At 43.2% G+C, this 129,516-nt stretch overlaps 2 protein-coding genes across 2 annotated transcripts; both read left to right on the plus strand.

Moving 5' to 3' along the window:
- Window positions 1-401: 401 nt before the first annotated feature.
- On the plus strand, window positions 402-84,683 carry LOC111141698 (chromosome unknown C20orf196 homolog). Its single transcript, XM_022494465.1, has 3 exons — window positions 402-450; window positions 10,359-10,540; window positions 83,772-84,683. The coding sequence occupies exons 2-3, from the start codon at window positions 10,363-10,365 to the stop codon at window positions 84,212-84,214; spliced, it is 621 nt and encodes a 206-aa protein (XP_022350173.1). The 5' UTR covers window positions 402-450; window positions 10,359-10,362; the 3' UTR covers window positions 84,215-84,683.
- Window positions 84,684-113,540: 28,857 nt separating this feature from the next.
- LOC111141677 (chromogranin B) lies at window positions 113,541-125,518 on the plus strand. The gene is made up of 5 exons (XM_022494424.1): window positions 113,541-113,622; window positions 117,363-117,409; window positions 117,924-118,017; window positions 122,515-124,265; window positions 125,121-125,518. Exons 1-5 carry the CDS (start codon window positions 113,574-113,576, stop codon window positions 125,202-125,204), a joined length of 2,025 nt encoding a protein of 674 aa, XP_022350132.1. The 5' UTR covers window positions 113,541-113,573; the 3' UTR covers window positions 125,205-125,518.
- Window positions 125,519-129,516: the final 3,998 nt, after the last annotated feature.

The raw sequence follows: 129,516 nt of genomic DNA on the forward strand, positions 1-129,516 counted from the left end.
GCAGAGAGGCAGGCAGAGAGAGGGGGAAGCAGGCTCCCCGCCAAGCAGAGAGCCCAATGCGGGGCTCCATTCCAGGACTCTGAGATCATGACGTGAGCTGAAGGCAAAGGCTTAACCCACTGAGCCACCCAGGCGACCCGACACTTTCTGTTTTTTTAAAACGTAAACATTTAAATTTTTTTAAATTTAAATTTAAATGTTTTTTTCCTATTCCCTTTCGTGTCCACCAAAGCATTTATCTGTAAGCTTTTAGAAATTGCCCAGACTGTCAAACGCGCAAAACTTCCCTGGCTGGGCGAGTGCCCTCAATCAAGATGGCTGCGGTACGTTACATTGCCCTTGCTTGCCCTCAGCAAACGTGGCTACAGTGACTTCCTTTCAAACCAGCTTTTCCCACAACAAATATGGCGCCTCCGCTTCCGGATTTCGGTGTGCTACTCTGGCGGGTTGGTGAGTGTAATGGAGACTTTGCAATTTTTCTCAATCAGTTGTCTCTGTGGACTGTGGCGTGACCTGGAATTGGGAGTAGGCAGGGGGTCTGGGCAACGCATCAGATCGTTCTCTCATAATTGGGAAGTTACGGAGGCTTCTCCTGGCACGTTTCCAATTTCCCTCCCCCCCCCCACCCGCTTCTCCCCAACAACACATGGCCTCCGTAGCCACATCTTTGGGGAAATCCCCCAAATTTTGCAGGCAGTGTGACCGGATGCCCTTCCGTTCCTCTTCTTCTTTTTTAAAAACCAGCTTTTTATTTTTATATAATTATTTATTTAGGAAAACATCTTTTTAAAGATATAATTCACATTCCATAAAATTCACCTATTTAAAATGTCAAATTCCGTGGCTTTTCATATATTCCAGGATTGTACAACCATCGCCACAATCTAATTCTAGAACATTTTTATCACCCTAAAAGAAATACCCCTACCCATTAGCGGTCTCCATTCACCATGACCTTTCAGTCTTAGTACTAGTCTACTGTCTGTAGATTTGTCAGTTTGGAATTTGATATAAATAGAATCATTCAACATGTGGTTAAAAGATAAATTGAGGCATGTTTAAAATTCTAAGTTAATTTGTGCAAGAAGCGATTGGAATTGGGCAGTATCCAATCCAGCATGTAGAAAGGAGTTCTGACGAGCTGAACAAAATGAAAGACTTAGAGTCAGAAGCGAGCAAGAAGAAGGAAGTAATACTAGGCCAAAAAAGCAGGTTGTTGCAAGGTTACATCTCTGTAGGGAATGGCAAGGACCTTTCTGGCAGATTACCTAACTAGGCGGCTCCTGATTGGTTGTGGAGTTTAGCACAAGTGACACCATTTTGGATCTGTTGTCTTGTTTTTTAACACTAGCTTCTCATCACTAAGTATAGTATTGTCAAAGTGTGTCCTTGAGGCATGTATTAGAACTTAGTTTTTTTTTTTTATAAAGCTGAAAAATACTCCATGTGTGCCTAGAACACATTTTATTCATTCATTCATCAGCTGATGGACATTTGGATTGTTTCCACTTATGGTTTATTATGGATAAAGCTGCTGTGAACATCGGTGTAAAGTTTATGTGAACATGTATTTTTATTTCTCTTGAGCATATGCCTAGGAGTGGAAATGTCAGGTTAGAGTGTAACTCTGTTTATTCTTTTGAAGCACTACTGAACTGTTTTCCAAAGAGCCAGTGACTTTGTATGTGGATATCCAGTTGTCTCAGTGTTGAAAAGACTGTCCTTTCCTTTTCCTGTGAAATTGTTTTGGCACCCTGTGGAAAATCAATGGACCATAACTGTAAGGTTTTACTTCTGGACTCAGAGTTCGATTTCATTGATCTATATGTCCATTCTTATGCCAGTACTACACAGTCTTGATTATTGTGGGTCTTTAGTAAGTTTTGAAATAAAAAAGTATGAATCCAACAACTTTGTTCTTTTTCAAGATTGTTTTAGCTATTCTGGGTCCCTTGCATTTCTGCATGAATTTTTAAATACTTTTGTCAGTGTCTGCAAAAAAAAAAAGAAAAAAAAAAAAAAAAGTCAACTGAGATGCAGCTAAGAAGAATTACATTGATCTGCAGATCGATTTGAACCATATTGCTATCTTAAAAGATTCTCTTCTAATCCATGGAAAGACATCCATTTGTTTAGATTTTTAGTTTCTTTCAACTTTTTAAAAAAGGTGGGACTTGAATTTATAACCCCCAGATCAAGTATCATATGCTCCACTAGCTGAACCAGGCAGGCATCCCTCTTTCAACATTTTTTTGTTTTGTTTTGTTTTCATTGTACATGCCTTGCACATTTTTATTAATTATATTCCCAAGTATTTTATTCTTGTTGATGCTATTATAAATGGAATTATGTTCTTAATTTTAGGATTGTTTATTGCTAGTCTATGTAAATATTTACACAATATTTTGACACATTTTTATTCCTAGTGTAAAATCATTTGCATATACTTTTACTATTTTGATCTTGTATCCAGCCATCTTGTTTAACTCATTTAATGGTTCTACTAGTTTTTAAAGAGGATTCCTTGGGATTTTCTGTCCGCAAGATCACATCTTCCGCTAATAGAAGTAATTTTACTTCTCTATTTTATGAACATCTTTATTTCCTTCTCTCGCCTCATTGTGCTAGCAATAACCTCCAATGTAATGTTGAATAGAAGTGATCAGGCAGGCATAATTACCTTGTTCCTATATCAGTTCCCTAGGGTGAAAACATTTAGTCTTTTACCACGAAGTTTGATGTTAGCTATGCATTGTTTGAAAAACATTTATCAGATTGAAGAAGTTCCTTACTATTTCTAGTTTTTTTGAGTATTTTGATCATGAAAGAGTATTTGACTTTATTAAATGCTCTCTGTGTCTGTGTGTGTTGTGGTTTTTGTCCTTTATTCTAACTAGTATATTACATTGATTTTCAGGTGTTAAAACAACTTTGAATTCCTAGAATAAGTTCCATTTGTCATGGAGTATAATCCTTTTTATATTTTGCTGGGTTTGATTTGCTTCTTTTCTGCCAAGGATTTTTGTGTCTCTATTCATAATATTGGTCTGTAGTTTTTGGTGATATCTTTGTCTTGTTTTGGTGTCAGGCTAATACTGGACTTAGAGTAAATTGGAATGTGTTTTCTCCTCTTCCATTTTTTAGAAGAGTTATCTAGGTGAGAGAAGTGTTAAGTGTAGTGGGGGGAAGTGGGGCCTATTGGAGAACCTGAAGGAAAGCCATTATGCTTGAAGCCTGGAAAGCAGTGGAGGTTAGAGGATTTGGCTAGATAGAAATTTTTAGGTGGTGATTAAGGTCTCAAAGGAGGAAAGAAGAGAGAGCCTTGGGCTAAACACGGAGGAAGTCCAGTTGGGGATGGAAGATGAGCCACAGAGCAGGTAGGAAGGAACAAAGGCAAAGAGATGGGAGGGCAGTCAGGAGAATGGCTCCCTGAAAAGTGAACAAAGTACAGCAGAGTTTCTAGAAGTCATATGCTGGAGGGGAGGGCAGGTGTAAAAGATTTCCTTTTCACTTTTTTTTCTTTCTTGACAACTTTTAATGTTGATATGATTTTTTAAAAAATAGTGTGTATATTTATTTTATTTAAATTCAGTTAATTAATATATAGTATATTATTAGTTTCAGAGGTAGAGTTCAGTGATTCATCAATCTTATATAATATCCAGTGTTTATTACATCACATGCCCTCCTTAATGTTCATCACCCAGTTACCCTATTCCCTACTCCCTTCCCCTCTAGCAACCCTCAGTTTGTTTCCTATGATTAAGAGTCCTGTGATTAATATTATGGTTTGTCTCCCTCACTGATTTCTTCTTGTTTTATTTTTCCTTCCCCTCCCCTATGATCCTGTTCATTTCTTAAGTTCCACATTTGAGTGAGATCATATGATAATTATCTCTCTCTGATTGACTTATTTCACAAAGCATCCTACCCTCTAGTTCCATCGTGTCATTGCAAATGGTTAAGATTTCATTCCTTTTGATGGCTTAGTAGTATTCCAGTGTGTGTGTGTATGTGTGTGTGTATTATGCACACACACACACACACACACACACACACCACATTTTCTTTGTCCATTTATCTGTCGATGGACATCTGGGCTCTTCCCATTGTTTGGCTATTGTGGACATTGCTTCTATGAACATTGGGGTACAGGTGTCCCTTTGGATCACTACACTTGTATCTTTGGGGTAAATACCCAGTAGTGCAATTGCTAGGTTGTATGGTAGCTCTATTTTCAACCTTTTGAGGAACTTCCATACTGTTTTCCAGAGTGGCTGTACCAGCTTGCATTCCCATCATAATGTTGATATGATTTTATACCTTCAAAAAATTGCAAGACTAGTACAAAGAACTCCCAAATAACATTTTCCTGATTCACCTATTGTCAACACTTGCCCCATCCATTTACTTTATCATTCTCTATCATACACACACACACACACACACACACACACACACACACACACACACAACTATTTGAGAGTATTTTGCTCACATTAGGTCCCCCTACCAATGAATATTTGGGTGGCATTTCCAAAGAACAAGGACATTGTCTTACATACTGGGTTTTGTTGAAAACGGGAGTGATTTGGGCATGTTGAAATTTCCAAGGGAGGGTCCAGTGGAAGAGAAGTGAGAGAAGGGGTTGTGATCACTGAAGGTTTGTTGAAGGGTCCAGAGAGTGGGATTGAAGGTACAGGTGGAGGTGTCGGACTGCCGCGGGAGGGACGGCTCTCTGTTGTGAAGAGAGGTGAAGCAGTAGGCAGATGTGGGATCTTTGTTCTGTTTGATAGGGGAGTGGAAGAAGTTACTCTCTGCTGGATTCTGTTTCCTTTGTCAATGAGGAAGTGAGCAGATCTACTGAAAAGAGCAGGGAGGTGTGTGAGAGATGGGAAAGGTCTGAGTTGAAGAAGGTTGGAGAAAACAGGAGACTCAAGGAGAGTGGAAGAGGGAGTTATGGGATGAGGATCTCAAGATTCATGTGGCCAGACAGCCCATTTCAGGCTGCTGCTCATTCATTTTGGGTGAGCCAGCTTGTCCTAGCACTGGAGAGTGGGTAGATAAGTTGAGGGGGTAGACAGGCTGGAGTTTTGCCAAAGGAATGTGATAAAAGGACAGAATGGTTAGGGGAAGGGAAGTTTAGGATACTAAGAAGATAATGAACCATAGAAGATACTGGACAAGGATGAAAGAAACAAGATGGTTACTGAATGGGAAATAGAAGGGTAAATGGATGGGAAGTAGGCTGGGAAGATAGGAGCCTGTAAATTGTTTTTTAATTTTTACAGTTTCATTTATTGGAGCTGGACATTACTGAACATGCATTCTTTATGAGGTATTTTATGTGCATCCATTTCATGTAACTATGACAACCACATGAGGTAATGAGCTTAGTCATCAAATCATTTAATTTTTTTACAGATTTTATTCATTTATTTGACAGAAAGAGACACAGAGAGAGAGGAAACACAAGCAGAGGGAGTGGGAGAGGGAGAAGCAGGCTTTCTGTCAAGCAGGGAGCCTGATGTGGGGCTCAGTCCCAGGACCCCGGGATCATGACCTGAGCCGAAGGCGGAGGCTTAACAAATGAGCCACCCAGGCACCCCCAAGTAATTTTTTTAAAAATATTTTTTCTTTCTTTTGAGAGAGAGTGCACATGGGTATGTGTGAGTGAAGGGAACAGAGGAGAAAGAGAGAGAGAATCTTAAGCAGGCTCCACAGCCAGCACAGAGCCCCACACAGAGCTTGATCTCACGACCCTGAGATCATCACCTGAGCTGAAGTCAAGAGTCAGACATTTAACCGAATGAGCCACTCAGGCACCCCAGGCCATTGTTAGAGATGAAGGTGAGATGACCTGCTCAAGGTGATACAGCTAAAAAGTGACAGCGGGGGTTCAAACGCGCGTCTGTCACTCCAGACACCTTGCGCATTTCTGCACCTTTCTGCAGAGCTTCCCGGCTGTGTTCCCTGCTTCACTTTGACCCTCCTCCGACTCATGCTTCACTTCGCTAACAGCGTGAGCATGTGGAAATGCAAATTGATCGTATCATACCCTAACTCAGAAGCTTTCATTACATTTAAATGGAAATATTTATACAAAGATGAACCAACGGATGAGTAGAGAGTTGGGTAGATGGACAGTTCTGTGATAAGGAAAATCACAGCACAATGTTGACTGTGAACTCTAGACAGCTTTAGGGATATTCGTTGGATAATTCCACTTCACGTTTGAAAATTATCATGTAAAATGTTGGGAGGGAAGAGCCCTGATTGAAAAAAGAAATGAGGGGCATCTGGGTGGCTTAGTGGGTTAAGCCTCTGCCTTCGGCTCAGGTCATGATCCCAGGGTCCTGGGATCGAGCCCGGTGTCGGGCTCTCTGCTCAGCAGAGAGCCTGCTTCTTCCTCTCTCTCTCTCTGCCCGCTTCTCTGCCTACTTGTGATTTCTGTCTGTCAGAAAAAAAAAAAAAAAAAAGTCTTAAAAAGAAAAAAGAAATGAAATTAAACAGCTTTTTATATGGGAACCCTGGCTGACTTGGATTCGTAGGTCTGAAGAATCCGTAGTCATGGAAGATGGCTGTCTTTGCTCAGCAAGCCGGTTTTGATGTACAGAGACTTCTTTTGTCTGTGCCTCTCCGGTATTGGGAAAGAATGCTCACATTGTGTAACTAAAGTGCTTTTAAGAGAGGAAAATAACCTCTTCTGGAGAAGAAGGGGAGCCGCCTATTAAAATTTTAGGGCAAAGATAATCATTGTGGGGCGCCTGGGTGGCTCAGTTGGTTGAGTGTCTGCCTTCCTCTCAGGTCATGATCCCAGGGTCCTGGGATCAAGCCCTGCATTGGGTTCCCTGCTCAGTGGGGAGAGTGCTTCTCCCTCTGCCCCTCCCTTTGCTTGTGCTTTCTTTCTCTCAAATAGATAAATAAGATATTTTAAAAAAAGATAATCATTGCATTCTACTTGTGGTTGCAGCCAACCGAGAGGGTCTCATCTGTCCCTCATACTTGCTTCATTCTGTGCAAACTCAGAGTTCCAGATGTTTCACAGTCACAAGTTCTGACTTTGTAAGAAACAGGATTCTGTCTTTCAGTAGGCTTGCTTTTTTCTTTTTTCTCTTTACATTCCAATGCCCAGTTTGGAACGTATTTGACATTTAATACAGGTGATTCTAAAAGAAAAGATAGGTGTCCCATCAATGTGCTGTTTGTTTTCAGGAAGGATTCCTTTTGTTTGTATCCGTAATGGCACTCTTGCTTGCTGGGCAATTGCAAGGCTCCTCTTCAGGCAGGCAGGTTATACTGCTCTCCTTCACTGACCTGTTTTTTTCCCTTCCAGGAGCTTCCAGAACAGTGTTTGGTAACATGAGGGGCGAAGGAGGAGACACAGATGCCTGTGGCAGAGGTGTTTGCTGAAACTTCAGGCGTGGTTGACTAATATAATGTGTGAAAAGACACAATGTTCTTGCTTCTTTGGGAACCTTGATCCCTCTGCTTCTCTCAGAAGGAGTCAGCTGCCATCTTGGCTCACTCTCTGCCTGAGCGAATGTCCACAACAACATGTGACCGGGTGTCCTCAAACAAGAAGAATCTTGCCAGGCCTCTCTGCTGCTTTGTTTTTACACATCTCTGTCTTTGCCTGATCAGGTGGTACTTTGGGCTGTGCAGAGACGCAGGAGGCTGGGGAGGTCTTGGAGCTGGGTTCATCCTGGCTTGATATTTTCTAGATGAATTTCTTTGGGCAAGTTACTCTACTTCTCTCTGTGTCTGACTCTAACTCTAAATAAGGGTAGTACGGAATTACCTGCTTCATAGGGCTGTTCTAGATAAAGCTCTTAGCACAAGACTGGGTATCCAATACACACTGGATAAATGTTACCTACTCTTACTAGTGTACTTATTCTGAAATTGCTTGTTTCATTCAAACATATGTCTTTGAGACATTTCCTTTTTTTTTTTTTTTTTAAGATTATTTATTTATTTATTTGTCAGAGAGAGAAGCAGGGAGAATGGGAAAGGGAGAAGCAGGCTTTCTGCTGAGCAAGGAGCCCGACACAGGGCTTGATCCCAGACCCCTGGGACCATGACCTGAGCTGAGGGCAGACGCTTAACCGACTGAGCCACCCAGGCACCCCCTCTTTCCAGTCCCAACTGTCATTTTAAGAGCTGCACCATATTCCATAATTTGGAATACTGTCTCCTCCCGAAGCCATTCCTCCTGTAGTCTTCTCAACTCCGTCCATATAATCACCCTGTCGTTGAAACTGCCACTCCTTGTTGGCTCTCAGTTTCACTTTACCTTGTTATCCATTCAGTTATTACGTTCTGCTCTCATTTTAGCTCCTAAATATGTTATTTACTTTGTTCCCTGCTCCTGATTGCTCTGCCCTGGGTCACATGTTCCTCCTTGTTCACTGGGACCACGGCAGATGAAGGAATTCCTCTTGCTTCTGAGATGGCCAGCCACTGGGCTGAAACCTTGCAAATGCATCTCCTGTTCAGCTGCCAGATCTGCACATCTGACCGTGCAGGCCCTCTGCATGGTGCATGGCTGCCCATGGCAGTCATGATGTGTGGTGTTGGCTATAATATGATTTATCGATGATGACAATTTATGAGGCAGAGACTGGCAGAGGAGGACCCCTTATTTTATTTTATTTTATTTTTTAAGGTTTTTGTTTGTTTGTTTTTTAGAGATTTTGTGTGTATTTGCAAGAGAGAGAGCGAGCGAATGCACGAGCTTTAGGGGAGGGGCAAAGGGCAGGGAGTCTGATGCAGGACTTGATCCCAGGACCCTGGGATCATGACCCAAGCTGAAGGCAGACACTTAACCAACTGAGCCACCCAGATGCCCTTATTTTTTTTTTTTTTTTTTAAACAAGGAATGTCCAAATGATGAGCCCAATAAGCCACCTTTGTGGTCTCTAGAGCATTGCTGGAGAGTTTGTGTTTCCATGTTGCTGTCCTTCCCAGAGCTGGCATAGGAACAGGAGAGGGCCCCACAGTTATCCAGCTGAAACCACAGGGCTTGTCCCTCCCCAGTTACCCATGCACAACTCTTCTTTGACTCTGACTTTAAAGTCCCAATACCCCATGCCACTGTGGTTGCCCAAGCTGGTTCCACTGGTGTTTATGCTGTCTGCCGCCATGGTAGGCCTACTCCTTGCTTGGGGATAACCTTGTCCAGAAAGCTTAATGTCCTCTTCTGGGTTCTTCTCTGTCTTGTCCTTGTGTTGACCTGGTAGGTCTCTGTATTTGGATCATCCCAAGCTGTGGGCAACTTGAAGGAAGGGTCTATTACAGTCACCTTTGTATACCCAGGGCCTGGCATGTGAAATTAGTGACCGAATGTGTGTTTGAGTAGGCCACAGATAAAAATACAAATTATCTGTAATCTTATTGTTCAGAAATTAAACTACTGAATTAATTACCATTAAAGTTAATTTGGAATATACCCTTCCAGATGCTTTTGTTAGCTATGGATCTATAAATTTCTCGCTCATACACACACACGCACACAGGCCAACACCCCACACATGATACTGTATTTTATAAAATCTGGATTGAATCCTACCTATTGTTTAGAAATCTTTTTTTCAAAGTAATATATCATGAACAGTTTCTTCCTTTTTTTTTTTCCAGAGTTTATTTATTTGAGAGAGAGAATGAGAGATAGAGAGAGAGAGAGCATGAAGGGGGAGGGTCAGAGGGAGAAGCAGACTCCGCACTCAGTAGGGAACCTGATGCGGGAGTCGATCCTAGAACTTCAGGATCATGACCTGAGCTGAAGACAGTCGCTTAAGCAACTGAGCCACCCAGTCGCCCTCATGAACAGTTTTTTGTCTCAGTGAATATTCTTGTAGTCCTTGGATTATATTGCTACATGGTGTTTCATCCATGTCAGACATGCAGCTTATTCTCCAGCTCAAATTATTATTATTTTTTTAAAGATGTACTTATTTATTTTAGAGAGAGAGCATGAGCGAGAGGGGCAGGTGGTGAAGGAGAAAGAGTCTCCAGCAGGCTCCACACTGAACACAGAGCCTGATGTGGGGCTTGACCTCATGACCCTGAATCACCCCCTGAGCTGAAACCCTGAGAGTTGAGCACTTACCTGACTGAGCCACCCGGGTGCCCCTCCAGCTGGAGTTATTAATGGGCGCTTTCTGGGCTGAGAGTATCTGTTTCTCCTGAGGAAGAAACATGGTCAACAAATAGTGAGTCTAAAGTAGGGACAAGGAAAAAGATCGTTACTAACGGGAACATAAGGTATTCTGGGACTTTCGCCTTTCGAGCTGTGGCCGAAATGGAGGCTCCTCTTTCACAGTGCCTTTTGTATTGAGTTGTTTTTTCCATGGCAGGACTATGGCGACCCAGGAAGCCGCTCCAGGAAGCCAGTCAGAGGAGAGCAACGCTTTGGACTTGGCGTCCGTCAACGACATAAAAGATTATGCTCTGCAGAGAGCCCACCAGGAGGCAGACAGCGAGGCACTGAGCTCTGTGGAAACCCTTTCTCTTCCTTGCTCTTCTGATGTGGATTCAGGTAAGACGCAGAGCTTAAAACAGCTCACACTGACACACACACACACACACACACACACACACACACAAACACAATACATATGGGCTTGTGTTCGTTTGTTTCTCTCCCTTCCAGTAGCACCTCTGTGAGGAATGGTCCATTGTCTGGGGTAGAAAACATCTTATCTAAGCAGGACTGTGGGGAGAAACTTCAAAAGACAAAGCTCCCTGGTGTAACCAGGACACGGAGCTATTTCCTGGAGGCCTTTTTTGTCTGAGTCCCTTTCTAATCTCCGTCCAGCTGCATTCTGAGGCTCAACAAGGAGAGGGGTGGAATTGCTTTTTGTTTTGTTCTTTTAAAACTTCAGAACGTGGTAATATGGGCCTGTTATAGGTGAGCCTGTGAGAGTAACAGGGGCTTTCGTATTCCTTGTATGAACTATACTCCGCATTTGGGGAACAACTTTTCTATGAGTTTCCCTGGCCAAATTGCCAAAAAGTCTATTATTTGAGCTTAATGATGATTCCTTGACATCGTTAGTGACCATCTCTGGTTGCAGAGCCCTTGTCTTCCCCATTCATTGCCTGGACCTGACCTGGAGGTCCATGGACCTGGACTCAAAGCTCTGTCACTTACTGACCATGGGACTTGTCTGTGTACTTGACATCATCATTTAGACTCCTGTTAGACTTCTTAAATTCGCTGCATCCTAAACCAGATTGCTGATTCCTCTCGCCCTCCCCTGTTCCTTCCTCCTAATATACACACACCTGTTCTCTGAGGCTTTCTCATCTTGGAAAAGCACTTTTATCTTTCTGTTCACTTAGGCCCAAACCTAGGAATCCTTCTCAACCTCTCTCACATCTGTTCCCTCACTGTTGGCTCCACCAAATGAATCTGGAATCTAAAGTTTTGCCATCTCCACGGCCACCACCCTGGTCTGAGCACTCTCGTCTGTCTTCTGGTTTATTGTTACATCTCCTAACCACCTCTTTCCATACCCACCCTTGTCCTCCTACAGTTTCTTCTCAACACAGCCACCAGAAGATCCTTTTCAAACACAAATCAGATCGTGTTAGTCCTTGGTGCAAAGCTCCCATGGCTTCTCATCTGTCTCAGAGCAAAAGCCCAAGTCCTTAGCTGGTGCCCATGCCCTCTGGGTCCTGGGCCTGCCGCCTCTTTAACCTCACCTCCTACCTATCTCCTTGTCCTCCCCGGGTAGGGCCTCCACCACACTAAGGGTACGCTCACCCTTCTTGGAGGCCCTTACCTCCTGCATCTAAGAGCCAGCCCCCCCTCCATTCTGATGAGGTTCCTCTGTCCTCCCCTTCCCTGGCTTTATTCTTCTCCACAGCACAAGGGCCACTGGGCACCCCAGGGAGGACCGTTAATTTCCTTGTCTCCCCACACTGGGATATAAACTCCAGGATAGCACGTACTCGGTAAATGCTTGTACGAGGAAGGAATGAGTAAGTGTAAGAGATATACCTGTATGGATTCAGGGCTGAACTTGATTCTAACCTAAAACTCTGTTCCCCTCTCTGCTCCCCACATGTGTAGCTTAAAGTGGGTTATGAGTGACTTTGGAACATTCCATGGATCAGGAGTGGGAGTCATAGGCGGCACTGAATTAGGTGAAGCCTGTCTTTAGCCCCCTAGCACAATCAGTGTTGGAGGAGATTATGAGATTGCCTCTGGCTCCCAGAAGAAAAGTCAGATTGTGTTACTGATGGAGACATAGCCAAACTGTCAGCCATCAGCGTATGCAGAGTAAGTTATCAACTCTGGTGCAGTGGCGTAAATCCTGGGACACTTCTGTCAAGATAGAACCCAAGAGGCTTATAATGTGCACCTTGCACCCAGGTGAGTCACTGTGGGCCTGACCCCTTCGGGGTCCCAGCTCTCATTTCTTTCCTCCCTGCTTTGACTTCTGCCCCATCCCTGGGTGCCTGGGGCCTTCACGTCACCTGTCAAAACCACCCAAAAAACAATCTGAAACTTAGACTAAAAGACAAATGACTAGCTGTAGCTTCAAGTGTTAGTTTTTTCAGGAAGGTCTTTGTTGAAGAAGACCTAGCCCAAAAGGAATGGTTTAATTTCAGGAATCAGGGACAGGTAGAAGAGAGATCTGGAGGCTCTGTCTTTCTGATGTTTCTAAAATGCAGTCCTGAACTCTGGGGGAAGTTGCTGTCCTCACTGTTTGCTCTGCACTCACCATCTTCTGCCTCCAGTTTCTCAAAACCGTCCAGGGTCTTGGGTTTTGATTTTCTATTTTTTTTTAAAGATTTTTATTTTATTTATTTGACACAGAGAGAGATCACAAGTAGGCAGAGAGGCAAGCAGAGAGAGGGCAGACTCCCTGCTGAGCAGAGAGTCCTATGTGGGACTCGATCCCAGGACCCTGAGATCATGACCTGAGCTGAAGGCAGAGGCTTAACCCACTGAGCCACCCAGGTGCCCCGAGTTTTGATTTTCTATCTGTAAGTAGGATCCACTTCCCTTCCCTTCACTGGTAGGATCTACTTCCCTTTCCTTCACTGTGTTCATGGGTAGTTGTAATTACAGGTTTCCTCCCCCATAGCCCTCCAGAAGATTTTGCCCACCTTTTCATCTAGTTCTGACAACTCTGGGTTTGTCGTTTGCTCAGAGACACAGCCCACCTTGACATCGGTCTCTATTGGTACTCTGATGGCTACTTTCCTATTTCAGACTCTTAACATACCTCACTCCCAAGCCAACTTACATTCCTGGTTTTCTTGTTTGCTGTTGTGTGTTGTAAGGAAATTGATCTTCCAGAGATTGGAGAATACAGTCAAAGGTTTCCGGCTGACAGTCACCACTGGGCTGTACCCACCTAGGACTCGCTTACTGTTGGCTACCCTCATGTGGCTTGTGTTTGGCTTACCGTATGGTTGACCATCTCCAGAACTGGTAGAGGATGGTAGGTTGCTTACAGCGGAACGGGGGTCTGAGGGTGACGCCAGGACCTGGCTTCCCTGGCTGCCGGGTGAGATAGGAGCCAGGAGCTGACCATTAAGATTCAGTCAAAGTAGCTCAGTTGTTAAAACCTACAGTCCAAATTCAGACACACAGTTGGCAAGGGGGCTGGGGTCCATAATGGTGGCATCGAATAGTCCACTGGTGGCCGAGCACAGCCCTGCACAGGGTAATACAGAGAGTCCCCACAACTCCTGGCAGGCGGCAGGCAGTGTAAGTACCCACTCATGGGGAAGATGGCCTACCCATGAGTGGCAAAGTCCCTGCTTCAAGGTTGGAGTCAGCATCACAGTTGTAACCCCTGGAAGAAGAGCAGGCAAGGGACGAGTGGCCTCAGTTTAAAGAGATGGCAGGGGCAACTGGAAAAGCCAGCTTGTAAGGATATGGACCCAGGCTGAAGCCTCACTTTTGTCAAGGGTCCCCCATTTCACCACACAGCCACCTCTGCCTTCGGCCCGTCACTCGCCTGCTCTTCCCAGCAAAGCTTTCTGAACAAGTTGTCTGTATGCCACTCTGCTTCCTCTTACAATCATTCCTCATTCCTGGGCGCATGTCCTCTATCCCCACCACTCACTAGACAAGGCCTGCCCTGGCTCGGATGCCAATGATCTTCCCCAGGAGCTAAATCTTATGGATAAACGTTTTTAAAGACTTATTTATTTGAGAGAGAGAGAGCACGTGTGCGCGCATATATGTAAGTGGGCACATGTGAGTGGGGGCAGGGGCAGAGAGAGAGAATCTTAAGCGGACTCCCCGCTGAGCATGGAGCCCAACACAGGGCTCAATCCTGCGACCCTGAGATCATGACCTGAGCCAAAATCAAGAGTCGGATGCTCATCCTAGCGAGCCACCCAGGCGCCCCCCTAATGGATCCTTCTCTGCCCTTATCTTGTGTGCCCAACTGCCATATCACCATTCATGCCCTGGGGGAGGATATGAGTAGCGAGGGACAGGAGACTTAAGAGCACTTTCTAGGAAACTAATGGGTTGATAAGCATCTGAGAGTATTAGTCAGAAAAACCTGAAAGCCTTGGTCATTTCATTCTGGGTACCCACATGCCGGTGAGGCCGGGCTGTGTCTGTCTACATAAACACAGCTCATTTGTCTTGAACTGGTGTCTTAAGCAAGGGTTGTCTGGCCACTCCTTATAAAGTGATTGTAGAACAAACAACTTGTCACCTAAGCCAGGCGCAGCAGTAGGAAACTCCCTCCCTCTGCCCTTCTGGTGAGATCCGGCGGAAGGCCCCACTTGCCAAATAGATCTCCCTGAAACTGCCTTTCTGTCACATTCCTCTGTTTAAGTCCCTTGGGGATGTCATTGTACACCTCCACTTTCCTTCCCATGCCAGTCAAAGCTCCCGTGTCTCATCCTCACAGCTCTGTGTGATCTCATGTCTGGGGCGTTTGTTCACAATATCCACGACCAATTCAGCAGGGTTGCAATATTTTAAAAACTGGCAGGGCATCAGGCAACATACAGGTGCATATGCCAGCTGAATAATACAGGCCCCTGCCGGTGGGTGTCTAACTACTCATTAACATGGACCTGCCGCTCCTGTCAGGCTTGTTTTTATGCAGAGTCAGGCCCTAATGCCTCTGCTACGTTGTTCTGGTCCTTGACATGCGCTCCTTCCAACCCGGTCAACTCCAGGCCACTCCAGAGACTGCTGAACGGAGCCCATCAGTTATCCGCAGTACACACTTACTGATGTGCTTAGATGCCCTCTTAGATGCTTGTTCCCTTTCCCTTTTGTTACTGGGCTTAAGTAGAGCCTAGAGTAGGAGAATGGAAGTGCCAAGGGAGGTCGTCAGTGGTCTTGGATAAACCCCTCAAAAGCAAAGTCACCAAGGTTTCCTGGAGTCCGTGAAGGCCTGTGTGTACTACTCTGTCATTTGAGAAAGTCTGCGGAGTTCGTGTTGCTGATCTCATCAGGGCCCTCTGCGACCTTTGTCCCCCAGAGCACCCCAGATGCGTTCTCATCAGGACAAAGGGCTCCTCTGAAGGTTTTGCTTCCACATTGCAGTGTGGAAGTCGGAAATCTTTCTTTTTGAGCCATTTCCTCAAACTTTAACTTCTGAGAGCGTCTGTTGAGAAATTGGCTGAATGTATACAGCAAATTGAACGTTAAACACAATAAGTCTTTGATGATTAAAAGCCCTAGCTGACAGCCCTAGCTCAATGTCTAAAGTTAAATAGCGGTTTACCGTCCCTTTGTTGTTCTTTTGGAATCTGTCAACATCACAGTCTTCAAAGGCCATTTTGTAACCTGTATATTTAGGCATTTCGTCCAAGGAATTTGCTATTTAGGAGTAGATAAATATAAGGGACGCCTTGGTGGCTCAGTCAGTTAAGCCTCTGCCTTTGGCTCAGGTCGTGATCCCAGGGTCCTGGGATCAAGCCCCACATGGGGCCTCTTGTTCAGCAGGGAGCCTGTCTCTCCCTCTGTCTGCTGCTCCCCCTGCTTGTGCTCTCCGCTCCTTCTCTCTGACAAATAAATAAATAAAATCTTTAAAAAAAAAAAAAAAAAGAGTAGATAACTATATCTTTTTTCCTTTCTATGAGTCATATGATACCTATTTGTAATTCTGGAAAATTTTGTTTCCGTAAGAAATTTTAAGCTCTTAAGTCTAAAATCTCAAAATAGAATTTATATAATCATTATAGAATTCTGAATGCAGTGTCATCATTTTATATAGGAGTCAGGATGTATTTTAGACCCGTAAGTAACGTTCAAGACATTTTCCTCATAGTGCTTTCAGTGATACCCAACCTAGCGGTTAATGACCCAGTGCCCTCTATGCTGGACCCAAGATATGGGGAGGAAGGGAAAGAAGGAGACTGACGAACTAATTCTCTGAGAAATCATAGAACAAAATCTGGTGCTCAGTATCCCCTGCCCAGCTGATGAATTTTACCTGGAAAGTTTGAGTGTCTAGCACAGCAGAATTCCCTAGGTTGAGGTCTATAGGTTCAGCCACTCAGACTTCATTTTCAGATCCAGAACAGGGTTTTGGACTCTTTGCTTGCTGCTGTTGGAAGGCAGCAGTTTTCCTGACTGTGTGGCCCAAGTGGCGAAGGATAAACCATAAGTGCAGATGACGAAGGTCCACAAAGTCTGAGAATGTTCTTACAGCTTCTGCACCAGCGTTTTCAGCCTGTGCTCCCGGCAGCCCGTCAGGAACTGTCAGGTCAGGATTGAACTTGTGGGGGCCCTGGCTTCTCCAGTCTTGCTCCCCATGTCAACTTACATGCGTTATTGACTTCCGGATGAGCAGTTGTTGGAAGAAAGGATGTCAGGGCCAAAAAGGGTTTGAAAAGCCCCCAGCTCACCTGGCTGTGTCATTTTCTGCAAGAGGCAGTTGAGCCCCAGGATCATGGGGCAGATCACCCGAGGTCACAGAGCAACCTGGTAGCTCCTGTATTTCCTCGGTGACCCTCTGTACAGACCATGTCTGACTATGACTTTTCCATCCCTTTTCTAAAGTAGAAGAATAGAGTTCTCTATCTTAGACTGCTAAATTGTAGATAACCTTAAATAGTCATTAGAAGTACTGGTTGAAGAGGAGATTCATTTTCAAAGGCTCAAGAATGCTGTTTGCCAACTATGACATCTCTCATTGCTCCTCTCTTGAGTTTCAAAGACACCTGCTGTGGGAGAAGAGACTTGTTTACTTCTGTGTACTTTGCCTGCACTTAGAGTTTTAAAAAGAAATCCCAACTGATTTGAAAGACGGGCTGTGTTCTGGTTGAGAGTCACACCCACAGGCATTTATCTGTGAAGTTCAGGCGCAAAGGGTCTGACCAGATAGCTCTCTCTCCTCAAGGCTTCTGCAAGCAAGCATTCACTCATGACTTATCACTCAGCTTTGTCTTCTTATTTTTTTTTTTTTAAGGATTTTACTTTTTTATTTGAGAGAGAGAAAGAGCAAGAGAGCATGAGCAGGGGGATGGGGCAGAGGGAGAGGGAGAGGGAGAAGCAAACTCCCTGACGAGCAGGGAGCCTGATTCGGGACTCGATCCCAGGACTCTGGGATCCTGACCTGAGTCGAAGGCAGACACTTAACAGCTGAGCTACCCAGGTGCCCTGTGTCTTCTTAAAAGATGAGAAAATGACTTGATTGAAATAATCAAATGTGTACACCTTCATAAGTACCACTTGCTCGTATATATTTGTAGGACAGAGGAGACTATATGCAGCTGAGAAGAGATTAATAGTTTATCACTTATTGTACACTTACATTCCAGGTGCCGTGCTATTCATGTTCCCTGTACCGTTTCTTCTGATTCTTATACCCACCCCCGAGACACAAGTATTATCGTGATCTCCATGTTACCCAGGAGGAAATAGGCTTATAGAGGTTACATATTGATATGTTACCCAAAGAATAGTGGAAAGCTGAGACTCAAACCTGGGTCAGGCTGACTTCAAAGGCAGAACTTTAAGGAAATGCAAACATTCAGGTATGAGTAATGCTAACTAGCAAGTCTGAAATATTTCTCCTCTTAAGTGTTTCTCCTTCAGTCTCTGCTAGCATTTTCCTGCTAACCCTGCTAACCCTGAATATATCTTTAGTATCAACCCCGTCCCAGGGGTGACCAAGACTCTAGCTCATTTTGACCAGCGTCCTGTCCACTGCTCCCCGAGCTCGCCTTTCAACCTCTCCTCTTCCCATTGTCGAAGAAGCTCTAACCACCCGCAGACTAATTGGAGAGAAGGCGTTGCCTTTTCAGTTAAATTTCTCAACACCAGGTAGGATCCAGCTTCTCATGTTAAAACCAAGGGAAGAGGGGTGCCTGGGTGGCTCAGTGGGTTAAGTGTCTGCCTTCAGCTCAGGTCATGATCCCACGGTCCTGGGATGGAGCCCCACATTGGGCTCCCTGCTCAGCGGGGAGCCTGCTTCTCCCTCTCCTTCTGCTGCTCCACTTGCTCAAGTTCACACACACTCCCTTCTCTCTCTCTCAAATAAATAAGTAAAATCTTTACAAACCATGGGAAGAAACTGAGTCTTCTCACTCCATTTGCTGGAATGAATACAACCCTTGATAACTCTTCTGTCTGGAAGAAATCTTCTCATCTGGCCTGGAACTATTCTTAAACTTGGCTCTCTGCCCTTTGAAGTTATAAATCATGCTGTTTGCTGAGTGGCTGCCCTTTATTTACCTCCAGGCTCCCTGGAGGTTTTCGTAGAGCTGGGTTTTGCTAACGTGCTTGAAGTGACAAAAACCCAGCTTATTGGAACATACTTTTTCGGGGTAAATGCTTTATCCAGTCCTGGGTCACCCCTGCTTGCCTTTCGGGAGTCACGTTTTGTTCTCTGCCTGTCTCATCACACAGTGCCTGCAGTTGTTGCCTTTTAAACCTAGACCCTGACGTGTGAGCAGAGAATAAGTGTATATAGTGCCTGGCACATAGCAGGTGCTCCGTAAAGGCTGGTTGAATGAGTCAATGGAAAGCATATATAGGTGGAATTTGATAAGGTATGAAAATAAATATAAAGTATTACAGTCCCTTGATCACCAGATTAGAGCCTTGTCATCAAACTTAAGTTGTGAGTAATCTCATGTATACTCTAGGATGAGAAAGCTTCTAAGTTAAATAGTACATACTCTTAATCTAATCCCTGCAGGTTTGCTTAACTCTAATTTGGAAAGTCTTCAGACTAACCCATCTTGACCCCTCAAAAGCCCTCAACTTTTTCTCTTGATGAGAATACCGCAGAGAAATGAGCATCTGTGAGGAGGTGGACAGCTCCTGAGAGCAGAAAATTATCACTCCATTTCTCTACGGCGAAGAAAGTATGTTCCAAGCAGAATTGTTTCCTTAATTTATTTTTCCAGCAAATATTTCTCTAATTATAGTGCATGAGACTATGGCTTTAAGGATATCCCTAACAACTGTTTTTTATTTATTTTATTTTAATTTTTTGAAGGTTTTACATGTACTTTATTTCTTCAGTCGTGCCATATTTTAATGGGTATACAGTGCTTTTACTTGGCCTCAATTATGAGTTGGTTTTGAAACAGTTCAGTATTACACCAGCTGGGATAATTACCAATCTCACCCTTCCTTTGGGTGCCTCTGCCTACAGGGGACAGGTTCCATTCTGTTCCATTCTATTCCAGTTTATGTTGCTTTGTATGTCCACCCAGCAACACACAAAGCGGCTCCCCGGGCTGATACAGCATTACCATATTTGTCATGGAAATCAGGCGTCTGTTTCTGGTGGCTCTGCTTTGCCATTGTTTGCTGAATCCTTTGAACTTGGAGATGACTTAGAGCTGGGGTTTTTGTTTTTGTTTTTTGGCCATGGGAACACCAGGAAGCTGCAGGCAGAACAGTGGCAACTCCAGCATGCCAAGGTCCCTTGCAAGGCACCCTCTAAAGACTGCTTTTTAAAACTTTTTTTTTTTTAAGTTTATTTAAGTAATCTCAACACCCAACATGGGACTTGAACTCATGACCCCAAGACCAAGATCCGCATGCTCTTCCAGGCACCCCAAGAAAACGGTCATCACATTTTATAGAATTGTGAATTTTCTCCTGCTCACAAAATAAGGTAGTTGAGGGGGAAATTTAAGTAAATTCTAAAAGCAAACAAACAAGCCAAGAGATTTAGCCCCATTTCTTCACAACATACTCAGTCAATAATGCGGGGATTTTCTTCTTTAAAGAACTCCTAGAAAATATTAGGGCATGTTGGGCACAGTATAATTAAAAAGATGGGACAGTTACCCATGGGCCAATGCCATTTTAGAAGTCAAGTTTGAGGGAGAATGGGTTAAAATACTATTCCATGTTTTTAGCCAATAAAACCTAAGCAGCGGCTCAGGTTCTGGAACCTGGTGATGGTGTCTGGCAATAGAGTGCTATGGGGCAGTGTTTGAGTCTGCTGCCCTCTAGTGACTACTTTTTGCATATTCCTGAGCCTTACCAAGAACAAGAATTTAAAGGTACCCGATGTGTTGTTAGGCCTTTATAATTCATTCTTTACGGAGTTTTTGTGCCTACTAGAAATAAAACCTCCAAGTTATTAGAGAGTATTTTACTCAGTTGAAATATGAGAAGCTGACTTGTCTGCAGGCTACCAAAGTTAAGTCTAGTTACTGTACATGCGTTATGCGATTTGAGGACCCCTTTTCATTTATCTTCCTTCATTGACAGCAGGCTAGAATACAAACATAAAAAATGATATCTGATTTTTCTCTGTGCCTTTGCCAAGGAAAAGTTGTGCTTTTCTACAAAGATAAGACTGAAAGGTTTAAGTTTGCCTTATTTGATGAAATTACAGTAGCATTAAAGGGTAATGAGATTTTTTTTTTAAAGGTTAATGAGATTTTAAAAATCTTTTGGGATTTCTAATCTCACAAGATAGCATACTCATTACTTCCTGCTAAACACAACTATAAACCACAGGAGAGTGGGTGGCAGCTGAAGAATACTGAGCAATGCTAAGAAGATGAATTGGTTCTGGGCCCCAGACTGAAAGGACAACACAGAAGTAGGGTGTCTTCTGTCCTCCCCTGCCCAACAGAAGGTGACCAGAACTTGTTGCCTTTCAGCCTGCCACCTAGCAAAAAGAAGGGGCCCAGGCAGGCTCATTTTTCCCCAGGACTGACCAGTTGATCGTCCTACATCACCAGGAGAGCCCAACACCCACTGAGAAGGAATCTATAGAAAACCCATAAAAACCAGTGGCCAGAGAAAGCGCTCTCCTCCACTGGGCCAGAAACTCCACTCCTCTGCTAAGCCAGACCCAGGTGGCCAGGGGGCACAGGCAAGGGGATTCTGCTAACACAATCATTGACCTGACCCAAGAAACCCCTTTGTTTCCCTGGGCTTGAGACTCCCCCTTGCCCCCTACCCTGTTACATTCACTGGGGCAGCTGGGGGCACTGGAAAAGGGAAATTCCACTACAACAAAAAGCCCACCCAGAAAGCCTGCTTTTAGAGGGGTCTGAGATCCAACCCCCACCGAGAGACTGACTAGCCCACCAAGTCTGGGCTAGTCCCTCAGGCAGTACTGGCAGGGGCCTGTGGGAGCCTCAGCCATACCCAATAAACTAAGGAGACCAAGATAAACAGCAGAGGCTCTGAAAATTAAACTGTCATTAGAACCACAGCCCATAAAAGGAGGTCATGAGCTGTGTGCTAAACCTGAGCAGGATGGCTGTATGCTAAGTTAAAGGATTTAAATAGGACCAAGATCAGTTGTCCTACCAAGAAACAAAAGTCACAACTTGAGTGAGTCAAGTCACAGACACCAACACCGAGACGAAGCAGACATTGGAATAAAGTGCTAAGGCTTTTAAAGCAATCACCGTAAAAGCACTTCCACAGTCAGCTACAAATTCTGTTGAAACAGATGAAAGAATAGAAAAGCTCAACAAAGAAATCTAAGTTCTAAAAAAAAAAAAAAAAACAAGTGGTAATGACTGCAGTGGAATGTACGATAACCAAAAAATTGATAAATTGGACCTCATCCAAATTAAAAACTTTTGCTCTCTGAAAGCCCACATAAGGTGGATGAAAAAACAAGGTACGTACCAGGAGAAAATATTTGCTGATCTGTTATCTGACAAAGGACTAGTGCCTCCAGTATGTAAGGAACTATCAAAACTCAACTGTAGAAAAGTAAACCATTCAGATAGAAAATGGTCGCAAAAGACACAGGGAGACAGGTCTCCGAAGAGGATATCCAGATAAGCATGTGAAAACATGTTCCACATCATTAGCCATCAGGTAAATACAAATTAATAATGATACCTATCGAAATGGCGAGGATAAAAATCAACACCACCAAATGCTGGCAAAGGGCAGGGACGCTGGACCACTCTCACGTTCTGGTGGGAACGTAAAACAGCACAGCTGCTCTGGGAAAGAGTTTGTCAGTTTCTTATACAACTAAACCGGCATTTACCATATGACCCAGCAGTTGCACTCTGGGACATTTATCAGAGAGAAATGAAAACTTACATTTGAGCAAAAACCTGTACGGGAATGTTTGTAGCAGGTTTATTTATAACAGCAAAGAACTTGGACAGCTCAGATATTCGTTATCGGGAGACGGTTAAGCAAACTGTGGTGTGTCCGTACCAGGCAGTACTGCTCAGCCGTTAAGGGTAGTGAACTATCCAGACACAGGACAGCATTGGTGAACTCCCAAGGAATTCAGCTGCACGCGGGCTGGGGGGAGCGAATTTCAAGTTTACATACTGTGTTTCATTTACGTAATGTTTTTGAAGGGACAAAATTTGTAGAAATTGGGAGAACAGACTAGTGGATGTCAGGGTTTGGGGTTGGGGTGGGAAGAAGGTCAGCATGTGGGATCCTTATGATGGAAACAGTCTGTATGTTGACTGTGGTTGTGGATGGGTGAACCCACACATGTGATAAGGTTGTAGAGACACACATAAATGAGTACAAGGAAGACTGGAGAAATCCGGATTTATCCTTGCCCGTATTTGAAGTTTGAAGTACACTTGGGGAAAGTGGGTAAAAGTTCACAGGATTTGTCTGCTTTGGTCCTTAGCACTGCGTGTGAGTCTTAATGAACTCAGTTAAACTTACAATGAAAAAATCTGCTGGTCATCAAAAAGATCCTGGCCCTTTTTCTTTTCTTTATTTATTTTTCTTAAGTTCATTTATTTTTTTAGTAATCTCTACACCCAGCATGGAGCTCAATCTCATGACCCTGAGATCAAGAGTCACATGCTCCTCCCACTGAACCAGCCAGGCGTCCCAGGCCTTTTTTCTTTAAAGTACTTGTGAGATCACCTTTTCCTTGTTTTCCTTTCCTTGCTGTGTTTCTCTGAAATAATTTTATTTTTTTTCTCTGAAACAACTTTAAAAATCATTATACAAATAAATAGTTCCCTATCTTTGACTATTTTCATTGTTTCTAAGGTTTTGCTTTTATAAAAGGGTGTGTGCTCAGCATCCTTCTGATTAAGCCATTGTATTTATCTAAATTATTTTTCAAGCTAAATTTCTATAAGAAAAATTGCTCTATCACATTTTTGACACATATTACTAGTTTGTCCTCCAGAAAAGGGATGAAAATCACTTCTCGACACTATTAGTATAATTTCTTGAAACTCTGATAATTATAGGGAAAAAAGATTTCTTTTTTTTTTAATATTTTATTTATTTGACAGAGAGAAATCACAACTAGGCAGAGAGGCAGAGAGATAGGAGGAAGCAGGCTCCCTGCTGAGCAGAGATCCCGATGCAGGGCTCGATCCCAGGACCCTGGGATCTTGACCTGAGCTGAAGGCAGAGGCTTTAACCCACTGAGCCACGCAGGCGCCCCCAAAGATTTCTGGTTTTAAGTTGCATTTTTCTGATTACAATGTAAAGAAATACTGTGTTTTCTTGGACATTTTCTTTTCTGTGGATTGCTTTTTTTCTATTGGAATTGTAATCTTATCAATTCATATGAGTACTTAATACATCAAGAATACTAAATCTTTAGTGTTTTTTGCAATAATTTTCCCCAATTTTCCCTTTTAATTTTTATACACTCTGATTGAAATTTATTTTCTCTAAAATGACCAAAGTAGGGCACCTGGGTGGCTCAGTTGGTTAAGCAACGGCTTTCGGCTCAGGCTATGATCCCAGAGTCCAGGGATGGAGTCCTGCCTCAGGCTCCCTGCTTAGCAGGGAGTCTGCTTCTCCCTCTGACCCTCTCCCCTCTCATGCTCTCTCTCTAAAATAAATAAATAAAATAGAAAAATAAATACAGTGACCAAAGTAATGTGTACTTTTAAAAAAAAGTAAAATATATAGATCAAAAGGAAGCAAAAAGAGAACATTCTCTATTCTCACCCTCCCTTTCTCCTTCCTAATGTTAACCAATAGCATTGTGTGTTATTTTTAGGGGTAGTGTACTATAAATATCTCTATGTCCGTGGTGGTAACCTGTGTATGTAAATGTATGTATTTTAGTACATTTGATTACACGTAACTTTGAACCTGTCAGAAGTTCAGGGAAAAAAAAAATGGAAATAAAACCAATGAATCCCTGAAGTAGTAATTAGTAAAAGTTCATTGTGCACACACTAAAAAGCCAGTTTGCAAGCTGGGAGTGCTCAAACCAAAACATGGAAGGAGGCTCAAAGGTATATTGTTACAAAGCAGCTGATGTAGTGGGGGACTAGTTGTTGCAGTAATTGGTTACAATGTTAGAATTTTCTTAAAAGTAAAGGAATTGGTGAGTGGTTACAGCCTATCAATTTGGAGGAACAATGTAAGTTTTGCTTAGGATTTTCAGAGGCAAGAAGTGACCCAGGTCAAGTTAACCTCTCCTATCTCGCAAGATAAATTCAATTAAGCTTTGCTTGTATGATTAACTGGTTGTGTTTGCTAAGGAAATTTTCAAGTCTGGTCTCTGTGTTTCATTTTAGCAAGCCAGAAATCTCTAGCAAAAACATATTGTTTTGCAACTCACTTTTTAAAAATTCCCCATTCTATCACAACTGTCCTTTAGATGTTAATATCTCAGCCAGTTTGAGGGATTCTGGAGTACAAATACACTATCTTCTTTTTAACTTTTCCCCTATTAGTGATCACTAGTTTATCATAAGTAAATGTTTTTTTGTTGTACAGAGGTTTTAGATTCTTATATAGTTAATGTTATCAATCAGTGCTTCTGTCTTGGTGGAATATTAAGCAATTCATTCTAACTCCCAAGATTATATGAATAGGTATGTCCTGGCAATTTTACAGTTTAATTTTTTTTTCTTTTTTTTACTTTGAAATGTGTATCTTGGTGTAAGGTATGAGGCAGGGTGATAGCTTTATAATTTTCTCAGTGGGAGCCAGCTGCCTTAATGCTATTTATGTATTTATTTGTTTATTTATTTTAATAAAGATTTTATTTATTTAACAGAGAGCAAATGCAGGAGCACAATCTGGGGCAGAGGGAGAAGCTCCCCATTTAGCAGGGAGCCAGATACGGGGCTCGATCCCAGGACCCTGGGATCATGACCTGAGCCACAGGCAGACGCTTAACCAGCTAAGTTACCAGGTGCTCCTATTTATTTATTTATTTTAAAGATTTATTTATTTGAGAAAGAGTTGGGGTGGGGGGCAGAGGGAGAGACTCTCAAACTGCCCACCAAGCAGGGAAGCCTGTGCTTCCAATCAAGCCCAGTCAAGCCCAGGCTTGATTCCAGGACCTATGAGATTGGGACCTGAGCCAAAACCAAGGCTCAACTGACTGAGCCATCCAGGTGCCCTTTAATGCTCTTAATTTAATTGTATCATTTCCCTCTGGTTTTAAGTGTCACCCTCACTTAAAAAAAAAAAGTCACATCTATATTCTTATTTTTGACTTTAGAGCCAGACTAGTTTGGGTTTGACCTTGATTCTGACCTTGGGCAAGTTGCTACACTTTGCCTTGTTCAATTTCCTCATCTGTAGAATGAAAATGATGACATTGCCTGCTTTCTGGGTTGTCAGGATGATCGAGTGAGGCATCAGAGCTTAGAACACTTAGTAAAAGCCAGCAGTCATTACCACGGCTGCTGTTACAGCTAATAGTGCCCCTGCAGGAGTTTCTAGACTTCTAGTTGTCTGTTGAACTCCTTTCAGGAAGAGACTAAAACTTCTCATCCTTTATGTTGCTCAGTACTGGGCAAAATTGATTTGTACTGGCGCAGAGCCTTTACAGGGAGGGTACTCTGATAAATACTGATCCAAAGTGGGGACGCGTGGGTGGCTCAGTCATTAAGCATCTGCCTTCAGCTCAGATCATGATCCCAGGGTCCCAGATCGAGCCCCACATCGGGCTCCCTGCCAAGTGGGAAGCCTGCTTCTCCCTCTCACACTTCCCCTGCTTGTGTTCCCTCTCTCACTGTGTCTCTCTCTGTCAAATAAATAAAATCTTAAAAAAAAAAATACTGACCCTAACTGTCCATAGAATTACCTTCTAGCATTTGCTATTAATATTTATGTTTTCTCCTAACTTTGGGTATAATTTTAGGCAAATAATCTAATCCTATTCTCATATAATCTCTTCACTGCAAATGTATATGTCAACACGTCTTCTCGTTTGCAAAGTGCTCTGATTCATATTTGAAGATGCTTCCATGCAGTCCCCACAAATCAGCTTATGGTGAAGGGTCCCAGTGAACTTGAGGTGGCTTTAAGTAAAGCCACATTTGTAAGAATGTATTCTATGGCATGTTTTTGTTTTGTTTTTTAGGATGTTTTTAAAAGATTTTATTTATTTATTTGACAGGAGTGGGTAGCGGAGAGCATAAGCAGGAGGAGCAGCAGGCAGAGAGAGAGGGAGAAGCAGGCTCCCTGCCGAGCTGAGAGCCTGATGTGGGGCTCGATCCCAGGACCCTGGGATCATGACCTGAGCTGAAGGCAGACTATTAACCAACTGAGCCACCCAGGCACTCCTAAGATTTTATTTTTACGTGATCTCTGCACCTAATGTGGGGCTCGAACTCATGACCCCAAGATCAAGAGTTGCATATTCCCTTGACTGAGCCAGCCAGGCCCCCCTGCATGGCATGTTTCTTAGCAGTCCACCTAACCAGTCAAATAAAACATTTTTTTTTTATTGTCCTCTTTGCATCCAGCACCATGTTCTAGGTTGAGGGTGACATCAGACCGTGGGAACACGTGGTTTCTGTTTGTAAGGAGTTGGAGGTCTAGTTGGGAAAATAAGATGCGTAAATTTAAAGTAAGAGGAACAAAGGCAGGCAGTGTAGGTGTCAGAGCTGCACAAAACAAATAAAAGTGAACAAACTCATTTAAGGAAAAAACCGTCTATTCAGAAAGAGCAGATATCCGATTTTCCCACGTCAGAATCTTCTATCAAAAGACTAGCTGTGAAAGCTGTTATGTTCTGAGTAATGCTAGAAAAATATTGCTTACAGAATAGAAATTAGCACATTATTTTATACTTACTAATTCCCTAGAGAAGAGCAATAGTATAAGATTTAATCAGATCTTGGAGGAAACATTTTATCATCATTTATTACTAGACCTCAAGAATTTCCTTATTGTGAGTACTTTCAGAATTACCTGTAGAGTTTTATTTTTTTAACTGCCCTGTTGGCCGTAGTTACTATGAATGCTATTAACATATCATGAATGAAGTATAGAGAAATAGTCATAATAAGAAACAGGCAATTGCTCAATTATGGTTTAAGGTGGTGCCAGTGGAATTCTTCCTTTTATGGTACATCTGAGAAGTGCCCTACAGTTTCCCACTGCTTTGTCTCTGCCTATAAATTCTCAGCTAATTCCCTAAATTTGAATTTGAGTTACTTTGTGAAGATGAGAAGATCATTAGTCTTTGTGGCCAAGTCCATGGCTAATTGTACCTTCTTCCTTCAGAAAATAAGTTGATTGGGGGTTCCTCGGTGGCTCAGTGGGTTAAAGCCTCTGCCTTCAGCTCAGGTCACGTTCCCAGGGTCCTGGGATCAAGCCCCGCATCAGGCTCTCTGCTCAGCGGGGAGCCTGCTTCCTCCTCTCTCTCTCTCTCTCTCTCTGCCTGCCTCTCTGCCTACTTGTGATCTCTATCTGTCAAATAAATAAATAAAATCTTTAAAAAAAAAAAGAAAAAGAAAATAAGTTGATTGAAATATGTTGTCTCTCAAATCTGGACCTTGTGAATATGGATTATGTGGTAACTTCCTACAGCCCTAAGACAATAGCAGCCTGATCAAAAAGAGGAATTAGCAAGATTCAGAAATTGGGGAAAAACAAATTTGGAATTATCTACATAATGCTGTTAAGGAGAATTTTTTTTTTAAGGATTTTATTTATTTATTTATTTATTTAAGGAAATGGCGGGGAGAGGAGCACAGGGAGAGAGACAAGCAGACTGTGCTGAGCACGGAGCCCGACTCAGCTCAATCCCACCACCCTGAGAGCATGACCTGAGCTGAAATCAAGAGTTGGGCTCTTAACCACCTGAGCCACCCAGGTGTCCCATAAATGAGATTTTTTTTTAGGCATTCAGGTGAATTTTATGGGGTCAGTATGAACCAGTAATATCAGATAATCCTATTTTACTTATTTTATACAGTGAACACAGTTGTCTAACATTATTTCCACATTCATATTGCTGTCTATTTAATGCTTTTTATTTATCCAGTAAGTACTAAATAAGTGCATGCTCTATATGTAATGCTGTGTGTGGTGTTCGCTATCCAGGTACCTTACAGAATGGTTGAAAGGAAATGCCTTTCTTGCTGCTGGAGTGTTGCCACAACCCTTTCCACTACCTGCAGCCTTTATGTCCCTCTAGATAGAATCTTCCTACTTGTGATCTGTTTCCTCTCATCTACTGAGGAGGTGCCATGGCCTTCACCCATGTGGCTAACACTCTGTAAACACATGCAGGGTGTCAGGACACGGGAGGTGAGCTGAAGGATACTCGGTCCCGGCCATTAGCGGGCTGTAAACCCACATATCACTTTTCAAATATTAACTCAACCTTCAACAGGCATGAGAAGTTGAAGTTGTTCACAACTAGCCAGGAAACTGAGAAGGATATTGAATGTCTTTCAGGATACTATGAATGGAATATTAAGAAACAGACATAAAAAAGAACAAAATCCTGCCATTTGCAATGACAGGGGATGGAGCTAGAGAAAATTCTAAGCAAAATAGTCGGTTAGAGAAAGACAAATCCCACATGATTTCACTCGTGTGTGGAATTTAAGAAACAAAATAAATGAACAAAGAAAAGAGAAATGAACAGAATCTTAATTATAGAGAACAAACTGATAGTTACCAGAAGGGAAGCGACTGGAGCGGAGGGTGAAATAGGTGAAGGGGATTAAGAGTACAGGTATCACGATGAGCACTGAACAACGGATAGAATTGCTGAACGGTATATCGTACACCTGATACTAATACAATGCTGTACATTAACGATGCTTGAATTTTATAAAGAACTGGAAAGGAGAAAACAGCTCTGGATTCTGTTTTTTGGCTCAAAGTAATAACAGGAAGCTTTCCTGCATCGAACAAAGAGTGATGTGATTTACAAAAATTTTAAACTACCTTTTCTGATGCAAGTAAGCAGTAGGAAAGGAGAGAGGGAAGGAGAAAGGGTAGCAGGAAAGAGGGAAGTGTGTGCTTATTTTTCAAGGCCTTTCGAGGACTAGGGACAATGTGTGTAAAGTACCCAGCACCATGTTCACACACACTAGGTGTGCTAGTAATAGGACCACGATGGTGGTCATGTAAAATTGTATATTCCAGGAAATAGTATTTGATGGAAGACACAACTACACTTATTTAAGAAGTCAGATCATAATGGCTTTGCTACTCATGAACATATAATGACTTGATTTCCCTGACCTTTCTGGAATTATACCCTCTGGGCCATGCAATCCTAGACTTGGCCATGGTTCCAGACCTCTCTGCTCACTCTCTCCTGCCCTACCTCTTGAACTCAATGCATGTCCCGTATGTACATTTGACCCTTCTGGTCCTTGTCCCCAACAGTGGTTCTATCTGAGGTTGTGTTTGGGTTATCTTCTGCAGCCTAACTCCTCCAGAACATAATGGTTTGAAACACCAATCATTTTGTTATCTCTCACAGTTTTGTGGGTTCACTTGATTCAGCTGGGTGGTGCTTATGCTCCACGTGACATTGGCTGGGCTGCAGTCCCCGGGAGCTTGAATTGTCCGACATGAAGTTCAAGATCTTATTCACATTCCTGACAGTTGATGCTAGACATCAGCTGGGAAGCTCAGCGAGGCGGTCCGCTGGAACACCTACGTGGGCCTGTTTGTGCCCACGTGACTTGGGCTTCTAACAACATGGCAGCTGAGTTCTAGAGGGAGAGTTCCAAGAGTGAGCCTTCCAAGAGAAGAAAAGCAGAAACTGTTAGTCTTCTTAAAGGCTTGCCTCACTTCTGTTGTGTTCTGTAGGTCAGAATAGTCACAGACCAGCTCAGATTCAAGGGAGCGAAGGAATCGGCTCCACTCTTTTTCTTAAGATTTTTTTTTTTTTTTTAAGATTTTATTTTTGACTCCACTCTTGATGCAGGAATGGCACATACATACCGGGAGAGAAGTGAATGAGTGGCCATCTTACTATAGGATAAATCCTACATTCCTTTAAATTTGTGTTAACTGAGTCTAAGTGTTTTAAAAGGACACTCACAGGCTCAAGTTTAATGCACTGGAAATAATTCCGGAAAAGGTGGTGAGATATCATGGGCCTAACCACCATTGGAACCCAGTCTTGGATCCATTTGTGTGGTACTGGCACAACACTTGTGTCAGTTTATAAACATGACATTAACTAATTTTCTGTGAAAGAACATTGAATCCAGTTCTGTGGGAGAGGGTTTAGGTCTGTCTGTGGTTATAGCTAGTGCAGTGATTCTCAGCTGAAAGCGATTTGTTCCCCAGAGGCATCTTTGGTCGTCACAACGGGGGTGGGGACCGGTGCTACTGGCATCTGGTGACTAGAAGCCAGATGACAGCAGACATCCTACATAGGGCAGCCATCTCTCACAAAAAAGAATTTCCTGGCCCCAAATGTCAAGAGTCCTGAGCCTGAGAAACCCTGAATTGGATCAAAGAGGCTTCCTGGACTGCCTTGTGCGTTCATACAGAGTGCGGTGCTTTTTATACTCTTAAGCCATCATTTGTACCTTTCATGTTACAAAGAAAATTTTTATCTGTGCATCTCCAGATTCAAATTGTGAGATTTCTCTAACGGTTCTCAAAGGCTACAGCTTTTTTTTTTTCCCTTAGTTTATTTATTTATTTTTTTAATAATCTCTATACTCAACGTAGGCCTTGAACTCATGATCCCAAGGACAGAAGTCCTGTGCTTCTCCGACCAAGCTAGCCAGGTGCCCCACAGCAACTTCCGTTGACTTTTTGTTTAAATAAGTTATAAACAGAGACTGGATCAAGGTAGCTGGTAATCCATACATCTCACCTTCTTTCTTTCATCTTAGACTTTAAGAAACGACAAGAAAAAACTGTGTCTGTATCTGTCAGTGTCTGTATCTCTGTCTCTCTTTCCATCTTCATCACCGTCTCTACTTCTTTGTCTCTGTCTTCTGGAAAAGAAGGGGTGATTACTATGGACCAGAAATATTGAGCCTGTTAAAAGGCTGAATCAGTCAGAAGAGGCGAGGTTATGCTGTGGTAACAGACAGCCCCCAGATCTAAGTGACTGGAAACTATACAGTTTGTTTCTCATTCATGCTGCACGTTCATCTGGGCGGTCGGAGTGACCAGTCACCCAGAGACCTGGCAGCCTTTCTCTCAAATGTTGCCATCATCAGCATGGAGGGAGAAAGAGAACTCTGGAGGACCTTGCAGGGCAGTTAAAGTGATGAGCCCCCAGAACCCCGTCTACTCACAGCTCATTGCCAGAACTATTGACATGGCCCCTTCCACAAAGGAACCAGGAAGAGCATTCCCATCAGTGTCTAGAGGAAAATTAGAAATATTTGGCATATAGTTTTACTGACCCCCCCTCAAAGCCCATCGTGGTGGGGTGGGATCTGATGGAGGGAGGAGCCTTAACTCAAAGTGAGTACAAAGGAAGACTGAAGGAAGTAGTTGCTCCTGAAGATATAGGAAGGAGGAGAGGACCCAGCACAACCAACAGAGTAATTTATTAGAGCTATAATAGGAATAGCCTGGGGGTTGGAGCCCATTCATATCCCAGAGACAGGAGACTCAGGAGTGCTCTATTTTAAAATTTAGAAAAATTTTAAAAAGATTTATTTAATTGAGAGAGAGAGAAAGCAGGGTGGGGAGGGGCAGAGGGTAACAGACAGCCCTCAGATCTAAGTGATCTTAGACTTAGAAACAGACTCCCTGCTGAGTGTGGAACCCGACACAGGGCTTAATCCTATGACCCTGAGATCAGGACCTGAGCTGAAAGCAAGAGTCGGACATTCAACTGACTGAGCCACCCAGGCACCCCTAAAATTTAGAAATATTTTAATGTTTAAAAAATATCTAATGTGGGGGCACCTGGGTGGCTCAGTGGGTTAAATCCTCTGCCTTCGGTTCAGGTCATGATCCCAGGGTCCTGGGATCGAGCCCCGCATCGGGCTCTCTGCTCAGCGGAGAGCCTGCTTCCCCCTCTCTCTCTCTGCCTGCCTCTCTGCCTACTTGTGCTCTCTGCCTGTCAAATAAATAAATAAAATCTTTAAAAAAAAATCTAACGTGCTATGGAAATTATATAAAGTCTGTAAAGTCCTGTGTTCAAAATCGTTATGTGTAGCGCAGTGCTTGGTACATAGTATAAGCTCAGCAAATCACTAATTGAATTGAATGGCAGCACTGATCTTACCATAGGAAAGAAGCAAACACTGTTGTTGTTGTTGATAATGATAGTGATGATAATAATCCTAAATAATCCTAAATCATTATCAGCACCCACATCAACAACACCCTGATGTCCTATCTCACGGTTAAGGTGGGTTTTGGAAACTAGTCAATGTCCTGACTCCTTGGGAGGTCACTTTCAGGAATTCCCCCAGCAAGCTGGCAGCTTCAACATCAAAGGCATGTCCATCACAGGGGTTTAGATCCTGGCTTCCCTTATTTTCTAGAAGAGTCCTCATTTTCCCTTGCAACTTCCTGGACCCACCCACCATACATGCTTTTCTCACCCTCTCAGTTTTGTGAGAGGCCGTCCCTGTTCATCCAGCTTTCCTGTCGACAGCCTCTGTCTGCATCAGGTTTCTGGAGACAGGGTAGGAATGTGTTCTGGAGTCAGATTACCTGGGTCCAAATCTGCCACCCACTCACTCTATGACTTTGAGCAAGTCACTTAAACTTGCTGGGCCTCCTTTGCAAAATTTGAATACTAGTGGTACGTCCTAAGGCACTGTGGTGAGTAGTGAATGAGGTGATGCTGGGATGGCTCTTGAATGGTGCCGGGCCCTTTCTCGTACCCGATCCATGGTATGGATTGTCATCATTGCTGTCAACACCACTTTCCTCCAAGCTCCCAGGACTACTCCCCCCCTTTTGCTCTGCCCCCTTTTGCTGAGCCAGACAGTGGTCTTTTTTGGATTGGTATGTTTTGTTTTGCATCAATTCCCCAATGCCTCAGAGCCCCAGGATATTTGTAGGGTTGGCTTAGTGTCGCTTATTTCTAGCTTTTAACCCACATTGCTTCAAAAAGCATTACGTGGCTCTGTGCCCTGGTTTCCTTCTCTGTGATATAGAAATAATGCTTTTTTTCTTCCCTTTTCCCAGGGGTTTCAGTTTGTTTTCTTTCTTGTTTTTCTCCTTTGGCTCTACCTTTATTTCATGCCAACCTGTCAAATTTTGTGTGTCCTTAAAGCCTTCAAGGACCTTCAGTCCTTGATGGGAAAAGGCACGGGTATAAATAAATAAAGAAGCACATAAATAAAATAAGGAGTAGTTATGAAAGTGCTAGAAGAGGGTCAGAGCATCAGACACACACAAGACATGTTTAGTCAGAAAGCGTTCTCCGTGGCGGAGATCGGAAAGTCCACTCTGTCCTTTTGTCGGTCGAGCTTAGAACATTCAAGTCATTGTCAACTTGACTTCATGGGATATTTACAGAAAATAGAATATAAGAAAAATGTGGAGGAGATACATTTGCTTTGGCCCTTCAAAGTTCTGAAATAGGCAGTAGAGCTAAGAATATGCTTTTTAAAACATGTGGCAGCCAGTTCTTAAAGGGAAAAATTAGCATAGAGATGATAATAAATCTCGCACCATCAGGAAGTGTTCACTGCAAAGGTCACACGAGAAAATGATTACAAAAGGAGCATGATGTCTCCTCCAAATAATAATCATGATCCCTGACATTTATGGAGTGTTTACTTGGCCTTCTCCCAGTAAGCAAGGGGAGAGAGACTATTTTTATCCACGTTGACAGTTGAGGAAAAACTGACGAGCGGCTAGGTTATTTGACCAAGGCTGTGGTGGAGCTAGTCAGCTGGTCTCCAGAGCTTGGTCAGTGATCACCACATGCCACATAGTTCCCCAGCTAACCAGGTGGTTCCTTCAAGCAATGGCCTTGTAACGCAGCACTGCTTCCTGAGGTGACTTCCAATGGTCATACAATAAAATTCTCTGTCACATGTGCTACAGGCTAGGGCCAGGGCCAAGACAGTGAAGAGGGTTACATTTTACCTGATGACCAGCCCTGGCTGTCCCTTCTCACTGTCCCCAGCTTATTCCTGCCCTCAGCATATACTCAGTAGGCCCCAAACACTGGCAACTCAAGAGGGGCTGTATTTTAATACAGTATTCTTTTTTTTTTTTAAGATTTTATTTATGTATTTGACAGACAGACATCACAAGTAGGCAAAGAGGCAGGCAGAGAGACAGGGAGGAAGCAGGCTCCCCGCTGAGCAGAGAGCCTGATGCGGGGCTCGATCCCGGGATCCTGGGATCATGACCTGAGCCGAAGGCAGAGGCTTAACCCACTGAGCCACCCAGGCACCCCTTAATACAGTATTCTTGAAGGCATTTGTGCTTTGCCTTGGTTTGATTGCAGACCCTTTTGAGGCTCTGCAAGAATTGTAAGAGTAGGCGGTGGTGGGCTTGCTGTCGGGGTGATGGAAGGCCTGTCTCCTGCCTCCTCAGTCAAAAGATCCTACACTGGATCAGTAAAATTAATGAGGGGGCCCCTGGGTGGCTCAGTTGGTTAAGTGACTCTTGATTTCAGCTCCGGTCACGATCTGAAGGTCCTAGGCTCAGCCCCACGTGGAGCCCTGCATCGGGCTCTGCACTCAGTGGGGAATCTGCCCGAGATTCTCTCTTGTCTCCCTTTGCCTGTCACCTCTCAAATAAATAAAGGAATCTTTGAAAAAAATAAATTTAAAAAATAAAATTAATGTGAAACATTAGCATAGAACAAGAAAAAAGTAACTAGATTATATTCTTTCCTTTGTGTTTTCTATGTGACTTTAACAGTTCCTGCAGGCTAATTTTGTTTGGTCAGGGTCTGTAATCTTTCTCTATCTTAGAGCTGATCTGTGGCTGCACAAGGACATCGCAAGCACGGCTTGAGGCGCCTGGGTGACTCTGTCTGTTGGGTGCCTGACTCTTGGGTTCAGCTCACATCATGATCTCGGGGTCGTGGGATTGAGCTCCACATCGGAAAATACATAAATAAAATATTAAAAAAAGAAAAGAAGAACATGTCAGTCAGGGCCTCACATAATGTGTACCCCGGGAATTTCAGGGCAGAAGTTATTGTGGAGAAGGTGTCCATCCATCAGCCATCCCTGTCACCCAGTCACGTGTCCCGGTGCACTTGACAGTCTGTGCCTGGCTTTGAGACACATGTTGGAGTACCCAGCAGGAATTTGTGTGAAGAAGCAGGATTTTATTCAGTTTTGCATGAGGTGTTTCCTGTTGACTTTTGGAAAATGAGGTGTTCAGAGGCAGGGGGAGAACAACAAACAACCCAAGAGATTGTACATACTCAAAGACTCCTTGGCAGTTTGTTTGCAAGGAAAAGAGGGCTGTGTGCTGGGGGCGGGATAAAGCCTGGGCAAGGTATCTGAGTGAAGTCCGGGTGGCAGGACCCAGGTGAGGCTCCGTCAGCTGAAAGACAACATCTTAACAGCATGAACCCTGAATGCCCTTTTTCCCTCTAAGGAGATAGCATTGTCCTATCGTAGCAAGCTGCACCTTAATGCCTGCCTTTTGGTCTAAGGGTCATGAAGCTGCAGTGATAGGATGCTGTTTCCTCCTCCTTACTCTTCTTTATCAATCAGTGTCCCAAACCCCCTTTTGGGATACTTAAATAAATTAGGCTTTTTTTTTTTTTTTTTAATAATTTTTAAATTTTTTAATAAACGTTTAATGTATTATTAGCCCCAGGGGTACAGGTCTGTGAATCGCCAGGTTTCATACTTCACAGCATTCACCATAGCACATACCCTCCCCAATGTCCATAACCCCACCACCCTCACCCAACCCCCCTCCCGCCAGCAACCCTCAAGTTTGTTTTGTGAGATTAAGAGTCTCTTATGGTTTGTCTCCCTCCCAACCCCATCTTGTTTCATTTATTCTTTCCCTATCCCCCAAGCCCCCCACGTTGCATCTCCACTTCCTCATATCAGGGAGATCATATGATAGTTGTCTTTCTTCGATTGACTTATTTCGCTAAACATAATACCCTCTAGTTCCATCCATGTCATTGCAAATGGCAAGATTTCCTTTCTTTTGATGGCTGCATAGTATTCCATTGTATATATATATATACCACATCTTCTTTACCCACTCATCTGTTGATGGACATCTAGGTTCTTTCCATAGTTTGGCTATTGTGGACATTGCTGCTATAAACATTGGGGTGAATGTGCCCCTTCGGATCACTAAGTTTGTATCTTTAGGGTAAATAGAAATTAGGCTTTTCTACAGCAGTACATTGTATCACTTTCTTTTTTATGTAGTATCTTTTTTTTTTTTTTTTAAAGATTCTATTTATTTACTTGACAGAGAGAAAGAGACAAAGCACAAGCAGGGGGAGGGTCAGAGAAAGAGGGAGAAGCAGACACCCTGTGGAGCAGGAAACCTGACCTGGGGCTGGATCCCAGGACTCCAGGATCATGAGCTGAGCTGAAGCCAGACGCTTAACTGACTGAGCCACCCAGGCACCCCTATGTAATGTCTTTTTAAAAATTGAGATATGTGGGGCACCTGGGTGGCTCAGTGGGTTAAAGCCTCTGACTTCAGCTCAGGTCATGATCCCAGGGTCCTGGGATGGAGCCCTACATCGGGCTCTCTGCTTGGCAGGGAGCCTGCTTCCCTTCTTCTCTCTCTGCCTGCCTCTCTGCCTACTAGTGAGCTCTCTGTCAAATAAATAAATAAATAAATAATCTTTTAAAAAAATAAAAAATAAAAATTGAGATATGATTGACATATAATGCTTTATTAGTCTCAGATGTACAATGTCATAATTCAGTATATGTGTATATTACAAAATGATCACCACAGGAAGTCTAACAGCCATTCAGTTTCTTAAAAAAGAGTAAAAGGTAGATTATTTGGGATGGACAACAAAACAGGAATGTAAGTACTGGAAGTCTCTGCTAAGTCTGTGAGCAGGCAGAGGTGGGCCTAACCTGGTAGGACTCATGGCCGGGCCTGGTGACCTCTGTTTCTCTATCTGTTCCAATTTGGAGAAAATGCAGCCTTTAGGGTTTAAAGGGCTTTAATACTTTTTGTCCTTAGGTGTGTTAAAGAACTTCCCTGACCCTCAGTTTTTTCATCTGTTTTATGGGGATAAGAATACCTACCCAATGGAACTGGGCACACAAAGGTGTCACAGATTAGAGTCCCACCCCACATGTTAAACTCTTCAGGCATCAGGCTCAATGGTCCATAATGAACGCACTTACAGATTGTATCTTCTTCCTCCCCATTGAACATGAGAACACTTGCCTGTCTCTTTATCTTCCATTCCTATGTCCCATCCCTTGTGATGGTTAAGAAGCGCTGATCATTCCTGTATTAGTGTCAGGAAGCAGAGTCTCTGGGATAAACGCCAGTGTCCATTTCCACTTTTTCCAGTCGGGCATGCAGTTTTGAAAAGCAGCTTCCCAAATGCTGAAGGAATTGGGTTTAGGCTGAAAAGAAACCAAAAATCCTGACAGAAGGGGCACAGAGGCCGGTGACGTTGTCCCAGGGACTGCTGAGGTTCCTGGCATCTGCTTCCAGCCACGGGCAGGGAGTCACAGCAGAAAGATGGGAGAGTCGGTTTTCCCAGCCATCTGGCCTGCCCCTGACCTGCTGCTCAGGCAAGGCCCCAGCATTCCTTATTCCACCCCATGTTTGTGACTTGGTGCGTCCAGGGGGTGTGAACTGAGGGACCTGGGGTGGGGGAGGGTGTGGAGTGGTGACGGTGATGGTTGCCACACATTATTTCTTTCTATCTCAAGACTTGCTTTTGGTGTCTGAGAGTAAGTGAACGGTCTTGGAACCATGACCTGTGATCTTCTGCCTTGAGTTCTCATTTTGTTCATGGGCACACTGGCTGAGGAATCAGTGGGCTGGCAGCTGTATGCCAGGGCCATGCCCCCCGCTTCCAGCTAGAGCCCACAGAGCCGTGCCTCTCGTCAGCCAGCCTTTGCCTTCTGTCCGTCTCCTTTGTGGGGCCGAGGGCAGCTCCTGGCCACATTTGATTGTGCTTGTGATTCAAAACTGGCACAGTGATATCATTGGTTTAAAAAAAGATTAAAATCCCAAAATATAATAGAAACTCCTAACTTCCGAAAATATTTCTGAAAATAATATCATCCATATATATATATATATACACTGCATTATTCAAAGCCGTTTCATAAGTTAGAGTCCTATTTCTGTGGAATGTTCCCAATTTGGCAAGTCAAATGCCCTAGAAGTATTTTAACATTGCTGGAAAAGAGGCACCCCTTAGACTTCCTTTTTGAGGATACAGCCTTTCTTTGTCAGGCTTCAGAACTCATGCTCCCTGGGGCCATTAGGTAATAAAGAGAATAAATCCAAGGCATATCTTTCTTCTTGTTGAATACTTGCTGCTACTGGTCTTTGGAGGGAGGTCCCCACTTTGGTATACGTATGATAGTTATGATACTTGTGATGAAGGCAATAGTCATCCTTTTATTTATTTTTTATTTTTTTTAAAAGATTTTATTTATTTATTTGACAGAGAGAGAGAGAGAACACAAGCAGGGGAAGCGGGAGAGGGAGAAGCAGGCTTCTTGCTGAACAACGCCTGACATGGGGCTAGATCCCAGACCCCTGGGATCATGACCTGAGCCAAAGGCAGATGCTTAACCAACTAAGCCACCCAGGCACCCAATAGTCATCCTTTTAAAAGAAAAAGTCAGGAAAATAAATAGTACAGAAGGCACAAAATGAAATGGACAAGTCCAGTGTCTCTTCAGTGCTTCTCCCTAGAGGTAATTGTAAATACCTTTTGTGTATCTTTCCAGATATGTTCTATACAATTATAACATAATTATCTGTATAGCCATACATACATGTACATACATATACATATATATTACAGACATAGCATACATATCTATTCTTTAGAAATACAAATGGGATTTTATCGTACATACCATTTTGTATGTTACTCTTTTCAGGGCATCTTGCCATGTTAGCACCATGTTAGCACTTGTTAGCACAGAGCTCATTTTTTAGTGGCTACGTAGTATTCTGTTGTGTGGTTGGACCATAATTTATTTCACTTGATGTCTTTGATGGATGTTGAGGCTGTTCCCACTATTTTACTCTCACAAATAATCTTGTAGTGGATTTTCTCATGTCTGTCTTACCCAGTGCCTTCTGTGAATGCCTGTTCTCATTAGTCAAATCATATCTTAAGAACTATGTTGCTGCATTTTAAATACAAGCTTCCTGTGCTGTCTGTAAGTAGAGCATTCCTATGAAAGCTTTCATAAAATGGCATAAAATGAAGAAGCAATACCGTTAATTTATATGGAAAAATTTTTGAGCATTCCCAGACTCCAAAAATAATCTCTTTTAAGCTTTTCTGATACCTTAGGACACATCTTGTTAACAGATGCACGGAATAGGGGCGCCTGGGTGGCTCAGTGGGTTAAAGCCTCTGCCTTCGGCTCAGGTCATGATCTCAGGGTCCTGGGATCGAGCCCCACATCGGGCTCCCAGCTCCATAAGGAGTCTGCTTCCTCCTCTCTCTCTCTCTGCCTGCTTCTCTGCCTACTTGTGATCTGTCTGTCAAATAAATAAATAAAATCTTTTAAAAAAAAATAGATGCACAGAATAAATTGAGGTTAAAAAAAAAGCGAAAACATAGAGGCTCACAGACACAGTTCAAAGATATGGTGGCTTGATGCGGAGCTGCAGGAGCGTGGCGTGGCCGCTCTCACTTCTCAGGTTTGAGCTGCCTCTGTAAGGGTTTGCTGCCTAACAGTCAATGCTATTTTAATATTTTAATGGACTGAGCCCCCCAGGTGCCCCTAGCAGAACATATTTATAATGAAGCCTTCAATAGTCACAAAAGTTCTTAAAAACGTACAAGAAACACATTTACTGATAGTGGAAGTGTTATAGAAGCCAGTTTAGGGAGGTTAATATTATTATTTGCTAAGAATTATTTCATTATAAAATATTGTTTTAGAATACCAAATTAATGCACCATGGGAATTGAGGGGGCGTCGTTTTTTAACTAGTTACCATAGCGGCCAATAGAGAGCTGTGGCACATGTATCATGAGAACGTACTTCCAGAGGTGGAACTAAAACAGAATAATTTCTCCTATGAGGAGGTGAGAAATGTTGGGGGTGGATTTTTCTTTCTAAAACCGTGTTCCTAAGGGATCACCATGACAGCTTTTAAAAAAATCGTTAAAGAACCAGATGCATGCCTAATAGAAGGGGCCTTGAGTGTTCGCGTCTGCACAGGATAGACGACCGTTTCTGTGGACTTAATGAATACTAATCCAGTGGAACGAATGCGAGCTATTTAGAGTTCATCTTCATGGCATGAACAGACACGGCTCTCCTTAAGCAGATCCTTAGATTTAAATTAATTTGCTTGGAATTTGCAGTTAAATCCCTCTTTTTCTTTATAGACACCTTACGTGCCGATTAGCAGCGGTCAGGTAGGAAAAGCTGTTTGTCTTGCATGAGGTGGGTCCCTGGTTTCACACCTCAGCCTGCTCCTGGGTGGCGTGCCATTCTTCTACCAAGAGTGATTCAGTGTGGGAGCACCTGGGTGGCTCGGTGGGTTAAAGCCTCTGCCTTCGGCTCAGGTCACGATCCCAGGGTCCTGGCATCGAGCCCTGCATCGAGCCCCGCATCAGGCTCTCTGCTCAGCAGGGAGCCTGTTTCCTCCTCTCTCTCTGCCTGTCTCTCGCCTACTTGTGATCTCTGTCTGTCAAATAAAGAAATAAAATCTTGAAGAAAAAAAAAAAAGAGTGACTCAGTGCGGCTGGCCCTCGGCATCTCCAGCTGCAGCCCTGGACTGGTTTTCTTCTAACTACCACAGTCTCCTGACAACTGCATCCATCCTACCTTGTTTGTGTAGACAACTCAAGTATTTACTCTGTGCTGGTGTTTCTCAAACTGGGTAACTTTATCCCCCTCACCCTGGGGACATTTGTCAATGTTCGGATACAGCTTCGATTCCCTTTCTCTTCCTCCTTCTCCCTCTCCTATACTCTCCCCTTCTCCCTCCTCTCCTGCTTCTTTCTTGAGGACAACATAGATGGGCCCCACTTCCTATTTTGCCAAGGGAAGACCTAAAAAAACAGCCTATACTGTGAACTCCACAGATCTACCCTTATTTGGTAAAAGAAAGGCTATTTTAATATGCAAAATGGAAGGAGGACCTAATCCCAAAGTAAAGAGCAACCTTCTGTGGTTGCTGGTTTTCTCGGTTGGCCATGGACTGGTGAGAACTTCATCATGGCCTACCATGAGTCTAGAGTGCCTGGGACACTTTGATGGACATAGGGCATAAAGCACGCCTTCCACGGCCCTGGGGCTAAGGAGGCAACAGGAAACTGGTAGTAGGGTGATTAGTAACTACTGCTTAGAGATTATGCTGCCTGAAACTTCAGAGCCCTTCCTTCCATTTCTAAAAATTCTGGTATCATTGAGCAAGGGAATGGGTGGCCTCTTGTAAGACAGCAAGGCTATTCTTCTCTGTGGATTACATTTCCTTTGGTGGAGAGATTTTTATAAAGTTTGTGGATGATATTTTTAGGAGATTATAGGCTTCCAGATCAGTGACATTGCCTGTCTCTCTGCCTTTCAGAGTAAATCGTTAACGTTGGGAGGAAAGGTTGCCCTGTGCATCACTCTCACGGGGCATCACACCTCAACAACATATCGGGTTCTTTCCAGTTTTCTCCATACTCTGTTGGGTGGTTTACCTGAACTCCTGACAACTGGATTCTTTAACATGTAGTGGATGTTGTTTTTTCATCCATTCAAGAAATGATTATTGAGCATCTACTACGTGCCAAAGCCTGTGCTTGATACTGGGGAGACACAGTGGATGAAATAGGTGAAGATCTTGCCTTCAAGCTTTTATTCCAGTGTCTGCGGTCATGGTTGAGGGGATACAGAGACAACAAAACAAAAAATTAAATAATATATCAGCTGGTGCTATGGGAAAAGGGAATGCAGTATAAGATATGAGGGTGTGATTTAAACACCACGGCCAGGAAAAGCCTCTCAGAGGTGACATGTGCATAGAATCTGGAAAAATTTTAGTATTAATGGAGTAAATGAATAAATTTTTCTTTTGCTTTAAACTTAATCATGTGATAAAGAGCTTCTGTACTTTTCTAGGGGTGGGAGAAAATGCAAATATTATAAAAGAGCAGTGGAAGAAAGAATCATATATTTAAAGCACTACTTCCTCAAATGGCAAAGGCAAAGAGAAACAAAAAGAAATGAGTTAAGTGGTTATTTTGGACTTTATATCAAGAAATGAGCCAGCTTTTCTCAAAACACCTATTACTGCCTCTCTTTCGTGGTATCCTGACTATTGATCCAGAAAGCATCTTTAAAGGTGTTAAATATTTATAAACACTGGAAAAAGTAAATCTCATCTGTGAAATTGTATGGGACCCAAAAATCTTGACGAATAGTACTGGGCACTCAATGGTTTATTAAGGAATATCTGTATATTTTGTGTTAAATGTTCCTAAATTTAAAATGCTTCTGAGCTCAGCCCTATGGAATGAATTCCTTAACATTAAAAAAAGATTAATGAGTTGTCTACTTGTAACTAAATGTTTAACTTTTGAGGCTGAAATTGATAACATCTTTTTAAATACCGTCTGCACTTCCCAAATTCGTTTTCTTAATGGCACATACCACTAGAGGGCTGGAAATAGACATCAAGAACTAGCTCTAGGGGGAAGCCTAAGTGGCTCAGTTGGTTAAGCCTTCTGCCTGGGTCATGATCTCAGGGTCCTGGGATCAAGTCCCACGGTGGACTCTCTGCTCTGCAGGAAGCCTTCTTCTCCCTCTGCCTCTCCCCCTGCTTGTGCTCTTTCTCTCTCTCTTTCTCTCTCTCTCTGACAAATAAATAAATAAAATCTTAAAAAAAAAGAAGAAGAAGAAGAAGAAGAACTAGCTCTAATGAGTTGTATGGTGACAGATGGGAGCTACACTTGTGAGCATAGCATAGGGTAGAGAGTTCTGGAATCACTACGTTGTACACCTGAAACTCATGTAACATTGTATGTCAACTATACTTCAAAAAATAAAAAATAAAAAAAAAGAATTAGCTCTAACATTCTTTTTCACCACTCACGCTCCTTGGGGTTTTCTGTGATTCTGGAATCCATTCGTTTCTGAGAGCAAGTGGGCCTGGTGGGGCGTCAGGCTGCCTTCTCTGCTGGCATATGAACTTGACAGTGGTGTGACTGTACCAAGTGAGCCTGTTCTTGGTGCTCAGCCTTAACTGCACATTGGTATCCCCTGGAGGGGCTTTGATGCTATTGATGCCTGGGTTCTACCTCTAGAAGCTCTGATTTAATGGGTAAGGAGGGGATCAGAATTGTTTCAAAGCTCTTTAGGTGGTCCTGATATGCAGCCAAGCTTTAAGAACCACACCTTAGGGCAGTGCTTTTCAAAAGGAAATGTATAGATCAGTCACAGAGGGGTCTGGTGAAAGTGCAGATTCTCACTCCGTAGAGTATGATCTGGAGAGACCAGTGATACCTCCGTAACGCGGAGGTTGGTGGAGGATGGTGGAGGTTGGCAGACTAAGGCCTATGGACCAAATCTGACCCAAGGCCTGATTCTGTACAGTTTTCTGGCCCTTTACAGAAAAAGTTTGCCAGTGCCTGCTCTGGAAGGTCCCTTTGTAAAGTTCCCTGTAACCACTGAAAATCCCTTCTTAGTATTATCCCACTTGATGGGATCCATGAGCTGCCTATCTTCCTGTACTTAGAAATTTGTTTTTATGTAAAAATAATGGTGTCACTGGTAGATAGATTACTTGTTGGTGGACTTGATCCTTTCAAGGCTTGCTTTTAAGCTTGTTAGGGAGATTTTAGGGCAGCTAGTTGAGGTTCCTACCAAGGTGTGACCTTTCTGGGTCTCTCCTGAATACCCCAGCTGTTCAACAAGGACTCTCCATTCCCGCTATCAGGACCTGCGTGTCTCCCAACCCTGTGTGACTTCTGAGAGGTGCCCAGCTCCCAGCTCTCCTGGCTTTGCCTGGCTTTGTGGACTTTCGCCTTAAATGTGCACGGGTTAGTACTCGGTGAAAGATTCAAAAGAATAAACTCTGTGCTGATTTCTGGAGTTTTCTCTCTATGCAACTCCTCCCTCCTCTGCAGGACTTGGCTTCGTAAATTTCAGGCACCTCAAATTCCAGTCTCTGTGCCCTGCTTGGCTTCTCCCTCCTTGCCCTGTGGTCTAGAGGGTGCGTCCAGGCAGAAAGTGGGGGCAGTCCTAGGCCCATCTTACTTGTTTCCCCCCTCTCTCCTAAACTTCCTCTGTTCAGTATCTGGAAGCTGTTGTTTTGTCCCGCTTTCTAGTTGTTCACAGCAGAAGGGCAGGTCTGGCACCAGTTACTCTGTTCTTGCTGGAGGGCTATTTACTTAGATTTTTTTTTTCTCCTAATATTTTTCTGTCGTAAGTGAAATCAGGGGTCCTGTCACCATTTTATAGGTTAGATGACACAGAGTTGTCAAGAGGGAGTAAGAGGCTTGAAATCACCTACTGAGATGCTAGGACAGCAGGATCCCGGGTCACGTGTCCTGACCCTGCTTCGTCAAACTAGATCCCAGCTGCAGACCCAAGCACACCAGCTGAGCTTATGGGCGGAGACAAAAGCAGTGGAAAAAAGAAGAGAAAAAAGGGTAAAACAGGACAGTGGTAGAAGACGGGGGGGGGGGGCGCTCTTTAACTGTGTATCAAAAGAGACACAGGGGACCCCCAAAATTGCATCAGATATCACTCCCTGTCACTCATGATGGTGTAGAGATAATAGCCACCATGGGCGCCTGGGTGGCTCAGTGGGTTAAGCCGCTGCCTTCGGCTCAGGTCATGATCTCAGGGTCCTGGGATCGAGCCCCGCATCGGGCTCTCTGCTCAGCAGGGAGCCTGCTTCCGCCTCTCTCTCTGCCTGCCTCTCTGCCTGCTTGTGATCTCTCTCTGTCAAATAAATAAATAAATAATCTTTAAAAAAAAAAAAATAGCCACCATGACTCCGTCCACTGTTACCACCGCGCTCAGAGCTTTCCATGTATACTCTCATTTAATCTTTGTTTTCTACCTAGAGAAACACTGTTACCCCTGTTTTGCAGAGTAGGAAGTGTGGGCTCAGAAAGGCAAACTTACCTGCCCAGAGACACAGCTGATAACTCTAGTGATGCTGAGATCCGAACCCAGATCTGCAGACTCCAAAGCTTGTGCTCTTCCTCAGAGTTCCCCTTTCCCTGACTCATTGTCAACTTACCCGATCTTTTTCCCCCTTCCACCTGATTCCGCTCCTCTAAGAGTACATTTATTTCATCTGACTTTATTTAAACTAATACATACTGATTGGAGGAGATACTGAACATACAGACTATTAGAAGGAAACAAAATCCCCTCCACTCTTACCCTTCTACATTATTTCCAATCCCAGACTTGGTTTATGAACTGTAGTGCTCACCTGTGTAACTGCTTTGCCCTCAGCAGAATAAGTACTCAATGAAGGCTTATCACTTTCTGGTGCCATAGGAACAACTACATAGAATATTTAAAACATCACGTAACTTGCTAAGAAAGTCATACCTTTGTGTTTCTATACAAAGAAAACTGGATTCCAGTGGATTCACCAGGAGGGCTTAATAATCTTTTTTAAGTGCTTCAGGTGTGTATCAGCTGTGTTAAATTTCATGGTCCTCATAGCTCTTGGCTCTGTGCTATACCCATAGCCACTTACAGATACCCTTTGATTGATTGGTTTGTTGGTTGATTGATTGATAGGCCTTCAGAGATTGAAAGAAAATTCAAATATTCAGTGAGTACCTACTGTGTGCCAGGCACAGAGCTAGCTCCTAGGAATAAAGTGTGAGCTAGATACCATCTCTTTAATCTTGAAACTTACCTTCTAGCGATAGAAAATCCAAGAAATCAGCCTCTGAAATGTTCAGATTAGAAGACATTCTCCCATAGTGAGTGGTATTTTTACTAGGCAAGCTTGGACTTGTTTGTCATGGGTAGGCTTAAAAAAGAGGAGTGTGAAAGACCAGACTAAGTTCATAAAATCAAGAAGGGAAAATGTCACTTGAGGCTGACATTCAGTGATCGCTTAGCCAGCTGCCATACTGTCTTACAGGGGAAGGGTTTTATTTATGTCTCTTTTGGTCTCATCTTCTTTTTATCTCCAGGTTTGATATATAAGCTTTAGCTGGAGCCTTTGATTTACAGTGTTCTAGAGAAAGAGACCGGGGATGACAAAGGCAGTCAGGCATACCTAAGAGCCCGTGTGTTGTCCTAGATCCGGAGTAGGCTGAGAGCCACATGGAGGTTTTCAGCAGGAGCTTAGGGGGGCTTGCTGGGAAGGCAGCTCCCCCAAAGCTTCGTAAAATAAAGAGCTTTCCAGTCCTTCTCTGAAATACACAATTTGCTGGGATATTGGATATTATGGCAGCAATTTCTAGTCCTTTGAAAAATCTTTTACTATTTGAGTTCAGTCGACTGAGAAAATTTTTAAAAATTTGGATCCGTCAGTTATATGTATTAAATAAGGGGCTTTAAAAATTATGCAAAAGTCTGTGACTAGGACACCTGGGTGGCTCAGTCGGTTAAGCGTCTGCCTTTGGCTCAGGTCATGATCCCAGGGGCCTGGGATCGAGCCCTGCATCAGGCTCCTTGTTCGGTGGGGAGCCTGCTTCTCCCTCTGCCTGCTGCTCCCCTGCTTGTGTCCCCGACCCGACAAATAAATAAAGAAAGAAAGAAAATCTTTAAAAAAAAGAAAGAAAGAGGGGCGCCTGGGTGGCTCAGTGGGTTGGGCCTCTGCCTTCTGCTTGGGTCATGATCCCGGGGTCCTGGGGTTGAGACCCTGGTCGGCTCTCTGCTCAGCGGGGAGCCTGCTTCGCCCCGCCCCACCTCACTCTCTGCCTGCCTCCCTGCCTACTTGTGATCTCTGTCTGTCAAGTAAATAAATCTTTAAAAAAAAAAAGAAAGAAAGTCTGTAACTGACATTTTTTAACCTCTAAAACATAGTTTAGTGAAACTGTAGTTATTTTATAACAGACTGGATATTGAAGGGTAGGGAGTTTAGTTATCTATTGGGAGTAGTAACAAATTACCCCAAAACTCAGTGGCTTAAAACAGCAAACATTTATTATCTCATGGTTTCTGGGGACAGAGGTCTGGGGGTGGCTCAGCTGGAGGGTTCTGGTTCACGGTCTCTCATGAGGTTGCAGTCAAGCTAAAGCCTCGCCTGGAGCCAGAGAATCTCCTTCCCAGAAGTTTCACTCGTGTGACTCTCGGCTGGAGTTTTTAGTTCTCCCCATGGGCCTCTCCACAGGGCTGCTGAGTGTCCCCAGCACATGGCGGTTGACTTCTGCCCGAGTCAGGAGAGAGAGAGTTGGAGGGGGAGGGGGTTCAAAGCAGAAGCCACAGTGCCTTTCATAACCTAATCTTCGAAGTGACAGACATCACTACTGCCTGTTCTCTGGGTCACACAGACCAACCCTGCTACAGCCTGGAAGGAGACTACACAGGAGCTTGAACATCAGAGAAGGGGATCCCTGGGGGCCATCATGGAGGCTGGCTACCACATGGACTATTGGCCAGGCAAAATTTCCTTTAAAAGCCTATATGTTGTCTCAAGGGCATTGATATTTACAGCTTCCATTGTTTAGCTTCTTGAGAGATATAAAAGTGAAAACCCAGAGCTGTGGTGCTCTGTGTGTGTGTGTGTGTGTGTCCCTAAGTCTCAGCAATGAGGCCAGTTGTGTAATTCCTTGTCATATTATAGGGCCAGAGAGCTGACATCTGAGAGGCAGGGTTTGGCCGCCAAGACTTTGGAGTTTGGATGAATAAATCGTAACCCGAATAAGACCAGTGATCCAGTACAAAGGAAAAGCCCCGTCTGTTTTGTTCATTTTCCAACATGGGACACAAAGGGATCCGGGGCTGTCTTGCTCATGGAGCCCCTCCCTTTTTGTTCCCCATAGCAGACCTGGGGTCTGGTCTTGACTAAGTCACATGCTTGGTCTGGACGTTAAATTCCTTAACAGTAACAAAGCAGTTGGACAAGAAGGAAAGGTGATGAGTACAGTGCCTCCTGGCTTAAGTCGTGCTGCGACTGGCATTATTCCAGCTTTTGTGCCGTTGAAGAATGACCTGCGCATTCAGATGTGAAAGCTACTGGCTCCCAAATGGCATTTTATTCCAGCCCTCCAAAGAGCCAGTCCCGTGGCACGCAAGTGGAGGGATCTGACAATAGCAGCTTCTCCAGTAACAAGTAGTGGAGGGAATTATCAGAGGCTCCCAGACATACTGAGCAATGCGCAAGCAATCTGCCTGTTTTGCATCAATGCAAAGGATAGTAGGTTTTCATTGTAAATATAGAAAAGCTTAAAGAAGCAAGCTTAGGAAGAAGAACCTCTGGAAGGAAAAGGGTGGAAAGAAGATGGAATGGTGCTCAAATATATCTCATGACTTACTTTCTTATAACTTCCCATTAGGTGACTCTGCTTGGCGAGCACATAGAGGCTTGCTCTAGTCACTTTTGTATGTTTCCTGCCTATGTGAATATTTTGTATATTTTTTGATACAATTTTTAAAATTTAAATTCAGTTAATTAACATATAATGTATTATTGGCTTCAGAGGTACAGGTCTGCGATTCATCAGTCTTATATAAACCCAGTGCTCACTGTATCACGTGCCCTCCCCAGTGTCCATCACCCAATTACCCCATCCCCTGACCCGTATCCCCTCCAGCAACCCTCAATTTGTTTCCTAAGATTAAGAGTCTCTTATGGCTTGTCTCCCTCTCTGGTTTCATCTTGTTTCATTTTTTTCCTCTCTTCCTCTATGACCTTCTGCCTTGTTTCTTAAATTCCACATATCAGGGAGATCATATGATAATTATCTTTCTCTGATTGATTTTTTTTCACTTAGCATAATACCTTTAGTTCCATCCACATCGTTGCACGTGGCAGGATTTCATTTTTTGATGGCTGCACAATATTCCATTGTATATATATACCACATCTTCTCTATCCATTCATCTGTCGGTGGACATCAGGGCTCTTTCCAGAGTTTGACTCTTGTGGACTATTTCATATATTTTTAAGAAGCAGCACTGAGAAGAACATAGTCTTCTTTTTTTAAGAAATTTTTTAAAAGATTTTATTTATTTGAGAGAGAGAATAGGAAAGAGAGAGAGCATGAGAAGAGAGAGGGTCAGAGCGAGAAGCAGACACCCTGCCAAGCAGGGAGCCTGATGCGGGACTCAATCCCGGGGCTCCAGGATCATGACCTGAGCCGAAGGCAGTCACTTAACCAGCTGAGCCACCCAGGCGCCCCACAGTCTCCTTTTTAAAACATGGAGGTAATCATTAATCATTGTTCCCATTTTTGTGATTTATGTGTAGCTTTTTATTGTTAACCAAAGAAAGATCACACTGTCTGTATAATTGTGCATGCTGCCTTTACCCCCTCTGTAGAATAGGGCTCTGGAAGCAGAATTGCTGCATCCAAGGGCATGCACATCTCCAAATTTGTTAGATAACTACTGAAAACATTTCCACAGGCTGTGCCAAAAGTGCCCAAAAGTGCCTGTTTTCCTACATCCTGGGCAACACAGGTGAAAAACAACAACTCATTTGCATTTTGCTTGCTTATTAATAAGATTGAGCATCACCCTATAGAATTTTATTAGACATCTTTATTTATTCTTCTGTCTGTAAATGACCTGTCCATATCATTGGACCTTTTTTTACTGAGTTACTTGCTTTTCTAAAGAATGACACCCTCGGGGCACCTGGTTGGCTCAGTGGGTTAAAGCCTCTGCCTTCAGCTCAGGTCATGATCCCAGGGTCCTGGGATCGAGCCCCACATCAGGCTCTCTGCTCAGTGGGGAGCCTGCTTCCTTTTCTCTCTCTGCCTGCCTCTCTGCCTACTTGTGATCTCTGTCAAATAAGTAAATAAAATCTTAAAAAAAAAAAAAAAAAGAATGACACCCTCTATCGCTTCTTGGCCTTTTGGCTAAAATCAAGTAAGAATGACACCCTTTATCCAGATTCTCCCATAGTAAACATTTTGCCACATTTGCTTCATCATTCTGTGTATATTATTATTTTCTCTTAGTTGTTTGAGAGTAAGTATAGACATGATGCTCCATTACCCATAAATGCTTGAGTGCAGTGTGTATTTCCTAAAAAACAGGGATGCTTTCTTATATAAGTACAGTGCAATTATCAAAACCAGGAAAATGAACATTTATACAGAACTATTATCTAAGCCACAGAACCAATTCCATTTTTGCCAACTGTCTCAGTTTTCTGTAAACATTATACTGCGAGCCTTTTAAAAAATATCATTTAACGGGCCCCTGGGTGGCTCAGTCGTTAAGTGTCTGCCTTCACCTCAGGTCATGATCGTGGGGTCCTGGGATGGACTCCAGCATCTCATTGGCCTCTTTGCTCAGCGGGGAGCCTGCTTCTTCCTCTGACCCTCTCCCTGTTCATGTTTTCTCTCCCCTGTCTCTCTCTTTCTGTCTCCGACCAATAAATAAAGTCTAAAAAAAAAGAAGAAGAAGAAAGAAGAAGAACTGGGCTTGGTATTTTTTTTTTACAGCTTTATTGAAGAATAATTGACAAATAAAATTGTATGTATTTAAAGTGTACAACATGATTTGATTATATATGGTGAAATAATTACCATGATCAAAAGAATTAACATCCATCACCTCGCATAGTTAACTGCTGGTGTGTGTATGCATGGTGAGAAGGCTTAAGGTCGAAAAGTACCTTAGGTTTATGGTGCTTACACAGCTGTAAAGCCAAGACAATAAACAGCAAAACTAATAAATAACAACGTTAATTTAATGTTATGCATTATTTTGTTTTGCTGAAACTAAGTCGCAACTCACAACATAAATAGGATCCTGCAGTGACAATATGTAAATAAATAATTTTTGAAAAAAGAGAGAGGGAGAAGGGAAGAAAAAGACATGGCTCAGCCGTTCTTGGGCTGGGAGCTGGGCTGCCCAGTGAGCTTTGGCGCCCCCACTGGTCCAGCCTGAGGCTGCGTGTTGCCGGGTCTAGAGGAAATGGGTTGTTTCTACCTCTTCTCAGGATCACCCTCTGAGGCCCAAACCTTGCTTTTGCTTCTTATTTTACTGGGAAACTCAAACAACAGAAAAAGGACTTTCTCACTGCCCTGCCACCTGCCCTTGTCCCCAGAGACCCCCATCTGTTAGAGTGGCCATGTTATCTCTGCTCCTATTTAAAGCTGGTCCCTCCTAAGGTATGTTGTCCCTGCCTCCTCTCTCCCGGTCACAGACACCGACTTCACACCTCCACTTATCTCCTCTCTCCAGCGTTACTGATTTTCCCCTCTTTTTTTTTTTTTTTTTTTTTTAAAGATTTTATTTATCTATTTGACAGAGAGAGATCACAAGTAGGCAGAGAGGCAGGCAGAGAGAGAGGGAAGCAGGCTCCTCACAGAGCAGAGAGCCCAATGCGGGGCTCGATCCCAGAACCCTGAGATCATGACCTGAGCCGAAGGCAGAGGCTTTAACCCACTGAGCCACCTAGGCGCCCCTGATTTTCCCCTCTTGACTGGCTTATTCTTAGCCACCTAAAACATGCTGTAGTACCCCTCATCTTAAAGAAAGAGCAGTCCTCTCCTGACCCCATATTGCTCTCTGGCTCCTGCCCTATGTCTCTGGCTGTGAAAGACGTATCTAATTTGTTTCTACTCAACTCTCCATGCTTCCCTTCCCAGTTGCTCTCCAGTCCACCCCAGCCAGGCCTGTGCCTCTCCTTCCAGTCACTGCTGCCTCCCCCTCCCCACATACACTCCACCACTGGGCTTCTGGATTGGTCCTGTGGCCACACTCGGCCTCTGAGAAGGCTGGCAAACGCAGCCTAGCTGTGTGCTCAGAAGTCAGATTGGGGGGGGACAGGTAGAGCAAGGTGAAGGGGAAAGGGGGAACTATTTCCCAGGACTCCTTGCAATAGAATGGAGTGGGATGTGAACAGACACTCTCCCCCCTGTGAAGCTTAACTGAAGAATTTAAAAAACCCCAGGCATCTCTCTACAGCACGGACCCCACCCACAGGAGCAGGGCTGAGCTCTGGTTAGTGAGAAACATGCCAGAAGAGACCTCCCAATCTTGACTGTAGAAGGCGAGGCTGACTTTTTGTTTTTCATGTAAAGCATTGGATTAATTGTGATATCCATAAATTGTGATATCCATATTGCTAATTCTATATTTCTGTCTAGAAGGCAATTTTCTGTATCTTTTTGTTGTTGTTGTTGTTTTATAAACAGCTTGAATTCTGTCACTTGAAAGGGCTACAAATATCCATTTGTTTGCCAAGCAGAACACACAGATATTTTGCTGTACAACTTGCGCCAAAGATAGCGGTGCACCTGGTTCTTTGATTGTCACAAAGCTTACATGTTTAAGGGGAAAATGTGTCCAGGAGCAATTTTCTGATGAAGTCTCCAGTACTCTGCAATGTGGATTGAAGCTTGTGCCCTTCCAATTTTATTTGAAGATCCTAAAATTTAGATTGTCTTTTCCAAACCCTAATGTTCAGATCGCATTTTTCAAACCGGAGTATGAGGATCCATTCCTGTGGCCTGTATCTTGATCTTCACCGTCATCAGAGGAGTTAGCTTCCTTTCCAGAACCACTGGGTGGCTTAGCGTAGTGTGAAAGGGGAATAAGTCTCCCTTGTGGGGTCTTTAAGGATGGTGCCAACACAGCCACAGAGATTATGGAGAGGCATAGGAAATGAAAGGATCTGTTACACTCACTGGGCCTGGAGGAGGGAGGCCCACCTGGAAAGAGCATCCAGGGAGCGAACTGAACCAAGCAGGTGGGGAGCCGAGAGTGCACCGCACGGGCAAGTGCCCTTTTGGCGATCAGGGTGGGGTAGTCAACCAAAGTTGGGAGGAGATTTTTCTGGTGAGTTTGAGTGTCACTCAGTCACAGTGTCACAGTCAGGGGAGAGCAAGAGGAACCACAGTGGGGACCAGCCTGATCGCATGGGTGATGCATGGGTCTGATGTTCACAGACCGTGTGTGGGGATGTTGAGGCATCAGAAAAATGGCAAGTTTCAAAAACTGGCAATACACTTAGCTAAGCTGCGTCTCTTCCAAAGTACTTCATCAGATCTCTCCTCTGCTCTACCCAAAAGAGAGGGTGCATGTCTTTAAAACAAAAGAGCAGGGGCACCTGGATGGCTCAGCGGTTAAGCATCTGCCTTCAGCTCAGGTCATGATCCCAGGGTCCTGGGATTGAGCCCCGAGTCAGGGGCTCCTGACTTCTCCTGACTCTCCTGTCTCTTCTCCTGACTCTCTCTCTGCCTGCCGCTTCCCCTGCTTGTGCTCTCTCTCTGTGTCAAATAAATAAATAAAATCTTTAAAAAATAAAAATGAAAATAAACAAGTGAGCAGTCTGAACCTGAAAGGATAAATATTTTCAATAGTGTCAGCTTTTCTTGGCTTCCATTATATGAATGTATGGAACTGATGAACGAGCGTCCTCTGCCTGCTCCCTCCCCTCTTCCCCCCAACCACTTGCACGGAAAAGCTGAGGGTCTGGGTAATCATGGCAACCTGCCCTGGATATTGAGTGAACGACTAGAGAAATGAACCGTTTTGTGCAGCCCTGTCATTACTGTGCATAGGACCCAGCAAGAGGATGTTCAGCAAGAACAGAAGGCAGAGGCCGGTCAGTACAGTTGTAGCTATTACTGAACCCGACCGCGTGGCCACAGGCCCCCAGCTGACATTTGTATCAGCTCATTATTGGATTCCTCATTACAGCCTCGGCTGGGCTGGCAGGCTTGGACAGCCCACGGTGCAAATGAAAAATAGATGAGTCTGACTCAGGGAGCATTTCCTTTCCTCCCTTTCTCCTGAAGGAAAGGAGAAGCGATTGCCGTGGAAACTATTTCTGGTATTAATAGGAACAGCACGGCCCGGGTCTGCTGGCCAAAGGCAGGCAGCCTGAGTTAAGATGGTGAGATGCCATTTAGAGCAAGTAACGGGAGGGACGTGCTATTGTTCCCCGTCCCTGGTGCTCCTTGTTTTCCTGAGCACTGTTGTTCTCACAGTCTTATCTACCGCAAGAGACCTTACACAGACATCACTGGTTGATATTTCCCTTACGGTGTCAGCTTTCATCTCAAGAATGGGCTATTACGCACCTGCCAACATGGGAAACATTGGTTTGCATTTTCTGGACCACAAGGGGTTGTGATTTAAGCACCGTCGGAGGGAGCCCTGGGCTTTTCTTTATCGTCGGTGGGTGTGAACTTGGCCGCAGGTTATTTTCTTGTGCTGTCCAAGGTTCTCTTTTTTTGGTCTGTGATCAAGCCGTTCATGATTTTCAGATGGCAACAAGATATATTTAAACTCTCTGTGATCGAAGATCCTACAGGAAGAATTATTTAACCTTATCTGTTCTCTGTAACCATAACCCTCCTTTTCCCATATTGAAATAACTATTCATATATTTTTTTTTGGTAACGTGAGGTTTCTTAGGATCATAGTTGTGGTCTGTAGCACAAGTGGCTTTAATTTATTTGGATATGGTCTTTTTGTTTCCTTCAGGATTTCTGCCATTCAGATACTGAGGCAGGGTTTGTAGAAGGTAGCAAGATTTTCCTCAAGTAACTTTACTTCAGCGATCTGCACAGATGGCTATCCCAAGAATGTCATCACCCAGGGGCGCCTGGGTGGCTCAGTGGGTTAAAGCCTCTGCCTTCGGCTCAGGTCATGGTCCCAGGATCCTGGGATGGAGCCCCGCATCAGCCTCTCTGATCTGCAGGGAGCCTGCTTCCTCCTCTCTCTCTGCCTGCCTCTTTGCCTACTTGTGATCTCTGTCTGTCAAATAAATAAATAAAATCTTAAAAAAAAGAATGTCATCACCAATGCCTTGCCTCCTGTAAGAGCTTGGATTCTCTTTGCCCAAGCCAGAGTGGTCATTCTAGCGCAGAGGTTGAGAACGAGACTCTGGTACTAGAACTCCATAGTCTGAATCCAAACTTTACCACTTGCTAGCCTGGTTCCTTGAGCAATTTCCCGAGACTGTCTGTGCCTCTGCTTCCTGATCCGTCAATGGGATACTTCATGAGAAAGCTAGTGGGTTATGCTCAAGCTTGTGGGATAGTGTCTGGCATATAGTAGGTTCCATATAAGTGCCATAGTCTCTGGCTGGTCTGTCATCCTGCCTCTCCCACACCCCCTCTTCACCGTCACCTTGACCTTCCCTCCATTGCCCAGCACCCTCCCTTCTCCCACAGGCATCTTCCTGTCTGCATCTGCCTCTCAGGCCTTCACCAGCACCCCCTCCCTGAAATCCTTGCTGCATAACTGTTTCAGTTCACATCCTGGTGGGGTACAGATGACACTGTCCAACCAGCTAATTTGAGGAAAGCTTAATAAAGTGATTATGTATAAAGGTGTGAGCAGGTGAGGAAAGCACAAGGGGAAGCAGAGTACCCAGGTCTAGGAATCCTGAGAGACTACCTCACAGGAGCTGTGTTGAGAGGGCTGTGTCCGACAGGAGCCGGGAGCTGGGTGGAGCCAAGCAGCCAGCTCATGGCAACCACCCAAGAAGAGAGCCAGGGAAATAAGGGCTCTGACCTTAGCTTTCTCCCTCTTTTCATCTCCTGCTGAGCACCGCCCCCCCCCCAACAACACACACACACACCTTGCCCCTGCCCCTGGTTCCCAACTCCAAGGCAGAGAGCAAAGGCATCCTTCCGTGTAAGTCTGTGGGGTCAGCCTCCCAGGGTAGAGCAGGGTGGAGCCAGGTGGAGGATAGGGGCAAAATATCTGCATCATGCCCCAAGGACCCCTGGTCTGCAGCGCCCACATAGCTTGGATTATAACCAAGCTCCATGCTCAGTGGGGAGTTTGCTTGATGATTCTCTTCCTCTGCCCCTCCCCCCATCTGTCTGTGGGAGTTTGCTTGAGGATTCTCTTCCTCTGCCCCTCCCCCCATCTGTCTGACCCCCATCTGCCTCTGTGCCTCTCAAATAAATAAATCATTAAAAAACATTAATGGCGGGGCGCCTGGGTGGCTCAGTGGGTTAAAGCCTCTGTCTTCGGCTCAGGTCATGATCCCAGGGTCCTGGCATCGAGCCCCACATCAGGCTCTCTGCCCAGCAGGGAGCCTGCTTCCCTTCCTCTTTCTCTGCCTGTCTCTCTGCCTACTTGTGATCTCTGTCTGTCAAATAAATAAATAAAATCTTAAAAAAAAAAAAAAAACATTAATGGCAGGGGCACCTGGGTGGCTCAGTTAAACCTCTGCCTTCGGCTCAGGTCATGGTCTCAGGGTCTTGGGATCGAGCTCCACATCCGGCTCTCTGCTCAGCGGGGGGTCTGCTTCCTCCCTGTCTGCCTGCTTGTGATCTCTCTCTGTCAAATAAATAAATAAAATATTAAAAAAAATTAATGGCATGGAAATGACTAGTGGAAAGATAATAAATACCACTCTCCTGGCTGAAGATGACATTTGTTATGAATCGTGGATTTAGCGTATTTAACAATGGTGAACTCTAGCATATGCCATACATAAGCAAACCACTTTCTGCCCTGCTGTCCCCACATCCAGATTTAGTTGCTGTCATATTCTCTGGGGGCACCCTAGGTGTCGCTTTTTAGAATTCATCTATGTAGTCATTTATTCCTTGTTTCACCTGCTCTTCTAGATCTTTAACTCCATGAGGACAGGGACCGGATCTGTGTTGTTCATCACAGAATCTCCAAATCTTAGAACAGAATACAGGACCCAATAGATCCTTCACATCTATTTGTTGAATGAATAAATATGCTGGTCACAGTAGCCTGTGATCTGTCACAGGAGTCCAGCAGAATAGGGATTCTAGGTGCCATGGAGGGACCCAGGAAGTTCCTTTCCATGCACTTCAGGTCATTCCTTACTGCTGCATGGGGTCATTTCCTTCTGACCCTCCCTTCCCCCCCGTTATAGCAGCCACCCTCTCCGCTTGGAGCAGAGATGGGAGCAGGTCTTGTATGAGAGCAGGTCTTGTACCAAGAACAAATTCCCTCTTTCAGTCTTCAAAGAGAATATAATATTGGGGGAATTATCTTCTGAAATGATTCTGTTTCTCATTTCTCTCTCCCAGTTGTGTTTATTTGTAGTTTATTAACCTGATGGTGCCCAGCAAAATATATTGGATTGTTATTTGGACCAGTTCAAACCTATTCAGCCATCTTGAAAGTGTGTCATGGGGCATTATCAGGTCTTATCATTGAAAATTGGCGTCATTTTATGTTATTCCCTACTGTGATAGTCCGACCAGATTTTATTATGAATGAATGACTTCAGGGAGTTCTTTTTAAAGGTCACAAATGATGTTTAATATCCTCAAAAAAGATTACTTTTTAGAAAGGGTAAGTAGCAACACTGGCTGGAAGCCTTAATTTATTTAAGCTCTATCACTGCTCAGTAATCTTTTTATCTGCCGTTTTCCTGACGTTTAATATTCTAGAAAAAAAAAAAAGTTCTGGAGAGGAAATTAAACTTGAGGGTTGAGATAACAGGGCTCTTATAAAGCTTACATACTGGAGGTGTTAGAAAAAGGTCCTGGGGGCGCCTGGGTGGCTCAGTAGGTTGAAGCCTCTGCCTTCGGCTCAGGTCATGATCCCAGGATCCTGGGATCATGATCAAGCCCCAAGTTGGGCTCCCTGCTTGGCATGGAGCCTGCTTCCCCCTCTCTTTCTCTGCCTGCCTCTCTGCCTACTTGTGATCTCTGCCAAATAAATAAATAAAATCTTAAAAAAAAAAAAAAAAGAAAGAACAAGAAAAAGATCCTGACACCCCCCCCCCAAAAAAAGCAAAAAAGCAAAAAGTGATTAGCTTAGAGGGACTCCGTAGGATTGTCTAAAGTAAAAGCCTGAAAAATTGGGTGGATGTACTTCACAAACTTAGAGAACATTAGCTCTGGGGCCATATTGTAAGAGGTTTTTACTGAGGCATCTGTTGTAAACTAATTGCCTCTTTTCTGCCTGATAACCGAGGTTTAAGTTTGGGGGTTTTACGATAGAAGCAATTAAAAGCTCAACACTGTTATATTTTTCATTAATTTACCAGTGAATGGTTGGGTTTATATGAATAATTGATTCATTTTGAAGATAATTATAATGCTAAGTTGTGTTTTACTAGGCAGCTTGTCCCATGTAATATAATTTGCTTTTAACTACAATATAATTTCTTCTGCCCTTCTGGTTATCAGATTTTTCTTTAGGAGAACAAAACAAGCATAAGCAGTATCTATGAAGATATATTTTTAAGGTAGATGAAAACAGAATGGTTTGGGAGCTCTCAGTCTTGGATGACGGAAGGTCAGATTCAGATCAAGTTTGGTAATAGGATATCCTAGTTAGAGCCAGGAACAGGCAAAAGCACAGATGGGCCCTTAATTCTCAGATAAACCACTACATCTATTTGTAGTATCTCCAAAAGCCGAACATTTGTATCCCCTGCAACCCAGAATATCTGCTCCCAGATACATACCCAGCAGAAATGCATTCTTACGTTTATGGAAAGACACGCATGGGAATAGTCATAGCAGCACCAATTATAATAGCCATAACTAGAAACTACGCATATGCCCATCATCTGTAGAATGGATAAGTAAGTTCCTACAGTGGAAAATGAACAGACTGCTACTCTGTATAACAACAGCACGGGAGCCTACTTAAAAAAAAAAAAAAGTTACAAATATATCAATTTGCACATTGGGCATAGCTATAATTTTTTTAAAGATTTTATTTATGGGGCTCCTGGGTGGCTCAGTGGGTTAAGGCCTCTGCCTTCGGCTCAGGTCATGATCCCAGGGTCCGAGGATCGAGCCCCGCATCAGGCTCTCTGCTCAGCAGGGAGCCTGCTTCCTCCCGTCTCTCTCTGCCTGCCTCTCTGCCTACTTGTGATCGCTGTCTGTCAAATAAATAAATAAAATCTTTAAAAAAAAAAAGATTTTATTTATTTGAGAGAGAGAGCATGAATCAGTGGGGAGGGTCAGAGGGCAGGGGAGAAGCGACTCCCTGCTGAGCTGGCTGTGAATGCAGGGCTTGATCCCAGGACCCCAGGATCACCTCCTGAGCCAAAAGCAGACACTTAACCAACTGAGCCACCCAGGCGCCCCTGGACATTGCTATAATTTTTGAGCTGATTCATTACAAAATCAGTGACACTTTGACAGAGGTTCAAGGGTACACGAATACTGTACTGCTTTGTCTTGAGGCAGAACCACATTATCTACCAGAGGAAACCACTGGGACACTTCTAGCTGTGATTTTTTTTTTTTTTTTTTGGTGGAGAACCACGGGAGCTTATCCAAATCCCCCCTACCTTTCGCGCCCAGCCCTAGTTTCCCAGTTCAGTGAAATCTTTATGGCACCTCTGACCTCTGTTCTCTTATGAGCTCCAATTACAGCCATCATCAGAAGAACCGGGTTACGGTTAAGAGTTCTCTAGGTGGTTTATGTCTTCTGATTCCTTCTTGACTGAATTTTTCCGGGCCGACAGCTCCAGCTTCCATTTCTCCATCCAGGGTCGGGCATCTGTGGATGTTTGATAAATATTTGACAAATGACTGTTGCTCTTGAAGATGCAGGGACATGAGCAGAGGCTCTGCCCGAGGCAGGGCAAGCATTTGCTTTTAAGTGGCCATGGTTGTATTGCTTCGAATTGTCTCAATTTGATTTCTCCCATCCCTTTGATCTCTCTCTCTCTCTCTCTTTAAAATTTTCTTGTTTACGTGTTTGTTGTCGAAGACTGGGAATTATGAAAAGGCACGCAGAAGTAAAGGAGAAACACCCATAAGCCTTCCATTCAGAGGAAAAAACTCTTTTACTATTTTGCTGTATTCTTTGTTTGTTTTTGCTATAATGCCATTGCTTCATGCTCCCTGCCCTCACCTCCCTTTCTTTCATTTCTTTTTTTTTTTAAGATTTTATTTATTTATTTGACAGACAGAGATCACAAGTAGGCAGAGAGGCAGGCAGAGAGAGAGAGTCAAGCAAACTCTCCGCTAAGCAGAGAACCTGATGCAGGGCTCGATCCCAGGACCCTGAGATCATGACCTGAGCCAAAGGCAGAGACTTAACCCACTGAGCCGCCCAGGCGCCCTTCTTTCATTTCTGAAGAGTAATGGGAATGAGTCAAGCAAAGAAACTGCTCGCATTTTTAAAATTTATTTTATTTTATTTTTAACCACTCCACATTTTTAAAGGGTTCTCAGGCTAGAAACCATGCACTCTAGTCCTGCCTCTGTTTTCCTGACTCTCCATATGCTAAGGTGTGGCTTAGCTTAAGAACTGAGCTTTTGTGCCTTGCTACAGAATAGCACAGCATAAGGTGTAACTCAGGCTTCTGTGAGCCCCGGCTTCGAGTTCTTAGATTAGCTTTTTGGGTGCATATATCATACTCCGAATTACGGAGAAGAACTTAAGAGTTGTTCCAGGATAGAACTAGACTGTTTCCTCATGTTACAGCCCTCAACCTCATCCTGAAAGCAGGATGAGAGCTTTTAAACTTCTTAGACTTCATCATCTTCCAGACTCTGGAAATGCATGAATCCTAATTCTCTGCCTGAGAATCGGAACAGAAGAGTTGCCTCTCTACGTAGAGATTTCTGGACTTTTGTCCTAGGCTGTCCTGTTCTTTCTGTTTCTGGAACCACGGGGTGATCCCCTTCCCTCCACCAGTGCTGTGTGGCTGACGCACCTGTCTTCCTCTTCATGACCCCGAGCTCCCCATCTGTCACCTGGGGTGCCCATGGGCACATGCCATGCTGTGTCTACACACTTGTTTTTCCTCCCAAAAGACACTCCTGTGCTTGTCTCTTTGACTTTCTTCCATTTTTCTCCTCTAGACTCCTCAAGCTTCATCCCTTTCTCTTTAGACTCTTGAAGTATTTAAATGATACTCGTTTAAATAAGATTAGTCATTGGTAAGAAGAAAAATCCCTCCCGTAACACCAACAGACTATTTCTCTTGACCTTTAAAATACCTTAATGGGCACATTGTTAGGTTTGTTCAGCTCTGCTCAGGTTGGGCCCCATGTGACAGCTGCATTATCTCTAAGCCTGTAAATGATTGTCCTGGACAGAAGCCATCTACAGGGAGACCCCTGCTGTATGGTGTGTGTGCACAACAAACAGAGACAGAGAGAATAGTTTTAGAAAATCTAGTTACCAAAATAATTATAGAAAAGAGAAAAGAAATAGATAGTGTTTGGATTCACACCTTTATCATTTTCTTCTTGACTGACTCTTGGCCTATGTTCAGTTACCTGAAGTGACCCTGTAATCTTCATGTAAGATGCACCTGCTGTCCTTGGCAGTGAGGAGACAAGACTTCACGCGTCTTTACATTAGATACCCTTCCACTTGGTGACCCTTGGAATGCAGATACATGCTGAGGGGAAATTTGTAGATAAGTTGTTATGTTATTATGCTTAGTGTTTGGGAAAGCAAATGGGCAACTCCCACTTATGTCTGAGCCTTCTCCTGAGAGCTGCCCACCAGGAGGGAGGTGTAGGTATGGTGGAGACTTTCTCTCTCTGGCTCTCCTTTCCTGGGAGTCCTTTTCTTCCAATATGACTTTCCAAAGTTAAAAAGAAAATTTTTTTTGACAGAGACAGTAATGTGTATAACTTTAATGCAGAGGAAGAACTAGGGATGTGATCATTTCTGTCATGATACAGAAAAAAAAAACACAAACTTATCCAGCTGGGTTGCATCCTAATTGGACTAATTCTCAGAGTAAAATAGCTTTCTTGGGTTTTCTTTTGGTTTGTTTGCTTGTTCTTTGGCTTTCTTGTTTTTAAATTAAAAGTAATCTATGGTCATTATGAAAAAAATCTGAGTAGAGATGGCTGAGAAGAGTAACAATAATGAGAACAACAGTTAGCATTTACAGAGGACTCAGTCGTGCTTCCCCGTTCTGCTTCATTTAATCGTCCTCCAGTTCTGTGGGTGAGGTTCTGTTATAAGCTGGTTAATGGGGGCGCCTGGGTGGCTCAGTCAGTTAAGCTCCTGTCTTCAGCTCTGGTCATGATCCAGGGATCCTGGGATCCAGTCCCCCATCAGGCTCCATGCTCAGCGGGGAGCCTGCTTCTCCCTTTGCCTGCTGTTCTCCCTGCTTGCTCTCTCTCTTTCTGGCAAATAAATAAAATCCTTAAAAAGAAAAAAAAAAAAAGCTGGTTAATGTTTTTAACCCTGCCATCTTGAACTTGTTGGAAAACCAAGTCCCCTTTCTCGTGGAACACCTGCTCCACCTGTTAGGACGCCAGTGGTGGTCTGCGGACACCGTTCGGGAAAAGAGAGGTTCAGCAGTCTCACTAACGAGGGCCAGGGCTGGGACCAGATGCAGCTGCCTCCCTTTACAGCTGCCTCCCTCTATCACCACTGGCTTTCAGATTCTTCTGACTAGTTGTGTCGATGGTGATTTGGGATCTTCCTTCCATGTTAAAACCGAGAGCATTATATTAATTCACTTTTTCTGACTTGCTAAAACCAGTTTCCTCAGCCCTGGTGTCCCACTAGAGACAGGACAAGGACCCTAGCTCTAGGAGGTCACAATCAGATAAGAAACCAGACACACACAAGCTTTCAGTAGTAGGAAGGAAGAGACACTGAAGAGACCATATACAGAGCACTGTGGGTTCTGGGAAACAGGCCAGCCAGCTGCACCTGGGGAACTGGGGAGGTTCCTCTCACAGATGAGGGGCGCAGACACCAGGCCCCCAGGAGCAGTGGAGTCCCAGGTGCCCCAGGCCAGTGAGGGGAGAGTTAAGACCATATTTGGCCGCATGCAAGTGGCAGGGCTTTGAGCAGGGTGCCCAGTGAGGAGCAGATGGTGTTTAAAGTTGGCTCTGAGTCACTCTTTGAAATTACAGAAATTCAAGGAGAAGGATTTGGAAGGCCTCCAGCCAGCTCTGTGACCTTCTAGTCCCTCAGTAATCATTTGGTGTCTAGCTCAGAAATGGGAGTTCTCTGCAAAAGTGGGTCGTCCAGGAAAAGTGGCCGAATGATTTCAAGAGAAGGAAAGAGTTCTTGTGCCTAAGCCTATGAACCACTGGGGTAACTCTCACTCTCCTGAAGGACGGATTACCAGCAAGTTGCCCTTCTGGGCGGCTTTGACCCAGGCTCCGGAGCTGTGGGTTCTCAACTCTTGCCCCATCTCCACAAATGACTGGATAAAGGTTACATAAAACTCCCAACTCAGGGGGGCACCTGGGTGGCTCAGTGGGTTAAGCCTCTGCCTTCGGCTCAGGTCATGATCTCAGGGTCCTGGGATCGAGCCCCGCATCGGATTCTCTGCTCGGCGGGGAGCCTGCTTCCTCCTCTCTCCCTGCCTGCCTCTCTGCCTGCTTGTGATCGTTGTCTGTCAAATAAATAAATAAAAAAAATCTAAAAAAAAAAAAACAAAACTCCCAACTCAGGGCTGGAAGATATGTTTGAGATGGAAACTATGTTTTCTGTCAAATGATTTTCTTGTTGCCTTGGCAACCGGTTGGGTTCTTTTTTTTTTTTTTTTTTTTCCTAAGCTTTTGATTTTTCTCAACAACACGAGCTGCTTCCTTTGATTTAGCTCCGATGTGTGTACAGATTTCTATCTTATTCAGGGAGTCTCTAGTGTAAGTGTTTATGAGGTATGGATTTTTTTATTTTGCACCATCCTCACAAGGTTGAACAGTGTTAAATACTTTCACATAACTGTTAGACTGCCTGATTAAACCAAAGACAAGTCAAAGCGATTTTTGTTTGTTTTTATAAGTATCACTAAATATTTTAATGTTATGCTTTTTAACATCTCTGACAAGAAATGTTGGAGGTGGAAAATTTTTTTAAATATTTTCATTTATTTATTCAAAGTAAACTCTGTGCCCAATGTGGAACTTGAACTCACGACCCCGAGGTCAAGAATCACATGCCCTTACCTATATGGGAAATTGTTTTCATACATGATAAATGCACATCATTCCTTTCTGTCTCCTCCTTCTCACTGGGCTCATGGCTGGTTCTTAGCTTTGTTAACCTGTTCCCATCTCAGGGACTCAGCATGCACCATGTCCTCTGTCTGGACTGTGCCACTCAGATATTTGCATTGCTTCCTCCCTCCCTCGTGGCATTTAAGGCTCTGGTTAAGTGCCACCTCCTCCAAGAGGGCTTTCTGGACCTTCCTGTCTAAAAGAGCTTCTTCATCCATCACTCTGGCCAGTTTGGAGATGAGAGGATACGTCCTTGGAAAACCTGAATGAATTATCAATCAGTCCCCCTGTATGAAGCCACCAATCTATAGCTGTACCCATGGCAAGGGCTTCAAAATCACTTTTTTTTTTTTTTAAGATTTTATTTATTTCTTTGACAGAGATCACAAGTAGGCAGAGAGGCAGGCAGAGAGAGAGAGAGAGGGGAAGCAGGCCCCCCGCTGAGCAGAGAGCCCAATGTAGGACTCGATCCCAGGACCCTGAGATCATGACCTGAGCCGAAGGCAGAGGCTTAACCCACTGAGCCACCCAGGTACCCCCAAAATCGCTTTTTAATGCCACACCCTTAAATTATGAACACTCAGCCCAGAATCTCCAGATAGTTGCAGGAAACCTCCATATCAACACAGAGAGACCAAGACTAGTAAGAAATAAAGGAATAAAGCTCTCCTTCTGTGCACGTGTCTGGTAGTGTTTGATGTGCATTTGATTAATAGGAGATTTAGTCCAACATGTGGCCCATGTTCTTGGCTGGCTTGCCCATTTGTTTAACCAAATCCATTTTCACTTGCACACAGAGTAATTAACTCAGACTCACTTTGTCGGAAGTCATGCTGAAGACATTTATCATTTCCTTCTACACCATGGAGACTATTGGGCTGTGGCTTGGAGTTGTTGAGGCTGTATGCTCATCAAAAATGGAGTAGATGCCTGTGATACTAAATTGACTTTTTAATTACTATAGATTTAATGACATCCCTCTGCCATGCACTTAATCTTCAGCAAATATTTACCCTTCCCAAACTGGCAGATTTGCAGTTTATAACTTGTCATGTCAAATGAAGCATTTCTCTTTCCCCTGCTCCTAGAAGGATCTCTTTTCAAAATTACAGTCTTTTAAGAATAGCTGACATATTCCCCTTTCTGAAGAACTTTCAACATTTCCATCCTATGATTTGGAATGGACTCTTCTCACTCTTATCAACCTTAGTCTGTATTTATTGATCTATCTATTTTAGATACAATTTAATGTTTTTATTCTGTTATCTAGGTCATTTGCACAGAGAGAGATGGGTGGGTGGGGGAGTGGATGGATGGATGGATGGGTGGGTGGATGGATGGATAGATGGATGGGTGGGTGGATGGATGGAGATAGATGGACAAACCGAACTGTATTAAAGATGTGTGGATATATAGTTTCAGATAACAGAGGATACATCACAAACTTTAGTCACATTGTTTCCAGTTCATAAGAGCTATGTAATAGCTTTCTGAGCAGAAGCTAAATAACCATCATTCTATTACATCCAACATAGTTTCCCAGACTTTTTGAGGAAAATGGAATTAGTTAGATATTCCATTAGAAAGTCCTAAAATAACTTCAGGATACTTGTAAATGTTCTTTTAATTTGTACCATGGAACTAGTGTGAGGAGCTGGAGTTGGAGGTAGTTGTTGAAGCCTGGGTGTGGATGTCTTCCGTCACTGGTGATAGGACATTTTCAACAACCCTTCCCGGCAATACTTGAGAACACCTTCCAAGCCAAAATTTAAATGGTCAAGTAAATTAATATATTTCTGAATTATGAAGATGAGAAACTGAGATTTAAAATTCTAGAGATGATGTCGGGATTAATGAGTATAGCTAATATGAACATGGAAGTTTGTACATCAAGACCTGGAGACCTCACACCCATGAGCTTGCCTGTGCCTTGTACTATTACTCTCTTATATGCTTTCATAGTGTTTAAGACCATGCTTCCTGAGTTTCAGTCCTGACCTTGCCACTTACTAGCTGTGTGTCTTCGACCAAGTTTCATAATCTGTGCCTCAAGTTCATTATCTGTGAGTCTATCAGTGAGCTCACTCTATGCCTAGTCCAACCTCCTCTTCTTAGAGAGAATGGAAGTTCCCATTTTTGGAATTTGTCATAGCTAGAGTTCTGGATGTGAATTAGATCTGCTAATCAAATGCATTCCCATAATCATTTAGATTCAGACCTAGGTTATGTGGGAAGAGACTTGGGCATGGGACATTCATTTTTTAGCTGGAATGGATAATGTCCAAGGCAGCATGGTCTGGAACCAGCAACTGATGGCTTTCAGATTCAGCAGGAGCTTCCTGATTGGGAAGTTTCCGGATTGTAGCAGAAGCTGTGTTAACTTGGAGCAGCATCTGTGGCAGCAGCTTCCTAATTGTTTAGGTTTCAAATAATGAAGAGCCTGAGCCTCTTTGGCTGATTTTGGGGAGTAATCCCTCAAAGCTCAGCCTAGAGTCTCTTGGTAGCCTAGGGCTCTCCCAACAGCAGTGTGTACTGTGGTATACTTCTAACCATCTCTCTTTCTTCCTCAAGTAGCCAAAGTAATTTATGTGGGCCTCACCTACATATCAAGAGCAGTCCACTTAGCTTGTAGATTTGTTGATAGAGTTAATGAGGTAAAGCATTTCCAGTGCTTAGAGCATTTGGCATGCTTTTTCTTTTTTAAAATATGCTTCAGGCTCTTTCTGACCCTAGTCAGTTGTACACCTACAACCATGAATAACACATATTTATTAGTTTGTTGGTTCATTCACTTATTCATTTGTTCATTCATACATTCATTCATACATTCATTGAAACAGATATTTGCTGAATGTTTATTCTAATCAAGAGATGTTCCTGCTGCCCTAGGGTAATGGCTACAACCTAAGTGAACATTAGAACCATCTGGGAAGGTTTTTTTAAAAGCTTAATGTCTGGGCACCTGGGTGGCTCAGATGGTTAAGCGCCTGCTTTCAATTCAGATCATGGTCCCAGGGTCCTGGGTTCGTGTCCCGCAGCGGGCTCCTGCTCAGTGGGGAGCCTTTTCTCCCTCTGCCTTTTTCTCTCTCTCTCTCTCATGAATAAATATGTAAAATTAAAAAAAAAAACAACCTTAATTTTTATGCAACATTTAGGACTTACTGAAGACAGGGAGTGTGTGTGTGTAGATATTTTCTTTCTCTCTCTCTCTTCCTTCCTTTCTTTCTTTCTTTCTTTTTTTCAGAGAGAGTGAGTGCCTGCACACCTGGGGAATGGGGGAGGGGGCAGAGAGAGGGAAAGAGAATTCCCAGGAGGCTCCACGCTGGGCGCAGAGCGCAACATGGGAGCAATTCCATGATCCTGAAATCAAGAGTTGAACACCCAACCAACTGAGCCACCCAGGCACCCCTGTAGATATTTTCTTAATTGAGATACTATTTTCATACAATAAAGTACACAAATTTTATGTGTTACGGCTTGGTGGATTTTTACATATGTATACACCCAGTTAACCACTATCCAGATCGAGATACAGAGAAACAAAAAATGTGCACGAAAGATTTATTGTGTGCATGGATTTTGGGGGTGCTTTCCTTAGAAGCTAAAGTTTCAAATGCATTTGAGATTTTGCTACTCAGAACTCAAAAAAAAAATTTAGTCCTCTGGAATAACCAGTATAATCAGGTTACTTTTTCTTTTTTTCTTTTTCATACTCCCCTACAAATTTGTGTCCCCTTCTAGATTTATGGAAGAAAATGATTTCATTTACATGTGAAATGAAATTAAGGAGGACCTTAGGTAACAGAAAATTGCAAAATAGCTATAAAGCACTAAATGTTACCAGTAGTAACTTTGTGAGTCAAAATCTCTGTCTCTGTTTATCCTATGATTGGCATAGTTTATTGACTATAAGAAAGTTCAACTGCTTTCTTAAAACTAAGCTATACAGCTTCTTTTGTGTGATCTCTTCAAAGAGAGTGAATATCATGAGTGAAAAATTAATTATTTTCCCTTTTTTCAAAATAGTGTTTGGAACCAATGACTGCATAATTAGTATTGCAAGGCTGAGGCCACCAGAGCAACAGGCATTAGCTGAGTTAGGAAGATAAACTTGGTAATTATTTGAAAAGCAAATGGAAATAGTTGATTGCAGAGAGAGAAAATGTCATCTGCAAAACAAAACATTGAGAGCATCTACATATTTTATAAAACCAATGAGAACAACTTTGATGTTGAATTACTTTGCATAATTGGCTCATTACAGAATGAAACTTCCAACACAAAATATACGGTGGACATGAATTACACTTTTAAGTTGGTCACATGTGATTTGGAATCAAAGTGTAACACTGGGACCCTGTTTCAAGGAGAACTGCTCCATATTAGGGAATTAAGCAGATTCACATCACCAAAGGAATAGAAAACATGAAAATTCTCTGTGGCTCATTTCTCTGCCTTCAGGCAAACTCTCCATAAATTAACCTAGGTATTGTTCATTTTGGGTGTTCTTAAAGAATGAACTTTGGACCGGTGGGTGTGGGGAGCAATCTGGCTATGACAATTATCTTTGTGTTGATATGACCAGGGAAGAGAATTATCTCCTCACCATTTCCTGAGTGGTCCTAGGTTGGCAGTTATGTCTGTTAGAACTTGAAGGTATTATTCCACAGCCTTCTTTTCTTTTCTTTCTTTTTTTTTTTTTTTTTCAAGATTTTATTAATTGATTTGACAGAAAGCGAGCACACAAGCTGGGGGAACAGCAGGGAGAGGGAGAAGCAGGCTCCCCCCTGAGCAAGGAGTCTGATTCAAGGCTCAATCCCAGGACCCTAAGATCATGATATGAACTGAAGGCAGACACTTAACCAGCTGAGCCACCCAGACTCCCCTACTCCTCCACCTTCTTGCTTCTATTGTTATTGTCCAGACATCAACCGTCAACTGAATTGTCATTCATTTATGGGAAATCTGTCTTTTTTACTGGGTGGTTGAGGAATTTTTATTTTTCCTCTTGATAAGCTACAGTTTTATCTCACCCTTAGCAATTGGGGTTCTTTTTATTTATCCCGCTTGCAGAACATGGTGATTGCTAAATGTGAGGATTCATGCTTTCATCAGTTCTAGGAAATTTCTACCCATTAACTCATTGTGCATTGCCTTTTCCCCATTCCCTCTCTTATGACTTTCTGAAATTCCAATTAGATGCACTTGGGACCGTTTCACTTTGACTTATATATCTCTTCATTTTTTTGTTTTGTTTTCTCCATCTCTTTGTCTGTCTGTGCTAAATTCCGAATAGTATATTCAAATCTGATTTCTACTTCCTAATTCTCTTTCCAGTGGTGTTTAACCTTCTGTTTGACCCATCTACAGTGGTATAAATACCTAGTATCATAATTTTCCATTTTTCTAAGTTATTTTTGTTTCTTTTTCTGATTCACTGATTTAGTTTTTGAAGTCTCTTATTGCTAACTCAGACTTTTCTATTTCTTATTTCTGTAACATATTAAACATACTTGTTTTATATTCTGTGACCATTGACTAGTATCTAAAGTTTCTGTGAGATTTATTCTGGGACTGGCTCCATTGCCTCGTTTCAGTGTGCATTTTGTGACTATTGTTTTTTTGTGAGCTCCTGTTCACTGGAATTTTATGAACTTTTGACATTTGAGTGAAGGTACATTCCTCTAAAGAGAATTTGCCTTCGCTTTCTCTAAACAAATAAGGGCACTTTATTCTGGAACCAGCCTGAAATAAATTCCTGGATGGGGGTTTTCAGACCATAAAAATAGTCTTAATTCAGGCCACAAACACAGGTAAGGTCAGGCTCATAGTTGAATCTCCCCAGGAATGCTTCTTTTTTCTTCTCTCTACCCAGGGCCAAAGCCAAGACAAGTTTTCTTACTGGGACCCTTGGCAAGGCATTTTTTTTCTCTAGTTCATCTTGAGGGTGTAACTTCAGGGCTCTCAGCTTTATACAGTGACCTCCTTTCAAGCCCCCCATCTTGCCCAATGCTAGACTGTGTGTCCTGAAGCCTGAGTGCCAGTAAAGTTGATTTGCCAGATTCTGACACCAGCTCAGGGTTCATTTACCTCTTGGAATATCCATTGTGATTTTGCTTTTGGTCTCCGAGGATTCCTCTTCCTTTATTCCTACTCAGTTGTGCATTTTAGAAGATTAAAAAAAAAATTTACTCAGAATTTTAAGATGTTTGGCAACAGGATTTTCATAATATCTTGCCCATCACATTTTTTTTGTTGTTGTTGCAAATATATAACTATCTCTGCCATCCTACTAGAGGTGTCCTTATAAAGCTGGAAATTCAATTCCATATTTGCCCCCACTACCAGCCCTTAATAATTCATGTTGGAAACATTTTCAACACAAATACATCCTAAACCCCTCCTGTTTCATATTTTCTGCCTCTCCATCAACCCCAGCTTTTATTTCTTTGCCGTCTCTAAGATCTTTCTCTGCATAAGTTGTATTATATTTGTTGTTTTTATTATTTAATTAATTAATTAAAAAAATTTTTAAAGATTTTAGTTATTTATTTGATAGAGAGAAATCACAAGTAAGCAGAGAGGCAGGCAGAGAGGGAGGGAGAAGCAGGCTCTCCGCTGAGCAGAGAGCCCAATGCGGGCTTCGATCCCAGGACCCTGAGATCATGACCTGAGCTGAAGGCAGAGGCTTAACCCACTGAGCCACCCAAGTGCCCTTATTATTTATTTTTTTAAAAGGATTTTATTTATTTATTTGACAGAGAGAAGCACAAACAGGGGGAGGCAGAGAGATAGGGAGAAGCAGGTTCCTCTCTGAGCAGGGAGCTAGATGCGGGACTCCATCCCAGGACAGTGGGATCATGACCTGAGCGGAAGGCAGATGCCCATATTTGTTGTTTTTAAATGTTTATGGCTTTCCCCCAGTTTCTGAGCTCTCTTATTTTCTGATGTTTGCTCCAGAAAAGAAGGCTCATAGCTTTGCCCTTCTTCAGAGTCAGCTATAAGTGGGGGAGGGCAGGGAGAGAGGGAAGTATTCACTCCCATGGCACTCTTCTTAGTGTATTTCTCAGTCTTTATCTTGCCTTTTAAAATCTAACTCAGCACTACAGCTCTGACTCTGTCAGCAGTCATTCTGTGAACATAGATCTTTTCTGCCTAATTTCTGCCTAATTTCCCAGTCTCTTTGTTTGTTTGTTTGTTTGTTTGTTTGTTTGATGCAGTCTGTTTCTCCTTCTGCGGGGTATTTACTAACCTCAGCTTTTCCCTGAAGCTCTTCCCTTGATTAATAGGTTCCATCAAATAGGAAACCACCACCGCCATTAGGTCCTACAGGTTGAGTCATTTCAATCCCGCCCACAGGCTGGTGGATGTGTCAGGGGACAGCTGGAGGGCCCCACCAGCCTGGGCTTCTGTGTTTGACACTCCCACACACCGAGGGACCTGCTGTTTCCACCCATGCTGGGATCATGTTTGCTTTGCAGAGCTTGCACTTGGGACCTCTCCGGAGTCAGTCCTAACGGTGAGATGGGTGATGTTTACCATGGTTCACCCCATCAGGTCTGATGCCAGGATGGGGCAGCAGCTGTCGGTCAAGGCGATGTCGGGTACGACGCGGGTTCACCTGGACTTTCCCTGTGATACGTGTCTATCACTGCGTGTAGATACACGAGAGCATTTACACTTCACTCTTAAAAGCCTCGGGTGTAAATGACAAATGCCTTCATATTTATATGTAACATCACTGCTGCTGGGGCTGCTCTTGTCACTATGATAATAATGACAGAGTAGCTATTATTTATTAAGTGTGAACTGTGTGCTAGGCTTTATGCTAATAAAGCATTTAATTCTTACAACTATCCACGAGGTACGGATCATTATTATTACCATCCTTGTTTTACGGAGGAGGATGTGAAGATTCAGAGATGTCAAGTAACTCGCCCCAGGTCACATAGCCCAGAAGCGGACACGCTGGCGCTCAAACCTGAGCCTTCTAAACCCAGTCCATGCTCGCAATGCTCGCAAGCAAGTCATCTATCAGGACAGAAATATTCAGATTTCTGATCTGTGATTATGAGCTGTTTTACAGAAGCTAGAACTTAAATCCACATTAGTTCTGCCCTATAAAGTAACACTTCTGAAAGCATATAGTACTACACTGCCTGCCATTGCACAGAACTGGTTTTAGAATTCCTTTGTAAGAACCGCTTTCGAACTAGTGTGTGGAATGTAAGAAAAGCAATCTCTTTTTGGAGATGAACCTTGCTTTTTACCTCATTCCATGTTACCCTGCTTGATCACCGACATTATTGATCAACTTTTACTCCTAATGCCTTTTGACAGTTTCCAAAAAGGTAACTCTGTCCTCCGAGGGTGGAGATTTGCCACCAATGAGGATGTCCAGGAGAAGCTTCCAGGGGGAGTGGAAACACTTCCTGAGACGTTCCAGCATGTTCTCAGTGATGTCAGCATTTTGAGTCCAAGAGCTGGGCCTCCTGGGGTGGTTACTTTGAAGGGGGAGAGCTCAGCTATATCTTTGCCTTCTGGTGCGTTCCTTACAATTCAACCTGTTACTTCACAGATATACCTAAGGTCGATCTGATGTGGAGTCAAGGCTGTTTACACAAATATGCATCTAACGAAAACACTGCTGTGTGTAGGAAAGCATCCGACTTTCCTTGCCTGTCAGTCTCAGCAAGTCTGCTGATGTCAACACGGGAACTGGCTCTGTTTTGATAAGGGTTCTGTTCTGTTCCTCTTTATCTCTGAAAATTGGGAAATATTGACTTGTGGATTTGGACAGATGGTGAGTAGGCCCCTGTTCCTCTTAAAGAAAGAAGAATCCGTTTTCTGCTTCCCCAGCAAAGGGAGATGAGCGTTCTGCTAAATATGTCTCCAGCAACACCTCAAGCATCATTTTTAAAGTGCTTATTTTTTTTTCTTACAGTGAAGGTTAAGGTTAAAGTTTCAAGCCTCATCTTAATTAGCTGCTCACATTGAACTTAATTATGCTGAAGTAAACAATCGTATTCAAAATAGCAACGTTGCCATAGCAACCTAGACCAGAATCGTTTGATTTTCTTTCCTGCCCCTGATTGTGCCTTACTATCTAGGCCATGATATGAAATAAATCTGCTGAAATACCCCATGTAAAATGAGATTTTAAAAAGCGTTTAGCAGGGGGAAAACATTTTTAAATGATTGCTTTAAGTGTCGCAGGGAAGCTTCCGATTCCCAATTGCTCCTGAAGGAGAGATTCTGTCTCAGGTTCCCTGGTCTGAGAGCCTCCCCTCTTGTCCTCTGTTGGGGTTCTGGGTGCAGAACCGCCCAAGAGCTATGCCCCCAAAACTGGACTGGTGCAGGGGATCCAAGTTCTTGTTCCAGCTCCAGCCCTCAGATTCTGGTCCTGAAAGTGCAAGAGCTGAACCAGCAAATCCCCCATGGCTTTTCTAGCTGCAAAGGGGTCAGGTTCTGATCCTTGAATTTGGTTACTACTTAACAACCTGCAAAACGAAGCTGTTTTAAATCAAGCCTCAGCTAAACCTTAATCTCCTTCTAAAGAAGAGAATGGTGTTAAACATTTTTAGGATCCAGGCCTGTGATTCCTCGGCTTTTACCAGAATCATCTAGGGAGAACACCCCTGCCTGGCTCGTCACAGCCAACGTGGTCCTCATTATGGCAAATGTGAGCCACATGAAGAGTATTTTAAGGAAGAAAATTAATAAGCAGGTTAACCTTGTCCGTGGTCTCATCACCAGCCCCCTCATGAAGTGATTCTGGAGACTTGGTCTTTGTCTTAATTTTCTTGTCTGCAAAATGTGACTCAGTGAGCTGGCTGTTGGCCTGGCCCCCGGGTCCGCCTTGGCGTGTGACTTTTTCACTGAATGGAGTAGAGACACAGTATCACTTTTTGGAGGTGATAAACTGATACCGCGAAGGTTGTCTTACTTGAGAAGATTTGCGATTAAAACGAAAACAAACCTCGATCGAGGTCTTTTATCCAGCCTCAGACTGGGATAATCTGGTCATGACCTCAGGTACAGAAAGGTCAAAGACCCTGTTTTCTCTGTACTTTATCTTGTATGCCATTAAAAAGAAGTTAGAAGAAAAGACAAAGTCCAGTAGAGAAAGGGTAAAGAAGATGAATTTTTCACAGTATAGGAAGCCCAAGTCTCCACCAAGTGTCTGGAGAGCAGCTCAGCCACTTTGAGTGAGGAGGGAAATGTGACCCCAAGTAAGGAGACATATTGGATACGCCCAACAGTGTCAGAGAGTTCGGAAAAGCTGTGGAGAAACAGGGTAACCCAGATCCTGCTGGTGGGAGTGCCCCAGCCACTTTGGAAAGTGATTTGGCAGGTTCTAGTGAAACTGAAAATGCACATTCCTTTCGACTCAGCAGTTCCACGACTGGATATAATTCTAGAGCAAGCGTACCAGGAAGTAGGTATGCGGGGAGGGGTCACTGAAGCCACATTTGTGACTGGGAAAAGTTAGACACAACCCACATGGCCATCCCAAGAGAATGAAATGGACGAAAAACAGTGAGGTATGTTCTTATAATACTCTAAAGCAGACTCCTATATCAACAATGGCAGGAAGGATAAAATCATAAAGTGGAGTGAGAAAAAGCAAAACTTTGTATATGGAAAATAAAATGAAAATGACCATCACCCAAAGCAACATGGTGTTGCTTAGGGATACATAACATGTCAGGTATAAAAATGGGCTGGAAAGGGTGCCTGGCGAGCTCCGTAGGGAGAGTGCGTGACTCTTGATATTGGGATTGTAACTTCGAGGCCCACATTGGGTGTAGAGATTATTCGAAAATAAAATCTTTAAAAACAAAGACATAAATGGCCTGGAATGAATGAATTTCTGTGTAGAAGTGATCAATTTTAATTAAAATATTTACTTCTTTTTTTGTTGTTTTGTTTTTATTTTAATGCCAGTGTAGTGAACATAGTGTTATATTTGTTTTAGGTGAACAATAGAGTGATTCAACACATCTGGTTCTCATCACAAGCAGCACACTGCTTAATCCCTATCACCTGTTTCACTCATCCCTAAAATGTTTACTTTTTTTTTTAAAGGTTTATTTATTTGTCAGAGAGAGAGAGAGAGACAGCAGGCAGAAGGAAAAGCAGGCTCCCCACTGAGCAGGGAGCTGGATGCAGGACTCTATCCCACGACCCTGAGATCATGACCTGAGCCAAAGGCAGACTCTTAACTGACTGAGCCACCCAGAATCCCCAGTGTTTACTTCTTTAATAAGAAAAAGACTTGAAGCAAATATGACAATATGGTAACTCTCCATTTAGAGTGGTGTGAACTTCGATATTCTGTTTCTTTGTATTCAGAACATTTTAGTTTCCTAAGAAAATATAAAATGCCCAGGTACAAGTAAGATAGCTTACCAATCAGATGGCAGAGATCAATCAGCCTTATTAATTGCCACGGACAGTTAATTTTAGGGCTGTTCACCGATCGCACATATTTTTGGTTTTTTCCAGCGTTCATTTTCATTCTCAGCAGTTGCCTTGTAGAGGACCCTCGCTTCTGCCCGGTGCATCTGTTCACCATTAGGAGGAAGGGTGACAGCATATGCCACCTCCCCTCTGGGTGATTCATCAGGCTTAGCTCTCTGTTGTAAACAAGTACTCAGACTGCAGTTTCAAAAGCCCTGGACCAGACCACCCGTCCTTTGAAGTGTTGATTTGGATTAAATAGCTTGATATCTATGCCCTGCCCCCACCCCTTTATGAGTCTGTGGGGTTTGTCCTTTAAAGGAACAGTTGCAAATTCCAAATTGTACATAGCAGATGGCAGGGTTGCTATGGGGCAAAAGGAAGTGTAAGCTTACTGATTTTTTTTGGTCACTAATTTTATGCTATTAAAGAGACAGAAAGTAAGGTATCTTAGAACTCCAGTGCTGGTGTTAACTGCACTGTGGTGGAAAATCATACGAGACCAGAAAGCAGAATCACAGTGAGTTACTGATGGGATATAGTGAATTGAGCCCCTTTACTTGCAGGGCAGAAACCAAACAGTTCTTGGACAGTCAGGGGGTAGGAGACAGGACTGCTGTGAAAACAAAGGGAAGGGAAGGAGAATTGTCCTGGAGGACAGCAGAACAGAAAGTTTAGGAAAAAAACAAAAGTGTGTGGACATATTATTTAACCCACAGACTGGGATTATCTCTGGCATCAAAACTCAGCCCTTGGGACATAGGGATGTATGGCAGGAACTTCTATGTGATGGCTATAGCATGATGCATGTATATATATAATGAATCATGGTATCCAGGGCCCTTTTGGGAGTGAAAGAGTGTGCTATTAATCATTAATTGAGACAACAGCCATAAACCTGGGTTGTCCTGGGCAAACTTCCCAGTCACCTTAGGGAGCACTGGTAACCCTAGTAATCATGCACCTTTACATCTTTATTTGAAAATTAAACTCATCAAGTAAAATAAAACATCAAAAAGTTTTCAATGTATCTATCTCAGGCCAGCACTGCCTTAGGCCCTGGATTGGGGGGGGGGGGACAGCTGGCATCCAGACAAACAAATGCCATAAGCAGGAGAAGATAGACAATAAACAAACAAATCATGCATTAGTAGATGCTGCTATATTTACTTAGAAATGTAAGGCAGAGAAGGGATACAAGGACAGTCAGGGCCTAGATGAGTGAGGGAAATGCAATTTTAAGTCGTGTGCTCGGGGAAGCCATGGAAGACTGAACGATCGGAAAACTGAATGATACTTTCTTCCTCCCACAGCAGGAGAATTTTTCATCCTCATTCTTTGTTTAAATATTTTACTTGTTTGTCAGAGAGAGAGTGCGCACAAGCAGGGGGAGCAGCAGGCAGAGGGAGAAGCAGACTCCCCTCTGAGCAGGGAGCCAGACAAGGGACTCGATTGCAGGACCCTGAGATCATGACCTGAACCCAAGGCAGACGTTTAACTGAATGAGCCACCCAGGTGCCTCCATCTTTATTTTTTCAAAATTAGGCTTGGCCATATGCATTAACATTGGCCAGTGATACGTGAACAGACGGGGCTTTCCCAGTCACTGCCTGCTCCCCCGGGTTCTTTTCCCTCTGCTGCAGGCACTAAGCAATGTTGAGGTGGTGGCTGGCCCACTGGCCTGGGTTCCAGGATAAAGGGCAAGCACGACACAGATCTACTGGTATGACACAGAGCTGTAAGTAGTGAGAAACAATCCTTTTTTGTTTTAAACCCCTGAGATTTTTCCTGTGCTTGTTACGTAGCATAACCTAGCCAATCCTGACGGTTACAGGAGCCCTCACGGAGAAGATAACATCTGAACCGAGACCTGAGGAGGTGAGGGAACCAACCAGTCGTGCAGATAAAGTGGAGAAAGCATGTTCCACACAGAGGAATAGCAGGTGCCGAGGTTCTGAAGAGGGGGCTTGCAAGGATCAGAAGAGAAGCAAGTTCTCCAGGCTATGATGCAGAAGTGTTGCCGCAGTCCGACTTCTGTGCAGCCTGTGGGGCCAGAGGTAGAGGACTGAATCTTGTTCATCCCGTGAGCCTGTTCACTCCTTTTTTCTTCCACAGGGTATGGAGTGGAGTGGCAGAAGTAAGAGGAGCAGAAAGGGTAGGAAGGAAAAAAGATCTGGGCAGGGAGATGCAGCCTACAGAGCAGGGCTCCAGATCCATAGGCAAGAACTCTTACTGTATGAAGAACGATGCTGTCACCCACGGAGCGAGCCTATGGGGCCTCGGAAGTCTGACTGCTGTCATAAAGGAGAGGAGACTGTGCTAATCTGTGACCATTAATGACCAGGACATGCCGCCTCCCCCACTCACCTTGTTCTTTCTACACGCATGACTTTCTCAGAGCCACACAGAACCCAAGGAGCCTCCAACAGACAAACCAAGGCAGCGGGGCCACACGTCGACGTGTACCGCGCACCGCCCTGAGAAAAGGGGCTGCGTTCCCTTTGAGGCAATGTAAAAGGAGACTGTATGAGCCACAATTCCTTCTTTCCTTAAATCCTGATCGTTCTCTTCTTTTATTAAATCTTTGATTTCTTTCGGCTCAGTGCAGCCTTGAAACCAACCCCAGATCCTCCCAGTTAGCAATCGCGAGTAAAAGAAAGTCTGAACAAATAAGGCGGAGTGGGCGGGCATTGAGGCTGCGGAGACAGAATGCTAAATATCAAATCCATTTAGGAAAAACTTGTTAAAGTTGAAAGCTAAAATGTTTCACAGTGATAAAATCCTGCTGCGCGGTTATCAACCACAGACATAGCCATGGAAGATTCTCTACAAGAAACCCCCATTAAACATCTGGGTTTCTAAAGGCTAATGGCGTCTCACAGAATGCAACCGTTAATCTCAAATCCTCCGTGCTCATTGATTGTCTGGGATTACTGAACAAACTACCATCCATAACTCCTAAAGATATAAAAATACTTCTAGGTTTGTAAGAATCCCAAACATCTGTATGTGAGCTGTTTTCTCTCCGGTCGAAAGGTAATTTAACCAACAGGTACTCTGGTAGATAGGTGACCTTGAAACAATGCCTGCAAAAGCATGGCCATACCCAGCACCATCCTTCTGCCTTTCTTCTTGTCAATTCCTAAAGAAATTCTATTCGTGATGGAAGCAAATTGCAATCAAAAGGGAAATTCTACTCAATTTAGATAACGCCACAATCATTGGGACCGGGGCCCTTGCTGAGAAAAATAAAATGTTCTCAAGGTCTGAGAGGGGAGGAATGCATGGTACAAAGGGGTGCTAGAAAAAGGTACCTTGGGAGCCCAAAACAAAGCAATATATTACAAAGCAGCGGGATTCAGCATTCACTTCCTGCTCTTCCCAGAAATCATCCTTTGAGCCACTATTCCTCTCAAGGGGTAAGAGGCATTATGGGCATTTTGGGGAGGATGATTCTTTGTTGTATGGGATCGTCCTGTGCCTTCTAGGCCATTTACCTCCTTGACCCCACTCACCAAATACAAGTAGCACTTTCCAATCACTGACACGAAAACATCCCCAGACTCTCCCTAGAGTAGACATTACTGTCCCAAGTTGAGAGCCCTACAAGTCCTGGCTATGTTAATGTAAAAATAAGGTACAGTTTGAACTTGGCTGTGAGGATGCAGGAACTGAGTTATCCAAGATCACCGTGCTGTCTGTCCGCATGTAGGTGCATCAGGAAAAGAAAAGCGATTAACTCTATTTGCTGGCAAAGAAATCCCAGATGTCAGAAAGGCCGCAACAGCCACATGATTAGAGAGATAGCTTTGTTCTTGGTAGTAAAGCAAGTTTTAAAAGGAAATCAAAGACTGTAATGAGCTGGGGACAGTGTTCAAAAGAACTGATGTAGTAAATAACTCAACCCATGTTGTCATTTTCTTCTGGAAAAGGGAAGGAGGGTTTCTTTGAAGATGAGTTGCTATCTGCTTGATGTTTACATGAAAAACCAAGGAGACAAGCCTGTTTTTTAGGCTCATTGGGTTCAAATCAAAGTTATTGACCAGTTCCTTAACAGGTACTGTTGTGCTATTGGGAGGGCTCTGTGTCAATGGTTGCCTTGGGTGACAGTTTCAGGAGCTCCCCAGCTTTCTCAGTGTCACTGCTGAGGACCTTCTTTCTCCCTTCCACTCTTAACATTGACACTTCTCAGCCCCTGTCGTCCTGTCCCTTCCCTTCTCTTCCCTTCCCTTCCCTTATGTCCCCAGGACCAGATCATCTTTGGGGAAGAAGGTGGGAAGGGACAGCTCATCCTGCCATCTGTAATAGCCACTACCATTTGTTAGACAAGGACTGTTTGCCAAGCCCTGGACTAAGGCTCTTTTTTCGTTTGTGTTAATATTAAAGTAGGCCGCCAAAGGAAGTCTTAATGATTATTCCTCCAGAGGTTTTTTTCATTCTTTTTCTTGCAAGAATCCCAAATTCACAGAAAACTTGCAAGTACAACACAAAGAACTTTTCCCCCCATGAATTGTTTAAGAGTAAGTTGCCAGCATGATGCCCACCACCCTGATTTTCCTATGAACGAGGAGATAACCATAACCTAGTGAAACTTGCAAAATCAGGACTTTTAACCGGGTACATTCTTACCATCTAATCCTCAGCCCCCATTTAGGCGATCCCAGAAACGTTCTCTACAGCAAAGAGATCCAGGTGAAAATCATGTGTTGTGTTAAGCTGTCATGTCTCTTCGGTGCCCTTCAGTGTGGAACAGCCTTGCTCACTCTTCTCTTGGTTCTCATGACCTTGGCACACCTGAAGAGTACAGGCCAGTCATTTTACAGAATGTCCCTCAATTTGGTTTTGTCTGCCACTTCCTCATAATTGGGTTCAGGTGACACGGCGTTGGTGTGACTATCAGAGAAGTGGCTGGGGTCTTCATGTTGTGTCTGGTCAAGTGGCAACAGAATTTCGGTTGGTCCCATCACTTAGGTCACTTGATTAAGGTGATATGTGCCAGGTTTCTCCACGATGAAGTTATTCTTTTTCCATTTGTAACTGATAAGTATTTTAGGGGGAAGTACTCTGAGACTGCGAATACCCTGTTCCTCAGCAAACTTTCAATTATTTTATGGATTCATGGTTTTCTGTTTTAGTGAATGGTCTATCATTCGTTATTCTCATTATTGATTTTGATGCTCAAGTTGTTCCAGATGCGGCCAGCTGACCCCTTTCGAGCTGACCTCTGCTCTCTCCTTGATAAGCCCCCATTGGTATTTGAGCATTCTAGAACAAAGTACCCATCATGTACTTTCCTATAACCACCCTGGAATCAGCCATTCTTCAAGGTAGCTAAGTGCATTGTTGTTGGGTGACCTGTACGGTGGGCCTGAGAATGTCTGTCCATGTGTGGGCCTACATGTGTCTCATACCACGTGTGTCCATATCCTTGGATGCTTTGGATTATCTACTTCTCTGTTCCTTGTCTAACCACAGAAGTTCTCGAAGAGAGACCATTTACTGACACTATTGTAGATGAGAAAGCAAAAGCTCAGCAAGGTAGTATGCTGTCTAGCTGGTAACAAGACTAGAGGAAAAACCCCAAATCCCTTCTCCTTTAGTAAAACCACCAGCTGTAGCACACAACTTTTCATCATTAGCAAGTACAAATATTTTTATGATAGCTACTGATTGAGTTGGTGGGGGTGAGAGGGGTGTGTGTGGAATTAAAGGTAGTAATTTATTAAAGCTTATATCAGAGCAGAAAAGGAAAATATAATATTTTGATTTAAAGTATAAGATGTTAAAGAATAAAACTGGTTGGCGTATAAGGAATTCTGCAAATTATTTGTGTGGAATCTTTTCTAGAACACAGTGAGAGGAAAGTCCTTTGTTTCGGAAGAGCTCAGAGATTCCTGTGTTAAGAATTAGGGTTTCCAGGGCACTTGGGTGGCTCAGTGGGTTAAGTCTCTGCCTTCGTCTCAGGTCATGGTCTCAGGGTCCTGGGATCGAGCCCCACATTGGGCTCTCTGCTCGGTGGAGAGCCTGCTTCCCCCTCTCTCTCTGCCTGCCTCTCTGCCTACTTGTGCTCTCTCTCTCTCTCAAATAAATAAATAAAAGCTTAAAAAAAAAAAAAAAGAATTATGGTTCCCAGAGAAGTACAGAAAGTGAGATCAGGGACTAGGGTTTGACTCCAATTCTGGCTTCATATTGTCTATTATTTTTTTTTAAGATTTTATTTATTTATTTATTTATTTATTTTATTTATTTGACAGAGAGATCACAAGTAGGCAGGCACCCCTTCATATTGTCTATTATTAAGTCACTTAGTTTGTGACTCTTTTACAAATCACAAAGGTGGTGATTTTAATTGAGAGATAAAGAGTCTATAGGATTACTGTAGGGAATAGAGAAAGACAATGTCTGAACTGTGTAAATACCCAGCACTGTCTACATTAGTAAACTACATTTACTGCATTTGTGCCCTGGATCCCGCTGGCATCTGGTTTAAGATTTTATTTAAATTCCAGTTAGTTAACATATGTTGTATTACTAGCTTCAGGGGTAGAATCTAGTGATTCATCACTTGCCTTGAACACCCAGTGCTCATTCCATCATGTATCCGTCACCCACTTAATGCCCATCACCCAATTACTGCATCTCCCCCCACCTCCCCTCCAGCAACCCTCCGCTTGGTCCCTCTAGTTACGAGTCTTTAATATATGCTTTGTAAATGAATGCTTAAATAATAAGATCTAGTATCAGGACTAATAACTGCTGTAATTTCAAAGCACCGTATCTTAGTCTCCTTGGATTGCCATAACAAAATACCATAGACTGGGTGGCCTAAACAACAGAAGTTTATTTTCTCAGATTTCTAGAGACCAGAAGTCTGAGACCACAGTGCTGGTATGGCTGGGTTCCGGGAAGGGCTTCTGGGCCTCAAGAGGCCACCTTCTCCTTGTGGGCTCTCCTGGCCCTCCCCCAGTTCCTGCACATGGACAGAAAGAGAGAGAAAGAGCGAGATCTCTTCCTCTTTTTATAAAGCCACCACTGCTATCAGATTTGGCTTCCACCCTTACAACTTTTCATTTAACCCTAATAACCTCCTAAAAGCCCCATCTCCAAATATAGTCACATTAGGCAGCAGGGCTTAACATATGAATTTTGGAGAACCACAGTTCAGGCCATAGCATAGTGACAGGCATAAATGATATTTAAAAACATCTTCTGCAGACTATAGGTGATATGAAAATAGCTGTGAGCTGTTGGTAACAAAGTCATAGGTACTGCTGCTAATAGGTTTGTTGCCTACATTATGGGAGGTCATGCTTAATTTCTGGGAGAGGTTAGTGAAAATAAAGATATGATTTTGATCCCCATCCAAATTCACACCTACCCTGAACTTCTATGCAAAGACCATAGATGAAGAACTCCTGGAACATACAAATAAGATGTTCTTGTTTTGAGCAAACAAGTGACATAACCCCAGGATAGTGGGAATCAATTCTGAAATCAGCTAACTGCCTATTACCAGTCACCCAAGAAAGTAGTAGGTGTGGTGAATTGAAGAGACATCGTCTGTTTTTGGCTTTTTAAAATATGTGTTCGAGTATTGGAATGTGTTTTGTCTTGCAGACACCAGTAACCTAAATACTGAACAAAATGATTCCTGGACCTCTGAGAACTTCTGGCTTGACCCTTGTGTAAAGGGTCAGACGGAGACCACGACAGAGGACGATGGGCTTCGGAAATCCCTGGATAGGTTCTATGAAATGTTTGGCCATCCCCAGCCAGCCGCTAGAAACCCACTCTCCGCATCGGTCTGCCAGTGCCTGACTCAGAAAATCAATGAACTGAAGGGCCAGGAGAACCAAAAGTATGCCCTTCGCAGTTTCCAGATGGCCCGGGTCATCTTCAACCGGGATGGCTGCACGGTCTTACGGAGGCATTCCAAGGACGCCCACTTCTACCCACAGGGAGAAGGAAGTGTGTCTCTGGATGATGAAAAGCCAACCCCGGGACTTTCAAAAGATGTCATTCGTTTCCTCTTGCGACAGAACGTGATGAAAGCTCTCTAAGACGCCCCCAGTGGTAAGGGCAGGCAGCGTGGAGGATGGCCCTGTGGCCTGTGCTGTCAGTGCCTCCCCCACAGCCCCTCCGGCCTCTCTGGCCAGTCCTGTGGCTCCAGCCCCCCGCCCCCCACGAGCTGATACCAGAGCCACTTCAGCCCGCATGGAGAGCCAGCAGTGTTTGTGGGTTGGAGAGCCCCTCTGTTCACACCACCTCTCACCCCACCCCACCCTTTGACTTAAGGCCCAGACTGTCTGGCTGGGGAGCCCAAAAGCACAGCTTCCTTGCCCCAAGGAAGGAAGGACATGATCTGCGGCATAACATACTCTCCAGAGCTCCCTTCGGGATCAAACCAAGACTTGGGTTTCCCGGGAAATCACGCCTTGCTCAGCCTCTTCTGTCTCCCTGTCCTCCTTCTCCCGTTCACCTACTGGTGTCTCCTGGGAACCTTTCCTTAATAAAGCTCTTGCACCTGAATCCTTGACTCGGAGTCTACTTCTGAGAGAACCCAACCTGAGAGAACAGGGTTTTTTATTAGATGTGGGTTTTTTTGAAGGCTTTAAAGCTCTGCATGGAATTAAGTACAGGAATCAGACCAAGCTGTAAAACAGAGGCCATGTGATTGAGATTGTATTTCCCAAAATAATATAAAGATTTAAATACAGTTTAAGATGGATCACATGTTAATCATAATGTTGTCTCTCCAAAGCCAGAGTTCCCGGTTTTAAAATACTAACAGGGTGTGAAAGGAGCATTTGGACCCTCTAAAATAAGAGCTAATACCTGCAAATTGAAAAAAAAAAAAAAAAAAGGGGGGGGGGGGGGCGGCGCCTGGGTGGCTCAGTGGGTTAAAGCCTCTGCCTTCGGCTCAGGTCATGATCTCAGGGTCCTGGGATTGAGCCCCGCATCACATCGGGCTCTCTGCTCAGCAGGGAGCCTGCTTCCCCGCCTCTCTCTGCCTGCCTCTCTGCCTACTTGTGATCTCTGTCAAATAAATAAATAAAATCTTTAAAGAAAAAAAAAAAAGAAAGGCTCTTGTCTTTACCAGATTGCCAATGTGGAAGGTGTGAAGAAAACAAATGGGCACCACGTACCGACGTCTGTGGAAGCTCCATCAGGCCGTGCCGCGCTGATGAGATGTGGCCTTGGCCGTTCGTGAAGGAAGAGGAAAAGGGATCCTTTGCCCAAGTGGATTCCTCCCTGTCATTGTGGCCTTGTGCCTGCCCACTCCTGGCAACCTCTGTTACCCTCAGAACAGTTGGCCCCTCACCCCTGCCCTGTCCTTGCTGCGCCAGGGAGAGGCTTTAAATAGCTAGTGCCGGCTTGTGCTGGCAGATGCTCTGCTCCGTGGCCGTGTCCTGAACCCCTCGTTTGAGACTTGGGGGGTAGAATGACATCACTTGGCACCAAGCTCTCTAAAGCTGCCATTGGAGGCCTCATGCCAATCCCTGCCTTGACAGCCCTTCCCAAACATGACATTGACGGAAGGAGGTCTGTCGTTCGTTTGGGGGAGAACAAGAGAAGCTGGCAACCCTGTGCAGTTAAGATTTTGAGAAACCTGAGGTGAAATTTGGTTGGCCGAAGATTCCAGAAGCTTGCCAGAAAGTGGATTTTGCAAATAGATCGGCTTCCAAGTGTCCATGAAGAGTGAGGGAGCCCTCTCAGGCAGGTCTCTTGGGGACGTTCGGATGGGGAGAGGAGACTTTTAAAGGTCAGGAGTTACATACTGAGGCTTCCAGTTCTGAGAGGATCAGAGGTAAGAAACAGCATTTCACAGAGAAGTGCAGAAACACCACCGGAGGGAGACCCAAATGGGAGGAAATAGGAAAGGAGTAGGTCTTTGAGAGATACTTGAGTCAACAAGACAAGCAATCATGTGAATCTCTCCCACCCAGGCTTCTATTCAACTAACCCACAGATAATCAGGAAACCAGCGGGACTTAACCATTGAACATGTGCAGGTTGAATTTTAAGGTCCGTAACTTTATTGCTTTTTAGTGTGGGACCCGTTAATGGAGGCCTCCGAAGAATGCTGTGGGTTTTAGTATTATTCAGTCACTGAAAAAAATACTGGAAATTAGTTTCCATGCCCACTAACAGGAGACTGGATTATTTTCTACTGTTCTTTTCTTTTTTTTTTTTTTTTTTAGATTATTTATTTATTTATTTGACAGACAGAAATCACAAGTAGACAGGCAGGCAGAGAGAGAGGAGGAAGCAGTCTCCCCGCTGAGCAGAGAGTCCGATGCGGGGCTCGATCCTAGGACCCTGGGATCATGACCCGAGCCGAAGGCAGAGGCCTTAACCCACTGAGCCACCCAGGTGCCCCTATTTTCTACTGTTCTTAAAGGACAGAAAATGGAAGCTACTTCTGTTTGGCAGAGAGATTTTAGTATCAGTGATTTTAGAACCTTTTTTATTCTGGGTGCTAAGGGCAGCTCAGCAGGAGGCAGGCTCTGAAACCAGAGAATTTAGAAATGTAAAAGCCAGAATCACCTTAGGGTTTAAAAAAAAAAAAAAAAAAGAGATGAAGAAGAAAAAAAAAGAGCATGCTGTGTGTTTGCTTGTATCTGAGTAAGTGCTTGTGACAGGTCAGTACAAGATATTTGATTCCCTGCAATCTCGCTCTCTAATTTGATCTTCATGAGGTTCAAATGGCATTTTCCATTTATCTCTGTTTACCTTTAATAAAGACCAAGAGATAAGGATATTAAGGCTCTAGCCTTTGGCATTATCATCTGTTTCTGCCCTACAGATCACTTCACCAAGATCCTACCATCCCGTGAACGTTCTGACTGGCCTGTGATATCCTCTACGGCCCTTTCCAGCAGTCTCCAAGAGGGTAGATTTGCTTGCAGGAACATCAAAACTCTGAAGAGAAATTGTTACGTTTTATGTTTGTATGGTGACTACTCACTTTATTAGTCATTGCTTTGCAAGACCTATGTGAGTACATGCCGGATCTTAGTACCAGTCATTAGCACAAAACAATACAGAGATACTTTGAAAACTTTTTACTGAATTGTGCTAATCACACAGAGAGGAGTTTCTAAGTGAACCTCCTGATGATTTTCACAACCCAAACCCACCTGTGCACCCAGAATCCGGCTCAAGCAACGGAGATCACTAGCCAACCCAGGTGGCTCCCTTCTGAGTGAGGCTTTTCATCTGTAGAACAGATGAGAATAGTTTGCTCAGACCCTTTGTTTCTCAAACTGCTGATAGTATACTGTAGGCACTACGTGAACAAACAATGTTTATTTTCATTGTTATCTATTCAGTTTAATATGTTAGAAAATATATAACTATTGCATCTAATCTGTGCTTTTGCAGATAGCACAAAGGATAAGCCTAATATAAATATGGAGACAAACCATAAGAGACTCTTAATCTCGCAGAACAAACTGAGGGTTGCTGGGGGGAGGGAGGTGGGGAGAGGGTGGTGGGGTTATGGGCATTGGGGTTGTATGTGTGCTGTGGTGAGTGCTGTGAAGTGTGTAAACCTGGCGATTCACACACCTGTATCCCTGGGGCTAATAATGCATTATATGTTTATAAAAAATTTTTTTTAAATAAAATAAATATTTACAATTTGAAAGTGAATTGACTTAGGGACATCTGGGTGGCTCGGTCAGTTAAGCATCTGACTCTTGATTTTGGCTCAGGTCTTGATCTTAGGGTTGTGAGATTGAGCCCTGCGTCGGGCTCCGCTCTCAGCAGGGACTGCTTGAGATTCTCCCTCCCTCTCCCTCTTCCCCTCCCTGGCCCCTCACACCTTCTCTCTCTAAATAAATAAATAAATAAATATTTTTTAAAAGTGAATTGAATTAGTGATAAAATTAATAATTGTGTAGACAATATATAGATATGTCAAAAATTAGACATGGTAGCCATATGTCTTTATAATATCCCACCATCTCTCTCCTGGAACACTGCAAGAAACTTCTATCAGGTCAAGCCACATCTTCCTTTGCTGCTCTTTACCCTGCAACCCTGTCACAAATCCCTTTAAAAGCAAAACATACATAAATAGCTAGCAAATTAAAGAGAGGGGACTAGCCTTGTCTAATAGAAAAACATTTTTAATTCTACAGTAACTCAAGGAGCAACAAAAGCAGACAAATCAAAGAAAAAAGAAGAGTTCGGCCCACAGATATAAATGCATATGTAAATTGAAAATTTGATGAAGATAGCCTTTCAAATTTGTAAGAAGGTGGAATTTTTAGCAGATGGTTTAATTGGTTCCCCAGCTGGGGGAGGAGAGTAAAAAAAGGTTAAATTCTTCACCCCACTCTTGATATCAAAATGAATTTTAGATGGATTAAAAATAAAAAGTAAAAAGATAAAATCATAAAACTGCTAGAATAAAAAATGGATGATGTAGGGGCGCCTGGGTGGCTCAGTGGGTTAAAGCCTCTGCCTTCGGCTCAGGTCATGATCCCACGGTCCTGGGATCGAGCCCCGCATTGGGCTCTCTGCTCAGGGAGCCTGCTTCCTCCTCCCTCTCTGCCTGCCTCTCTGCCTGCTTGTGTTCTCTGTCTGTCAAATAAATAAATAAAAAAAATTTTTAAATGGACAATGTAGATGCATTCATGTGCGCTAGTAGCTCCAGCAGGCCCGGGGTCTCCCAGGCCTCCATGCAACGGCAGATGGTGATCTAGGGCATCCCCCTACATCTGCCCAGTGATATCATGTAAGCATCACATGCAGGGACCCAGTGGGAGCTTAAGCAAAGCCAGAACAAAGTAGACCAAAGCAGCATTGCAAAGGCTCAGAAAACTGTCACTGAAACTATAGCCTACAAAAGTAAATCTTAAAAAAAAAAAATCCAAAGCCCAAACAGGGTGGCTACCTACTAAAATAGAAGATGTATATAAGATTTAGAGTCTCCTAACATAATTTGCAAAATGTCCAGTATACAGTAAGAAAAAAAAAAATCACTTGTCATACCAAGCACCAAGAAAATCACAATGTGAGTGAGAAAAGATAGTCAGCTGACACCAGTAGTGAGATGAATCGGATGTTGGAACTATTTGGCTGAGATTTTTAAAGCAGTTACCATAAAATGGTTTCAGCAAGTAATTATGAAATCCCTTGAAACATATGAAGAAATATAAAACCTCATCTAAGAAATAGAAGTTACAAAAAAGAACCAAGTGGAAATTATAGAACTGAAAAGCACAGCCGCCAAAATTAAAAAAGGAAAAAAAAAAAAACCCTCATTGGATGGGTTCATTGGTAGAGTGGAGAGGACAAAAGATGGAATCGCTAAATTGAGAACAGTTCTATCAAATTTACTCAATCTGATAGACAAGAGGAAAGGTACTGGGGGAAGAAATCTGTGGCACGGTAACAAAAGATACTGACACTGATATTATCAGATTCCCAGAAGGAGACGAGAAAGATTGTGGGGCTAAACAAATATTCAAAGAAATAGTGGCTGAAAACTTCCATTTGGTGAAAGACAAAACCTACAGATTCAAGAGATAGTGTGAACCTGAACTAGGATAAAAATAAAGAAACCCTCATCAAAACCCAGCATAATTAAACTTCTGGAAACTAAAGAAAAAAATCTTAAGAGCAACCAGAGAGAAATGATGAATGTCTTAGTTATAGGTAAAACCAATTGGAATGACGGGCGATTTCTCATTAGAAATCATGGCGAAAGTGGCACATTTTCCAAAGTTTGGGAAAAAACAACAACAACAACCTTGCAACCATGTCTTTCCCAAGCTTGTCCTGTAGTTCCAATTTCCCATGGCACATTCTACTCAGCTGTGTCCTTGTCACCTTAAACAAAATGTATAAAAAGTCAAGGATATCCTCCTCTTTCCTGCAGGCTAATGCTTCTCCCATTTGATATATGTAATCCATCAATGGCATTAACATTTGCTAAATCACTCAGGCTTGGAAAATTTGGGTTCACATTCTGGGGGATGAGATGCTTTTAAACATTCCACTATGGCACGCAGTGGTTTTTAAGAGCTGAGACCTGGGAGCCCCCTGCCTGGGTATGAATCTTGACTCTATCATTTATTAGCATGTGTCCTTGGGCCTGTTACTTGAGAATACTGTGCCTCAGTTTCCTCATCTATAAAACAGAAATACCCAATCATACCTAGTTCAGAGTGCTCGAATGAGTTCTGATTTATGGTGTTTAGAATAGCACCTGGCGGTAGTGTTCGGTTTTTTTGGAGTTTTTTAGTGGGGAGAGGTTGCTCAAAAATTGAAATTCTTACATCTGCTTCTTCTTTCTCTTCCTACTGCCATTATCTGCTTCAAGCTTTTATCTCCTTGAGGCCCTCCTTAAGGTTCCTGCTTCCAGCTATTCCCATACACTGTTGCTACCAGTGGGGTTTTTCTAAATCTAGTCAGTACTGAATCCCATCCTACCTCCCCCTTCACCCCCCAGAAACTTCCCAAGCTCCTTAACACCAGCCAGGTGAAGCACTAACCTAGCGCCATGCTATTCTAACCTAAGTGTTCTTCCCTCTTCTCAGTCCTCAGACCTTGTGCCCAAGCTCCACAGCCTCCAAACATCCCATGCCTTCTCTAGCCCCCATGAGTCTACCCAACCTCTCATTTATGCTCTAATCTTACATAGTAGGACCTTCCTATAGCTATTAACGTGTATATATCTTCTTTCCCCAAAGAGATGGAAACTTCCTAAAGGCTAGGGACAGCCAGGCTAGGGACAGACCAGTCCTGGGTAAATACCCATTATGACATGAGCTCATTCCCATGTCCCATCTTCTTCCCATCCCATCTTATGTCCCGTTTCATCCCTCAGAAGATGGGGTCCCATCTTCTGTTCAGCCTCCTGGTAGAGCCAGCTTGACAACTCTTTCTCGTTCCTGCAAATGAGACCATGTAATTTTAAAGCAGGAGTAAGGGATGGGGAAAGGAGGAGGTGGCTTTGTCCCTTCTGGAAAACATCATGGCAGACTGGAGGCCGCTGAGGCAACAGTGCTGCCATTAACAAGCAGGATGTCCAGTGAGGCTCATCTAACTCCTCCAGGCCTCATTTCCATCTGCAGAATGAGGACATTAGCAAAGCTCCAAGTTTCCCTCAGGCTCAAACATTCTGTGACAAATCCCTACGAGGGTGGATTCGGGAAACTGATTTTCAAATTGATTGAGCGGTGTGGCGTTACTGCATGGAGAATTAAACTACTGTTCAGAGCAATTCATTTCCTGAGTTTAGCCTATCAGCCAGTGTTTATTAAGTACCATTTACTCTGCGGTCCCCTGTGTTGAGTCCTAGGAGACACAGAGGGTATCTCCCAGGAAACTTGGCCTCAAGGAATTTATTATATAATCACAATTTATTATATAATAAAAGCTCACCAAGCTCATGATGCAGCAAATTGCTTTGCTGGTTTACCCACGACTTCTGTAAAATAAAGTTTTACCTGAACTCTGACATATAATCCCTATGTGAACAATGTATTATCCTGCGTGTCATTTCTACAGTAGTTTATGTGAAACACACACCTATTACACATACGCTCTATGTGTCGATATAAATCTGTGAAATGTATTGAAAATGTACTTATTTAAAATATCGCCCTTGACAGACTAGATTTCTTTTTAACTTTTTAGTAAACCAAATGATGGAGATTTTCAGGCTTTCACAAACGTGGAGAGCTCCGTGCTACGTGCCCATCACCTAGCTTCAACAGCCGTCGGCTTTCTGCAGCTCTTTTTCATTAATCCACCCCACCCCCAAGCCTTTCTGTGTGTGTGCTAAAGCGTTGCTTCTTCAGCTATCAACAGTGAAGGGCCTTTTTGTCTAGTGTCCGTCCCTTCCTGGCCCCCTCCAGCACGCAGCTCGTGCTCAGAGCACATGCAGCTCACCGTCCAAGTTCAACAGCACTCAGACCAGGCTCTTCCCTGGCCAGTGAGCCACTAACCCCTGCTTGGGTGCTACGACAACGCCAAGTGTCATAACAGTTTCTAAACACTTATACCAACAGCACGCAATTTGCATTGATCCACAGGCCATATTCTGAGGAGTACGATGCTAGAGTATTTTATTTTATTATTTTTTAATTTTTTAAAAAAATTTTTTTATTTATTCATTTGACAGAGATCACAAGTAGGTAGAGAGACAGGCAGAGAGAGAGGAGGAAGCAGGATCCCTGCTGAGCAGAGAGCCCGATGCGGGGCTCGATCCCAGGACCCTGGGATCATGACCTGAGCCGAAGGCAGAGGCCTTAACCCACTGAGCCACCCAGACGCCCCTATTTTATTATTTTTTAAAAGATTTGACTGATTTATTTGTCAGAGAGAGAGAGCACACAAGCCCAAGTAGGGGGAGCAGCAGGCAGAGGGAGAAGCAGGCTCCCTGATGAGCAAGGAGTCCGATGCAGGACTCGTTCCCAATACCCTGGGATCATGACCAGAGCCAAAGACAGACCCTTAACCGTCTGGGCCACCTAGGTGTCCCAGTGCTAGAGTATTTTAAAGCAAATCTGAGGCATTCTTTTATTTCCCCTGTGAACAGAGCATCTATCGGTAATGGAAAAGGACTGGACAGAACAAAACAAAAAAAAAGCACCATCTGAAAGGGCCATCTGAATAACTGACGGTAATCATCCATAATTCCTTAATGTTATCTGATACTCAGTCCATGTTCAGTTTTTCCCAATTGTCTGAAAAAATGTCTTCTTACAGTTGTTTTATTTGAATCAAGATTTAAGCAAGAGTCTACCATTGCATTTGTAGCTCTCAAACCTCTTTCAATGTGCACTAGCTGCTCTCCTATAAAAACTGGAACTACTCTACAAATAAATTCGTATGTCATTAAACTGCAAAAGTTTTCCTGACATACCATGTTTCCAATGGGGTTTTCCTCCATCTGTTATAGTGTGACCATGGGAAGTGTTTCAAAGCAAGTGATATTTACTGTCCCCCTAAAAATCCATGATCTATGCATGTAAAGACCACATTTCCCACTCTCCACACTTGTTTTCATGGCTACAAGATTATTTAGATTACTGCATACATAAAAGTGCCAGTCAGTCTTGCGGTCTGATCTCTGACTTTCTTTGTCTCTAATGGGACCACTCATATAGCAGACATTTATGGACACCATTAAATGAACTATGGATATTCTTGGCCTTGAGATATCCAAAGCAGTGTTTACCAGGTACATTCGCCCCTTTGGGGGACCTATGCACACATAGAGTGGCTTGAGATACTCTTTGATTATTTGATTTGGACCAGATCTATCTGTGGGCTTCACACAGTGACATCTTTTTCCAGATACTCTTCCCCTATCACTAAGGAGGGAGAAACTCAAGTATCTTTGGGTCTTCACTGGCCAACACTTCATGTAGAATCATAGAGTTTGAAGAGTAAGGGTAATTTAGCAATTATGCAGTCACGCCCTCTGCAGGGAAGGAGATAAAGACCCCCTTGTCTAGTTATCTAGATGCCTACCCCCACCCGAACAAGAACCCACATCTCCGTCCTCCAGGGTGACTGTGTATACTAGGGGATGTCACTTTCTGTGCCAGTCAGAGCTCTGCATTGTACACAACAGAAGTGGACTTCAGCTGACTTTAGTAGAAGCCAAATGGGTAGCAAACAGAACTGATCCAGAAATCTGGATAATCAGGTTTTGAAAAAAGGCAGGATCTGAAGGAGGCTGGGCAGCAGGAATGCAGCTGAGGTCATGCTGCAGGGAGGGTCTGGTTGGAATGTTCCTGACTCTGGCCTTGCTGCACTCTGGCTGTTGAATACCACTGCAGCTATGGCCGGAAGCCTAGGTGCCACTGCTGCACTAGATTCTAAATTGTTCCCGAGTCTAAATTAAGTCCTGCATGGGAACGTCTGATTTGCTGATACTAGATCACGTGGCTGTCCTCTAGTAGCTGGGGGTCAGGGAAAGGAACATCTGATTTGACTTCTATAGTCGGGGGTGAATCCTGCTTCTCACCATTTCCCACATCATAGAGAAAAGGGAATTAGGATGCTCAGCATTCCTCATAACAGTAAATGACCTGCCCATCTCCCCACTTGAACTTCTGTTAGTGTATAGACATAGGCAACAGTAATTATCTTATTTCAACAAAATATGGAGGTATTTCCCAACCTGCAAATTGGATAACTCTCTTTTTTGGTAAAGATTTATTTATTGGGGGGGGGGGGCTGCAAAGTGCAAGAAGGGGGAAGGGCAGAGGGAGAGGGAGAGAAAGAATCCCCAAGCAGACTCCTCACTGAGTGTGGGGCCCCATCCAGGGCTCAGTCCCAGGACCCTGTGATCATGACCTGAGATCGTGACCTGAGCTGAAATCAAGGGTTCGCCGCTTAACCAGCTGAGCCACCCAGGCTCAGCATCCCTTTAAGCACTGAGTTTGCAAAGCCTTCAACCTCATTGAAGAGGTAACAGTTTCTTTTGTGTCTTGGTGTTTCAGTGATTGTCTTCTGGCCTAATCTCTAGGGGGAAACCGAAGATCGATCTGTCCCCTTGACTTTCACTCAGATGCTCAGTGTAAGCACAGTGGCTTCCAGGGCCATTAAAACCTCTTCTCCAAGGGTTCCATTAGTGATGGGACTTGTACTTGAAAGTGTTCCATGCTGCTACGTATCAGGCTGGGGCAGAGATGAACGGGGATGTGGGAGATTTGCTGCCATGGCCAGGATTGTGCCGCTGTTCCTTCAGTGTATTTCTGATGGCTCTCAGATTGCATCCTGGGAGGTGGTGGTGCGTGGTTAAGTAATATGAAGCCAGAGCTGACACTGTGACAGCTGTTCCCAAAGGCACAGAATTTCTTTGTTACTAGGAGAAGATGCCCTTGAGTTTTCTGGGCTGAGTTAAGAGAGTTTGGCAGGCCCTGTCTTCTCTGCTTTCTGATGGCCTTCACGGATTACAGGACGGAAAATAAGGAGCCAGAGGGACTTTCAGAGCTTTTGTTTGCTGCCTGTGTGGCTTAGTTTAGGATCCCTCAGAAACACTCTGCACAAATTCAAGTGCAAGTAGCTTACTTGAGTGGGGGAGTGGGGAGCTGAGATAGGAGAAAAGGAGGCCAATAGGAGGTGCATCATCAAGCAAGTTGCTGCTGTGGACAACCAGAACTCAATCCCACTGCACAACCTGGGGCACCAGGGCAGAACGTAAGCCTCAGAGTTATCCTGCATGAGGAGCAAGAGGTAAGGGCATGTGAGCACCAGCTCCCGTCACTCTTTTGTCAAAGGCTGCACCTGGGATGGCACTGATGCTCCAGCATGTCTGTCTTGCTGTGTGCATGGGCAGAGCGGACCCCGGCCACCACATAGAGCCCCCAGGTAAAGAGGCAGATGCTGGCTGTTCGAAGTCATGTTGGTATCCGTGCAATGTCAAGGCCCAAGGAGATACAGGCTGGGCATCTACAGCATCTGCTACTCTGTGTTCTCCCATCCTCCAGACTTGTGGACAAACTTTCTGTTCCCCACCCTCAAAGCCCAAGGAAAACCTTCCCAGAATCAAGTAGGAGGTACACCTCCTTCTAATTGGTGCAGATGGTTTATTTCACTATTCACTATTCAGTAGCTTTCCGCCCATGTCACAGGGTCCCGTATCTAGCCCTCTTTAGCCCAGCCTGGTAACATGTTGGCAGCTCAGACTGACACAGCCCTGTAACAATTCAATAAACTTGACAGATGGACACTCCTTCCACTCAGTAAATGTCTTACTGGATATTTGGAAATGCGATAGTCCACAGCCAATGGACTTTCAGCAGGTTCTTGTCAGCTTTGATGTTTTGGAGAGATTTCCAAATTTGGTTAAGCATAATGAGTTTGGGGGATATAGAGAACTGTAATCCTGAAGAGTCTCATGTTGGTCAGTTCTAGGGGAAGAAGTCAGATTCGTCAGGACTCTGAATAGCATTTGCTTAAACTGTGGGTCAGCCAGCTGCGAGCTGACCACTTGGCAATGTCTGCGAGAAAGGCTAGGACCTCTGTGAAAGCAGAACCATTGACGCAGTTGCTGTCTGGTGTATGAGCGTACTACCAAAGTTCACTGAAGGGGCGCCTGGGTAGCTCAGTCAGTTAAGCACCCGCCTCTTGATTTCAGCTCATGTCATGATCCCAGGGTCATGGGATCGAACCCAGTGTGGAGCCCCACATCAAGCTGTGGGGTCAGCCTGGGGTTCTGCTTGAGAGATTTTCTCCCTCTCCCTCTGCTCCTACCCTTGCTTATGCTCTTTCTCTCTTTCCCTCTCAAATAAATAAATACATATATCTTAAAATAAAAAAAGGTTTACTGAATGAGTTGAGAGACCATCTGAGACTTGTCAGGTAATCTTGTACTAATGAAGCTATCTATTTCTTGAAGTCTAATGTCTTTCCGGTTTTCATCATTTTTTGTCTTTTTTCAATGTCAGTATCAGTCTTTAGTCGAGAATGAGAGACCTCAGAATCAGATGACTCTATTGAAAAGGACCTTAATAGATCACAGGACAGTTTCTCTGCTTCAGGCAACACCACACTTAAAAAAAACATTCCTGACAGGATGCTGCTTACCCGAGGTCTGGAAACTCTCCCAAAGAAGTGGGAGAAATGTCACAGCCTGCCTGTTCTCAGTGTCTCTCCTTAATAAACTCTAGGTTTATCCTGGCTTGAATTTCAGTTTCAAATTATTAACTAATGTCTTGATGATCTCCTAAGTCCTACAAAGGTTTATTCTGAAAAGCATCCTGGGTGATCTATGACCATCCTAGGCAAGGTGACAATATGTAATTATAGGAAGTCAAAAGTAGTATTTGGGGGAATTTAGTTGTCTAGGGAATCAGTGAAAAACACATGTAGGACTTGCTTTGAAATGCATCAACAAATAAGATGGAATGATGGATGGACAGATGGATAGACATGAGTTTTATAAGTATATAGTATAGTATAGCATAGTAATGTACAATAAATTATATATATAGTAAAGTAAATGTTAATGGTAAAATCTAAGTGGTGGGTATATAGGTCTTATTTGTAGATTTTTATCAAGTCTTCTGTATGTTTGAAAATTTTCATAACAAAATGTTGGAAAAATATATGCAGGATATGTTTTGAGTATTTAAATGTCTACCCACATACTTTTATTTATAACTTGGAGTTTTAAATAACCACAAACTTTCCTGAAGACAATCTGTTTACTTAATTGAAAATATACTTGAAAATAAGAGATAACTTTATTGGCTCTTAACAGGTAGAACTAATTAAACAATCAATAGATCATTCATAAGTACCTCCAAATTGCTCTGGGAGGTATCAGTATATATAGATATGATCCTCATCTTCAAAAAAACTTAAGTTCACATTGGGAAAATTCTTTTTATATTGATCTATCCAGATATCTATCTCATATACCTGAAGTCTGGTTTTACCTAATCTTTTATCTGCATCACCAACACCAGCATTTTTCTGCCCAGATCATACAACTTACATTTATACCATCAACATTAGCCATGTCATGTATGTCATCTACATCCATGTTCAAAGTGAGAGCATTTCCATCTCTTCTTACATCTTCTCGTCTGTCTTTACACATTCTTTTCTAACATCGATGTATCTATAATACCTACAGCTACACTTTCTTGTCCATCATCTGCATTGTCTACATCTATGCCCACATCCTCATCAACGTCTACCTGACATTACATCCACATTGTCTAAAGCAGTGGTTCTCAACCACGACAACTTTGTACCCAGGAGACATCTGGCAACATCCAGAAATGTTTCTGATTGTCACAACTCCCCGCAGGAAAAGTGTGCCTCTGGAATCTAGTGAGTAGAGCCCAGAGATGCTACTAACTATCCTACAATGCACAGGACAGCTCCGAAAATAAAGAATAATTCAGCCCAAAATGTCAATAGTGCTGAAATTTGAGAAACTCTAATCTGTCATCCACATCAACTACATCCACGTTTACGGCTATGCCAGTCTCATCTACATCTCTGTTGGCAGCTACTCTATATTTATATCTCTATCGTTACATCTGCACTTACTTCAATGTCACGGACAGCTCCATCACAACATTTACAATATCTACATCAACGTCACCTACTTCACCACAGACAACATCTACACCTCTATGATGTACGTCTTTTATTTCTGCATCTACCTGTATACTTAATTAGCAGCTCAGAGCCTCATTGTTATATCAGAATGAGAATTTTAATTCTCCCCTCCTCTGGCCACATACAAAAATGTGAGTGGAACAGAGGTCAACCATTGTCGATCACACTCCTTAAAGTATAAGAAGCAAAGAGTTCTTTGCGGGCTTTGTCCCGGTCTCCAAGGGCAATTTTGGTTCCTGCTAATGGAAGCCAAAGAGGCTTCCATTTTGAGCTGGACTGAAATGAGAAGTGAAGCATGGGCCTGTTGGATTTCATTCATACCCTCTCTTTGCTTGCCAGTCTCCCAGAACCAGAGGGAATCTATACAAACAGCATTGTCTCTCATAGGGTGATAGAGAATAATTTCTTCTCAAAAGAGCAATCACTGCTGAGACCGTGGCATGGTTTGATCACATCTGGTTCCACCTGAACCGGTCTGGCACAAGGGAAGCCACAGATCCCGCTATTTGGCCAAGTGCTTTGGGCCACGGAGTAGTTAAAAGACCTCGGATTCTGGACCAAAACAGCACCTCAGCTACGACATTCATGTAAGCCACCTTAGCCGTATAAGCTGATTTGTCAGTCAAGACAAAAGTGAAATGATGTTTCCAGGAGAAATTGAGAACATGGGAGATAAGACAAACAATAGCAAATCCCTGTGTCTTCCATACCCTGTGACCTTTGCCAAATAGCTTTGCTTCCCTGCAGAAGCCTGTGCCTCCTGGAGACCAGTAGTTTTCCTCCAGGAATAAGATTGGCCCTAGGCAAAATTTCAAAACAGTCTCTCACCACCCATTTAAATCCTCATTCATTGTACTGTTTCTAAATTCTCAAAAACATATTAATCTTTGGGACTTGGAAGTAAAAAAAAATCAGAGAATCTTTACTTATTATTGTGGATTTCTTTTTTTAAAGATTTATTTATTTATTTATGAGAGAGAAAGAGAGCGTGTATGCAGCTGCACGAGTGGGGGAGGGGCAGAGGGAGAGGGACAGAGAATCCTGAGCATGGAGCCTGACTGGGAGCAGGGTGGGGGTGGCTGCGTCCCAGGACCCTGAGGTCATGACCTGAGCCAAAACCAAGAGCTGGACATTTAACCGACTGAGCCAGCCAGGTGCCCCTATGGATTTCTTAGAAAATATTTTTTTAAAGTTAAGTTCTATGCCCAACATGAGGCTTGAACTCATGACCTTGAGATCAAGAGTCATACATTCTACTGGCTAAGCCAGGCAGATACTCCTACTTCTTAAAATATTTTTAATAGATGAGAAATATGCAGCTTATGTGTACAAAAAATTGTAGACTATAGAAAATATCCAAACATTATAAAAGTATATAGGTATTCATATTTATTTTGTTTGCAAGAGTGTCTCTCCCTAGGATGCCTGGGTGGCTCAGTCGGTTAAGCTGCTGCCTTCAGCTCTGGTCATGAGCTGGGGGTCCTGGGATCGAGTCCCATACCGGGCTCCTTGCTCGGCAGGAAGCTTGCTTCTCCCTCCACCTCTGCCTGCCACTCTGCCTGCTTGTGCGCGCTCTCACTCTTTTTGTCTCTGATAAATAAATAAAATCTTAAAAAAAAAAAAAAAAAAAAAAGAGTGTCTCTCCCTTAGCAGCAGATAGGACCAGGAACACATACTTACAATATGGTAATAGCTAGAGGCACGAAGGCAAATCATACCGGCATATCTCCAAGACACGCTTGGGAAATGTCTACCTGAACCTTCAACTCCAGGGCTAGCGCTTCTTGCTCCTTCAGTGGATCCCCTCAACAGATCCCTTCAGACCAGTGGTAGCTCTCTGCTCATGGTTCAGCTTTGATTCTCACCGGAGAATTTTAATACCTTCTCCTGTTTTCCCGATTTCTCAATTTGTCTCAGAATTTGGTATCTGCAAAGTATATAAATTGTCTAAGAAACACTGGGAAGGAATTCCCTCATGGAAACACTCCTCAGCAGCTCCTCATCTGGTACCACCTCGCGTGCTCTTTGCCCAAAACCCCTTGCTACTCAGTCCCACTAAAACTGCCCTTTCAAGCTTCAAAGATACACACTCCCTGCCAGCAAGACTCCGGTTCTCTCTGCATTGACTTTAGGCTTCATTCAGGAGGGAAGCAATGTGATTGAGTAGAAGAACTACAGCGACTCCCATGGGGAGTAGAAGCATAATCAAGACAATGAAAGCATGTCTGCAAGTGTGGAAAAGAGTCCAAGGCATTCCTTCCCTGGGTTGTAGAAGCAAATGCTTCCAAGGGTCACATAAATGATAAACTGTGGGAACTTGGCTAAATGTTAAGACCGCAAAAGTGGTGGAGATTAGTGTGGCCAGACAGGAGAGTGCAAGCCTCAATGAAAAGCATTCAAATTCAAGTATTTAAAACTACCAACCAACTGCCCGGCTAGCTCAGTCGGTAGAGCATGAGACTCTTAAAACTACCAACCAATACAAACCACTAAAGGCCAGGCTCTACCAGGTTGGGATCTCTGCATTGAATGCTGCCTGTGGTTTAGACGATCTAGATGGCTTGGGGTAGGTGCACCCTGCATTTGCAGTCACACCTTAAAAGAAGATTGAGGAAAGTGTTTTCCCAAAGGCTAGAATACAGTCAGTGAAATACAGGCATAGCCTTTTACTAGGTATGGGCCCAACAGAAACCAATTCCAATTGCTAGGCCAACTTCAGACCCCAACAGTTAAAATCACAGATTAAAAGATTCTAACCAATCACAGTTCAGAAGAAATAATAATAATTTTTAAAAACCAAGTAGGCAAGGGGCCTTGGGTAGTTTAGTCAGTTAAGAGTCTGACTCTTGATTTCGGCTCAGGTCGTGATCTCAGGGCTGTGAGACTGAGCCCCACGTCCAACTCTGTGCTGAGAGTGGGGCCTGCTTAGGATTCTCTCTTTCCCTCTGTCCTCCCCAACCCCCTCCACGTGTGCTCTCTCTTTCTAAAAAATAAAAACCAAGTAGGCAAAATGACAGTATTTCTAATGTTAGACTTTTATAAATTGAGTAATCATATGAGAAAGAAAATTCTATCTCATGTGAGGGCTGTGCTTTTGTAAGCAAGGTAACATATATACGACTCATCTTATTATCCACCATTCAATTATTGCACTTATGTCAGGAATGTTTCCTTTTATTAGATAATTGGTTGATTATCCTTATCAATAAGCAAATTCAAACACAATCCTAAAATTATATAACTCAGAACAGTTTTACATGAATCTACTGGAAGTAGGGGGAAGGGGACTCATTGGCAATATAACCACAATTGTTCAATGTGATCTTCCCTTATAGCTCTGGTGGATTTATTTTTATTTTCATTTATTTTATTTTTAAATTTTTTTGGATTATTTTCATTTTTAAGTGAAAGCTTGTCTAAAGTATACAAATGTGTAGAATGGTATGTGACTACTGCTTGCTATTCTGTCAGCCAGATCTTTATTCTTTCAACTTCAGACCAGGATGCCAAATAAAAGACTAGATTTGGGGGAAAAGAAGAAATTCCAACCAACAGAAATGTCAGTTGCTTAGATCTCTTCTGACTGTGATGATGGTTTCCTTCCATATAAAGATCTCAGTTCTCATAGCATTTTTCATGCCTGTAGGTATTTAAAATTTTATTTTTTAATGACATCTGAATCTTTCTATCAGATTGAGGTGATCTTTGCAGGGCAAAAAAGTGTTGAACTCTACTTGTATCCTAAAAAGCTCCTTGCCCTGCTTCCTTAATGTAACTATTAAGGATTTTAATATCACTACTGTCTCTTTCACTTGAGATGTTGAGATGGTTCTTTTTTTTTTTTTTAAGATTTTATTTATTTATTTGTCAGAGAGAGAGAGAGAATGAGCACAAGCAGGGGGAGGGGCAGGCAGGGGGAGAAGTGGGCTCCCTGCTGAGCAAGGAGCCCCATGTGGGACTCGATCCCAGGATCCTGGGATCATGGCCTAAGCCCAAAGCAGACGCTTAACTGACTGAGCCACCCAGGAGTCCTGAGACACTGGGATGGTTCTTGCCCAGCTGGAAGAGAACATGAGAGAGAGTGTGTGTCACAGGGGAAGGACGGTGAGCATTAAAAGTCAGACAAGCTTGTTTTTTAAGTCATTAATAGTTGTGTGTCCTTGAGCAAGTCACTTAACTTCTCTGAACTTTGGTGTTCTTCGCTTCAAAATGAGGATGATGAACCAAAAGATAAGTGCTTTGGAGAACAATAAAGCCTGAGGAAGGATAGGGAATGCCTGAAACAAGGGAGAAGGACAGAAATGATAGTGACCACACAGTCAGCACATCACAGGAATGAAGGAGGCCCTCAATAAACGAATAACAACAGTTCTTATTTTTCCTTTCCTTCAGTCATCTCATACATATCCCCCCTCATTTTCTTTGTTTATGAAGTTCTGCATTAGTTTCCCAATATGGTAGCCTGGTTCCTAATATGGTGACTAATTGCCATAACCTGGATGGCCTAAAACAGCATACATCCATTGTCTCTCAGTTCTGGAACTAGAAATCCAAAATCAAGAGGTCAGTAGGGCCATACTCCCTCTGAATCCTACAGGAAAAACTCTTTCTTTGCTTCTTGCTACTTTCTGGTGGTTGACAGCAATCCTTGACATTCCTTTGCTTCTCTTTGCACCACTTCAATTTCTGAGTCTCTTGTCCCAGGTCTCCTCTGTCTCTGTATCCAAATCTCCTTCCTCTGATAAAGAAACCAGTCACTGGATTTAGGGCCCATCTTAATCTAGCATGACCTCACTTAACTAATGGCATCTGCAAAACCCCTATTTCCAAAATAAGATTACATTCTGAGGTTCCACATGAAAATGAATTGGTGGGGGGACATTATTTCACCCAGTACATTCACTTTGGTGCATCCAAATCTCACCCACTAGGAAGACCTAGCTCTTTACCATCACTGAAGTGTATTGTCCTTGACTGTGACAGCTACTCTGACCATCCAGTCATGTGAACCATGGGATCATGTCTGTTTTGTAGCTGGTGGTATGTTCATGAGTCTTTAGCAACCAGTTCTTTGGGGAGGGAAAGACCTGATATGTAAAGAGAGGGAGACTATATATATATATATATATATATATATATATATAGTCTCTGTGTGTAATATTCCCACGATGGCTGAGTTCAAGCTGCCAATGTGATGTCAGCCAACTCTCTTGAAATTCCTGAAAATGTAACAGTCAACTCTCATGAACTAGTACAAGCCAGCTCCAGCATGAGTGGCACACTGCCTTGTAACTGCTATTTTGTCTTTAATGTTATTCATCATCCTAGGAAATAATAAGCTTCTCTGGCATATGTTTACTTAAAAGCCAGCTCAAAAATCAGCTCCAGTGGAAGCCTTGGGACATCCCTGCCAACCTTTGTACTGGTCCTACTTTATATTTCCTCTAAGGAAGCACTCAGTACCTTGGATTATAATTATTTATTTGTACCTCTGAACTCCTGATAGGCTCATTGAGGGCAGTTATGATGTGTCCTAACTGTCCTTGAGTCCCAACAACTCACATAATGCCAGACCCAGCAGGGACTTCATTGTCAAATTGAGGAAAGGGGTCAGAGCCTCTCTCTTGTTCTGTCTTTCTTGGTGCCATGTTCACAGCAAGCATTCAGTATATCCTTCCTAGAATCAAACCCTCAAAAGCAGACCACCTACCTTCCTGTTGGTTAAACATCTTCCCCAACAATGGTTCCCACATCTGGTTATGCATCACTCATTCAGTCAACAATATGCTGTGAGCAGTCACTATGTGCTGGCACTGTTGTAGGCACTAGGAACAGAGTACAGAATGAAACAGGCAGAGAAGCCCTGCCCTCATGGAGCTTGTACTCTAGTTGAAGAGGTAGGCAGCAAACAAATAAGGAAAAATGCGTATGTTGTTTTACTAGTGGTGATAAGTGCTTTAGAGAACAATAAACCAAGAGGAAGAGTAGGGAATGCCTGCAACAGGGGAGGGAGAAGGTTTGGGAAGCCCTCACTGAAAAGGTGGCATTGAAGCAAAGCTCTCAAGGAGGAAGGGAACATATGGATCTCTGGCTCTGCGTGAGGACACGGTAAACGCAAAGGACCTGAGGCAGAAGGATGCTTGGCATGTTGGGAACAGCACAGGAACTTGTATGGCTAGAGCACTGAGCACAGGGGAGCATGGCACGAGAAGTGAGAGAGGTAAAGGGAGCCAAATCATAAAGGGCTGGTGGTCGTGTAATGATTCTGGTTTTGTGTATGAGTTGGAAGACATTGGAGCATTTTGAACTGAGCAGTGGCATGAGTTGAATAGACATTTTAGTGTGCTCTGTCTGGCTGCAGTATGGAGGATGGACTATCAAGAGACAAGGGGAGAAGCAGGGAGATCAGTGAGGAGGCTGTTCATTTACCTAGCTGAGGGAAGATGGTGACTTGTGGCAGTGGCGGTAGGAGTTAGAGATGGAAATTAGCAGTTAGATTCTGGATATATTTTTGAGTCTTCAGGATTTGCCAAAAGACCAACTATTGGATGTGAGAGAATAGAGGAGTGAAGGGTGACTCTAGGGTTTATGGCTGAGTTTGGAGACATCCTTGACTGGTATGAGGTCCCAAACTCTTACCACACATTATATAACATTGGACTAGAGTAGAGGTGGCTCAGGAAGGTCAGAGATGAATCAGAAATAAGACCAGTCACAAGAAGTCAGATTGGAGATTGGGCCCAACCAGTAAGAAATGTGGCCTGATGCTGAACTCTCTGTATCTCTCTTAACAGAAGCTAAGGGAGATCCAAAGCCTCAGCAAGGCTGAGTCCATGGACACAGAGTAAAGCATGTGAGTGATGCTCAAAGTTGAACACAGGGTAAAGCATGTGAGTTGTAGACAGAGGAGAACAACAGTGGCAGTCAAAAGATACTTCAAGATCAACACCTCCTCACCCCCACTAGAGGTTGGGCCAGATGCTGTCAGGGTACAGAGATTTAAAAAAAAAAAAAAGACCTGCACTCCCTTTCCAGGAGTCCTGGAAGGTCTTCCAAACCACCACCCACTCTGCAATGTTCACAGAATGTCCACTTCAGCAGCAGCTCCCAATCCCAAGATGGTTATCATGGGAGTTACTGTTTTTATGTACACCAAGAGCATAGTTGGCCACTGAGTGGGCCCTGGCTCACAGATAATGTATGAGCTGAGGGACCCTAAGAAGATTAGTAACTGAAGTGGGTTTCTGGAGAATCTCTGCACTGTGCTGAAATTCCACTCATGGACTCCCTCTCCTCAGATATCTTCAGGGACAAGTTGTTCTGAAATCGTTCCAGGAGTAATATTGGTTTGGAGTCTCCCAGCATTCATTACCACTTTATAATAGCATATTTTGTACAAATTACACTCTTCACTTTTAGATCTGGTATGCTGGGATGTTAATCATCTTGGAAACACAGGCAGATGATGGAAACTAGGCCATCTAGATGCTTACTCTAGAGTGGAATGACAAGAAGGCAGAGCATGGGGTCTTACCTCCCAAAGTTCTTTTGGATTCTCTCTTTCATCTGGAGGGACAAGGAGAAATGGAAAAGGACATGGGAAGGAAGGGACTGGGGGCCATTGACTGACTTGGCACTTTGATGCCTGTCCTTAGGCTTGTGTTATTACCTCCTCTGTGCCCTTTTCTCCCAAATTAAGAAGTAGCAGCATCCAAGAAACCATCATGAGGATTGACCTAGAGAGCAGAGAGTAGGAATGTATGTGTATGATACGCTGCCTCTTATACACTCTTCCTGGTTTTTTTCTCCCTCCACATCCTCACTGTCAAAACAGTGTCCTGAGTAGTATGATAAAATGGTGAATTATTATGCAAACAAGCCATTGCTCTAGATTTTGAAGACTATTGTCTATCCATTTCATAGAGTCCTTGGGTGAATTCAGGAACTGAGGGATTCAGATTCACTTTTCAGTGACTAAACCATCTCCTTTGAGACAATTCCTATGCTGCTCTGATGTATCTTCCCCATTTCCTTGGGCTATATAGATTCATTGAGGTCTTCTGGATGCCCTTTTGCTTCCTCTTCCATCTGTGGGCTGGAAACTGCCCCATGTTCCAGGAGGTTCAGGAGGTTCCAATGAACCCCAAGCCTTCTGCCTTTAGTCTGCAGGACCTAGGGAACCACTTTTCCCTATTGGTTATATTCCAGCAAAGGTTATTTCTTTCTAAGTTAGCTATGAAGTCTGCCTCCACTATACTTCTAGGGGGAAAGGACCAAATCCAGTAAGTGTGCCAATGTTTATTTTCCTACCTGATAGGGTCACATGCCTTCTGAAAGACAAAAAGATTGAGTTGAGAGTGGCTCATTCACTGGTTACTTCTAGTTTCAGGGAGTACCATGTTTATATGGCAGTATATTATTTGGTGCTCTTACCTCAGCCTTGTGAGTGCGTACAAAAGAGAGAAAAGGCAGCTAGGGGAGAGTGAGAAAGAGAGGGAGAGCAATCCTTCAGTAATATTTACGAGAAGTGGCCCACCATACATATATATCTTTGTTACCCAGAACAAAAATATGGGCAATTACATCTTGGGAGGTTTGGGACTGCATATATTTACTTAATAGGAATGGCTCCTCAAGGACCGTTATGAATGATTGGGAAATAAAATATTCATAGATGTAAAACTGAAATTAGCCTACATGGAGTTTTCCCAGAGTTTACATCCACAGAATACATTTTTGTAGAGAAGAGGCCTGCCTGGGAGTTGATGTGCTCTAATATTTCCCATAAATAATTAAAAATTCACCATCAGCAGAAGAAAGCCTCCTCCTAGAGCAAAGAGGGTTTTATTCAGTCTGCCAGACCGCTCAGAATCACAGAGGCAGAACCAACTTACATTTCATGACTCCTGAGGATGAGCTGCAGAGAGAAGGGCCAGGGGAATTCAGCAGGCAGCACAAGAGGGAGACCTTAGAACACCCTGCACAGGACTGGACCAGTGACAGCCATGCTGGCCTGAAGCTGGTGTGACTTCAAGGTTATGACCACCATGTCTGGCTTGGTGCTGAAAATTCCACAAATTGAAATACATGTTTTGGAATGAGACCAAATTTCACAAATCCCTATGAAGAGTACCATAGAGAGAAGGCTTTTCAATGGGAAAAGGACAAAGAGGCTGTGGGCATCAAGGCGCCGGGGGCAGAGGGGAGTTGCCACTAAGATGGGAAGGACCCAACAGAACAGGGTGTGGGTCCCGTCATCTCTGCTACCACTGCCTGACACAAGTGCTGGAGGGAGGGCCATACAACCCAAGTGCTTCTCCAGGGGGCACCCCTTAATACCCTTGGGGTGACCTACATATTGCCTCTTGTTTCTGGGCTTGGAGGAATTCTAAAACTCATCCAATCTTTCCCATTAGTTCTGTCTTAGGGACTGTGAATCTTCTCCTTCACTCAGAACCCATCTGCTTTTATTTTGGGGAGATTCCTCATGATCTCTGGTCCAGTTGGAGCATTCCCTCTTATACCACAGCACTCATATAGGTAAGCAATGTGGAAGCATTTTTCAATCTTATGTTACACATGTATCATTTTGAACAAGCTGAACTTGGAAGATACACTCAGGAAACAGCTTCAATCTTCTCTCACAACTGCCTTCAGGCATGCTCTGTCAAATCTCCTTTCCTGATCCTTGAACACTATCAGGCAGGAACAACAGCTTTCCATTAACTCCGGACCGTTACAACAGTCCAGACTTCTATTTTTCACCCACTTCAAAGCTCCTCCAGCACCCAGCTGCTGCCTGACTCAGAACCAATCATGGAAAAGAGGAAAAGGCTGGCTCATTCTTTTGTTCTCCTTGTTTCTTTCTTTCCTATCATAACCACTCCCTCTCCCAACCCCCTCCACCCAGCTCCTTCTGGTTTGGAACAAGGCAGAAGATCAAAGAAGACTGAGATGGGATCAGAGTTCGCCAGTGTTCTCTGTAGTTCTCCAGGGGACCTCCAGATGCTGGCTTGCCCTTTCACAAAAGATCTTTCTCGATTCTTCAGAGTCTTCCATGGTAACCTCCTCACTCCACCAATCCCTGACAGGCATGATGCTCCCTGTCTGATCTTTCACAACACCTCTCAGCTACCATCATGAGTACATCCCTGGGTTCCCTTGCTCCATCAAGCAGGAGCCTTTTTTGGGTGACTCAAGACCAGTAACATTTCATGCAGTCCACTTGGCCCAGGGAAGCTCTCTAGATACACAGATGCTCCAGCCACTGTCCTTCTCCCTAATTTGCAAGCTGCTCCAACGGACTTGCCACTGTCTCCATCTTCATTAACTCCTGAACTGTCAACTAAAATTGCCCTTTGGTCTCCTTCCCTTTCTCCTCGTAGCTTTATAGGAAGTCTTTGTTATCTGCAGCTTAGCAAGCTTCCAGCCAGGAAATGAGATGTCAGTCTCCCTTCCTGAAAACAACCCCACTTTTTGTGAACTGCTCTCGAGGGGCCTCTCACTTGGCAGAGGTAGGAAGCAGCATCATGAAACAGTACAGGGCTCCCTATCAACTAGATTCTTTCTCCAACCAGTCCCCGTTGCATTTCTAAGTTCTGACAGCCACTGTGCCTAGGTTAGTGAGTCCCATAGAGAGGGGCCTGACTCCTCTCTTTGGAACATGTGGGCACTTAAAACCCATGTTCTCTAGTTGTGAGGCTTCAGCCAAAAGTCAGACATAATAAGAAAAATTCTATTTAACAGCCAGTAATAGGTTTATGAATATATGTGTCATCATTCAATTTCCTCCAGGAGCCGACCCTGAGACAAAAATCTGACTGGAAATAATTTATTCTGGAGATAATGCTAAGAAGCAGAGACAAGGGGTGGAGAAGCAAACAGGAAGGAAAGGCAGGTCCAAGGAGCTTGGTATCAGGAGCGTTCCATTGTGGGTCACTAAAGCTTAGTCCCACTGGAAACCTCTCAGAGCCTCTGCGGAACACACACCTCAGAGGGATCTGGGAATCTGGGGGAAGTCTCAGCACTCTGTAGAGGTACATTTGCAGGGCAGCAGTTTCCATGGTATTGCCATTTTCCTGACATGCCATGTTTTCTCACCCTCCTCTGCAGACCTGGAGTCTACCCCATGCCGCTCCTACCTTTCCTCCCTGGCTGGCTGATGAACTCTGCTAGAGTAGATGGGGTATAATTCCTTTCACCATTAATGTTGGGATTGACTGTGTAATTTGTTGTAGGCAAATATGCATGAACCACGGTACTTGATATGTAGTGAGCATTTATATATGCAAATGAAATTGATGAGTTTTGAGAGAAAAGCTAAATTCAGTACCTGTACTGCTAGGTGGTTTTGACCTATATGCCCTTCGTTTGTTTGCTTTGTATGTTAGTCAATAAGAGGCACAGGCACTGAAAGAAAAGAGAAGCCAAGAGAGGTCTCCCCCTTTTTCTCCTTGGGAAGTAGAGGATGCATTGGTAGAAGTGGCTGCTTCTCTTCTGTGTTTCCGGCTCTTACCAGACAACTCTCCCTCCATGGCCCCAAATTCTGCCTGCGGAATTTCCCACTCTTACCAAGTGGCTCATGTTTCTGGGCTCCAGTGAGGATACAACATTTCTTTATCCTTCAATTCCCTAGAGGTACAGCAGCTGCCTGCATTTACTAATCTCTGCGTTTCCTCTTGTTCCCCTATTTGCTCTTTCAGCTTTTCTAATCCCTGTGTATTATTTCTTTTATTAAATTCCTTATAGTGGTTTCACTTTCCTGGCTGGACGTTCATGGATAATCTATTTCAGGAGCCATGTACAAAACCATGCTTTTTTCTAGACCCTGGTTCCTAAAGGAGACCTGCTTTCCTTCTTTTTTTTTTTTTTTGAGAACATTCCTAATAAATGCTCTTCGCCATGGCTTCTCTTATTTTCCTATGGTAATAGTATTTTATAATACTTGGAAAAAGATTATATCCAAAACATTATCAGTAATCAAAAAGCTAAGTCTTACCAATATTGTAAAGATGTCAGCTGTCCGCAAATTGATCCATAGATTTGATGCAATTCTTCTCAAAATCCTAACAAATTTGTCACGTGGCAATTGGCAACAAATTCTAAAATTTATATGAAAATGCAAAGGTCAAGAATAACCAATGCCTTCCAGAAGAAAAACAGGGTAGGAAGACCTTTTTTTTTTTTTTTTTTTTTTAACCAGATAGCAAGGCTTATTAAAAAGCTGTGGTGAAGGGCACCTGGGTGGCTCAGTGGGTTAAGCCTCTGCCTTTGGCTCAGGTCATGATCTCAGGGTCCTGGGATCGAGCTCCGAATCATTGGGCTCTGCTCAGCAGGGAGCCTGCTTTCCCCTTTCTCTCTGCCTGTCTTTCTGCCTACTTGTGGTTTCTCTCTCTGTCAAATAAATAAACAAATAAATCTTAAAAAAAAAAAAAAGCTGTGGTGATAGAGAAAATGTAGTGCTGCTCCAAGGATAAATAAATAGACAAATGAGACAGATCAGTATTATGGAATCTAGAAACATACCTATGTGCAGATGAACTCTAGGGTTGGTTTTTTTTTTTTTTTTCAGTGACACTACGCAGTAGGTAAGAAAGGATGATCACTTCAATAAAAAATTCTCAGGACAATTAAGTAACAATGTGGTAAAAAGTGCGACTGTACCCCTAACTCATACCAGGTTTATTCTAAGCTCTGGTTCCTAAGGAAAATATTGGTTTTCCTCTGTCATTCTGCTTTGAAAGAATTCCTTAGAAATGTTCTTTCCAAAAGCTTTTTTTTCCCCTGGTACATGGAGATCTAAATATGAAAGGCAAAATAATAAAAAGTTTGTAAAATAATGAGAACAAAGAAAGGTCAGTTTGAATATAGGAACTGGTTGTGAGCCAATTCACAATAATGAAAAGAATTTTCTTGATGAGTAATAAACTCAGCCCAAGTCCTATCTGAGAGGCCATGAGATGACATTAACATTTTTAACCCTGTGCTTTACAAGACAGCAAGACAAAAGGGAAATTGCTGAAACACAGGATTTAAATTGTCCTGGAAGGTGCCAATTTCTAAGTATTATTGGAAATCAGTGTATTTTAAACAGCATTTGGAACCCTTATACAATTTCAATAATAGCTAAAGAATTTCCCCCAGATCAGCATCCAAGGAAGGGCCTTCCCTTAACGTCTTCTTTGTCTATAGCCACTTCTTTCTAGAGGTTTTATACAGACTCTTTTGTGCAAGAACATTCTTTTCTGTTTGTTTTAAAATAATATCAGATTTCAGAAAAATGCAGAGTATTAAAAATTCCCATATACCTTTCACCCCGATTTCCAAATGTTGCCCTGTTTACCTTTATATTGCCTCTTTTCCTCTCTCTATCTGTATTTTTTTCTAAAACATTTGGGGGTAAGTTGTATATATGATACCCTTTTATCTCTAGCTACTTCAACACGCATTTCTTAAAAACAAAGATATTCTCTTACATAATCACAGTACAATCCTCAAGATTGGGAAATTAACATTGATACAATATTTATTATGTAATCTTTAGATCTTGTTTAAATTTTACCAATTGTCCCACTAATATCCTTTTCAAGACTATTCTTTTAAATATTCTGTGGCCATGGTCTTGGTGAAATAATTCCCCGCCTTTTCAGGAAGAGGTAGTGCATGCTTAAAGGATTTGAGCATCATTGAGTTTCCAGAAAAAGACACTGAAACAGACATCTGCCTTCCCTAAAAAAGACCCCAAATGAAGGTTCACTCTATTCCTCAAAGCCTGTGTTATCAGAGAAGATTCTGGATGGCTTCTCTTTGTTGCAGGGCACTTGCCTGCTTCTTTTTCCTGATTCCTCATTAGACTGAGAGAGCTCATGTTAAAAATATCCTGGAAGATGTTTTTACTTTCCTCTCACACATAATAACCTTCCTATTTCAATTTTAAAGCAAGACAGGATGCACAGTGCTTACGGGATGTACTAGATTCTACAAGCAGGTTATTCCATTACCCGCACCTGACACTAGGGCTCTGTTATAAAGGAGTAATTAAAGGCCAAAGGGTAACAACCTAAATAAATGCCAGTCAGAAAGGGGACTGGTTAAATGAATTCTATTAATACAGTCAATGTAATATAGTGCAGCCTTTCAAAAGAAGATGCAGCTATGTATGTTTCAAAATAAATTAAGCCGAAACAACAGAAAGTGGTTAAGTAGTACAGACTCTGCAGAGGGCAATTAGAAAACTTGAGGAAATAGAAGTAGAAGGGAGATATTTATAGTAAACCCTTTTGTACCATCTGACTTAAAAACTGTTTACCATGTGTATATGTTATGTGTTCAGAGAGAGAAAGAGAGAAAATCACGAATAGCACATAGGTAGGTAGGTAGACACAGATAGAATAATGGGTAGGTAGACAAATATAAGACTACAAATTTGAAGGAACAGCAGGCTCCATATTCTCCAGCTGCACCTTTTATTCTTTTATTTTTTTTAAAGATTTTTATTTATTTATTTGACATACAGAGATCACAAGGAGGCAGAGAGGCAGGCAGAGGCGGTGGGGGGCGGGGGAGCAGGCTCCCTGCTGAGCAGAGAGCCCGATGCGGGGCTCTATTCCAGGACCCTGAGATCATGACCCGAGCTGAAGGCAGAGGCTTTAACCCACTGAGCCACCCAGGCGCCCCGCACCTTTTATTTTTAAAGCCATCATTCCTTTTTCCACGTCCCCCTCCCCCCTTTAGTCCTCTTTAGTTATTAGCAGTTTTATCCTCCGCTGGGTAATGAAGACACAAACCAGACTCAGTCCCAGATACCCTCTTACTAAAACCGCACACCATACACAGCCATACACACTAACACACGCTTTCAGATTTGGAGGTGGGGTGGAGGAGATGAGGAACAAGCTTGAGCAAACTCAGAGGGACCTCAGTCTCTCCCTTCGCGTCAGATTTGCACTACCCCCCCGCTTAGCCCTTCATTCCTATGTACGTCTTACTCCCCACCCCCGCTCCAGACCCCAAGCACCCAGGAGACTGGACTGGCGTAAATTTCCTCCTACTTGCGCTGCGGCCCCGGGGGCCGCCTCGTGACGTCAGGGCTGAGCGAGGGGGCGCCGCCTCCTGGGTTCCCACCCCTCCTGTCCCTGCGGCCCGGCTTGCCCTTTAAAAGAGAGGGGGCCTGCGCCAACCGCGCCACACCGTGGGGACCCGGACCCGCAGCTGCTTTCCCGGAGCACCTTTATCTCGCCTTCGGCCCGCACCTCACTCAGCGGTCCAGCTCCCATCCTCTTCTCCGTGCAGATTCGGGCGAGCGGAGCCATGCAGCCGGCGGTGTTTCTCGGCCTCCTGGGAGCGGCGGTGGTGGCCGGTGAGTGGGCTCAGCCAGCTGTTCAGCACCGTGGACAGAGCTAGCCTCGGTCTTCCTGGCCCCTGGGAAAGCTTCGCTTGTATATACCCTGGGAGACAGGAAGGGTTGAGTGAAAGCGTTCTCCTTTTTGCTTGACAGTCTTAATTTCTGAAACTCCCTGCTTCATCGTCTGACTTGGAAAAAGCCAGAGGGCTTCCTAGCCCAACCAGAAGAGTCTCAGTCTTTTCATATCTGAGTTTTCCTGTAGATAGAGAGAAACGTGCCTGTACCTCTAAGGAAACTCCACATTTTGTGCTCACTTCTAATATGTCACGTTCTCTCTACCTGCTAAAACCTTAATATGTAACTGGAATTAAGTATTTGTTTGGTTTTTCAAAGCCAGAGGACTATGGAGATAAAAGAGTACATGTATTATGGTATTACTTGGCACCTGCATAATTTCCTTTATTATTATTTAAATATGATGAGATGAAAGTAAGTCTCATATGTATATCAGATATCTTTCTCTTAACATGTTCCTCTATGTGTTCACATATATGTATGTACAAGTTTAAATTTTTTTGTATTTTATAATTCCATTTCTGGGGAGAGGTAATTTCATACCCAAATTCATGCATTTTAAAGTTATGAATGGACACTGCAGTAGATATTTTGACTTTTGTACTCCAGGAAAATAACAATTATAAAATAACCACAAAGATATCCTTGAAGAAGTTAAAAAAAAACAAAAAACATCATTTCAGTCAATTTGGGAGAATGAAATTTTAAGTAGCAGGTATTTGACAGTGTCTCTTGATGTGTGGAAGACTATAGGATTAATCTTTCAAACTACTCTGAATCGTGAAGAGTGAATAATCTCTGGAGATTTTTAAAAAGTGTGTGTGTGTGTGTGTGTGTGTGTGTGTGCGTTTTGAAGTAAAATCACTAGACCATTGGGAAGTAAATATGCTATCACCAGATTAAACTGGAGGTTTTCTGTGGCTGTTTTAATAATCTCATAGGATATTGTTCTTATCTGAGATTGCAATTCCTAACTGGAACTGAGGTATTGCCACCCATGAATATGAAGCTTTCATTGACAGCAAATGCTGGATCCCAAATATAAAGACACAAGATGAAAACCAATGATAATTTATCTTATTGCAAGCTACACACATTCAGAATTTTCTAACATTCTTGTCACTCTTATAAATTGTCTATAAATGTTCTTAATCTAAGAAAACTAAATGAATATTTACAGTCTTTTCCAGTCAAAAATATTTTCAGAAAGAGATTGCTTAAAGTGCTATAGCTATGCTATACATTGACTTTGGACTACAAAACAGTGTCATTTGTGAGACTTATTTAACTATAGTGATAAAATATTTATAGCTCCTTTATGCAAGAGAATATTTTAAGAAGGGTTCACATTTTAATATTGGCTAAAGTTGAGACATTATTTTTTTGAGACATTATATTCTTTTAAAAAAATATTGGGCTATAATTCACACACCATAAAACCCATACTTTTAAAGTGTGTGACAGTATATTCACAGATTCTGTAATCACTATCAAATGTCAGAAGTTTTTCATTACCGCAGAAAGAAACCCCTATACCTGTTAGTAGTCATTTCCTGTTCCCACCTTCCACAAATGCCTGGAAATGAAACATGGTAGCCTTCCAGCAAAGCTTGCTATTTAGCAAAATCACAGGGCTGAAGAAACCCTCAGGAAACCATCTGGTTCATATCCTACCCTTAAGAGCTTCTGGAGGGAGATCCATACCTTTCTACAGTAGCTACTGGGCACTCTAAAAAATTAATATGAGTGAAGTAACTCTGTGATATCCACATCAGACTGGGTAAAATAGTTTCTGCATTCGGATGAGGTTGCTTAACTTTTAAAATTATAGCTACATTTTTATTCTGGAGTCAAACCTTAGTTTGATAGTCTTATGATATAGAATACTTTGGAAGTTATTCTCAGGTTTATCATACAATACAATTTGAAGATTTTCTACCATCTGAATACTTCACTTCTATTATAATCTTTGGGTTTTCTTTGGTGCCTCCTGAATCTTAATTTATACAAAAATAAGTCAAAACTACCTTAGGGGGATCAACACATCTTTGGTTATTACTTTGCTGTTACAGATTCTATTGGAAGAAATACCGTGGAACTTAGATGTCTCACCAAGATGCATAATGCACCTTTATAAGGAGACCTTAGCTCCTTTCCAACAGAAACAGGTCGGAAGAGCCTTAGTCAGAGAAACAGGACTGTCCTGCAATAACAAACATGAGCTATAAATTGTTTAGAGTGATAAAGAAAAATATTTCTTTCCACCAAAATCTGATGACTGTAAATTCTTTGGCAATGTCAGTAGTTAATAAAGCACTTATTTTTACATTTGTGGGGAAAAAAGTTATTCGCAAGAAAATGCATTACAAAGAAGGCTTAGTAAAGCTAGATTTTTAAAAGGCACCTTCTAGTTCATTAGAGGAGTAATTCTCTCAGTTATTTCTTTCTGGGGAATTTTACAGATTTAGGTCCAAAGAATAAGTCCCAGAGTGGAAATGTTCCCAAATAATAGCCATTTGGGGGATAAAATAATGGCCTAGCATAATGGACCCTGGGTGCCAAAGATAGGCCATCCGGATCTTGTCTGAACTACATTTCAGGAAGATTGTGGGGTCTTCTTACCTTGTTAACCACTTCTCTAACAGTTTACACATGAATTTAACATGCTGGATAGCTTTGGGCTTCTTGAAACAATTGAAGTACATCGCAGGCCATGCTTGAAAAAGGAAAATTCAGTAAGGTGAGTGAAATAGGTGTTGTATTTCGAGATTGTTGTATTTCGAGATTGAGCCCTATGATCTGTAACTGATTAGAGGCAGGCAGTTTAAAAGACTTGGAGAGCAAACATTTTGTGAGAAGAGGTCAGGTCTCCAGTTAAAAATAAACTGCATTTGAGTAGCTTTCATCTCTGCTGTCTGAGAGTTTCACTCTTGCTGGTTTCATTTAAACTAAGTTTTAAACTTTTTATTGAAGTGTAATACACATTAAGAAAACTGCATAGATCATAAGCACACAGCTTAATGAATTTTTCATTCATTGAGCACATGTGTGTAAGCACTACTCTGATCAAGAAACAGAATTTGCCAGGGTACCTGGGTGGCTCAGTTGGCTGAGCATGAACTCTTGGTTTTGGCTCAGTCATGATCTCAGAGTCTTAGGATCAAGCCCCACTTTAGGTTCCATCCTCAGTGGAGAGGCTGCTTGAGATTCTCTTCTTCTCCTTCTGCCCCTCCCCCAACTTCTTCCCCCTCTCTCTTTCCCTCAAATAAATAAATAAATAAATAAATATATAAAATCTTGAAAGAAAGAAAGCAAACATAGCCAACATCTCAGAAGCTCTCTGTGTCTTGGTCTGGATCTGAATTATACTCTATATAAGACGGAATTCATTTCCAAATCATGTTTAAGACATTGCTAGGGAAAACAGCTGTGTGTGTGTGTGTGTGTGTGTGTGTGTGTGTGTGTGTGTGCGCGCGCGCGCGCGCGCGCACGCGTGCGTGTCTGCTGGGGCAATTATGGCTCCCGGACCAATTTTCTTCAACTATTTCCATTCTGCTCAGCTGTGACTCTGCCCCTCTCTTCAAATAACGTGCAAGGAGGGGGGGTGATTTTGTGAGTTTGGGGCTACACAGCTTCCAAAAATCAACTGAAGTCTTCCCATTTCTTTTTCTCCTTCAAAGCAGTCAGTTCTGTGCCAGTGGATAACAGGAACCACAATGAAGAAATGGTAAGTTTAATTGGACGTCCAGAATCTAGACTTTTACCTAGACTCTAGATTCTCCCACTCCTTATCATACCAAACCAAACCAAACAAACAAACAAACAAAAAAAACAAAAACAAATACAGCAACAGGAAACCTACAATATAGTCTTATAAAGCCAGGTTTTTATCCCTGAGGGAATTGGAGGCAAAGAATGTCCCTCCTGCTCTGGGCTCTCCCTTCCTGGTGTCTTCAGTGCCCCTAAAGATAGCTGTGATCACCATTTTCCTTCCAACCTGCAAGAAATGGGTATTCATGTCTCTTCTCTTGTGTAATCTCGACCCGTGCTATTTTGCATTGTTCTGTGGAGAAGCCTACGAAATTTCACTGTAGTCCTATAAGTCTACATTTCTGCCCCAAGGATCCCACACCAATACAGGCCACAGAGCCAAGTCTCTTGCTATAGCAGCTCTGGGTTGAGTTAGTCTGTCATCCCAGTGACATCAGCTTTTGCCAACCTGCTCTTGGGTTTCCCCCCAGGTGACTCACTGCATCATTGAGGTTCTCTCAAATGCCTTGTCAAAGTCCAACGTTCCACCTATCACCCCTGAGTGTCGCCAAGTCCTGAAAAAGAGTAAGTGTCCTGCACTGCAGGAAATCTTTGTCCTTCCTCCTGCTTCCATTACCTTCCAATTTACCTCCAAATGAAAGGGCACGGGAAGGGCATAATGCAATGGGAAGAGTGCAGACTGGACTACGATCTGGGGAGATCAAAGATAATGACTTCTAGTCCCACTCTGCCACTTCACAGCTATGTGGCTATGGGGAAGGACCTCTTGCCTTTCTGGGCTTATTTTCTCAAAGTAAAATGAGGGAATTGAACTCAATGATAGCCTTTGAGTTAGCTATCAGTTCTTAAATTCCTTGGTTCCAGAATTTGGATTTTTAGAACACTTGGGTGTTTCACTTGGGTGGAACTATTCTGGGAATGCTGGAGGATGAAAGGTTAGAAGGAGACCTTAAAATTATTCTTCTCTTTGCCTTCTGCTCTTCTGACAGTAAGATGTTAGAAGCTTGAAGAATGACTTGGGAACTTCTGGCCCCTTTACATGACAGATTGTTCAAGCCATCTTAATTTAGAGCTGATTAGAATGGGAGGTACTCCCAAATGGCAGAGAACTAGAAGAGGGAGGGTAGAATTGGAGCAGCCAGTGAGTCAGAGCAGTGACCTTCTGAATCTAGAGTGGGATGCATTCTCTATACAATCAACTTCTGTTCAAGACAAAACTTGAAGAGAAATTCAAGCAGTATCCATTGGGAGTTGATATTGAGATCAGTTGCCATCTCTAATGCATGAAGTCAACCTGACTCAATCAAATCCAAAAACCACTGTTCTCTTCAACACCTTCTCTGCTTTTAAATTTTTAGTTAGGCTGGGAATAGCGGATTTGTTTTTCCTGTCACCTCCAAAATCTCTCATTGCAAGATAGTACTCCCCTGCTAGTGCCACACATGAGCCCTCGTGCACAAAATGGTAAAAGTAAGTATTGACAATTGACCAAAAGAGTAACCTGGCAGGACTCAGTCCACCGTTGGGGGCTTTAGGATAATCACAGATGTGGGGACCTGAAACTCTACAGACCCCATGAACAGTGGGAAGAAGCTTCCTTACCAATCCCAGCTTACACGTCTTTCCGCATTTCTCCCCAACTTTCTTTTCCAGCCATTACAGGGAATGAACACAGACAGAATGAGTCTTCAGGCAGAGACTAAAGGGAGCTCCTCTGGGCAAGCCTGTCTCACTATCTCCATTCCCCTTCCTTCGTTTACCAGATGGATGCAAAAGTGTGGGGTCTGCCATAGTAGGTCACTGAAGAACTGCGATTGCTTAGGAAGAGCTGTTGAATGCAGGGCTCTGCTTGCCTGCCAAGATCAGATTCAGCCTTTAGGTTGGTTGAGGCCATAGTGATTCTAGCCTCTGATTAACACTGACTGTGCCCTGGAGTCTTTTGATGTCTGTTCAGAGAGACCCAGGGAAACTGGTTAAAATCAAATGACTCCTGTCTTCAGGAAGGACCCTGGTGACACTCTATCCAGAGAATTGTACAATGCTGAGTTCGGGAGGGTTTAAGAGCTCCCCCTGGTGGCAGACTCAGAGAGCAGCCAAGGCCAGACAGACCGTATAGGGAGTAAGGCCGGATAGGAGGATAGGAAGTGACTCACAAACTGGAAGAATACCTGTCCTGGGGCCGGGGTCCGGGGGGGATAGGATTTCTCAGTTCTAGCTCCACTGTGGAGAAATACAGACTTTGTTATCAGATTTGGGATTTTTCAAAAGAAGTTAAAATTTGGATTTGTAAGCAGTATCTCCTGGTATTTAAGCATTGCCTCTGAATTTGAAATGACTAATAATGCTATTTAGGCTATGCAGAACTCACCTCTGGATTACCAATTTGTGGCTTCTGCCCAGTTCTAGTTTTCTCTCCTGCTGATATGTCTTAAACTGCCCCCAAGATTGGTGGAGCTTTTTGGCTAGCTGGAAGGAGAAATCTCCCTCCTAGCCCTGGGGTATCTTCATCTCCACTTCCCATTCTCTCCAGAGTGTCTGTGGAGCGAGCATACACTTGTGAGTGAACGAGCTTTTGGGGAATAGAGAATCATTGTTTTCTAGCTTGAAGAGACTTTAGGGCATACATAACCCAATTTCTTAATAGGTGCAAGAATCTCTTTGTCCAGGTTAATCTGGTCATCCTGGCAACGGATAGTTAAGGATGGAAGGTACATTTCCCGTTTTTTACTTGAAAGTAAGGATGAGCTTCATTCAACACCTTGGTTTTACAGACTGACAATGACTATGTGTTGCTAATCACAGTCCTCTGATCTCACCTGCGGGGACTTAAAGCTAAATTTAGGAAGAAGTGCTAAAACTCACACACTAGCTGCTACAGGGAGCGCACATTTAACTGGGAAAAAATAAAAATACTCTGTTCCTGACTAGTAGGCAGTAGAAAAGGGGTGTCACAGCCCCCACCCTGGAAAACTGAGATCCTGTATGATTAGGGCTATGTCAGATGCCTCTCAGAATGATGTCAGTATCTGCCCAAAGCCTCCTTGCTCACCTGTGCCTACCTGGATCGATGGCCCCACCTGCTTCAATGCTGCAATGGCTCTTAAAAGACAAAATCACTGGGGAGGGACCAGCTCTCAGGTGTCTGGGTGTGAGAGGTCAGAGATATTTCAGTTGATCCGTGAAACATGAGAATATTATCATGCTAGGCTACCCTTTAAGGAGAAAGGTACAGACCATCCACTATTTCTTGGACATTTTTACAATGACCAATTTTTTCCATTTTGCAAATGTCAGTTCAAAATGACTCATCAGTGCCATTCAGTAGAAACATAATGTGAGCCACAGATATAATTTCAGATTTCTTAGTGGCCACATTAAAAAAGTAAAGAGATAGGAGAATTTAATTTTAATAGTATATTTTATTTGTATCCAATGTATTTTATTCAATATATAATACTTACATATTTATTTATATTATATACTTATATACATACTTATAGATTTATTTATGTATTTATTTATTAAGTTTATCTTTTTTTTTTTTTTTAGTAATCTCTACACCCAATGTGGGGCTCGAACTCACAACCCCAAGATCAAGAGTCACATGCTCCTCTGACTGAGCCAGCCAGGTGCACCCACAACCAATATATTTATAATATATATTATCTAATACATCCAAAATATTATTTCAATATATAATCAATGTGAAAAATTGAAGTATTTCCATTTTTTTCATACAAAGTCTTCAAAATCTAGTGGGGTGTCTTAGACTTACAGCTCATCTCAGTTTGGACCAGCCACATTTCAAGTACTCAGTAGCCACAAAGGGCTGGCAGCTCCCACAACAGACAGTACAGATCTGGACCCAGAGCTATGAGAGACCTTGGCTTCAGGAGTTCTCTCTGAACTCAGTGACGTAAGTTGAAATCCAAGCCTTTCTGGCTAACAATCAGGCAATGCTAGCTGCATATCTCCTTTCATGAAACGCCCTTGAATTAAGGAGGGTTTAGTAAAGGAGCTATTGACATTTGGAAAAGATAGGAGAGAACACATTCAATTAAAGTATCAGTTATACCATCTACTGTTAGCTAATGAAACACAAAGATAACTCAGTATACTGATTGATCTTCATCCTCAGCATCTGAGATGCGTGGGCAGATGGGACCTGAGTGATGGAAGAAATGGTTCTTTCTACTGCTGTGCAGTTTTCTCAGGGAAGAAATACACATCCTTCTTATGACCAGTTACTAAATTATATTGCCACTGCTACATTGAGCCTACACAGTGGATTGGATTAAAAAGGCTGATAAACTAATAATTTAAAATTTAAAATCCTCCTTTGAATCCTGATACTTCCCCTTTTGGCTATTTAACTTTATTTAGCTGGATTCTAGTTAGAACTATTCACATAATGCTGATTTTTTTGTCCTTACTTAGAGCAAATATGGAAAGAAGTGTCCCTAATTGTATTTCTCTAAGTCTCAATGTCTTTGTTTGTAAAAAGGGGAGGTTGAATTAGAGGAATTCTAAGGTTTCTTCCGATTCTTAATACTAACATTTCACAAATCTCTATTTGGATTTTAATTTGATCATTAATAGTACCAGTGAGAGGGGCACCTGGGTGCTCAGTCAGTTAAATTCAACCTTTGGCTCAGGTCAATACCAGGGTCTTGGGATTGAGCCCGCATCAGGCTCCCTGCTCAGTGGAGAATCTGCTTCTCCCTTTCCCTCTGCCCCTCCCTGCTGCTTGTGCGCTCTCTCATTCTCTCTCTCTCAAATAAATAAGTAAAATCTTTTAAAAAAAATGTACCAATGAGAAATGCTGTCTGGCTGTTATGACAAAAGTAAAAATAGAGGTTTTTTTTTTTATTATAGTTAAACAGAGCCAAGGAACTTTCATACCATTTTCTTTTAAAAGGAATCTGAGTATAATTTTTCTTAACTTAAAAAATTATCCAAGTAATTCAGGCCCTTTGGTTTTGTAGTGATCACTGACACTGGTGCTTGTTGAAACACAGGCAATTCTGAAGTTACACTTATACTTCTTTATTTTCATTATAGGTAGAAAAGAAGTCAAAGATGAAGAGAAAAGTGAAAATGAAAACACACGGTTTGAAGTAAGATTGTTGAGAGACCCAGCTGATGCCTCAGAAGGCCATAGACCTTCTGGGAGGGAGGAAGCAAGAGCCCCAGGAGAGAAGGACACCCAAGGCCCCATAGTGGCAGACACAGAGGGAGGTGGGCACAGCCGAGAAGGAGCGAGTGAACCCCAAGGGGACCTCTTCCCCTCTGACAGACAAGTCTCCAAAGAAGCAAAGCCACGCCATTCTGAGAAAACCGAGGAAGAGGACAGGAAGGAAGAAGAGGGGGAGAAATATCAGAAAAGGGAGCATGGGAAAGACGGCAGTGAAGAGAAAAACGTGGAAGACCTAGGAGAGACACAGAATGCCTTTCTCAACAAAAGAAACCAGGCTACAGCTAAGAAAAAAGAGGAGTTAGAGGCCAGATATGGTCTACACTCTGCTGGGCCCCCTGAGGAGAAGACACACAGCCGGGAGAGGAACAGCCAGGAGAGTGGAGAGGATACAAGAAGCCAGGAGAAACACACTCAAGAGTCTAAAAGCCAAGTTGGGAGCAAGGAAGAATCTGAGGAAAGTGAGGAAGATGCTGAGCCTGATGTGGACAAACGACACTGGAAGCCAAGACACCACCACGGGAGGACCAGGCCTGACAGGTCCTCTCAAGAAGGGAAACCTCCCTCCGAGGAAAGGGGACACCTCCGTGAGGAATCTGAGGACTCAAACGTGGGCACAGTCAGTTTAGGGGAAAAGAGGGACCGCCATCCAGCCCACTATAGGGCTTCAGAGGAAGAACCCGAATATGGGGAAGAAGTGAGGAGTTACCAGGCTGTCCAGGCTCCCAAGGATCTGGAGCAGGGACAATATGGGGGCAGAGGAAGTGAGGAGTACAGGGCTCCAAGACCTCCCAGTGAGGAGAGCCAGGAGGAGGATAAGAGAAATCGCCCCAGCTCAGAGCTTGACAACATAGCACAGGGATATAACGAAGAAAGTGAGGAAGAGAGGGGCCGTGAGGGGGGACATCTCCACAGAGCCAGGGGAGAGGAACCAGGTGCATATTCCATTCCAGACAACAAAGAAGAAAAACGGATCTTGGGTGTAGGACACCACCGTGTCCAAGACAACCAGATGGACAAGGCAAGGAGGCACCCACAAGGCGAGTGGAAGGAGCAGGACAGAAATTACCTCAACTATGGCGAGGAAAGGGGTGAGGAAGAAGCCCAAGGGAAATGGCAACAGCAGGAGGACCTAGAAGATGCTACAGAGAGCAGGGAGGAAGCTAGGCTTCAAGGCAAACAGTATGGTCCCCATTACACCACTGACAAGAGGAAGAGATTAGGGGAGCTGCTCAACCCATACTATGACCCTTCCCAGTGGAAGACCAGCCGTTTTGAGAGGAAAGACAACATGGATGACAATTTTCTTGAGGGGGAAGAGGAAAATGGGCTGACCTTGAATGAGAAGAATTTCTTTCCAGAATACAACTACGACTTGTGGGAGAAAAAGCCCTTCGAGGAGGACGTGAACTGGGGATACGAGAAGAGAAATCTCTCCCCCAAACTGGATCTGAAAAGGCAGTATGACCGAGTGGCAGAGCTAGACCAGCTTCTTCATTACCGGAAGAAGTCAGCCGAATTTCCAGACTTCTATGATTCTGAGGAGCAGATAACCCCACGCCATGCAGCGGAGAATGAAAAGGACAGGGCTGGCCAGGGAGTTCTGACAGAGGAAGAGGTAAGGTGTGGGGCTTTTGTTTAAAATTAAAATGGTTAATGTTAATATCTTCAAGACTATCTGAAAGTAATGTGGAGAAACTGATGGGAACTGATTACTATGAGGATACAGCCCTAGTAAGAGAATGCCGACCACCTCTGGGCTGGAGTTCCATTGTCCATATCCCTACCCACTTACCCTACTGCAGTGCTTCTCAACCTCGGCCGAATGTTGGAATCACCTGGAGGGCTTGAGTAATTAGTGACATTTAGGATCCACCTCCAGGGATTCTGTATCTTTGGTGCTGGGTGCTACTTGGGCCTCAGGATTTTTACAAGCTTACAGGTGGTTTCAGTGTTCAGCCAAGGTTGACAATCATTCTTTTGGTGCCTTCTTGGTCATTTAAATTTTCATCACTATTTCCCAGGGTAGGAAGGAACAGATGATATAGAAATTAGTTGCTGCTTTAGTCTATCTTTTTCAGCTACCAGACTATAAAAATTAGTTTACATCTCAGAAAGTTAACATGATCAGAACCATACCTGCCTAAACAATCGTTTTTTCCTAATATTGAATTATGCTGATTGGCATTTCTCAAACTTGAATGTGCATCAGGATCTCAAGAGATTCCTAGCTTCCGAGTTTCTGATTGAGTAGAACCTGGGTGCGGCCCAAGAATATGCATTTCTGGTAAATTCCTTGGTGATGCTGATGTCTCTGGTCAGGGGACCACACTTTGAGAACGACCGATGTAGGGTGTCTCGTATGGCTTCTAACATATCAAAAATCCCTTTCTGTTCATACTCCCTCAAACCACAATAAAATTAATCGATCTGGGACCTCATGCCTCCACTTTTCCTTTTCTGTATTTTCTAGGAAAAGGAACTTGAGAACTTGGCTGCGATGGATCTGGAACTACAGAAAATAGCTGAGAAGTTCAGTGGTAACCAAAGGGGCTGATGGCCATTGGAGCAAAGGGCAGTTTTAAGAAGCAGTCCTCACATTATCTATTTCCACCATTTCACCGAAAGACACCATTTATTTACCCAAAAGCAGAAAGTAGAATTTTCTATTCATTCGGTGTTGGACACAATTGGAAATGCTTTAATTTTTGCCAGAATGCTATTGAAAATATGAATAGCATGACTCGTAGCATATCCTTTCTCGCAAAACAGACACATTAACATGCTCATGACAATGATTGTGCTTTAATCCTTGAAAAAGAAATACATTTGTCTTGGTTTGAAATAATAAAAGATTCACCTAAGGCCAAAGTTTCATGTTCTTAGCTTCCTTTGGGCTAACAGGGAAGAGTGTGATTTTCAAAGGATTGAAAATTTTAGAGAAATTTTACTTCTCTAAAGTAAATTTTAAAAGACAGCATTAGGATTTGTTGGTCTTTGGATGCAGAATAGGCAAAAAAGAAAATAAAGCAACAACAAAAAAAACCTTTGAAGTAAAAGAATGTCTGGGATATAAAGCAAAAGAGTACAGGAAAAGACGTCTGTTCCCCCAGGGTAAAGAAAGATTATTAAATAGACTTGAAGAACCTATTTCAAAAATGACCATAAGACATTTACTTTTTAAAATCCTGTTATCTGGAAAGCTCTGGGAGTAGCCAGCCACAGGTCATTTTTCAGGGCTAAGGAGGAGAGAGTCTGGACAATGGGAAAAACTCTAGACTGGGAATCAGAACAGGTAGGCTGATCCAGACAGATTCCTGGACCCTCAGGGCCGATCTCTTATAAGTTTTCACCATGTCATTTCGGAGCACACAGATCAACCCACTATATGCCTTTCAGGTTTTTTGCTTTCAAGCCTTTCAGTGTTTTGCTTGATGATGTGGAAGAAGATGGGGCTCTGGCTCTATTACTAAGTAGCTGTATGACTTCGGACAAGTTGCTTTCCCTCTCTGGACCTCAGGTTCATCAGTAAAATAAGGATACCTGCCTTACTGGATTGTTACAAGGATAATGAGTATGCAAAACACTTAGAATAGTGCCTGGCATATGGCATGGTGCAGGAAATGTTGGCCGCTACCATTACTAACACCGTAGCTAGCTTCCTATGGCAAGACAAGTGGAAAGTGTCCTCTTCTCCTTCCTTTTACCTGTCATCTCATCCCTCACCAGTGGTGCCTCTCAAGGGATTGAGCCCCAGGTGCCACAGCAGTGAACTGCTTTGGTAATATACCCTTTCTAGGCTGTCTTTGTCTCCCTGTACTACTTCTTACTGGTAATCTCAGAAGGTATTTCCTGGAATCAGATCCCAAAAAAACAGCTTGTCCTCAACTTCTTATTTCAGGGTCTGCTTCTGGGGGACCCCAACCCAAGAAACCATCCAAAGCTAGGCTTGTATTATGGCAAATGTTTTTAATGTACTGCCATTATAACCCTTTGTGTTACCGCATCTTAATACAAGTTACTAAGAAATGTTTAACACATGGCAGTAGACACATCTCTCCTTTTTTTCTATTGCAGCTCTGCAGAAAACAAAATTGCTTCCTAATAAAAAGGATTCAAGGGCCCAAGATGAATAGCGATTTACTCACTGGTTAAGGGAAGACAAAACACTGCGACGCACCAAATGCTAGCCTGGCAAACACACACACACACACACACACACACACACACACACACACACGTGTGCACGCACGCACACACATGCACACGGCCCTGCTCATGAGAAGCTGCTGGCTGCTGGCAGGTAGAGCGTAGCACTGCATGGTCCTGGCCTCCTGGTGATGTCCCATGCACTAACACATCCTTTTGGTTTAGTTTGCAAATACTTCATGGCAGGGCAATGTGTAGGCACAGATGACCTATCAAGGATACAGGAGACATTCAAGAAATCCCACCTGACCCATGGTGCCAGCAAAGTGCAATTATGATCTCTGGGGATGCCATGCCACCATTTCTTTAAGATGAACTCAAGGACTACCCAGGCCATGGTTTTCTCCTCTTTTGATCAAAGTCATATATGTTGATGGCAAAATATCAAGTAGTCCTGAAAGGCAGATAGTGGGTTGTGTGTCCTCCAAAATGACATGGTGAAGACTTAACCCCTGGCACCTGTGAGTGTGACCTTATTTGAAGATTTTCTGTAGATGCAATCAAGATATGATGAAGTTGTTAGAGTGGGCCCATATCCAATATGACCAGTGTTCTTAAAAGAGGAAGGAAATGTGGATAGATACAGAGGACAATGTCATGTGAAGACATAGAGGGAAGATGGCCACATGAAAATGGTGGCAGAGACTGAAGCTGGGTTGCCACCAGCCAAGAAACATCTGGGGTCAGCAGAAGCTAGAAGAGCAAAGGAAGATTCTTCCCTAGAACTGCCAGGGGGAGAACGGCCCCACTGACACCTTGATTTGGAACTTCTGGCCTCCAGGACTGTGAGACAACACATTTAATTCTCCCTTTTGGGATACTAGCAGGTCTTGGCACACCCTCAATTACTGGGGATCACTAAGAACAAAGATGGTGGCTTAGACAATCACAAAGTTGTTTTTTTTTTTTCCTTTTTTGTGTGTATGGTGGGGGGTGGACAGAGGGAAAGAGAGACTCTCAAGTATGCTCCATGCCCAGTGCAGAGCATGATGTGAGGCTCTATCTTACAATCCTGAGCTAATGACCTGAGCTGAAATCAAGAGTTGGGTGCTTAACCAACTGAGCCATCCAGGCACCCTGACAATCACAAAGGGTTGACAGAAAACCAGGAGTTCAGACTTAGCTGATTGGTGAGGCTTATCTCCTACACAAGACCAATTTGTCAAGACTGGGAGAGGTTGCTGTCATATCCAATATGTAAGCACCAACATACAGAGTGAAGAAAAAAAATAAAGAAACAGAGGAATGTGTTCCAAACAAAAGAACAAGATAAATCTCCAGAAACAGATCTTAATGAAACAAAGATAAGAGATTTATCTTATAGAGTTCAAAATCATGGTCATAAAAATGCTCACCATGGTCAGGTCATGAAAAAAGTAAGAATTTCAGAAGACAGAAAATAAAAGTAAGTACCATAAAGAAATCATAGAGCTAAATAACACAGTAAGTGAACTAAAATATTCAATGCAGGTGTTCAACAGCAGATAGATCAAAGAGAAGAAAGGATCAATGAAATCAAAGACTGGGCGGTGGAATTCATCCAATGAGGGGTGCGAAAAATTTTTTAAAACTATAAAGAGTGAAGATAGCCTAAGGGACTTAATGAGACACCACTAAGTGGACAAACATACGCATTATCTGGGTCCCAGAAGGAATGATAAAGTGGAAGAAAAGTTATTTAAAGAAATAATGGCTAAAAACTTCCCTAACCTGGAAAAAGAAACAGACATCCACATCCAAGAAACCCAAAGAGTACCATATAAGATGAAGCTACACCAAGACACATTATAATTAAATTGTTAAAAATTAAAGATATGGAGACTCTTAAAAGGAGCCAGAGAAAAGCAACTTGTTACCTACAAAGGAACCCCTCTAAGACTACTGGTGGATTTTTCAGCACCAATTCTTGTCAGAAGAAAGTGGGATGATATATTCAAAGTGCTGAAAAAAACCAAAAAACTGCCAATCAGGAATCCTCTAAGTTGTCCTTCAGAAATGGAGAAAATTTTCCAGACAAAAAGCTGAAGTTCATCAGCACTAGACTAGCCTGACAAGAAATGTTAAAGGGGGGGTGCCTGGGTGGCTCAGTGGGTTAAGCTTCTGCCTTCAGCTCAGGTCATGATCCCAGAGTCCTGGGATCAAGCCCCGCATTGGGCTCTCTGCTCGCCTGGGAGCCTGCTTCCTCTTCTCTCTCTGCCTGCCTCTCTGCCTACTTGTGATCTCTGTCTGTCAAATAAATAAATAAAATCTTAAAAAAAAAAAAAAGATGGGGCACCTGGGTGGCTCAGTGGGTTAAAGCCTCTGCCTTCGGCTCAGGTCATGATCTCAGGGTCCTGGGATCGAGCCCCGCATTGGGCTCTCTGCTCAGCAGGGAACCTGCTTCCCTTCCTCTCTCTCTGCCTGCCTCTCTGCCTACTTGTGATTTCTGTCAAATAAATAAAATCTTTAAAAAAAAAAAAAGAAAGAAATGTTAAAGGGAATTCATTAAACTAAAATGGAAGCTACTAATCAGGTAACTGAAATGAAAACAGTATGGAACTCACTGATATAGTTAAATTCACAATATTGTAATGGTGGTGGGTAAATCACGAATAATTCCAGTATAAAGGTTAAAAGACAAAAGGATTAAAAATAACTGTAAATACAAATATGCACAGTAT

Source organism: Enhydra lutris, unplaced genomic scaffold (genome assembly GCF_002288905.1).
Source record: "Enhydra lutris kenyoni isolate GAN:26980312 unplaced genomic scaffold, ASM228890v2 scaffoldscaffold6, whole genome shotgun sequence".
Lineage (NCBI taxonomy): Eukaryota > Metazoa > Chordata > Mammalia > Carnivora > Mustelidae > Enhydra > Enhydra lutris.

What these genes read in the sequence shown, in the direction of transcription:
- LOC111141698 (XM_022494465.1), top strand. Translation starts at nt 10,363, where the DNA reads ATGGCGACCCAGGAAGCCGCTCCAGGAAGCCAGTCAGAGGAGAGCAAC. An exon ending in CTCTTCTGATGTGGATTCAG is followed by an intron (nt 10,541 to 83,771) that starts GTAAGACGCAGA and finishes TTTGTCTTGCAG; the next exon opens with ACACCAGTAACCTAAATACT.
- LOC111141677 (XM_022494424.1), top strand. Translation starts at nt 113,574, where the DNA reads ATGCAGCCGGCGGTGTTTCTCGGCCTCCTGGGAGCGGCGGTGGTGGCC. An exon ending in GGGAGCGGCGGTGGTGGCCG is followed by an intron (nt 113,623 to 117,362) that starts GTGAGTGGGCTC and finishes TCTCCTTCAAAG; the next exon opens with CAGTCAGTTCTGTGCCAGTG. An exon ending in GAGTTCTGACAGAGGAAGAG is followed by an intron (nt 124,266 to 125,120) that starts GTAAGGTGTGGG and finishes TGTATTTTCTAG; the next exon opens with GAAAAGGAACTTGAGAACTT.